General features: G+C 46.4%; 12 protein-coding genes across 26 annotated transcripts in view; 4 read left to right on the forward strand and 8 right to left on the reverse strand.

Annotated features, from left to right (window-relative positions):
- Positions 1–106: 106 nt before the first annotated feature.
- Positions 107–10,083, reverse strand: zbtb45 (zinc finger and BTB domain containing 45). 3 transcript variants are annotated; one of them, XM_076048887.1, is made up of 6 exons: positions 9,939–10,083; positions 4,956–6,344; positions 4,270–4,404; positions 1,565–1,705; positions 1,063–1,354; positions 107–820 (listed from the first exon to the last, which is right to left on the reverse strand). In XM_076048887.1, the coding sequence occupies exons 2-6, from the start codon at positions 5,982–5,984 to the stop codon at positions 372–374; spliced, it is 2,046 nt and encodes a 681-aa protein (XP_075905002.1). In that variant the 5' UTR covers positions 5,985–6,344; positions 9,939–10,083; the 3' UTR covers positions 107–371. The 3 variants fall into 3 exon arrangements, with proteins under 3 accessions (XP_075905002.1, XP_075905001.1, XP_075905003.1); XM_076048886.1 differs by lacking the exon at positions 9,939–10,083 and adding an exon at positions 9,599–9,765; XM_076048888.1 differs by lacking the exon at positions 9,939–10,083 and adding an exon at positions 9,509–9,765.
- Positions 10,084–10,875: 792 nt separating this feature from the next.
- On the reverse strand, positions 10,876–30,091 carry LOC142903312 (hexokinase-1). The gene is made up of 18 exons (XM_076048870.1): positions 29,483–30,091; positions 26,728–26,890; positions 24,312–24,460; positions 21,718–21,837; positions 21,518–21,613; positions 21,197–21,296; positions 20,912–21,095; positions 20,600–20,755; positions 19,887–20,120; positions 19,058–19,362; positions 18,073–18,221; positions 17,664–17,783; positions 17,470–17,565; positions 15,325–15,424; positions 14,135–14,318; positions 13,877–14,032; positions 12,989–13,222; positions 10,876–12,168 (listed from the first exon to the last, which is right to left on the reverse strand). Exons 1-18 carry the CDS (start codon positions 29,543–29,545, stop codon positions 12,024–12,026), a joined length of 2,754 nt encoding a protein of 917 aa, XP_075904985.1. The 5' UTR covers positions 29,546–30,091; the 3' UTR covers positions 10,876–12,023.
- Positions 30,092–33,732: 3,641 nt separating this feature from the next.
- Positions 33,733–74,721, forward strand: myom2a (myomesin 2a). 6 transcript variants are annotated; one of them, XM_076048864.1, is made up of 39 exons: positions 33,733–33,807; positions 35,026–35,145; positions 36,533–36,625; positions 36,981–37,116; positions 37,524–37,678; positions 37,795–37,887; positions 38,928–39,016; positions 39,241–39,279; positions 39,479–39,643; positions 39,722–39,883; positions 40,003–40,144; positions 40,635–40,834; positions 40,921–40,974; positions 41,928–42,055; positions 42,847–43,030; positions 43,823–43,840; positions 44,345–44,519; positions 44,996–45,117; positions 45,743–45,930; positions 46,029–46,155; positions 46,336–46,514; positions 46,612–46,726; positions 46,808–46,967; positions 47,203–47,309; positions 47,392–47,436; positions 47,516–47,652; positions 48,373–48,517; positions 48,606–48,665; positions 48,833–48,900; positions 49,003–49,116; positions 49,892–49,979; positions 50,095–50,133; positions 50,373–50,478; positions 50,565–50,728; positions 51,265–51,301; positions 51,396–51,418; positions 51,551–51,606; positions 52,414–52,982; positions 74,590–74,721. In XM_076048864.1, exons 2-39 carry the CDS (start codon positions 35,039–35,041, stop codon positions 74,630–74,632), a joined length of 4,632 nt encoding a protein of 1,543 aa, XP_075904979.1. In that variant the 5' UTR covers positions 33,733–33,807; positions 35,026–35,038; the 3' UTR covers positions 74,633–74,721. The 6 variants fall into 6 exon arrangements, with proteins under 6 accessions (XP_075904979.1, XP_075904981.1, XP_075904980.1 ...); XM_076048866.1 differs by lacking the exon at positions 43,823–43,840; XM_076048865.1 differs by lacking the exon at positions 74,590–74,721 and having other exon boundaries at positions 52,414–53,423.
- On the forward strand, positions 53,857–63,276 carry LOC142903313 (uncharacterized). Its single transcript, XM_076048871.1, has 4 exons — positions 53,857–54,795; positions 58,676–58,840; positions 60,278–60,402; positions 61,096–63,276. Exons 1-4 carry the CDS (start codon positions 54,358–54,360, stop codon positions 62,969–62,971), a joined length of 2,604 nt encoding a protein of 867 aa, XP_075904986.1. The 5' UTR covers positions 53,857–54,357; the 3' UTR covers positions 62,972–63,276.
- On the reverse strand, positions 64,585–68,913 carry lgsn (lengsin, lens protein with glutamine synthetase domain). Its single transcript, XM_076048872.1, has 4 exons — positions 68,136–68,913; positions 67,304–68,015; positions 66,142–66,305; positions 64,585–65,911 (listed from the first exon to the last, which is right to left on the reverse strand). The coding sequence occupies exons 1-4, from the start codon at positions 68,172–68,174 to the stop codon at positions 64,718–64,720; spliced, it is 2,109 nt and encodes a 702-aa protein (XP_075904987.1). The 5' UTR covers positions 68,175–68,913; the 3' UTR covers positions 64,585–64,717.
- ptp4a1 (protein tyrosine phosphatase 4A1) lies at positions 70,080–76,614 on the forward strand. 3 transcript variants are annotated; one of them, XM_076048883.1, is made up of 6 exons: positions 70,080–70,234; positions 72,522–73,204; positions 73,299–73,391; positions 74,590–74,720; positions 75,379–75,453; positions 76,350–76,614. In XM_076048883.1, the coding sequence occupies exons 2-6, from the start codon at positions 73,100–73,102 to the stop codon at positions 76,465–76,467; spliced, it is 522 nt and encodes a 173-aa protein (XP_075904998.1). In that variant the 5' UTR covers positions 70,080–70,234; positions 72,522–73,099; the 3' UTR covers positions 76,468–76,614. The 3 variants fall into 3 exon arrangements, with proteins under 3 accessions (XP_075904998.1, XP_075904996.1, XP_075904997.1); XM_076048881.1 differs by having other exon boundaries at positions 70,089–70,248; XM_076048882.1 differs by having other exon boundaries at positions 70,090–70,248; positions 72,525–73,204.
- A 2,215-nt stretch (positions 76,615–78,829) lies between these two features.
- On the reverse strand, positions 78,830–92,071 carry col9a1a (collagen, type IX, alpha 1a). The gene is made up of 32 exons (XM_076048937.1): positions 91,876–92,071; positions 91,166–91,240; positions 90,519–90,557; positions 90,338–90,400; positions 88,315–88,368; positions 88,159–88,194; positions 87,832–87,855; positions 87,097–87,150; positions 86,950–87,003; positions 86,794–86,826; positions 86,150–86,206; positions 85,984–86,037; positions 85,830–85,883; positions 85,666–85,719; positions 85,197–85,250; positions 85,061–85,114; positions 84,915–84,968; positions 84,748–84,801; positions 84,615–84,668; positions 84,491–84,535; positions 84,298–84,351; positions 84,135–84,188; positions 83,473–83,526; positions 82,433–82,504; positions 81,796–81,831; positions 81,652–81,696; positions 81,529–81,561; positions 81,269–81,415; positions 81,036–81,090; positions 80,691–80,879; positions 79,968–80,045; positions 78,830–79,793 (listed from the first exon to the last, which is right to left on the reverse strand). Exons 1-32 carry the CDS (start codon positions 91,954–91,956, stop codon positions 79,588–79,590), a joined length of 2,070 nt encoding a protein of 689 aa, XP_075905052.1. The 5' UTR covers positions 91,957–92,071; the 3' UTR covers positions 78,830–79,587.
- A 1,404-nt stretch (positions 92,072–93,475) lies between these two features.
- Positions 93,476–100,094, forward strand: hyls1 (HYLS1 centriolar and ciliogenesis associated). The gene is made up of 12 exons (XM_076048968.1): positions 93,476–93,632; positions 94,453–94,570; positions 94,665–94,790; positions 94,880–94,941; positions 95,693–95,922; positions 96,770–96,825; positions 98,641–98,831; positions 98,957–99,002; positions 99,138–99,192; positions 99,289–99,370; positions 99,574–99,600; positions 99,862–100,094. Exons 2-12 carry the CDS (start codon positions 94,468–94,470, stop codon positions 99,994–99,996), a joined length of 1,113 nt encoding a protein of 370 aa, XP_075905083.1. The 5' UTR covers positions 93,476–93,632; positions 94,453–94,467; the 3' UTR covers positions 99,997–100,094.
- Positions 100,088–105,530, reverse strand: mrpl4 (mitochondrial ribosomal protein L4). Its single transcript, XM_076048971.1, has 9 exons — positions 105,337–105,530; positions 104,478–104,559; positions 103,670–103,841; positions 103,520–103,571; positions 102,991–103,108; positions 102,796–102,902; positions 102,603–102,712; positions 101,473–101,546; positions 100,088–100,328 (listed from the first exon to the last, which is right to left on the reverse strand). Exons 1-9 carry the CDS (start codon positions 105,382–105,384, stop codon positions 100,186–100,188), a joined length of 906 nt encoding a protein of 301 aa, XP_075905086.1. The 5' UTR covers positions 105,385–105,530; the 3' UTR covers positions 100,088–100,185.
- Positions 105,531–106,439: 909 nt separating this feature from the next.
- On the reverse strand, positions 106,440–116,778 carry LOC142903245 (uncharacterized). The gene is made up of 5 exons (XM_076048782.1): positions 116,601–116,778; positions 114,678–114,746; positions 114,335–114,443; positions 113,949–114,118; positions 106,440–113,692 (listed from the first exon to the last, which is right to left on the reverse strand). The coding sequence occupies exons 2-5, from the start codon at positions 114,678–114,680 to the stop codon at positions 106,766–106,768; spliced, it is 7,209 nt and encodes a 2,402-aa protein (XP_075904897.1). The 5' UTR covers positions 114,681–114,746; positions 116,601–116,778; the 3' UTR covers positions 106,440–106,765.
- A 2,307-nt stretch (positions 116,779–119,085) lies between these two features.
- On the reverse strand, positions 119,086–135,147 carry abcc10 (ATP-binding cassette, sub-family C (CFTR/MRP), member 10). 3 transcript variants are annotated; one of them, XM_076048761.1, is made up of 22 exons: positions 134,868–135,146; positions 133,986–134,200; positions 131,510–132,905; positions 130,450–130,677; positions 130,154–130,310; positions 129,936–130,066; positions 129,476–129,555; positions 128,623–128,794; positions 128,431–128,529; positions 128,134–128,323; positions 127,247–127,324; positions 126,835–127,023; positions 126,211–126,373; positions 125,919–126,138; positions 124,983–125,326; positions 123,917–124,086; positions 122,014–122,174; positions 121,265–121,518; positions 120,858–121,003; positions 120,447–120,544; positions 119,752–119,864; positions 119,086–119,654 (listed from the first exon to the last, which is right to left on the reverse strand). In XM_076048761.1, exons 2-22 carry the CDS (start codon positions 134,159–134,161, stop codon positions 119,531–119,533), a joined length of 4,689 nt encoding a protein of 1,562 aa, XP_075904876.1. In that variant the 5' UTR covers positions 134,162–134,200; positions 134,868–135,146; the 3' UTR covers positions 119,086–119,530. The 3 variants fall into 3 exon arrangements, with proteins under 3 accessions (XP_075904876.1, XP_075904877.1, XP_075904878.1); XM_076048762.1 differs by lacking the exon at positions 134,868–135,146 and adding an exon at positions 134,693–134,840; XM_076048763.1 differs by lacking the exon at positions 120,447–120,544 and having other exon boundaries at positions 134,868–135,147.
- A 978-nt stretch (positions 135,148–136,125) lies between these two features.
- sp2 (sp2 transcription factor) overlaps positions 136,126–137,858 on the reverse strand; it is a 12,461-nt gene continuing 10,728 nt past the window's right edge. For all 4 annotated transcript variants that reach the window (XM_076048754.1, XM_076048753.1, XM_076048752.1 and 1 more), the window contains one exon: positions 136,126–137,858. This exon is cut by the window's right edge and continues 1,040 nt beyond it. The gene's annotated coding sequence lies outside the window, so the exon portion shown is untranslated.

The following is a 137,858-nucleotide window of genomic DNA, read 5'->3' on the forward strand; positions in this document are numbered from 1 at the left end:
TGTCACACACAGCACAGGAAGTGGCACAAAGTCTCACTAGCAACTACTGACGTTGACTTTCTGGGGACATTAATTATTATTATTATTATTATTATTATTATTATTATTGGCTTTTTTGGGGGGGTTGGTGGGTGGGGTGGGGTGTCAGGTGGGACTGGGGTCATTTAAAAAAAAAAAAACCCCCCAAGAAAACAAACCGAAAAAAAAAATATCACAAAACACCTTTACATTTGTAGCAGTCCTGTGTAGGAACCCTGATAAAAGGTGTCATAGAGCTAAAAAGGGAACCTTGGCTCGGTTCCGAGCAGAACAAAAGACCAACAAGGCTGTTCGGACCAAACGGATGTCGGGGCGGCACAGCGCGGCGCCCTCTAGGTGGAGGAAGCTCCGTGGCTGGCCAGGTTGGCCATGCTGCCGACCATGCCGGCCGCGCCGGCCATACCTGAGGGCCCCCCGAGGGCCGGGGGGCTGTGCTTGGTGGGTGAGGTCATGTCAGGGCCCCGGACCTGGCCTTGGCCCTGGACCTGGACCTGGACCTGGCCCGGGCCCTGGCCCGGGCCGGCGTGGTGGGCGTGCTGCAGGGCGTGGCGCTCCAGCAGGGTGCGGTGGGTGAAGGCCCGGTGGCACACGTTGCACTGGAAGGTGCGCTCGGCACGGTGCGTGCGCATGTGCACGTTGAGCGAGCTCTTCTGCGTGAAGCGCTTGCCGCACATGGTGCACTGGAAGGCCCGCACGCCCGTGTGCACCACCATGTGTTTGAGGAGGTAGTCGCGCAGCGAGAAGGAGCGCCAGCAGATGGAGCACTGGTGAGGTTTCTGACCTGCAGCGGCAGACAGGACAAGACGCACACGGTGGGGAGGGGGGGGTCGAGGTTACAGGCGGGAGGTCAGAGGTCAGGCTGGGCACTGACCGAAATGCTCCGATCCGATTGAATATCAAAAAATGAATCATCTCTCGGTGCAAAATTCCGATACATCTGAGAAAGTGAAGCTCAGCGTCGGCCAGCCAATGATCATTTTTTTTCCCCAATGAACGGGTCATGGCGGCGGCGGCGTTTCTTACCGGAGTGGATGAACATGTGCTTGCTGTAGTTCTTCCTGGAACGTAGAGATTTGCCACAGTGCGTGCAGTCGAACGAGGTCTCGGATCCCTGGGAGGAGGGGGAGGGGCCTGCGGAGCAGGAGGAGGCGGAGGGGGGCGGGGCCGGGGTCATGGGTGGCGGCGGTGGATGTGGCTGCTGCGGCTGCTGCTGCTGACTGGGCTCCGCCCCCGTCATGCTGTCCATCCCGCCCATGTGCCCGCCCACGTAGTAGGGAGCCGGCTGTGATTGGCTCACTGGGTACTGGAACAGCAGCTGGGAAGCAAAGACAAGAGACTTCAGGTTGGTTGACTGCTTACTGTGAAGTTACGAAATTTAAACCAACTGAAAAAAAAACACACACCTATGCACAAAAGTTTTAAATTTGCCGACAGAAATCGTAATCGTAATTTTTTCCGCACTCGATAACAAATGACGAAACAGACACACTAGACGCTGAGCGCAACACGCGCCCGTGGGTCGTACCTGGCTGTTGATGGGCTGCGTGCTCGGGGGCGGAGTCAGCGGCTTGGCGACTCGGCCCCGGGGGTTAAAGGTCATGGCCTGGGGGGGTTCGCTCTGCGGCCAGAAGCTCTCGGAAAACACGCCCTGCTCGTCGTAGAAGTCCTGGACACACACACACACACACACACACACACACACACACACACACACACACACACACACACACACACACACACACAAGAAAACAGTTTTTTACTGATTTCAACAGCAATGTATATATAATAACAGGCTTGTGCCAGAATTGACTTTTTTACTCTTTCACTTTAAAATGATAATAATAACAAGTCATTTTTCTGAATGTTGATTTTTAGTCTTGCAAGAACAACTTTACTTTTTTGAAGGGGGTTTCAGCGGAAAACGCCAACCGACAACCACCTTGTATTGCGAGCAGTCTTGCTGCGCCTTCATTTGATTTCTGATCTAATCAGTCGACAACGTCAACAAGTCGTCAACGTGTCGCCGTCAATGCAAATCATTTACAGAAGTGACTGTGAGAAGAAAAAAACACGACACGCGTCCTCAATCTCAGCGGGATCAATCAGAAGTGTTCGCACACACACACGCACGCACGCACGCACGCACGCACGCGGAAAACAACAAACACACTCATTACTGCATCACTAAACAACAAAGTGCAGCTCCGGCGCCCCCACCAGGTGCACCGGGGGGGGGGGGTCTTCAGAAGTCAAACACTGCAAGGGGGGAAAAACAGGAGGAAAAGCAGACTAGCATCCACGTCGCTAGTCCCATTAGCATCAGCAGGTCCGAGACGTCTAAAACGGGTCAGACCCGAGGTCCGGTCTCTCAGCTCAGCGCTCCGGCTCGGCTCCGCCCACTCACGCCACCGGCCGACGGCAGCCAGACGCAGCGCGTTCATGCCGCCGCCGCCGCCTTTAAAGTGTCGGCACCGTCCAACCAGTCGGACCGCATTACCGCACGGGTTAGAAGTGGCAGGTTCGGGGGCGGGGCTTATGTGCATAGAAGGTGCCGCCGAGGCTCAAATCTTTATGTTGTCGTCTAACACCACAGCGATCTGATGAGACTCACACACGTGTGCGCACACACACACACACACACACACACACACACACACACACACACACACACACACACACACACACACACGTTTGTCCACTCTGACTCGCTGCTGCTGTGATTCAGGTCTAAACTGAGGAGTTTTGCTTATCATCAAACTGCGTCTTTGCATTGAAAACAAAACTTAGAAACCGAACGCAGGCGGACGGTGGCGAGTCGTCGATAAAATGTTTCCGTTTCACGCCTCAGTGGCTCCACAACTGAGTCGACAAATGAAAAGCAAATAAAATTGACTTCAATAGTATTCATGTATAATGACAGGACTGGGCTAGAATTGAGTTTTTCCTCTTTTACTATAATAATAATAATGATAATAATAATAATAATAACAATAACAAATTCATTTTTCTGGATGTTGAGTTCAAGTCTCGTGAGAAGAATTTCACTCTTTCCGGGGGAGTTGTCAAGAAAATTAAAACCCTGCGTTATTCCGAGCAGTCTCGTTGTCCCTTAACGCATCACTTTACCGCTTGATTTCTGATCTGATCAGCCGACTCGCCGACAGCGTCAACGCGTTCCTCCTTCGACGCGAATCACTCGCAGAAGTGACTGCGAGAAAAAGAAAAGGACTGACACGTACGACACACATCCTCAATCTCAGCAGGATCAATCAGAGGTGAAGAGGAGGAGGAGGAGATGGTGGGGCGGGGTCTCCCCAGCAGCGAAACAAGCACACACACACACACACACACACACACACACACACACACACACACACACACACACACACACACAGCTCCCTGCTGCGTCGCCCGTCAATCTCGTTTACGTTTGTGTGATTTGATTTGGCTGCCACCAGGGGGCGGAACAGGCAGGATACAGGGGGGAGGGGCTTTAAAAGTTTGCTTTAAGAGCTGGAGAGCAGCCCCCCCCCCCTCCTCCCAGAACTAGACCCTGATTGGATGAGCGGAGAGCCAATCAGATTTCATCACGACGTCGTGGGGCTTCTCAGTGGAGCAGAATGAGGGAAAAGTTCTAAGGACGCCAGAGTCGGATCACGACCACTTCCTGTGGTTCCTGGGAAACTTCCTGTGTTTGCCAGGAAGTAACCTCCGCCCCCTCTTCCCACATTGTGGCTCCACCTCTTTCTCATACAAAAAAAAAAAAAAAAAGAAAGGGTCAGAGATCAATCTGGTTGGCGACAGACGATTCACATCAGAGAGGAGTGAGGAAGATGCAGAACCAGGCGGAGGATCAGCTGGACTGAAGTGATTCAGCTGCTGTCAAAAAAAAAAAACCCTGCTGCAACGCCGTTCAGGAAGCCGACAGTCGGAGCGGAATCCTGCCGCCTGATTGGCAGATTGTTCCCTGTGCAGGTTCTGCAGAGGACGGCGGGCTGCCGCATAGAGCTGCCGCCGCGGCGCCGCCTTCACTTGGAGTCTGAGCGGAAAAACCATCACAATAAAGTTTCCCTTCGAGACGACGGGGGAAAAAAAGAAAATCTGGAGGAACAAAACGAGCTCCAATCAAAAGGAGTCGGCGGTGCTGATCAGAGGCTCCGCCCAGCTGACCAGAGGTTCGTTAATGTGATTGGATAATAAAAACACACTGCTGCTGCTGCTGCTGCTCACCTGTCCGAAGCCGGCCATGGCTTCCTGCGAGCCCTCCTGCTCTCCGTCACGCCTCCCGTCCTCCAGCCCGTACACATTCCCCTCCGAATCCTGGACCCCCTCGTCCTTCACCACCACGCCCTCCCCCCCCAGCACCTGCAGCAGGGAGAGAAGGAAGGAGGAGGAGAAGAAGAAGGAGCAGAGGAGGAAGAGGAAGAAGAAGAAGGAGAAGGAGAAGAAGAAGAAGAAGAGAGTGTTAGAAGATGTAGCAGCAGCTTCCCTCCGTCTCCTCTCCCACTTTCTCTCTTCCTCTCTCTCTCTCTCTCTCTCACCCCCCCCCCCCTCCTCTTCCAACCCCCGTCCTTCCCCCCAATGACTCAGACGACCTACGGTGAAAAGGCAGAAGTCCATATAACGACATGGACGAGCGGCAATCGGCGGCGCCTCGCCGTCGTCGAGCGAGCAAAGTGCAGAAACATCTCGGCGAGATGCGCCAATGCAGCGAGCGAGCGGGAGAGCGAGAGAGACGGGCGAGAGAGAGAGAGAGAGAGAGCGAGAGAGAGAGATGGGCGAGCGGAGGGGAGGAAGAGAAGAAAAAAGGGAAAGAAGAAGAAAAAAAAAGGGAAAGAAGAGCAGCAGCAGCAGGAGGAGGAAAAAGCCGTGGCGGCTCTGAGCGGTAACCATGGCGACGGGCCGGCGGCTCCTACCTGGAGTCGGAGCGGCTGCCGCTGCTTGCGGCTGTGACTCGCCCCCCTGTCTCTCTCTCCATCTCTGCCTCGCTCGCGCCCGTCCAGCCCCTCCTCCTCCTCGCCGTAGCGCTCCATCCCCACCAGCTCGTCGCTCAGGTCGGCCGCCGCTGCCGCCACGTTCCCGCCGCCGGCGCCGGCCGCCCCGTTGGCCGTCTGCACCAGCAGGTCCCGCAGCTTGTAGCGGACGTCCTGAGTGCAGCTGGGACTCTGCTTCATCAGCAGGGCGCCGTGGGCGGAGCCAAGGTCGCCGCCGCCTCCGCCGCACATGGAGGCGGGGCCCAGGTCGCCCAGGGCCATCAGGCTGACGGCGCCGGGCGGCTCCATGGGGCCGCCGTCGCCCACGCCGGGCGCCCCCAGTCCGCCGCCGCCACCGCACTCCGTCATGAAGGTGGGGTAGTTGGCGTAGGCTCCGCCCCCTCCGCCGCCAGCCACCGAGCAGCTCCCTCCGCCTCCTCCTCCTCCTACCCCACCTCGCTCCGGCCCTTTAACGTCTCCTCGCTCCTCCTGCTTGGGCAGGACGCCCCCCAGCATGGCCCGACCGCTGGCGGCGGCGGCCGCAGCGGCAGCCGCCGCCGCCGCCGCCGCCGCACCAGCTGCCGCCGCCGCCTTGCGCTGCGAGATGATCTGCGTGCACTCGTCGATGACGGTCTTGATCTGCAGGATGCTGGCGGCCGTCAGGATGCAGAGCGCCTGCGACTGCAGCACCACCAGCGAGCCGCTGTACATGAAGTCCACCAGCTGCTTGACCGTCTCGGCCGGCACCAGCGGCGGCACCGAGATCTCCGAGTGGCCCAGCAGCAGCTTGTCCTGGAAGAAGGGGCTGCCGGCGGCCAGCACGCAGGCGTGCGCCCGCAGCGAGGCGTCGTGGATGCGCACCGTCACGTCGCAGAAGAGGCCCTCGCGCCGCTGCGTGCGCAGCGCCTCCAGCACCGACTGGCTGGAGTTGTGCAGGTGGATGTAGTGCACTGTCTCCGTGCCGGGCGCCATGGAGGAGGACGAGGAGGTGGAGGGCGGGTGGTGGGGCGAGTCGCTGGGGGCGGGGTGGGGGTGGTGGGGGTGGGGGAAGGGGGGCAGGTGTCTGGGGTTCTGCGTCAGCTTGAGGGGTAGGCAGGGCAGGGAGGGGAGGGGGTACAGTGCATGGGCCACGGTGGGGCTGCGGGCGGCCGTCAGCCGGTCATCGGGAGGAGGAGGGGGAGGAGGAGGAGGGAGCCGTCGCCGCTGTTCGGGTGTGTGAGTGTAGGTTGGGAGGGGTGGGGCGGCTGGAGCGAGCGTCTGTCAGTCCGTCCGTCCGTCCGTCCGTCCGTCCGTCCGTCCGTCCGTCTTCCTGCAGCGCCGACGTTAGCAATCCTGAAAAAAAAAGTGCGATTGAAACTTCAACAGTGAAGCTGGATCTATGTATATATATATATATATATATATATATATATATATATATATATATATATATTTATATATCTATATCTAAATCTATATATATCTATATCTATATATAGATATATATACATATATAAAGGATGCAACAATATTCTGTGTTTTACCAAACTGCTCAGTACGTCCTGTTCAGTTTCAGTCAGTCACAAAACTTTTAGCAAAACGCGCGTGTCCTGCAAATGGATCCAACCAAGAGCTGAGACCGGCGGAGCGGTGGTGCGCGGCTTTTTGAGGGCCCGCGGGTCCTGCACTTATCAACATTTTGACTCGTTCCAACCTGCCCCCGTGCAACTGCGTCCATCATCTCAACCCGCCTCAGCCCACAACTCGATGTCATTAAACAGCCACAACAGGCTGACGCCACTTCCATGTGCCCAGTGCACGGGACAACAACGAGCAGAATACAATAACGTAACGCATTTACCACATTAACCCGAGCTTCTCTCTTTGGGAAGATTAATAACTGTCGTCCAACTATTGTCCTCAAACTCGCTAATCTTTCTGCTTCCTGTTTGTTGTTGTGTTGCCGCTCGGCGCTGTTGTGTTAGGTAACGCATGCAGTTACGCTACGTGTCAACATCAGAACGCTGAGAGCGTGTTCTAATATTAACAAGTACAATAGTATATCCATATAAACAGATTTATTTTCAGCCTGTTAAAAATAAAGATTTCACCATTTGTTAAAAAAAAAAAAATCAATACAAAAAATACATTATTTGCCCGTTAAAGTGAAACTGTCTTGACTCGATTGTGAGTGGGTTAAAAATGGTGTTTATTTTTATTGGACAGTCATAAACTTTATATTTAATTTTTGTGGTTTTAGGTTTGTTTAATATGATCTGATAGGGCACAGTTTTTCAAACAATAAAGTTGGTGTTTGATTATAATATTGCCTTGGCTAGTCAGACTAGTTTTATATTAAGATCTCAAAACCCATGGGAAAACCGTATCGTTGCATCCCTAACATATAAATATATATATGTATTTGTATATATGTATATACACACACACATTAACTATTGTAATTACTCACGTAAAAAAAGCATCTTTATTGAGTAGCTATCCAATTTCCGTTGTGTACAACAACGATAAAACAGGTGATGTGCAACAGTGACAATGGCCAATGTGTAACGCAATTGTGTTGTACTGGAAGAGGGGTGTGTGCGTGTGTGTGTGCGGTCTAACAATGTGCAGCAGTGGTGGTGGGGGGGGGGGGATGTGTGCAACAGTGACAAAAGAGATATGTGCAATACAATTGTGTGTTGCATGCTTGTTTTTTTCCCCCCTTTTGTGTGCGTCTTTGTTCCGTGGCGCTATTACGCTATTTTATTTTTCACCTGCCAAATGGGACTCGAGATGGAAATTAGGCGTGTGGTTATAATCTCTCCCTATTTACACGTTAATGCTCATCAATGACAAAACTGTCCCATTGAATTTGTGCACTTCTTCATCCTAAAGCCAAAAAGTCTAAAGTTCATTCTTCATTTAGAGTCAACCAGACAACAGAATCATAGCAGAGGCTGATGCAGTTCTTTTTTTTGTTTTTTTTTTGGAATGGGACGGGAATTTTAAGGCTGCACAGGACACAACTACACAAACTACCGAACTCACACGTCTGTCATTTGAACCGTCTGACCCTGTATCACAGGACTCCATGACTCACTATTTCACCGACGTCACTGCCACTGCTGATTTCACCTGCTCAACCGTTATCACGTCAGGTACGTCCTGGTCTTTGGAACGGGAAGAATTTCTCTGCAGCTCCGAGCTCGCGGCAGAGTTTCACTGCTGCTTTTTGTCGGGATGAAAAGAACCCGAATGAGACCGGGGGCCCCTCGATGCTCGAGCCCTTGTCTCTGTGACGACGACGTGGGTGACGGCAAAATGACTCAAGACTGCCTGCGTTTTTCTTGTTGTCGGGACATTTGAATATGAAAAGAAATGAAAAAAAAAAAAAAAAACCTAGCATGTGGATAGAAAATATTATGGACACTCTATGGGTGTGCTTGTCAGCAGTCTGCAATCAAACAGGATCGTTCAAACACCAGGTACACAGGATACAAGAAGGGACCTCCCATTTCACCTCCCACATGTTGATTCGTCCTCTCAGAATAAGATGAAATTTCTAGATCGTACAGATTTCTGACTCTTTTCCGATTTCCGATACCTGGTCAAAGGCGCCAGGTGGGAATTAACCCCACAATAAATGTAGGTAAGTAAAGCTACAGGGATGGGTGGAGAACGTTCTCAATTTGCTACACTACACAATACTGACCAGCAGCACCCACAACCTCACCTGGGACCTGAACCCACAACCTCATCGATATGCTGCCCTATGAAAACGTGGGCCACCCAAACAGGAAGTGGGTCCCTAAAACCAACAACAGGTGTGAATCCACCCCGAAGGCTCTATCCGGCGGGGGGCGGGGGTAGTTTTCACCCGTCAGGCTCAGACCAAACAACTGTGACATCATTGGCTCAACAACAGAAACACACACGGCCAGCCGATTAGTCAACATATCGATCCTCGTCAAGCCAGATGTCAACGTGTTGCACAAGTGCCGCGATTTCAATGGCAGAATCGTCGATCTGTTGATTAATTTATTATTGATAATAATAATAATTAATGACATTAGCGCGGAAATTGGGGTCGCGCGCGTCACCTGTCTGGGACGAAAGCTGACAGCACGTGCCATGCGCGAGACCCCCCGGCGAGTGTGTTTATACGTGCGCTGGGCTCGGCGGGTGGCCGCTATCGACCACATCAAACACGATCCGTAGGTCCGTTAGCCTCACGTCAACACACGAAGTAGGAACGCTAAAGGAGAGCGCAGACAGAAAGCATGCAAAAAAAAAAAACAACCAAAAAAAACATAATTCACCGATGAGCTGATATTCAGGCTACAGATACACACAAACACACGTTTAAAAAGCCTGCAGCCATAAGCTTGGAGCAACAAGCGATCGCGCTCTAAGAGTGACAGGCTAACTTAGCAGCCGTTAGCTGTTGACATTAGCCGCACAACTCCAAGCACGGGAGGGAGGAGAGGGGGGAAAGAAGAAAAACGCCCGCGTTTTACCCGAGCGACGTGGCCTCGGCCGTCGACTGAGACACTTGGCACGGCTGGTTTTAATGGACAAAGCGCCGGGTGGCAGCGTGCCTGACGTACCGTCAAATAGCAGCTTGTCCGAGCCCTTCGCCGCACGCTCCAGCGGCGATGCTAACCCCGAGTCTGGGATCCAGCAGCTAGCCAGCTAGCTGTCTGGCTAACTAGTTAGCTGGCTAGCTTGGCGGAGGGGGACGGAGAGGAGGGAGGAAGGGAGGTGAAAAGAGGGGTGGGAGAACACACATTTACACACACACACACACACACACACAAGCCACAACTAGTCAGCTCAGCACGGACGCTCACGCGCACTCGCTTTTTTCCGTGTGTCACGCGCCCCAGCCTTGTGTGCGTGCGTGCGTGCGTGTGTGGTGGTGGTGGTGGTGGTGGAGGACCGACCTACCTGCGGTGACAGTCGGCCAGGGCCGCCTCGACTCGTCGGTGGGACTGATGCAGCAGGAAGCTCTCGGCTCTCGGCTCGGTCCGGGAGAGAGACGCAAACAAACGCGCGCGCGCGCGCACACACACACACACACACACACACACACACACACACACGCCTTCTGGGGGTAGGCACGCACGGGCATAAAGAAAGAGAAGAAAAAAAGAAAGAAAGCTTGGCGGAGGTGTTGACTCGTGTTTTGTGTTCACACAGCGCGCAGAAGTGGGACAGAAATTCCTGCACACTCGCAGCAGACATTATGTATGATCGCGCGCGCGCGCCAAGACACGCACGCGCACAGACGGACAGCCGCCGTAACAAAAGAATGTCAAACTCGCATCCGTTGTACATGATAAAAAAAACAAAAAAAATGCACTTTTTTGTTTTAACCGAGTGAGTTAGGCGGTGAGCTGACGGACACACGGTGAGGTGTGTGTGGTGTCACTGAGGTCGCGCGCTTTAGCGTTGTTGTGATTGTGAGTCCTGGCTGCAGGCGGCGGAACTTCATGGATGCTGGCAGCGGCTCTGACTCCAGATGATGCCGGGATCCTCAAGGACAAAGACCTGAAGAGCACATGCACTGCACGTGCGTGCGTGGGCGGGCGCGAATTCTTTGTCTTGCCCTTGAGTTTATAGTTTAAATTTCAGGTTGTGAATTTTAATGGATGTCACTCACGTTTGAAAAATGACAACAACAACAAAAAAATCTTTTTAAGGTTAATGGTTATCAATCATCACCTTCATTTTGATTCATTTCAGTTATTATTATTACCTCGGGGCAACACAGTGGTACTGAGCACAGCTGCCTCACACCAACAATGCTGTGGGTTCAATTCCCAGCAGTCTTTTTTTCTTTCTTTTTTTTTAAAGTCTCCTCCAAGAAAGACACCAACACGTATTCCACAACAAAATAAATTTAATGAGTTCACATTTTCACTGTGCTGATCACAACTATATGTAGATGTAAAAAATAAAACAATAATAAGAAGGTGGTGGCAGTGGGGGGAGGAGGGGAGAGAAGAAAAGATGATCCAGTGCTCTCCTTTGTCTTAATGTAAGGCATGCAGTCTCCACGGAGCGTCGGACACTGAAAGCTATAACGAAGTCATATAGAGACGGACACACTGACACTCGGCCACAGGTACACACACACGCACACACACACACACACACACACACACTCACAGGATCCCCCTCCCGATACAAGGTTCGAGTCAAAGTGGGGATTCACCACAACACCAAAAAAAGTTTAGTAGCTCACAAACAGCGACGGCGGCGCACACTGAAAATACACTTTCGCTCGGAGCACGACAACGGCGAGGAGTTACACACAAGGGGGTGAGCACTGCTGTGTAAGCGTGTCGCACACAAAATGAGGATGCTTGTTTTTTTGTTTGTTAGTTTTGTCTTTCGCTGGCTGTGACTCGCGTCGACCTTCGCAGGCAGGACCAGCCCCCCTCCCCCCCCCCCACACACCCTTTTTGTAGGTGAACCCAGCGGCGCCCGCGTTAAAAACAAGAACAAAAGGGAAGAAGGAGCTTCGTCGTTCTGAAGTTTACATTTAAATGCTGCAGTTGTAACTGGCATATAAAAAGTACAGACATTTCCTCGAGTCTGGTGCAAAACCCCCCCGACTGACCTCCGGGATTCAAAGTGGCCTCAGTTATATAAATACAATTATATATTTGCCTCCATATAAAAATAAAATTAGCAATACACACATATTGCACACCTAAGGAGCAATTTTTTTTTTCCCTTAATAATTATCGGATTAGCGACGCGCCGCTGTGGAAAATATACAAACATGGAAATGATGCAGCATAAATAAATATCTGGGCGGTGGATTCTCTCTCTCTCTCTCTCTCTCTCTCTCTCTCTCTCTCTCTCTCTCTCTCTCTCTCTCTCTCTCTTTCTCTCTCTCCCTCCCCCTGGGGCAGGGGTGGAGTCATGGCTGCTAAAGTGAGGTGAGTAGGGTGAGCAGGGTGGGTGGAGCCAAGCGGTGGGGCGGGCGGGCGGGCGAAGACCACGGCGAGAGGGAGAGACCCCTCACTGCGCCTCCAGCTCCCGCTGACGGCAGCCCACCGCCGTGATGAGGGCGGCACCCTTGCCGCTGCCGTCCTCCGAGAGCAGGAAGTTGACGTCGCACTTGGGGGCCAGTTCCTTCACCGTCTGGTGGAAGATCTTGGAGAAGCTGCCGGAGGTTGCGGGGAGAGAGAGCGAGAAGAGGAACGTCGTGAGATGCCGGCGAGTTCCGTCGGAATATCGCGATATGTATCACGATATGTATCGTGATAGTCCGGCCTCTGCATTGTGACTTTACATACATGCATATCACTCGATGCATCACATAACTCAGAGGCCACGATACAATACATACGATTCCTTTCTGTCAGCCAGACTCACCCAAACCTTTAGTTTAAGTTAAGTATTGACTTCCTGTGAGTTTTCGCCACTTCCGTAGCATCACTAACGCGTCTTCTGTCGTTCACTGTTACGCTGACCTTGTTTAAACACATCATTGTTTGCATTCCATCACCATTTTTTTTTCCAGGTTCAGGCGGACTTCAGACTTCCAATAAGGGAGTGCAGCGATTTCCCCCCAGTGGCCACTCGAGGTATTGTAGCCAAAAATCCCACAAGAACCCAAAGAGCATTTTCCCGCTCATAGACCACAATGCAAAAAATAAAAAAGGACTGCAAAACAGCTGATAGGATGACCTTTGACCTGAAACACAGTTCATAAGAATTCTTTCTATTGCAGATTTTGAAGAATCTAAAATCTCCAAATATTTTTTTTTGTAAAGGTCAGAAAATCCCCAGAAAAGAGTTTATTCCCACATCGCATCACATGCCGTGTCTCCTCTCGTTCTGATTGGCTGATGCGTCCTGATGCATGTTGAGAGTTACAGACACTGCTAAATGTATCCCTGAATCCCATATCTAGTTATCTTAATACACCTGTGGTTAAAAAAGAAACCAACTGTTCTAAAGCGTCATTGGTCGGCTCTTACTGTGGGTGGAGCTTGTAGAGCGTCCCGTCTACGCCCACGGTCACGTCCAGGTGGTCCAGGCCTCGGTTCTCGCGGATCTTGTCCACCACGGCAGCCATGCCGGCGCCGCAGATCTGGGCGGCGCGGTGGGACACGGTGCCGCACACCTCCTTGACGATGATGCTGTCGTCGCAGGTGCTGTCCAGGCCCAGCTGCTGCAGGATGGCCCTGACCTGCAGCAGCGCCAGACGATCGCTGTGGGCAGGGGTGGGAGGGGAGGGAGAGGGAGAGGTCAGAGGTCAGCGCCGACAGCAGGAGGGTCACCGGATACCTTGCAGCTGCCGCCGGGGGGCTGAGCCGGGCTTAAAGTGGGGATCAACTGGAGTCGTCAGGCTGGAGCCTCCTGCTCCTCCTCCTCTTTCTCCTCATCCCCCCTCCCTCTCCTCCTGGTCCTTCTCCTCCTCTTTGTCTTATCTTCCTCTTCTCCTCTTCTCATTATCCCCCCTCCCTCCTCCTCTTGCTCTTCAGAACACTAGCATCCATTTTTATTTGGTATTTTTGCAGTGTTTGATCGAAACTGCTAAGGAAACTTTTGCCTTTACCAAACAAGGAACATTGAGCTAAATAATTTTTTTTTTTTTTTTTTAATAATAATAATAACAACAACGTTACTAAACAGGCCAGATCAGCTAAATTTATGGCAAGCCTGGAGAAACTGTTGATTAGACAGGAAGTTCTGATGTTCTGGACTTCTTGGAGTGGACTTCCATCACCAGAGGAGGTGAGAAGTTCTTCTCATCGCAGGAATTCTTTTTGACACTTTTAAAGAAGGAAAAAAAAAAAACAAAAAAACCAAAAGCTCTTTTCATGAGCCCCCTCCAATCCCGCGTTTGGCCCCGCCCACCTCACCTCTCGATCTGCGACAGGAACTTGGTCTCGAAGATGCCCCGGGTCTTCAGCGTCTCAGAGATCTGCCCTCGGAACAGGAAGCCTCGCTTGGTCAGGTCGATGAGGATCTGCCGGACGATCTCACCCAGGTACATCCCGCTGCACATCTTCTCGTACCTGCCGGGCCCACAGACAGACAGACAGACAGACAGAGGCGGTGTCATCAGGGGCACCAGGGGTCAGCCCCCCCCACACACACACTCAGAGCGGCTCCCCCACCTCTGCTTGCCCTCGTTGAGCGAGTTCTCGTCCACTGCCTGGTCGTACTGGGTGCGGATGTCGTCCAGGCATCCGTTGTCTCCGAACGCCCCCCACTCCATGTTGACACACATGCGGCCCTCCTGGCCGTCCACGATCTCGATGTTCCTCAACTCCTCCATGTAGCAGGCGTTGCTTCCCGTCCCTGACCGGACACAATCGATGACATGGATAAATAAAACGGGCGACGCGGTGGCGCAGTGGTGAGCGCTGCCGCCTCACAGCGCGAAGGTCGTGGGTTTGATTCCCGTGCCTCTGGAGTTTGCATGTTCTCCCTCCCTGGCTTCCTCCCACTGTCCAAAAACATTCATGTAGGGTGAATTGGAAACTCTTAATCGACCGCAGGTGTGTGTGAAAGCGAATGGTTGTTCGTCTTTCTTTGTGGCGACTTGTCCAGGGTGTCACCCTGCCTCCCCCCTATAGCTCCAGCAGACCCCCACAACCCTGTGTGCAGGACGAAGCAGGTCTTTAAAATGGCTGGCTGAATGGATGGATAAAATAAAATACATAAAACTGCTTTCAGCAACCCAAGTCATGAGACAGCAGGTGCACCAAAACACGACGGAACTAATGTGAGCAATAAAAATGGATTGTTTCCCCGTTTTCCCTCTTTGTGTTTGTGTGTCTCTATGTACAGTTTTACATATTTTTTCTTTTGTTTTCATTGCTTTACACACACTACCAGTCAAATGTGTGGACACACCCCATCACTTAATGGTTCTTCATGACGGCATCAAAACTATGAACGAAAACGTTTGGAATTATCTAGAAAACAAAATAATAACAACATGAATAGTTTCTTCAAAATAGCCGCCCTTCACATAACGAATAGTAATTTAATTTCAATATTCATTTAAATTTTTTCCCAGCTACAGAATTCCATATATTTGGCAGCATGTCTTCAGTATGTGTCTAAAATGTAAAAAGCAGTGGAGGATAAATGAGAAAAACACAGCGTGATTGGCCGCGGAGATGAAACAAAGACGATCAGTCCATCGAAACGTCACTGTGTGGGGACAACGTTGTTAAAATAAAACTGTTCAGTGTAGAAATGATGTGAGTCGTGTCAGATACAGCCCCCCCCCCTCCCCGCCCCTCTGGATTCCTGCCGGCGTGTTGAGAGTTGTGGGCGGGCCAGTGGGCGTGGCTACCTGCGATCAGGCCGACCTCGCAGGTGGGCTCCTCGTAGGCGCAGGTCATCATGGTGCCCACCGTGTCGTTGACGATGGCCACCACGTCCAGCTCAAACTCCTGCCGGCACACACACACACACACACACACACACACACACACACACACACACACACACACACACACACACACACACACACACAGAGTTGCTGTTACACGGGCTTTTGCTCTCCTCTCCTCTCCTCAAGGTCAAGTTTACGTTTGCATCAAGGTCATGCGCTGGTTTTTCTCTCGCTGGCTGTGTTACGTTTCCGCACGAGACCGCACAGCTGCTTTTCAGTTGCCGTCCCCACAAGTTGCGCTGACTGAGAGGATTATTTACACACACACACACACACACACACACACACACACACACACACACACACACACACACACACACACACACACACACACACACAGACGCGCCCGCGAACACACACATGGCAATGCGGCCTTGTCACATTCTTCACAGATCAAAAGCTCTCCCACAGGTAAATCAGCCCTGAGCCTTTCGTGCATGTCACACACACACACACAGACATACCATTAGTTTTCACATGTTTTTTTTTTTTTTTTGCAGCCTGTCAGAGCTTGAAACATGTCCGACCGTCTTGAAGTGAGAGTCAACGTTGCATTTAAGACGCTTCTTCTTTCTACGCCGTGTGTTAGCTTTAGCGGACTGGACGCGGACTGCAGTTGGGAATTAGCATTAGCAACAAACTCTGTATGCAGCTCATCAGCTGAAACCCTGTAACTATGTTAGATTGCATGGTCCCTGTCAAATAAAATGTTTACAAAGAAAAAAATGAAATTAATTAATTAATTTGCTCTTTTTTTTATTTTCTAAATAAAAAAATATGAAACAGGGGGAATATGAAACAGAGGTCAAGCGGTCAGGGTGACTTCCCTCTCTCTTTCCAGCAGGGTAAATCATCTTTTATTCACTTCTTTAATCTTGGTAGGCTCCAGCAGACCCCTAAAGCCCTGAGTGCAGGAGGAAGGAGGTATAGAGGACGAATAGATGGATGGACTTTTTTATTTTGCTGAACCAAAATCATGAAAGACCAGCAGAGTTATTTTGTGTTGCTTTTCCTACTGGGGAGTCCAGAAAAATCCTACAAATCCTTGCAAAATGACCACAAGTCAATCAAAGTTCTGGACAAAGTCCACGTTTTGACGAGATTTTTTTGTCTTGAATATCAAAGTGGATGATGTGATATATATTTTAACACTTATCCAAAATCGCATGCAACTCTAATCAGTTGAAGAGATGCTATTTCAGGCAGAAAAGTTCAGGCATCAGCGGCCTCCTCAGGTCGGCCTCGGTACTGCAAGTCAACTCTGCAGCTCGATTCCCCGTCCCATCCCGCAGCCCCACGAGAAGTGTTAAGGACATGCGAGCGCAAGCTAAAACATCATCATCAACATCTTCAACATCTTCATCATCATCATCATCATCATCACCACACGCGTCTTTTACCTGCTGGAAAACCAATCACAGGCAGCTAATACTTACAGGGTTCTCCATCTGAAACAGCGGAATCAGTGCAAAGAAACGTCAGTGGTGAGGGAGTGAGGGAGTGAGTAGGCCATTCTGATGGATGCCCCCACTGTCAGCAGCAGTGACGAGACTGGGAATCAGGGACTCGGCCAGACTGCATTTCAATCTCTCGGACTTCAATCGATAATATCAACGCGTCTTTGAAGGTTCTCAGTCATCCAGGTCATCTTAAAGTGGAGGGGTTAAAGTTGGGGCAACTGGATCGCAAGAACCAGTCCAGTTGGACTCCATTATAACAACTATATGTGTTTTTAATGAAATATCTGCCCAACTGAGCTGACGGCTTGGGACTGTGTTTTATTGTATCTCAGTTGTGACTGACTGGAACCCTGAGCTTCTGCGTGGAGTTCAGTCTAGACGAGCTGCCAGGTTGAGGTGCATTTGCATAACGTGCCTCCGTCGCTAAGTCAGATCTTTGACAGGTGTGCGTTCTTCTCTTTGTTCTCTCCAACGCAATTTAAAAACAAAAACAAAAACAAAACATTCCCCCACATTGCCGAAACCCTCCCTTTGTTCCACCTGCAGCGGCAGTAAAAGCCGCTTCCTGTTTGCCTGTGCTCACCTCCTTCCTCTTGATGGCTTCCCGCAGGAGCTCCACCACGTCTTCGCCCTCGCAGTCTGTGGCCTTGAAGCCTTTGGTCCAGGTGACCAGGGTTCCCTGTGCACACACGGGAACAGCGACAACCTTGAGGAACATTTTTTTTTTTTTTGCGCGGCACTTTACGGGACGTCTGCCGTGTGCGCCGTCCAGCGTACCGCGTCCAGACTGGTCTGGTGGCAGGGGAAGGAGAAGGTGAAGCCCAGCGGCAGCCGAGCGCTCTTCATCCCCATGTAGTCCAGGAAGTCGGAGATGCAGTGGACGATGTGGTCAAAGAGCTGAGGAGAGACACTTTATCAATAATAATGGTAATAATAATAATGATAATGATGATAATGATGATAATAATAATAATAATAATGATAATGATAATGATAATGATAATAATAATCATAATCATAATAATAATAATGATAATGATGATAATAATAATAATGATAATGATAATGATAATGATAATGATAATAATGATAATGATAATGATAATAATAATAATAACAATAATAATAATAATAATGTTATATTTTTTATTATTATGTTATTATAATTATGATCCTACTGACACACCTCTTCTCCGGTGCCCTGCATGACCTCCACTGGGATGGAGTAGATCTTGTTGTGCATCTCCACCGTGCGCCTCTTGCCGCTGCGGATCTTCACCAGCAGCACTCGGAAGTTGGTGCCGCCCAAATCCAGGGCCAGGAAGTCGCCGTTCTCTGCAGAGGGAAAATAAACACATCCCGTTAGTCGAGAGAGGGGCAGAGGAGGCAAGGGGGGGGGAGCGCGACAACATCGCTCCATCGATATGTATTGATTATTTTAATTAGCGGCGAAGAAAAAACAGGGTGATATTTTACTCTGCTCGCAGTAGTGTGGAAGAGTTTCGGATTTCGGGCAAAAGGTAAAGCACAGTGAATTTGTGACTGTTTGGGTCACAGTGGCTATTACACAGGTTGACTCGACTGATTTTGCACTCCCTCCCATTGCAAAATGTGGATTTTTGCAGGAGGGAGGCGGCCTCGACTCGGCCGGTGGACGACGAGAGAATAGTCGGCCACGGCAATATTTGAAAACAGTTATGAAGACTGCGAGTGTATTGTGACCTCAAGCAACTTTAGCTTTACGGCTATTTGCAAAGTAGAACCGCTGAATCGTGTCGATAAACTGTCAGCCACCACTGCTAACCCCGTGCTCTGCTTGTGTGTTTTGTTCACTGGCAGCCAAATTTAAAAGGCAGTGATTCTGCCTCTTAACTTTCGCTCCTTGTAGCGATTTTAACGCTGCTAGCGTGTTAATGCCGGGCGAATGAAGCTGTTGCTGTGAGACTGGAGGGCTTGGAAGAAACACTTGAGACAAATGGGACGTTATCGGAGTGTGTGCAAAACATCTTGGAAGAGGCTCAGGGGTCCGGGCTGGGACTGCTGAATTTGAAATTGAGAAAAATGAGGTTTCGTCAGGTAAAATTGTCCAACAGCTCATTCAAAATGCTGCGTGCGAACATTCCGTTGACAGCGGAGCCGCATGTCGACACCCGGTGTTTGCTTTTGCTCACCTGATCCGTCCGGGGTGCTGCGGACGAAGGTGGGCAGCATCTTGACGGTGGCCTCCTGGTGGCTGCTCCTCTTCAGGCCCTTCTCGATCTCGGCCCTCATGCGCTTTTTCACCTCCAGCAGCTGCGTCTTGCTGAGGCGGAACTGCTCCAGGGTCTGCTGGATCTGCCGGGCCTGCTCCGTCAGCCGGTAGGCCACCGCCGTCACCATGGCCGCGCCCTTGCTGCTGCCGCTCTCCGACAGCAGGAAGCGCACGTCCGAGTCGGGCACCAGGCGGCGCACCGTCTTGTGCAGGCGGCGGGAGTACCTGAGGAAGAGAGAGGGTTGGTGGTCACAGCTGGTCGCGGGTTAACGTTCTGAGCCTGCAAGTGGCTGCAGATCTTTAAAAAAAAAACAAAAAAAAAAAACTGTGACTGTGGAGATGATGAGTTGTGGAAGAACTGAGTAAATTTTTAAAATGTTTGTTGTAACTTGTAACATTTTTTGTTTTGTTTCATGGTTCATGGTTGAACTACTTTGTTTGTCATCTTAGCGATGTCGAGTTCTGTTTTGCAACATATTTGAAATACACACAAAAAACAGCACCAATTTTTTAATTTTTTTTTTAGGTTTCTTTAAAACTGCTGGATGTTCATCATGCGTGTGTGTTTCTCGACTCGCTCCCTTTTAAACTTCATGCAGTTTATGTGGTTGGTTCAGCTGTAAACCACAGCTAAACCCTAAACCCAGTTCAACTCATCTGATCTGCAGTTTAACGACACCCGCTGTGGTCTTTGAGACACCTGCTTGTGGAGCCGACGCTAAGCTAGGCTAGTGGCGGCGTGCACTCACTGCGGGTGCATCTTGTAGAGGGAGCCGTCGATGCCCACGGTGGTGCGCAGGCGGGCCACGCCCTTGTTCTCCTTCAGCCGCGACAGGATGCCGCCCAGCGTGGCGGCGATCAGGTTGGCCGAGCGGAAGGACACGATGGCGCACACGTGGCGCACGGCCACGCAGTCCTCGTCCGAGGGCTCCACGCCCAGCCGGGTCAGCACCTCCATGCACTTCTTCAGACCCTCCTTGGTCCTAGAGCCACACGACACAGAGGGTTTTCAACTCGCATGCTATTATTGCAATATCAGATTTATTGTTACTATCAATATTACCGCTAATGTGCCATTACCATCATAATTGTATTTTTTATTAATATTTTATATTACTATTATCATGATTATTATGGTGTATTTGATAGGGACAAATTCACAAAATAAACAAAATAATGTGAAACGGGTGAATGTGGAAATTAAATAAAAGACGCACACACGCACAAACACACACACACGCACACGCACACGCACACGCACACGCGCGCGTGTCGGACAAGAGCTTCAAAAGCATTAAAACTTGAGTTGTGAGCACAAGACTGAAGCTAGAATCGCCAGAACTCTGAAGACGATTTCAGGTAAAACTGCTGAAGGCTTTGTGGTGAATCGGCAAATTTGAATTTCAGCCCGACTGCCTTTTTGTTTTGTCTTGCAGAGCGACAGACGGCCGTCCACACTCACTTTTCGATGGCTGAAACGTGCTTGGTCTCGATCTTGCCTTTGGTCAGCAGCTCGGGGGTGATCCGCCCCTCAAACAGAAGCCCCTCCTTGGCCATCTTGACCAGGATGAGGCGGACCAGCTCGCCCATGTACATCCCGCTGGCCATCTTCTCAAACCTGGAGGGGTAGGGAGGGCAGAAGGGAGGGAGGACATATGAGACGGGCCGGACCCCAAAGGCCTTAAACACCACGGAAGAAGATAATTGGCTGAAAACGGCGTTGATCATTTTTGATCTTCCCACTAAATCTCTAAGTGTGTCTTGCGTCTCTCACAGCTGTTTCCCCGGGTTGACGGAGCCTCGGTCGATCTCCCGGTCGAACTCGGTGCGGATGTCCTCGATGGAGCCGTTGTCCCCGAACGCCCCCCACTCCGTGTTGATGCACATGCGGCCCTCGTCGCCCTCCACCAGGTCGATGTGCCGCAGCTCCTCCATGTAGCAGGCGTTGGTTCCCGTCCCTGCAGAGGAGACACACCGGGGCAGTGAGGGACAACTCTCTGGCGCCCCCACGTGTCCAACTGCGGCCATTGACGCGACATTTATTCATGCATTCATTTACCAATGATGACGCCGACTTCGCAGCGCTGGTCGTCGAAGCCGCATGTCATCATGGTGCCGACGGTGTCGTTCACCACAGCCATGATGTCAGCTTCGTAGTCCTGAAACAGCCAATCAGGGCTCAGCGCAAGACATATCTCACAAACAAGTGAAAGGGGACTTTATTTTTTACCCGATTGACAGAAGGTTCAGGTATTCAAACCGTAACACTAAAATAGTTGGTGCTCATATTTTTTTTGCTTTAAATTGACCACTTTGGTTCCTGAAGTTTGTTTGCTTATTTTAGAACGGCGCCATCCAGGGGCACGACAAAAACACTCACGCCACGTTTCTTGATGGCCCGGTTGAGGAGCTGCACCACGTCCATGCCCTCCACGCCACTGGCTCGGAACTTCTTGGTCCACGTCAGCAGAACCGCCTGTGAAAAAAAACGCAAACAGGTTGTTGTTGCGATTGTTTCACCGTGTCGCTTTTTTGGTTGTTTGTCCGACTCGCTATGTGCGTGCTTGTTGGTCCCCTCACCTCGTCCAGTTTGGTTTGGGCGCAGGGGAAGGAGAAGGTGAAGCCCACAGGGAGCTTTTTGTCCTTGATGTTCTGCTTCTCCATGAAGTCGCCCAGACAGTCGGCCACGTGGCTGAAGAGCTGAAGGCACAATGCAACAACACAACACAACACAAGACAGGACAGGACAGATTTTCATCTTTTTTCAGGATTTCTGTCGTTTATTTAAATGTGACAAAAACATTTTACGGAGACTGGATGTCGTGACCTTGAGTGAGTTCACTGTTATTTTATTTTATTTTTTTTTTACGGACAAATAAGTTGGGCTATAAGGATGTTACCTGCTTGACAGTTTCACCTGTGACTCCAGTCTCCCTCAGAAGCGTCATCCGAGATTCTGCTGCCGTGTCATTTACATGCTGGCCGACTCGACGGACCGGAGCCCGTTGAGCCGGCCGCACCTCCTCTGCCTTGGACGGTCTCTGGAGAAGTGAATCCCAGGTGTGCGAGAGGGTGTGCAGCCCCCTCGTCCTGGTTGACAGTGCCGCTCTCCCTCCTCCTGAACTCGATGACCTTTTTTATCTTACGTTTTAATTTGTTGGTGTCAGATGTGATGATCTTGCCCTTGTCCCAGTCCCCAGTGTGGTTATTTCTCCTGCAATGATCCGTGATGGCCGACTTTAGGTTTTCTGGTTCCGGTGTTTGTTTATGTGTCCGTGTGAATCTCCCCGCTGTCTCCTCGCATTCCTTTCTCTATTCCTTCTTCCATGTTATGAATGATCGCCCTGTTTCCCCGATGTTTTATTGCAAGACTTGCACGGTATTTCGTAGATGACATTGCATATATTGACTCCGGAACAAAATGATATCAATGATATTGTCCAGTTTGTTTCCTCTCTTTGTGTGAATTGTATATTACCGGTGGTGTCGATTCTGCCTCGGATAATTAGTGAGTTCTCGTGTGTGTGGGCGGTTTTTATTTTCTCCAGTATGTCATCGACGTATCGTTTCCAGAGTGTGGGTTTACAGTGAGTGGGTGCTGTATTGATCGCTTTCGTTTACAGGTCCTTCATTAAAAACAAACTGCTTATGTTCGCAGATAATGGGTCTCAAGTGGCGAATCCTCCTGTCTGTCCGTCCTTATGTGTTTTTAAACAGACAATAGGCGGATTTGCCCACGGAATTCAAAAGAGTGATCAAGAGAGTCGTCAACTGTGAGGTTTGTGCGTTTTTGGGGGTTCCGGTCTTCCTTGAGGTGTTCTGGCGCAATGCGTAAAGTGACGTCTACAGGGGTTTTGGTGAATAATCAAATGACATTGTGTGATATGACGATTCCATCGTTTTTGGTTATGTCACTGAGTTCTTGTGCCAGTTCTTTTGAGCTCTTGCAGTGGCGTTCTGTTGTACCAAGGAGGAGTTTGAACATCTCCATCAGAGGTGAGTGGTCGGATGCAGTCAACTATGGGGCGGAGTGGGGTGTCCTCCTTATGTATTTTTGGTGTTCCACATATCTGTGGGGTGACATTGGCTGTGGGTATGAGGTGGTCGTATGCCTCCTTTGTTATTATGTTGTTTTCCAGCAGCGGCTTCAGAAGTGTTTTTAATGTCCTTTCCTTTTCCTCTGTGGGTTTTTTCTGCAGTATGTCGTACGTGTCTCTGTCTCCTAACATGTTTTGCATCTGTTGTTCATATGTTTCCGTGTCCCTTATAACCGCTGTTCTGCCTTTGCCGGATGGTAGGATGGTAGGATGGTAGGATGGTGAATGTTTTGTCCCGTTTGAGTGAGTTTCTTGCTTTTCCTTCTTCCTTGGTGATGTTGCTTTGTGGAAGTTTGGCTGATTTGAGAATACCTGCCACTGCGTTCCGGAGTTCTGCTTTCCATGATCTTGGATTTTACGACATGCTAATTCTGTCGCAGGGGTGTACTCTTCATGGGGTTATTTTCGTGGGTGTGATGGCAAAATTTAGCCCTCTCGTCAACACTGTTTTTCCTGCTTCCGCGAGGGTGCGTTTGGATAAATTTCGCAATTTAGCTGTCGAGTGACAGCAGCACGTCGGATGACGCTTCTGAGGGGGCAGACGGTCGGAGCTGGCGAGCCGCTAACATCCTTACATCCCAACTTATTCGTCTGAACAAAAGACAATAAGAGTAAACTATCAATGGAGACAAAATTAACATTTTTAGTTTGAGTGAGTTTAATTTGACCCTCATGACCAATATTGATCAATTCTATCAACCTGCTGCTATGTTGTTTTGTCTCCAATATAAACGTCCTGTAAATCCTCATGTCTGCCATCAACGGCATCATGGCGTTTCTTTTTGCCATGACGCCATGAAGCAGTTTGTCCAGTTTATCACTGGAAACACAAAGACTAGCGTCTCTTTAGGGGCGCCGCGGGACGGTGGTCGGACACCATCGCCCCTCCGGCCAGCTGCGCCCGTCATATTTCATCGAGCAGCGTCTGTCTGGCCCGTGTTGTGGTTATCGGGTTTCACTGTGAGCGCCGGCTGTTCCCCGCCAGGGTCACCAAAGGTCAACGCCGCCGGTTTCGCTCTCTCCGATCTGTCAAGAATCTCCGGGCAACGAGATTCTAAAATCTACCGGCGTTCTTACCCGGGAGCCGCTGCCGTGGATGATGTCATCGGGAGTTTCGTAGACCTGGCTCTCCATCTGGACCGGCTGCTTCTTGTCCTGGGTCACTTTGACCCGGAGGATCCGGAAGTTCGACCCTCCGAGATCGAGAGCGATGAAGTCGCCCTTTTCTGTTGGGTGGGAGAAACAACAAATACAAGGCGAAAGGCTCAGCTCGGCAACAAACAGTGGATACCCAAGCAGATACCGAGTACTTAAGGACATTCATTGCACATTATAGAATTACTTTGATTCATTTATTATTTTTCTACATATATTCTGTTATTTGAATCCCTCAGCATGTGTTTCTAGAACAGGGCGACTGTCAACGGTTTCACTGCAGCACGAACAAAAATGTAACATAACGGTCATATCGGTATCGGTGTTGTGGTATCAGCACATACTATATCCGTGTATAGTAGTTCAGAGGTGCTTCCCAACCTCTGTGCCGCAGCACATTAGTGTGCCGTGTGGATCATCAGGTGTTCCGTGTGATTTTTCTAATGTAAAATATGTGCCGTGGCTCAAAAAGGTTGTGAAATACTGGTTTTGAGTACTCATCCCTGGTGTTGGTACTGATACCTGTTACTGGTATCGGTGCATCCCTAGCTAATAGGTTAAAAGATAAGGTCCCACCTTATTGTCAACAACCTGAGGGATGTAAAAAATGATAAAACTTGGTCATAATAATAAAAATAATAGTAAGAAACATTATAACAATAGCGCCACCTAATGGACCAGTCTGGAAAATACGTCTGGTCCTTCTGGCACTCTGGCAGCATCTCATCAGTCTAATTAAATCCTTGTGGACCTCTGACTGTGGTTCGGTATCAGTGCAACAGCAAGGGGGGTCAGATGACACGGAGAAGTGGCAGACGTGAGACCTTTCAGGGGGAAACCAGTCCGGCGGTGGGCGGAGCCTCCATTGCACCGGCTGACTCTTTGTCTGGTTGACCTGCCCGGAATGAGTCGTGACTCGGGGGGAGAGGTGTTGGTGACGGACCACACGACTTCGCTGCGGTCGCTGTGAGCCGCTGGCTGTGTGTGTGTGTGTGTGTGTGTGTGTGTGCGCGTAAGTGTGTGTGCGTGAGAGAGAGAGAGAGTGAGAGAGAGAGAGAGTGAGAGAGAGAGAGAGAGTGAGCGAGAGAGAGAGAGAGAGAGAGAAAGAGAGAGGGAGAGAGGGAGCTGCAGTTTCGACTCGCTACGCTCTCGAGAAACTGTGCTACACCAGGCAGTTCTGGAAAGAAATGGACCCTCTGTGATGTCACACGGGGAGGGCACCAATACGTCTCCCTGTCTAGTGACCACACCCAGCGTCAAGTTTCGTGCTCTGCCCTCCTTTTTGTCCTGTTCCAAACGTGTGGAAGGTCCAACAAAGCCTCTGGAGTCTAAAACGCAGCGTTTCAGCAGGAGGCTGTAAACACCGGGCTAAACAGGAGGCCATAAACACCGGGCTAAACACTGCTTTCTGGGGTGCAGAGTGACACACAGAGCTCTGGAAACCAGGAAACTGTGGAATGGTTTAGGTTTTAAGTTGCTGCTGTGACAATTTTGGTCCCCCTGGGCTTCCGTACATATTGGAACCTGGGACTGCAACAAGGGGTGGAGCTTGGCAGCGACTACCTGCTATTTACCAAACACACCTGTTTTTGAGCAGAATCCTTCTCTCTTCTGACCACCTGCAGAGATTCTCCTGAGGGTGCGAGTTCGGACCACGTCGGTGCACAACTGGCAGGTCACCCTGCGTCGTGCGTTCGCAGGGGGCTTTGCCGGGATTATTGCGTTAAATTGGATCATTTAATCCAACTGTGCGAGGGTTAAAAACGCAGCGCAGCGGCTCTGGAACAGCTGCCGGCGCTGTGCCGGGGCTGCCTGGCCCCTACAGCAGCCAATCGACCGAGTCCAAATCCAACAAAAAGAGGCTTAAGTCCCAGAATCGGCCCGACTATTTCACCACATCAGCAGATTGTTGAGTGGCAGAGAGGAAGCGGCGGCGCTCACACAGGGGCGGGGGGGACCACCTGTAGAGCACCACCGACTGATTCAAACCTTTGCGATTTAAAAAAGACAGTGTTTCTGAGCCGCTCGGTTCGTCTTCAGCGGTCAGAGCCCATTCAACAGGCTGGTGTCCGATTACCACGGAACCTGCTGCTGAGTATCTCGACAAAAACCCACGACAGACCTGCAGGACCTGCAGCAAACACCTGCCCTGAGGAATGCGTAATTTTTCTTGCAGTTGTTGCTGGTCTGGCGACGTGGTGGTGCAGCGGTTAGCGTTGCTGCCTCACATCGAGAAGGTTGCGAGTTCGATTCCGAACTGACTTGTCAAGGGTGCCACCTATCGCGGCTGGAAATGGACGGTCTGCAGCCTGAAAGGTGCCTGAGCCCGAGTCCGTACCTGAGCCGTCGGGGATGGAGCGGACGAAGGTGGGCAGCATCTTGACGGTGGCGGTGGGGTTGGTGTCCCGGCTCAGCCCGTTCTCCATCTCCCTGCGGAACCGGTTCATCACGTCCTTCAGCGTCTCGTCCGACAGACGCATGGAGTACAGGTACTTGTCGATCTGAGGCGCACACGCAGGACACAGGAGGTCAGCGGAAGTGCAGCGGCGGTCAAGGAGGTATTTTACAGTGAAGTGCACTGCACTGCACTGCAACCCCCCCAAAGAATAAATAAATAAATAAAATAAACACAAAAACAGCACTGGTCGTTGTGAGTCTTTAATGCTAAACCTGCAGTCGCCGTTTACTGTGGTTGTCCAGCAGAGGGCACCATGCTGGGTAATTTGCAGTTTTCTATCAACTACTTCTATTCTTTCATGTTTGTTTCTGTTCTAGAATCTGAAGCCTCGTGTGTGTTTGTAAAGCGTCTCGATCAAAATGTCTGAGCATCAGGCTCCACCCCTTTGCATCACTGCACTGATGGACAGACAATAATAATACTAATAATAATACTAATAATACTACTACTAATAATAATAATACTAACTAACTACTAACTAAAATATTTTTCCTCCCTCTGTTCCCACTACTGACATCAGCTGTGTGTTGGGACACAGACGAGCCTTTTAATTAAAAACTGACTCCACTGATTGAGTTGAACAAAAGCGACACAAACGTCCTCAAACAGCCCCGAGGCAAAGCACTGCTGATCAAACACAAAGGCATGAAACCACAGACAAAGCAGCACTGTGCTGCGCGTTAGGCATTTTTAAAATGTACTAACAGTGTAATTAGGAGACGCTAGTCGGGAGCTAACAGTGTAATTAGGAGACGCTAGTCGGGAGTCTGGATATTTTCTGCTGAAAAATTACTTTGAGATTTAAAAGTTAAAGGTTGACTTAAAGTCTGGATTTTTTTTTTTTTTTTTGAAAGAGTCTTGAGAATTTGAAACTGTTGCAGTCGTCAACAAAGTGTGTTGACAGTTTGACTCGGATGCTCTTGGCGTTTTCTGAGCGACCTCCACACTTGTCTGCATCCATCCAGCCAAGCGACCGACTTGCCTCACACAAGGTCACGGTAACATTTCACCTGAGGTTTCGTACGTCTCGTGCAAGATATCAGATGTGCCGACGAGACACTGATATCTAGAAAGAAAAAAAAGGAAGTAACCTGCAGAAGAAGCTGTAAACATCCCTCGCTGGCTAGAAACAATATCAACAACAACAACAAGCCTCCTGTTTGCAGCAGAAGCAGTGCAACGTTGAGGCGCCACCGGGTGTCTGGTGACCGCAGGATGAAGGATGAAATATCGGCCGGCCAATCAGAGCAACTGTCGGTAACTCGACACCTGATGAACGTCGGGTTTGTTTGCTGCCTGTCATGCCTGTTGCATAACCGTGCAGCATGTTGTGTTATTCTGAGCCGTCGACGCGGCACACACAGTCTCTCCTCAGGCCGCTGCCACAGCCGCTCTCTGTTCAGACTGCAGGGCCGCTCAGAAAAACGAGAAAGCATCCAGGATGTACAGCATGGGCTGAGTCGTGTGGCCTCGGCTCTCGCAAAATACGACCCAGACTGAACGGCTTTCCTCCGAGCAGCAGCGACCAACGCACGCTGCATCGGCTCGTTCGTCCGTTGGGTGCATTTAAATTGAAAAATCTGCATTTGTAGATTCACAAATGAGCCATCGAAGAGTCACAGATGAGTTGTTGCTAAAAATAAATAAATACATATCAGCTCAGAAAGGGCAGAGTGTCACTCAAAGAAAGAGCACGTTTCAGATCTATAAGCTGCATCTTAGCTGATGGTAGCTAGCTAGCATGCTAACATGCTAACTGTGTGCCCAGGTCTGTCCCACAGTACCACTGTGCACCTCTGGAGGTCTTCTTTTAATTAAATTGCACACAATAATTAAACATTTCTTTCACAGAAGAAATAATACAACAACAATAATTATAACAATAAATAGAAATAATTATTACTATAATTATAATTTATAGTTATTCTCTACAAAGTGGAAATAATTATAAAACAATTATTTGCAGTTATTGCTCGAGTGTAAGTTTCTATTTGACAGTTTCTCTCCTCTGCAATTCCAGCTCATCCTAAACAAACGCTAAGCTTGTTTTCACAGGATAAAAAGTGACCTCAACAGAGGAGGGAAATGACCTTTCATCCTTTCAGAGTATCATGGTTGACCCCTGAAGGAACTGTCGCAAAATTCCAGCAACCTACATCAGCGGCCGGCCGGCATCGTCTGCGTGCCCGTGACGTCATACCCCACCCCTTACGTCTCTAGCAGCTCGTGAGCATCGATCGGCTGAGGCGTCGCAGACTTCATGACATCATTTCCCTACCCCGCAGACCCCGAGTTTACGGCATCTATCTCTCTCTCTCTCTCTCTCTCTCTTTTTGGCCGTAAAGAAAAGGAGGAGGCGGTCGGTTCGGGGATCGTGGAGCTCACGACTCCCTCCCCCGCCCCCAACCAGCCTCCTCACAGCCACCTGTCTGCTTCACCGCCCCTGGCAACCGAACGCTCCGGAAACACTCGCCACCCGCCGGTCGATCGACATCTCCAGCCGCGGTGCCTCTCTCAAGGACATCCGAGTCGAACAATTGCCAGCCCTCCTCCCCTCTCCCCGGCTGACCAGATCCACCTCCTCAAACCTAATAAAGTGACAGCCATCATGGCTCCCGGTCACTGGCTCACTCACCTTCTTGAGTTGGTCATCCTTCAGCTCGGTGAAGTAGTAGGCCAGGAGCTGAGCCGCTATCATCCTGCCGGGAGTCTGTCAGCCGCCGGAGCCGCTAGGACACAGTGTCGAAGGAGGGCGTGTGAGTGTGTGCAAGAGAGAGAGTGTGAGTGTGTGGCCGCTAGCTGCTGTCCTCCAAAAGTGGGCTGCTGAAGGTGATGACGACGTCCAGAGAAGAATACGAAGAAGAACAAGAACAAAGTCCTCAGGAGCGGGAACGGCAGCCTGCGATACACGCGCGTTCTCTCTTTCGACTGTAGTAGTACACTGACACACGGAGACAGACACACACTCACACACAAACACACTCACACTGGTTGGCACAGAAACACACTGACACACACGCTAGGGTTTCTTTTTTTCTCTCTCTCTCCCTCTCTCTCGCGTCTCCTCCTCTCCGAGCTGCACGCAGCCTGTTAGCAAAGCAGCCTGTTAGCTCCCAGTCTGAGGGGATGCAGGCGGAATGGAGCTTCGGCGCAGCCCTGCCCCCACCGAGCTCTCTGATTGGCCGAGCTGCGGACGTGCCGGAGAGGACGTAGGGTGGGCGACGTGAGGGGAAGGGAGGGAAGGGGGCGGTGGGCTCGCTAGCTGGAGCAGGAAGCAGAAAAGATAAAACGCCCCCTCCCTTGCAGCGCTCTCGCTCGCCCTCACGCGCACGCGCACCTCCAAAGGAGAAGGAGACTTCCCTTCGTTCCGCACGTTCTCCATGCTGTGAGACCCGCATGACGTCACCGATGCCCCCGTTCCCGCTGCGTCACGCCGCAGCATCTGCTGAAGGTCCAGGCTGCTGCAGCATCAGCGGCGGTTGGACACCGAGTCACGTGACTGCACCTTCCTTATCTGCAGCTGCAGCCTTTAGGCAGGCCCCAGCACACACACACACACACACACACACAAATCAATATGCTAAAATGTTCAGTCATAAGGACATTTTTTGCATTTATTTTTAAAATTCAACTTAAACCCAGATTGAATATTAATTGTTGTAAAATTTTGGAGGTGTTATTCAAAAGTATATATTAAAAAGTACACTGAGGAGCACAAACCACACAATTGTTATCTACAGCACACACCAATTAACACATTTTTCTTCATGAGTGAGAACCCCGCCACTCATTATGCAAACATCTGTCAACCAAAGCCAAAAGCATAACAACTACAGGATGGATTCAAAGAAGTCAAAGTCTAATTACTTATTCAGATTTTTCACAGCAGCATCAACTCTGTGCAGTTTATTTGATTAATCGTATTAGCTGTATCATTGAATGAAACAATGAATGAAATTAATGAATGACAATGAAACTAACAATAAACATGGAATGGTGCATGGCTGACCTTAAAAACTTAATTGATTTGACAATTTGAAATTTAATGTATAAAAAAAGTTAAATATGTAACTGATAATATGTAACATGTTGCTTTATTAACTGTCCAACAAATTTCTCTTAAAAAAAGAAAGAAACACAGTCTCAGTATTTATAGGCCTTTCAGGTTAACACTGTCACCACTATACACTCAGTGTCGGCTCAGTGATGTGCAGCCCCCACCCACCCACTGAGGATTCCTCTTCCTGATTCCTCTCTGGATTTTTTTTTTTTTTTTTTACCCACAATCCTCCTCTGCAGTGCAGCTCGACCCTCCCTCACTGCAAACAGTGAGAGAAGGTCGAGCTCTCAGTCCTCACTCACCCCCCGACTGGTGTCATGGCTGCTTCAGGGTGACCTTCACATGACACACACACGCGCGCGCACACATTTGTGCCAGTTCTAGTCCCAGTTCTATCATCAACTAAAGTTGAAAAACTGCATTGTTTTAGAACTTTTGTCATTCTCAGTTTGTGAAGTTTCGCTAACTGAGAAATTAGGGTTACTTCTGTGATGTTGTGTCTTTTCTGTATTTTTAACAATAAAACATTAATATGAGGACTATGATGCTCCACCACTATGTGTAAGAAGTTATTTTATCGGCAGAAAAAGGAATCCTCCAGTCAAAAAGCCAGAGGTATTTGAAGGTTTAACTGCAAAATGAAAAGCCTATTTATTCACTTTTATAAAAAAAAATTATAAACAGCTTTTTCTGAAGTCAAAATCACAGCAACTATATCCAGTCTCAAAGGTATCTGCTTTCCAGCCAGTGTCTCATAGAGATCAGCCCTTTGCGACATCACAAGAGGCGACTGATACCCAACTTGTGCACGGGTTAATGACCACGCCCCCCTCCAGCCAGGTGTTGCCTTCAACAGAGCATCCGTCTTAGTAGCTAGCGAAGGAGCAACGTTTTAGCCGCAAGCTTTAAACAGAGGGCTAAATATAGTGTTCTCTGGAGGTTGTGGAATTGAAAATTAAGACATCAAAAACACTTCAGGAAAATTAATCGACTTATTTATCAGCGGACACCAAAAGGCCCTCAGACCTCCAGAAACTTGCTGCTCATCATGTTATCACGCTCCAATAATCTCCTTTATCCCCTCCACAAACACGCAGGGGCCGGAGAGAGGAGTGAGATTCCAGCAGGACGAACACACACACACACACACACACACACACACACACAAATCTTTGCAAAGACTTCCATTGTCTTGATCAACCTTAAATTTTTAATCTGATCTGCAATCTTTACTCTCACACCTTGACCTCTAAATTTTGACATCTACACTGAAGTCTTCACGCTGAAATGTAAAAAAAAAAGAAAAAAAAAGTCAGGAATGAACAGAAATGTCCTCACTTTCAGCAAATGCCATCTCTGTTGGTTGGGAACGGATGCCAGCGGAGGGCGAAAAAAAAAAACGTTTTACAAAAATCAATAGTACGTGTTAATGACCACTAGATGGCAGCATTCAAGAAGAAGTAATTATTGTAATGAGGAACTCCGCAATTGCTTTGAAGCTCATTTGTTTGAAGATCAGTTTTTTACGTTAAATATTAAGCTGTGCAAGACGTAATCAGCTGTGACGTCATAAAAGTGGCATGAGTTGAACTTTTCAATTTTTCAAGTCCTGTGGTGCCAGAGAGAGACCGGAAATAACTGTGAACGCTCTCTAAATAATTATGGCTTATCGTTATGTTATTTATTAATTAATTACCAGTTAATTTAATGTTGACTTAGTACACAAAAGTGAAACACATTCTGTGTTCCACTTTGAATTTCGGCATTCGCAGGAAGTCAAAATAATCTGCCGCCACTGGGAGGAGCCACACAGCACTAATCAGACCGCGCACCTGCAGTATTCACTCCCTTCACTCCATCTGCTCGCTCTATAATCACACTGACATGGACTCAGTTCCGGGAGTCCATGTCAGTGACCACACCCCGTCCAGCCAGGTGTTGGCTCCGCCCCTCTGAGGCCAGCCTGATGCATTGTTGATAGGGCTGGAAGTCGCCTTCCCAGCCTGGAGGTTTGGTCACTCTGCTGTTTTCTGCCACAAAACTCCCCATCCAGCCGTCTGAACTCATCGTCCTGCCTCGCATTGACACCGTCTCACTTCACTTGAGAGTAAAAATAGCCATGAGTCGTCTTGTACAGTGAGATTTGGGGGCGATGACTGTATCAGAGGGCCTGTGACTAAAAATAGTGGGACTTGATGGCCGGCAAGTGGGGCGCTGAGGAGGAAGAGGAGGAGGAGGAGGGAGTGGAAGAGGGAGAGGAGGAGGGCTGGTCTTCGGGAGCCTAAAAAGGCCTCGCAGACAGCAACAGGTGAATAATATTTAATAAGAACACATTTTGGTGCTCCTGAGAAATTTAGAATAAGACCAATTCTAACTGCAGTTGTTTTTAAATATAGTAATAATTCAAGTGAATTTTACTGTTAAATTTATTAATATGTTTTATTTTTTATTATTTATCTATTCATTTATTTTTTTGGAGGGTTTGGGAGGGTTAGATGAGGAGGGGGGGGGGTTAACAGAGGTTGGTCTTTAAAAAGTGCAACTCTTTTAAATAGTTTTAAAAATGAAGTTCTTGAACCTGCTTTATTTACCACCTTCCACTGACTCCTCAGCTACATCCACCCCCAAAGATTAGATATTTAAAAAAAAAGATGTCAGAATAAACCTCCAACTTTTAACACCTGCAGCTTTGTGATGTGCGCTCCGCAGACCCAAAGTGCAGAATGGGAAAGAAAATGTGGGTGTAAAAGCTATATATAGTCCCATGTGGCTCCATACATGGGGTGGAAGCGGGACGGCATTCCTCCCATTGAGAGGGCGGAATATTTTGGTTCCCCATCCGCCAGAAGTTCCCGAGGCTGCAGCTTTGCCACACCGTCGCTCTGTTTTCATCTCTCGGGGTAAGTTGTTTATTTTCCCCCCCTAAATATTCTCCCGCCAATCAGCTGGTTAGGCTACCTCATATTTTTTATTCTTCTTCTTATCTGTTATTCCATCGGAGCAGCACCACCTGCTGTCGGGTGAGTGGAATGTGTGTAATGAGCGCCCGATGATAATCCGTCTCTCGGCTGTAATCTCTCGTTTACACGCTGAGGCATTCAGGGGTTGCCGACTCTGATCCACTGATTACTGTCAGAAGGAGAGAAAAATGATTAATCATCACTGAAGATTTGGAGGGACACCGTTGATTGGCTTTGTTTTGTATTGTTGTATTGTTGTATTTTTTTTTTGGATAGTTTAAGCTCCAGTGGTTTCTTTCTGATTCAGTTTTTTTCCTCTGGTCCAGTCAGTCAGTCAGTCAGTCAGGTCAGGCCGCTATGTGTGTGTCTATTCATAGCCAAGCTGTGTGAGGTTGTAAGGTGAAACATTTTGAATTGCTGATCTCTGCTTAAAGTGTCCGAACCCTCTTAAAAGCCCAGCGAACAACCTCACACTCGCAAAGTTATGTTCTTTTAATCATCGGATCCTTGAAGCAGAGAAAGTGATTTTGCCTTTTTTTTTTTTTTTTTTTAATGAGCAAAGACATCCCAAATTTGAAAGTGAAAAACATATTTTCTTTTTATAGCTTGAGTGGCTGGAGGATCTCAAACCCAGGCACACTTTAGATAATGATGACAGTTGTTAGAAGACACCACATACAAACCAAAATAAACCGGTCGAAAGCTGAAGGGACAAAAGATGGAGCCATGGAAGCAAAAACAATTGCAGCAAAACCAAATGTAGTTGAGTTGTTGAGTCAGTGTTGGTGTTAGTTACTTGATTCAAGGTGATTCTGATCTAGAAAGTCCCTCCAGGATATTTAGACCCCGGCTGTTTCACATTATCCGCTCGTAAAACAGGGTTAAATTTAGTTTCACACTGTTCACAAAGTGATTTCTGTAAACAAAAGGAGGAAAATATTTTACTGGAGTGCCTCAGCAGATAAGAAGCAACAAGATAAAGATTCCAAAGTTTTTGGACTACGGCAGCAGAGAAAAGTTATTTTTGAGCGGAACAAATCTTTTCTATCACAAAAGTTGAGGATCCTGTTGCTCTTGACATCACCACCATTTGCAGTGATCCTGCTGTGATGCTCTCGGTTGGCTCTCCTCCTCCTCCTCCTCCTTCTTCTTCTTCAGGATTATTGCAGTCATGGATTCCAGGGTCACACCTTGGTTTAAGAGGAAGCGTGTCAGCCAGGTCAAAAGTGATTATGCTTTCCAACACTCTACACACACTGTGCAGCAACGGACGGAAAGGTAGGGGGCGGAGTCAGCTGCTGCTTTGCTCCAGCTTCTGCTGCTCCGGCCGCTGTCCCAGCCCCCCAGGCTTCTGCAGAGCTGCTTCAGCGTTGGCTCGTTGCTCGTCTGCTGTCGCTGTATTTTTAATAGGGCTGTGTGCAGAATTCGGCTCGTTAGACTGACAAGAGGAAATTGTGTCACGTACTGAGTCGAAGGTCATGTCACAGTGCCACCCTGTGATCGTCTCATCACAGGGTGGCCTGTATTGCCTGTAGCCTTTTTGAACAAGACTTCTGATTGGTGCGTTGTGAGCAGCTGCATTTAACAGTTGAAAGTAATAACTAGTATCTACTTGTTGCAGTTGCTGGACTCTGAAGAATCATGGCCAAAGTTGAGGGCAGGACATGTTTTTTCCTCTTGGTGATTGTTGATGATGCTGTGGGATAGGTGAAGGGGGTGCTACCAGGCCACCTAATCGTCAGGAGGCCACTGAGGAGAACAAACCTTAATGCCCTTGACCCTCCGGAGTCGTTTTTTCTGATCACGTGTCCAGTGGTACCTGGTCGAGGACTGAAGAGGTCCTATATAAGTGACAAGGTCCTGTGAAAAAAGTTCTAGGACCTAAAACTGTTTCTTCTTTCTCTGATTCGAAAAGGAATTTGGTTCTTTCCACACACAAAAAAACAAAACAAAAGGCTAATCAGTGGCCTGCAACTTCTGAACGCTACGTCATGTTGTAGCTTTAGCACACTGCAGCATCATGCCACCCGGCAGAGTCATGTCTTTCACATCCAGTTATTGGTCCGAAGAATTAGGTCACCCTTTAAAAAGCTTCCTCGCTGTAACGAAGCCCAAGTCTTATGTCAGCAACTGCATCCACTCTGCCTGGAAACTTGATCCACGGCTATCGTCGTGACGCTGGTGCAGAGCAGGTTGTCTTCAGGAAAGAATCAGGGCGGAAAAGGAATACTTTGATTGGTTCAGTAGTTTTAATCCCAAGTTTCAGCAGTTTCAGAACGAGACACGTCAATCCTGCAGGGGGGAATTCAAGACACATTTTGTGTCATAAAACTACTGTATGTCCTTGTTCCGTTGATTGGGAAAATGTTTGAGCAAAAGACCCTGTCGAGGTATGTCAACATCAACTCAAAACTTGGTAAGAACAAAAGAAGGACAAATACTGTATAAAGTAGAAACTCATTTCAGCAAAGTCCAGTAAGGGAAATTGAACTGTGCATTGAGTTGATTGCAATCTAGCTGATCCACAGATGAGGATTCTCCCACTCGTCCACAGAATCACCTCAGTGTAGCTGTAGCTGCTCTGTAGCTGCTTGCGTTAAACTGAACACTGAAGCCTTGACAACAACAAAGTCTCCACCGCTGTGCTTTGTGCTCACCCTGACAGGAAATCAAGCTTTAAGTCGGCAAGCCAGGTACAGGCCCAGGCCACGGAGGCGATGGCGGAACCAGCGTACACCATACCAGAGTTCCGGCAGAGGTGAGTTACAGGGGGCTCACGCTATTTTGGGTGTAAGGTAACACCGAACGGCCAGTTCAAGGAGTGTGGCTCCTCAGTACTGGTCCCTCTACAGTAAGAATTACTAGGTTGTGCTGGTTTATGCGTGACACACCAATCAAAGACATTACTTGAGAGAAGTCTACTTGGTTTTAAAGTTATAAGAAAGAATAAGTGACATTAAACCACAAAAGGGTAATGCTAGTCATCAGACCAGTCTACCCCATGTACCAAGATGACCTAAAACTGTCAGAACCTGCAAACTATCGCTGGATACTAAACAAAACTACTTGAGGAAAATAAAATAACCAAGGCCTGAATGTGTGGATGCCGTCAGGACTGTTGAGGGGATGGAGGAGTACCAGCGAGTGGCAACAAACGTGGGGAAGGGATTGAACGTGATCAAGGAGGAGCTCCACCGGATGAGGATGGCCACCAAGGCTCAGGTGGACAGTCTGGCTATGGAGAGAGAGGTGAGGAGCCAATCGCATCTTACCGGTGGAACCGTACTCTGTCTGGTTTACCATAGAGTTAATTAATGGCAGTCTGTCTTATCGTTTTGGTCGAGCACCTTCCTAGGCACAAACGCTGATGACAGTCAACTGTATGGTAGAGTTTATTTTGCCCAAGTATAGTGAACTACCACAGTGATGTTAAGAGAGATTTTCATTTGGAATTATTCTAACAGCTTTAAAGAAATTAAGTCTTGAATAAACATCTTTGGTATCCAAGAGATGTGTCAAAAGAAAATTTCAAAATTTGCATTCTCATATTGTCCAGATTTAAATAGTGGACTTCTTTCTTTTCAACATGTCCTTGTTTTAGCCTGTAAACCATCAACATACACGTCCATTCGCTGTCACTCTCTCAATCTTTCCAGGTGAAGGAAAAGGTGTTCAGGAAGTCGGATCTCCTGGATGAAATCCCCAGGATGCCGGACTTCATGGTTGCCCTGCGACCTCACACCGTGTGGGAGAAGACGCCGGTCAAACTCTTCTGCACCGTGCAGGGAACCCCGAGGCCCATCGTGAAATGGTCAGAATGTCCATCATCTCACTACACTTCTTCACAGGAGATGTGACGTTGTGTCATTTTACTTGGACAATAAATTGGTGCATGAATTTACAACAGTGTCCCACAAACTGCTGCAGGTATAAAGGAGGCGTGCCAGTGGATCCACTGAGCGCACCAGGGAAATACAAGATTGAGAACAAGTACGGAGTCCACAGCCTCATCATCAGCAGGTATGGAATAGAAATCATCATCATCATTATCAATCAATCAATCAATCAATCAATCAATCAATCAATCAATCAATCAGAGAAACATCAGTCCTGACGGTAAATGGTCTGACTCCGCCCACCAGGAGATTTTTGTAGCCTTCCTCAGAGGTTCGACCAGGTCCTCAAGTTTTGAAAGTTTCAGGTTTGGGGAAACCAAAGACTGGTCGACTGAGTGACAGGGGGCGCTGTAGAGCTGTACACTGTTATCCTGCTGTGACTAAAATTAAGGAGGAAGGGGAGTGGTCCTCTGGCGGCCTGTCGGACAGCGCCGAGACTCCTCAGCTGTCGACATGTTGCTGACCTTTGCGTCATTCGAGCCGTGAATTCCTCCCCCACCCACCCTCACCCCAACGCCCCTCCTCTGCCCCCCCGCCGCCCTCCTTCTCCACTTGCTACCTCTGAGTGGTTGAATCTCTTCAGTCACCTGTTGTAGCGTTACAGAGTCAGTGATTGATCTCCCTTGTGTCTGCTGACTTTAGTAAGAACAAAAAATAAATAAATAAATAAAAGTTTTCCAAGTCTTTTCAGTTGTGGAGACAGTCTGACAACCTTCAAGCTGGAAAAAAGATCCTCTATTAAAATAGTCCGTCCAGGGTGAAGGTCACATTTCTTCCTGCTATTCTCAACCTCAGACTCGTCCTCTGGCGCCGCTACAAGGGCGCTGTTGCCTCAGTTTTTCCTATGTGTCCCGACATGCCGTTTTTTTTTTTTGTTTGTTTGTGTGAGTGAAGGAATGAAAAGGCGGCTGTAAGGAACACAAAAATAAATAATGCCACTAGGATAACAAGGTGGTTTAATGCTAAGCTTGGGTAATTACTGCAACAAGGCTTCTCTACTGGAATTTGACAAGAAAGCCTCAATTATGGGAATTGGCGTAAAAACATGCACTTGCATTAAAAGTGTATAACAACACGTCGAGTCTCCCGTTAAAACAACAACAACAAAACTACTCTGAATTCTCACGTTAAGCAGGCTCATTACTGCTTTGTGTTCTGCTGCAGGTGTGTTGTGAGTGACACAGCCGAGTACAGCGCTGTGGCCACCAACCAGCATGGCACCGCAACCAGCAGTGCAACCGTCACCGTCAAGAGTGAGTCTCCTCCTCCTCCTGTCTGTCTGTCTGTCTGTCTGTCTGTCTGGCTGGCTGGCTGCCTGCCTATTGGTCTGTCTGTCCATCAGCCTACGTGAGATCAGCCTACGTGTGTCTCTCTGACCATCTGTTTGTCTTTCCGCCTGTCTGTCTGTCTGCCCATCTGCCTGCCTATCTGACTGTGTGTCCGGCATCAACCTGTACCTCTGTGATCTTTCTCACAGGAGCTGCAGGAAGCGGAGAGTTGTGCCACCTGGGACTCGGTAAGACCAGCAGGGGCCAGTACAAATACAGTAAATGTTCATGGCTGTTAGTGTCCTGGTGAAGTTGGACTCAAAGTCAATCAACTCGACATAGATTATTATTTTTTTTAATACCTTACTTAGTAATTGTGTAAAAGCTTCTCACCTGCATTTTATTTGCAACTCCGCCTCCTGGAAACCTTCCTCCCTCCCTGCCCAGTGCCTCACTTGACGGAGATCCACCCCAGTAAGCTAGAGGTCACCCTGCTGGATCGCTTCCCAGTCAGCTTCGGCGTGGAGGGCGGCTCCGCCTCCCTGGTGTGCAGCATGGTGGTGGTCCCGGACCTGCCCAACCTGCCCCCACTGGCCCAGTGGTATCGGGACGGTAAGGCCAAAGCTCAGAGTTCAAGGAGTCAAAGGTTGAGACTCTGATGACGTCGATGTGGTCGGTGTGTGTGAGCAGATAAACTGCTGAAACCTGGCAGGCTGGTGGAGATGTCAGTGGGTGGAGGAGCGGCGCGTCTCACGCTGCCCCACCTGGCCAAGGACGATGAAGGTCTCTACACCCTCCGCATCTTCACCAAGGATGGCACTGCCGAGCACAGCGCTTACTTGTTTGTCTCAGGTGAGACACGCACCTGTTAGAATAGAATAGAAAAGAAAATAATACAATTTCTTTATTGTAATTTACTGTCCTCATCCTGCTCTTCCTTCTTCATTCTTTCCTTTTTTCCTTGGCCCTAGATGCTGCTCCCTCTGCCCCTGGGGCCCCCGGGGCACCAATGAGTGTCAAGGCCTTCGACATCAACTCAGACTACGTTCTGGTGGCCTGGAAGCCTCCGAACACCGTCAACGAGGCTCCGATTAGCGGATACTTTGTGGATCGGTCAGTTAGGGACCTGAAAACCCCCTCAAAAGAGTGTAATATTTGGAGACTTTGAGAAGAAACAGCGACTTCAAGTGGCTACATCTTAGAGTGCAGCACTTGGCCTCTCACCTGGTTACCTCGGCCACCTTCTTCTTCGTTGATTTATTTGGGGAAGTGAGCGTTCTACCTAATACAAAACGTGCTGTCAGGCGGATTAGATTGTCCACATCGGCTTCTTTATACATATGGTGGTGCAAGATGGCAGCTAACTGGGAGCAAGACCCTTGTTCTATTTTTATTTATATATATGTTTGTATAAGAACTGTTCTATGGGTTTAAAAACCAAATTATTTTTACTGTACTGCAAGTATACACCTTTACTAATGTACTCATGGGCAGTATATTAAACTTTAGCCAATATAAAAAACATAAATCAGGCCAAATTTTACACACTCAGCCTTTGAAGATGTCACTGCTCTGATGTTGATGCCATCTCTTGACACCACAGGTGCGAGGCTGGTACAGACACCTGGGTCCAGTGCAACGACGCCCCAGTGAAGGTGTGTAAATATCCAGTCCATGGCCTCAGCACTGGACACCGCTACCACTTCCGCGTCCGTGCCGTCAACAGCGGCGGCATCAGCCGGCCATCCCGCAGGTCTGAGCAGGTGACCGCCATCGATCCGGCCGAGAGCCAGCGGCTGCAAGGTACCGAGGAAGGTAAATGCAATGTATAGGCGGAGGGGGCGGCGCTAAATGGCTAACGCCTCCGTTGTCGTTGTTTCTTGTGACAGTGATTAAGATCGAAGGGAGGTATGACATAGTGATCAGGGACGATGACCTGGAAGGTACCATGGACAGAGACTGAGTGACCTTTGACCTTCTTTATGAACCCAAAAACTAACAGCTGACTTGTCCTTTACAAACTCATCTTTTACCGCGGAACACGTCACGTCAACACACAACAACAAGAAACAAATAACGCAACTCATGCAATTAATATTCAGTCATCAGATTTTTCTTTCTTTTCCTTCTTCTTCCTTCTTTTTAAATGTGCATCTTTGCATCACATCATGCATCATAGTAATACAAAACCAAGCAAACGTACAAGTAAATTATTCTTTTCGTTTTATATACTTATGTACTCACTGCAGCCACAGAGGGCAGTGTGAATCTTTTCATTTGTTTCATTACAGATCTCACTGAACATTTTTGAAAAAAAATCTAATCAATCAAACGTGATGTAAAAACTACACACATGCCACACAACCGTCTCCACAAACCACCTAAACAACTAAAACTATGTCCTGCTCGAACAAACTGTTTCCTTCTTCCCTGCTGCGGTTGCCTTTTCTTCCTCTAAAGACTCGACTCACCGTCCCCCGTTAATCCACTGAAATTTCCCTTTTCAAACCAAATTAAAGACTTTTGTTTTTATCCTTTCCTCAAACCGTAAAATCAAACTTTTTAATACACAAACTAATGTAAACACTAAACATAACAAAAAACTGTTTTTTTACTGTGGAAGTCCCACATTTATTCCCACATCTTCCACAATCATTTCAACATCAGGCAAGAGAACAAAAATGATCCCAAAACTTTGCTGTTTAACAACACACAATACAACCCCCCCCGAAAAAAAAACAAAAAACAAAACAAAAAACCCTAAACAAAGGCAGAAAAGTCCACAGCCCTCAGCTGTGAACCCTCAGACATACACACACACACACACACACAGTGGGACTTCTGCAGTAGCTGCCGTGACCGCCAGCCAATCAGTAGCCTCCACTCAACCCCCCAGGCTATGTCACCATCCCCGGCCCGCCCACTGACCTCCAGGCCTCCGAGGTTTACAAATCTTTCGTGGTGCTGAGCTGGACACCACCCAGCCCTCGCGGACCGGCCCCACTGCACTACATCATCGAGAAGGTGTGTGTTGGACGTGTTCTCATTTTTTCTCTCGTTGATCGCCGCGTGCCGTCAGGTGACCAGAGGGCGGCGATACTCACTCAAACATCTCGTTCACATAGTAAGCAGCTGAACATCTTGGGTGGGTATCATTACAGGACAAGGTACCATTCAAATTGATTTGATACGGTGACAATTCCGATACCTTGGTGTCGCTACTCGTTCAAGAGCAATGCTTTTTTTTTAGGTTTTAAAACAAATTTGAACAACAACAAAAGTATTTTGCTGTTACAGCAAAAAATACTCACTTTCCATTTTACTGCTGGTTCAAATCAGGATTTTCCTCCAAATCCACTTTGTTGTGTTCCTGTATTTTATTCTGATCCACCTTCATGAAGTTGAGCCGCTTTAGCATCTTTGGTGCTAATAATTACGTTCATTTGTACTCGCGAATGTAAAACAAAAGTTTTCCAGTGTCTTTAGTTTCCACCTCTATCATGTGGAAGCCAATCAGCAGCTACTTTACATCTTGATGCCAAGTGATTATTGGCTTGCAGACGCTGAAATTTACTTTCTTGCATACAGCCGATATATTTGGCACTGGAAGAGGATTCATTTTTAATTTATCAAGATCTGAGCTGTAAATATATATCGAAATTTGGTCCTCCGTTTTTCTGATGAGATGGTTCTTAAATTGTTTAATCACACATGCTCCGAACTGAAGAGGCCTTTCAGAAGCTCCACCTTCTCGTGTGTGGCCCCTCCCTCCTTCCTCCCTCTCTACCTCCCGCCCTCCCCCCACTCTCCCACAGTGCTTAGCGGGCACTGGAGCTTGGCAGCGGGTCAACACGGCGGTCAAACTGCACTCGCCCCGCTACCCCGTCTTCGACTTGCAGGACGGCCAGCGGTACCAGTTCCGAGTCAGCTCAGTTAACGTGCACGGCAGCAGCGAGCCGTCGGTGCCGTCCGAGCCCATCCAGAAGGTGGACCAGGACGGTAAGACTTTGGAAAGTCTCGAACCATGGCGCTGGCTAACGCAGGGGCGTTTCTAGACCCTCGGGGGGCGAAGGGGTGCTGATATTCAGAAACCCCGCCCCCGCACTGAATATTCATAACCATGCCTTTTTACATCCACAAACATAAACAACCTCGAGGCTCTTTAATCGGGTTAATCAGGTTAATCAGGTTAATCACGGCACAAACAAAAACATTTCCGTTCAACAAAACATTTTCTTCTGCTTTATCTTGATGGAAATCACACCAAAACTAGCAAGAGCGGGAAATGGAGGTTTTGTTCGTGGCTGTCGACGAGTTTGTATGTTGTCGCTAGTGTCAACCAGCAAAATCAGCCTCTACCTCCCGCCTCAGGGTCCCAGACAATTTCCTGGTTTTGGATTCAGGATAGGCTGGTCCTGGTGCAAGATAAGTGTTTTCACTGAGGGTTAAACCTCATTTTAAAAAGAAAATGAAATGCAAAAGGTAATGTTTGACCCCTAGGAGTTTTTTTTATTTTTAAATTCTTTTTGAGAAAATTCAATTAAACAACAGGGGCCAATATCTTGTCTGAGAGGAAGTGAAGTGACTCCTTGACGTAACAAAACTGTTGAAAGAGTTCTGACTCGTTCTGAATCTGAACATATCTGAGGAGATGCCGGTGTGGAACGACCGTTTTCACCTGACAGGTGTGATGAGCAGGCCGTGGAAAAAAACAAAACACAAACAACAAAAAAAAAACACAACCCACTGAAAATCCTGCGACTGGCCTCTCTGCCTTCCTGTCTGTTCCAGGTGTGGAGCTGCCGGTTGGTATGTACACGCCAGTGACATCATCACTCCTCCACTGTGTGTTCCAACACGTGTGACTGCACAAAAAAAAAACCCACAACCAAGCAACCAAAGAAAGAAACAAAAAAACAAACAAGCACACGTTTTATGTGTTTTTGCACTTGGTCATTTCAAAAAGATTGCCAGTCGTATTGAAACTCTGAACCACAAACTCTGAGCAAATACACTTTTATGTGATTTTAGTCAAGAGATCAATAGGTCAGGTACAGGTAAATAAATAAACATATAGTTTCTAATTTATAACTAAAGAACGACAGTGTTTTTTGTTTTTTTTTCCGTGTTTATCAATTCTTTTTTCCAGACATTTTTCGACGACTGCCTCTTCTTGGTTTGAACACAGAGTGTCACTCTAACCTCACACTGTTTTCACCTTGTTGCACCAGAGTCAGGTCACAGACTTACGTGTGTTTCCTCTAAAAGCCAAAGGATTCATTTAATAACGTGTTTTAATTCTCCGACCTACAGGTGTCCCTTCGGCTCCTGGCCAGGTCGTCGCCACCAGGAACACCAAGTCGTCCGTCTTTGTCCAGTGGGAGGCGCCCAAACATCTCAACAACCTGATTGGCTACTACATCGATGGCCGTGTGGTGGGAGCCAAGGAGTGGTTCCCCTGCAACCACAAACCCTTCAAGCATACCAGGTGGGAGCATGAGACAGTAAACAAGTGTCATTGAAAGACATTTTTCAGAAAGCAGCTCAGCACGACAGGAGGACATAAAGGAAATAAAACCATGGGTGTCAAAAATTGTTGTCGCAGATTCACAAATATTGATTCACTTCCCAATGGGGAAAAGTTCTGTTTAAAAAAATCCCGTTAATCGTGCTAATCAATTTTTATCCATTTATTTATTTTTTCTTCTTCCTATATTAAAAAGTGATGGCATGAAATATACAATAGATAATAAGATCATGAATAAGAATAAAATGGAATTTACCATCCTTCTTATGATTTTCAAATGTATATCAAATAAGATATACAAATATATACACATGTTTTATATGTGTAATTTGTATCGATGCAAAAGCGTGATTTTGGGACATCAAGACATCAAAAATTGGAAGAAATTGTTCTAATAGTGTGTGTGTGTGTGTGTGTGTGTGTGTGTGTGTGGCCAGGTTTGTGGTCCACAGTCTGATTCCTGGCGAGAGCTACGTGTTCCGTGTGCAGGCCGTCAACGTGTTCGGACTAAGCGAGGAGTCTCAGGAGTCGACGGTCATTGCCGTGGAGCCGGCGCTCGGTGAGGAGGAGTCTCTCACACCTATATGTACACATGTTTTGATAAATAAATATTTTTTAATAAACAATCTTGGCGCTGCAACCAAGTGCTGCCTGTGAACTCTAGAGGAGTCGGTAGGTTGTGTGGAGAAAGTGACTGGTCTCCTCACTGTATCCAGGCAGAGCCGTGGGCTTCGGTATGTATGAGACTGTTACTGTTACCACTTGAATCGTACACACACACACTGATCCTCACTGTGTGCACCGTCACTGTGCACCCTGTGTGTGTCTGTCATGTCACCCAGTTAAAGATCACAGACACATACCTGAGCTGCATCTGATGCTGCTGCTGCCGCTTCACTGCCGGTCGTCGTCATTACACGTGTTTCCAGCCACTTTGTTCTCCACATAAAATCAAAAAAGCCACCGCGAGCCACCAGCATTGAAGCTTTAATAACGTTCTGTTTGTAACTGTAACAGTGTAACATCTGCAGCGTAGCACAAAAACTCGCAACTAATTACGAATTAATCGAAAGGCCCAAATTAGGTCCGTCTGCAGACAAACTGACAAAAACCTATGAAATGGAAATATCTATATATATATATATATTTACTATGTTGTTGTGGTGGCTATTGCTGTGCCCCAGCCACTCCCAGCGCTCCCTTCGGCATCACCCTGCTGAGCTGCGACGGCTCATCCATGACTATCGCCTGGAAGAGCCCCAAGCACTGCGGCGGCTCCAAGATCAAGGCCTACTACATCGACAAGCGCAATGCCGACTCACTGGTCTGGAAGGAGGTCAACCAGGCAGCCGTCACCGAGAGAATCTGCACCGTGAGGATCCAAAACACACACACACACACACACACACACACACACACACACACACACACACACAGAAAATACACAACTGACTGTCTCTATGGATGCAGGTCGATGGTCTGAATGAAGGAACCTTCTACGAGTTCAAGGTCCAGGCCGCCAACATGGCTGGCGTTGGCCTCCCCTCAGTGCCCAGCGCGCCCATGAAGTGCGAGACCTGGACTATGCCGGAACCAGGTAGGACTACCTTCACTTCCTGTTGCCTTGGGTGAAGGGTTGAATAAGAAGCAAGTAGAGTGGCTTGTCAGAAGACATTGGTCTTTGCTGATCTTGCGGAAAACAATAATGCACCTTCTAGGTCACCTGGTTTCTGGCGAACTTATTCAATCCCTTTGTCTCTCTTCGCTTCGCTTGCAGGCCCCGCCTACGACCTGAGCTTCAGCGAGGTCAGAGGTCACTCGCTGGTCTTCCTGTGGAAGGCGCCTGTCTACACTGGTGCTGGCGCCATCACCGGATACTTTGTGGACATGGCCAAGAAGGGCTCGTCTGAGTTTGTTACCCTGAACGAGGAGGCAGTGAGGCACCGCTACCTGAAGGTGAGTCTGTCAGGTTAAAAAAATAAAAAACATTAGCGGGAGGCGGAGCTTCCTGGGGTCGCCGTGACCTTGACGCTGCCACGCTTGTCTCTTACAGGTCAGCAGCTTGGAGGAAGGGGAGACCTACGTGTTCAGGGTCCGGGCCGCCAACGAGCACGGTGTAGGGAAACCATCCCAGTTGTCCGAGCCGGTCTGCGCCAGAGCTCTGCCAGGTAACGGCCAATCACAACGCTGCATCCCACGGTGTTTCTGCAGGCTGAGTTTTCAGTACACTGTGTTTTTTGCGTTTGCAGGCACCAAAGAGATCGAGGCCGGCGTGGACGAGGAGACCGGAGACATCTTCCTGTCCCTGGAGGCCTGCGAGATCAGCGAGACCTCAAAGTTTGTCTGGTCCAAGAACTACCAACCCATCGGAGAGTGCCCCCGTGTGGCCGTCACCAACAAAGGCAGAACGTGAGACCATACCCGTGGCGGCGTGGCTAGAAAACAACCGATTCTCCACACAGCAGCTCACTAATATAATCCAACTACTACAGCGCCGACACTAGTTGTAGGTTCAGTTTATGACACACCCCTGGTGGCAGGGAACACACAGTGCGAGGTTTGGCAACTTACATGGGTAACGTTCTTGGCTCCGACTGTTGACACGTTCTGTCAGACTCTAACGGTTCCTCTGTTGGTTCCTCAGCTCCAGGCTGACATTTACCAACCCGGACAAGGACGACCTGGGCAAGTACTCGGTGGTGGTCACCGACACAGACGGCGTCTCCTCCAGCCACACTCTTACCGAGGACGGTGGGTGGCTTCACCCGACAGACTCTCTCTCTCTCTCTGGCTCTGCTGTTTTTTTTGCTCACTCTCAGTCTGTCTTCTTTAGCGCTGAACACCATGCTGGAGCTCAGCCACGCCATCAGGAACCCCAGTGAGTCCCTAGCCCCTCCCTCATCTCTCCTTAGATCCTAACCACCATGGCTTCGACTCACCTTTCTCTCTGCCCGCAGTTGTTCCCCTGAAACACGGCCTGAACTACGAGATCCTGCAGAAGGGACACGTGCGATTCTGGCTGCAGGCCATCAAACTCTCGCCGTCCGTGTCCTACAGGTTCATCGTCAACAACAAGGAGGTCACCAGTGGTGAGGTAATGGCTTACGTCTTGCAAAAAGGTTTTAACACATGACTGGTCCAGATGTAGTTTTAAGCCTACGTGGTTCATGAAATTTAACACAAACACCTCCGCCTCCAAATCGCGATGTTGATTGTGTTCAAAATACTGACTCCACTGCTGGTGGAGCAATCTGACCGTAGGCTCGTCCAGTTGCTTTGCAAGTTTTATTTTTAAGGACCTTTCACAAGGGCTGGGTACTATTCCAAATGTTTTGATACACTTCTAATTTTGATACCTTGATTTGATTGACCTGTTCTGATTCAGGTTCCAGAAACTTTTTTTTTTTTTTTACTAGATGTTTTAAAACCAGTTATTTTCCGTTTTACTGCTGTTTCAAATCAAGATTCCCTCCAAATCCAGTTTGTTTGTCTTCCTGTTCTATATTCTGATCCACCTTCATGACGTGGAGCCAATTCTAGCATCTTCGGCGTTGATGAAGATGCTTCACTCTGATTTCAACAAAACGTTTTCCAGCGTCTTTAGCCAATCAGCTGCCACTTTAGATCTTGATGCCAAATGATTATTGACTGGCAGATGCTGAGATTCACTGTCTTGAATATATCAGATTTTTGCATGCAGATGATGAGTAATTTTTCGATATTCAACCGAATTTGTATCAGTGATACAAATGTATCAAAGTTCTGAACTCTCCTGCCCTTCCTTTCTCATGCGAATGTAAACATTTCCCCTCAGGGCCACAAGATCAGCCACGACGTCTCGACAGGAATCATCCAGATGATAGTGGAGAACTTCACCCGAGCCAGCGAGGGAACCTACACCGTCCAGATCCACGACGGCAAGGCCAAGACCCAGAGCTCACTGGTCCTGGTGGGAGATGGTGAGGAGGCCGACATACCCCACAGACCCTCCATCACTTTAGAGAAACTGCTTCATCCGGACATTTGCGTCTGTTTTTTCTTTTTCAGTTTTCAAAGCTGCTCTGAAGGAGGCCGAGTTCCAGAGAAAGGAGCACATCAGGAAGCAAGGTGCAAACTGAAGGCCGAGACTCAGTCGGCATCGTGTCGTTGGCAGCTTGTCACGTTTCACCCAAACCAGGGCATTCGAAATAGATACAGCCAGAGATTTTGTTCCACTCAATCTGTTTTTCATTCACTTAAAATATTATTTTTTTCTTCTTCTTCTTTGTTTCCAGGTCCTCATTTCGCAGAGTATCTTTACTTCACCGTCACTGAGGAGTGCACTGTGATGCTGGCCTGCAAGGTATTCTGTCTTCGTTTCACTGCAACTTTTTCTCTGTGCTCTTTGAATGCCCCTAACCCCCACCCACCCAAAAAACATTGATGTTGTCTGTGTTTCTGTCAGGTGGCTAATGTGAAGAAAGAGACGACGTTCCACTGGTACAAAGAGGACGATGAGATTGTTCCAGAAACTCCACCCAACGTCATGTCGGGCGCCTGCGCTCTGCCTATCCCTCTGGTATAAAAACACACCAACACAATAGTAAAACATCCAATGTTAACTAACAGGCGACATTTGTTTGTTGTTGATTTTTTAAAAAGATACCAGCAATAATTGGACTGTGAGCTACAATTAACTTTATAATAATTTAGTTTGATTGAACAAACACTTCAACTGTTTTTAATGCTTCATCACGCTATCATTGTTTAACTTTATGACAGACTGTAAGTGACATTAGTCGACCTTAGTCTTTGATTATCTTGCACTCGCTGTGATTGCGATGCAGTCCTGCTCTTAGCTGCGACAGCCCTGTGTGCTGACATTACTTGCTGTTCCAAGCTAATATTAGCTATGTTAATTTTAAACCTTGTTAACATCAGACGTGACAGCTTGAAAGTCCTAAAGTTGAGCTATAAAAACTAACCCTTGCTAACGTAGGCCATGGTGGCTGACTGTTGTCCCAGGACCCGCGATATCTTGCATCTATATGCTAGATGGCATTTTGAAACAGAATTAGCTGTGACGAGTGAATCTTTGCATCGTTGTGACGTGACGTATTGGGACAGTTGACCTGTTGACATTTACTGACAATAATGCAATGGTAGCAAACATTTAGCTGAAGTTAAATATGACAGCTTGTGTAACATTGATTGCAAAAAGTTTGTACAAGCTATCTTTAGGGTGTGTCCCTGAACTAGAGTGGACTGGAAGTGACTGGAAATGTTTGCCTTGAACTATTTTTGTGTAAAATGCACAAAATGTGTGGCTACAGTAAAGGTTGTTTTTAACTCAGTTCTCCAGGAAGGATCAGGGCGTCTACAAGGCTGTGCTGGGTGATGACAGAGGAAAGGACACGTCTGTGTTTGAGGTTTCTGGCCAAGGTACCACGCACCCTGTCACCCTATCACCGTCTAGCCGGGTTCCACAACCTTTAGTCCTGTAAGAAATAAGCTGTGACCAAACTTCAAATCTTGCCCTTTCTCTCCTGATTTGCAGTGTTTGATGACATCATTAACGCCATCGCCAAGATCGCCGGTGAGTTATTGATCATAGTGACAACAACAACAGCAACATACAGAAATAAATGATAGCAAATCATAAACACATTAAAAGGCACGTTTACAGCTGCGTTAACACCTTGAATATTTATTTTAAAGCCCTAAAGGTGTATTTGAAATTGTGAATTCACCCACAATAAGGCCAAAATTTGAAGAATTTCATTGTCCCTGAATTTCTTTTCAGCTTTCTTTTTCTTTTTAATTTCTCCCCCTCAGGTGCATCTGCCTCTGACCTGGTGCTGCAGTGCACTCCAGAGGGCATCAGGCTTCAGTGCTACATGAACTATTACACCGAGGAGATGAAGACCGTCTGGAAGCACAAGTACGCCCTGTCGTACCTCGTACACGTGGGCAGAGGGTCAAAGATCCGTCCTTGGCCGTTAACCAGTTGTTTACTCTGTGGTGCAGGGAGAGTAAGATCGCTTCCTCCGAGAAGATGAGGATTGGCGGCACAGCCGAGATGGCCTGGATGCAGATCTGTGACCCGTCCGACAAGGAGAAGGGTCACTACTCCATTGAGATCTCAGACGGTGTGCAGACCCACGCCAGGACCTTTGACCTTTCAGGACAAGGTACCTACCATCTCTGTGAAGATAACAGATTTTTTTTCTTCAGTTTTTTTTAATATAATGTTTTAGTCCAGTCCAAAAAGACGTATAACAAAGACATAAATGCCATAATTTGTTGGGTAGCTGTAGACCTCTATTTAGGATGGGTAGAGATTTACCAGCGAGCTTAGGATTCAGGCTATGTAATTGCACAAAAAAAGCCCATCTTTTATATGTCTGAAAGGTATTCTCGAGATATATAGAGTATGTGCTGTTTATGTTAACAAAACAAGCTTTCAAATTAGGATTCAAATGAGTTTCCCTTTGACAAACTCACAGTACAAACATTCAGACTGACGCTAACTCAAACTCACCTAAGAGCACTTGAGTTGTCTGGTGAGGTTTACGTCAAGTCTTTTTCACTTCAGACTTCAGATTTAACCCACACTAACAAAGCTCTTAGCTGTAGGAGCACTAGCTCCATTGCTAGCTAAGCAAACAGCTAACTAGAGCTTCACCAGACGTTGAAAAAAACAAACATTTTCTCTCTTTTTTTGCAGCATACAATGACGCATATGAAGAGTACCTGAGACTGAAGTGAGTAAGACACCTGGAAATCACCACCACGACCCGCTTCTTTGAACGTCGTTCACATGTTAAATCGCCCTTTTTTTCTTGCTTTGTCTTCCAGGGCAGCTGCATTCGCTGAGAAGAGTGAGTAGATTGCATTTTATCATGGTGACACCGTTCAACACGCTGTAATGCTGTTTCACAAAAGGCCTCAATTCAACATCGATTTCCAGCTTTGCCCCTCACACCCTCGCTGTTTTGCCGTTCTCTCCTTAGACCGTGGCAGAGTGGTCGGCGGGTTGCCAGATGTGGTCACCATCATGGAGGATAAGGTGAGTCCTGCTCGCACCATGGCCTACAGTCGCCCCATTTTTAGGTATTTTGTTGAGAATGTTCATGGCTGGGGGTGGGAAGTGTAGGAAGTTGTCTGGCAGCATTCCTTCAAAATGTACGAGCTGTCACCGTGTGACCCTGCTAGGACACAACATTACTAAGCAGAAGAAGGGGAATGTGTTCATTCTGCAGAGGTAAATCAAACAAAATTCCTACACTAATCTTCTGCTGGCACTCAAACCTTTGACAAACTGGTCAAACTTCTTCAAAACTGTTTTTTCCGAAAACAAATGACTGTAATGAACGACCAAATGGTGCAACTCTCACCTGTTACCTTTGGAACGCTTCATTTTACCGAACTGGTACTAAAATACACAAAGCTACCGATTATTTATTGTAAATTTGCCTCTGTAGTTCCTTCATGGCCCATGGAGGGGCTGCTACTCATAGGAATCAATAGTTCAAGTTCCAAATTCAAGGTAGCATCATTGCCAGTTCAGCAGTATGTGTAACACAACACAAAGACCACAACGACGAGAAGCTTGTTAGCTTTTGTGTTGACATTCTGTATTTCGATAATTGTTCTGAGTGTCAGCAGAGGGAGACAGCAGTTGCACATTGCAGATTTGACAAATGAGACAGTTGCTCTTTGTTTGATCGTAAATCTTAATTTTACCATGAACTTTATCGCTCCATGCTAGCTCACGATTCACTTTATTCTTGGGAAAAAAGTTTGACATGGGCAATAGGACGGATGCACATCAATTCTGATGATATTATAATTCTCTGACTGTCGCCCCCTGCAGTCTCTGAGCCTGACCTGCACCGTGTGGGGCGAGCCCACGCCTGAGGTCACCTGGTTCAAGAATGAGCAGGAAGTGGCCTCCACTGAACACACAAAGATCATGTTCGACGGTGGGAAGTTCGCTAGCCTGGTCATCAACAAGGTAACGCCAGACGACTCGGGCAAGTACAGCATCAACGTCCGCAACAAGTACGGCGGCGAGTTCGTCGAGATCACCGTCAGCGTATACCGGCACGGCGAGCAGATCCCCGAGTCCAAACTGGGACAGCCCAAGATGGCCACGCCCATGGCCACACCTGGCGCCACGCCTGCGCCAAAGTCCCCGGCTCCTCCCTCCAAGACCCCGACCCCCGTCCCGTCCAAGTCCCAGACCCCGGCGCCGTCCATGAAGAGCCCTACTCCGGGTGTCACCCCAGCCTCCACTCCTGCCCCCAAGACTCCAACCCCCTCCCCCAAATCTCCAACCCCCTCCCTTAAATCTCCAACCCCGGCCCCTAAGTCCCCCACCCCTGTCCCCAAATCTCCGACTCCGTCCCGTGGCGTCAAGTCTCCCACCCCACCCAGGTCCTTCAAGTCCCCGACCCCGCCCAGGAAGTGAGGAGGTGGGATCGCTTCCCCACAGGGTATTTAGCTGTTACCTGTTAGCATGAGTTTGGAATCGTCAGCCGTTAGTTTACGCAGTGGTGTTTAAAAGCAACTCTCTAGCTCCCCCTGTCTGCAGGTTATGAAAAACAGACTGGAAGGGACTCTGAGAGTCGCCGCTAATGCCACAGGAGGGAAGAGAAACAAGACAAAACAAAAATGAAAGCAGCTGCTGGTGTGTGTTAAAGCTGAACCTTCCGCCTGCGCCGGTGGAACGTCTCCAGAAGACTTTGTTGATGTTGTAAGGACACTTCCTGTTTACCACAGCTTAGTGTTCTCTCACAGGAAGTGGACACATAAGAAAAGATTCATAATGTAAGATTCACCAAAAAAAAAAAAATGTGGGTACAGAAAGTGAAACTGTGTAAAGAAATAAATGAATAAAATGTGACAAAACTGCCCACACCAGCCGTTCAACTGGAGAGATTCAAGTAAACATCACTTGAAGACAATTTGTGTTGTGCTTCATTCTTTTGTTTTGTAAACTGTTAAGTCAAGTACAAATGTATCAAACCCAGAGAGTAATAATATTATAAATAAAAACAGAGCTGTTGTGAACCTGGAGCTGGGATTCCCAAAACTGGATTCATGTTTGTTTGTTTTCTGCGGCAGTGAACCAGACTATGGCCCTGTGAATAAAGACGTCTTCCCTTCCTGTCCTGTGAGACCTTGTCTGTCTGTCTGCCTGATGATGGGAATAAAGACTTGGTACACCTGGAACCATCCTCTGTACCTTCACAGAAATCTGAAAATAAAAGATCTCTAAACGTGCACCATTGCAAACGTGCTGCCTGACAACAAAGCAACCAGGCATAAAAAAAAACGTCTGTCCTGGCAGACCAGGTGAACTGTAGTGGGCGGAGCTTGTCACAGAGTGTGAACAGTGGGGCAGGTACAACAAGGTGTGCCTCTCACAGTTCAGACCCACACCTCAGTGCTGCCAGAATAAGCGGAAAGACGGATGGACTGCCGGGCCGACAGGTCTAAACCCTTTTTAGCTGGAGTCCACCAGTAACAGGTCTTAGCTTCTCCTGCCAGCCATGAAGTAAGTTTTATCCACTATCTAGTTCTTCCTCCGCCTCGCTAGAAACGTGTTGCTCCACAAGTTGCCCCAAGGCCGGCGTTGTTTGTCTTGGGCTGATACAAACTTGACAGACTGGTTCCCTTTGAGTCAGTTTGTGAATGGAAACGACTCCTTTCTCCTGCAAAAAGGGGGGATCGGCAGGAGTTGTTTCACGGTGGATGTGACGGGTGGCGCTCTGGGTCCCTTGTACGATCTTGAAGGTAACCCAGAAAAACAACCATGGAGTCCAACCTGTCCCAACTGTCCTCGCTGTCCGACGATGGCAACCAGCTCTACATCCAGCCGCACTACAAGGAGACGTACCGCCTGGCCATCTACGCTCTGCTGTGCGGTGGCAGGGAGGCCTACGAGGAGTTCCTGCGGGCCGAGCAGATCAGCAACTTCCTGTCCGAGCAGGAGATCCACTTCATCCAGGAGAACGCCGAGTTGCCAGCGGAGGAGGATGAGTGCGAGGCCAAGCGGCCCCGGGAGGCGGCCAACCCCTCCACCTACTTCCCGCTGGAGTCGGACGAGGAGGTGCCCGACCTGGAGCTGGGCTGGCCCGAGGTCTCGCCCGATGCTGCCGACACCAGTATCAGCCTACTGTTCAACCCACCACGGGTGGACACACCCACCATCAAGGAGGTTATCCGCAAGCAGATACAGGAAGCCCGGCAGGTGAGAGCCAAAAACAAAAATTACATTATGTACCTGGCAGCTAGTTGGCGCCCACGCGGCCTCAAAAATGGCACATCTCCATCCATGCCAATTTACAAAACGCTCAGAAACATATGCAACACTCACGGTTAGGGACAAAAGGCCAGTCATAAGACTTTTGCTTTGTGTTGTGTGTTTTCCTGTGGTGGCGCTGTGGCCATTAGATAAACATGCTGATCACCCATTCATGCAGAACATTCCTGACAGTGTCAGTAAACGGCTAATAGCAGTGAAAAAGACACAGCTCTGTGTCGATGATAGCATGTCGAATATGCAATAGCAGAAACAAAGAAGAGCGCCAGAGAGCTGACTTCACCACTTGACACTAGCTGGATATACATTGTGGGTTGTTTTTTTTCTCAAAATAAAAGTAATATTTCTGAAAATAAAATTACGCTTTTGTATGCGTTTTGTATGCGTTTCCATTGAAGGGTGTAGGAGCTGCCTGCTCTTCTGACCACACATACCGCATCACTATGTCGTCTCGGAGAAAACTGGTCACATGACTGCATATGGCAGGTCCTGTGACATTTAAATGTGGGGGAAAAAATTGTTTCCACTGCTCTTTTATGATATATTTCCATCTCAAAACATCTGTAATGCTTCCTCATGATAGTGAGGAGGTATTACAGATTACTTACTTACTTTAGCAATATTTGAGAGTTTTTTTTTTTGTTTTTTTTAGAAATCCAAGTGTTTCAAATACAATTTTTTAAATTGTGCTATACATGTATAATTTCTTTCTCAGCGGCAACACTACAACACCTAATGGTGAAATGATGTTGCACTGAGCTTTTTTAAACTGACAGAATCAGACGAAGTGAATACAGCCGCTCCCGGCTTTACGGCGTCTCACACACACACACACACATACATGCACATGTTGCAACACGGCCTCCCGCTGGCCTGATAGGTCAGACCTGCCGAGTCCTGCAGCCTGCTGTGACTCCATTCAGGCATTAATCCGAGCCGCTCACTGCTCAAAGAAATATAAAAATAATAATAAAAGCAGGCAACACAAACTGTACAAACCAAATGCCTGCATGAGAGGAAAAAAAGAAAAGAAAAGTGAAACAGGTGAAACTAGGAAAAACCAAAAATGCAACACGGCAGTTTTTAAAGTGTCTCTTTACACACTCATTACTCATTCAAGAGTTACTGATCATAAACAAACAAAAAAAACACACGGTGACGCAACACTAAAGGCCTCACTTGTTTTTTGTTGTTTGTTTTGCACAACAATAAGAAGTTATTTTGCTGCTTTAGATGCAACTGGATTATTTGCAGACCTCGTTCATAAGAAACGTCCTCAATTTCAGGGCTGGCTGCCTTTTTTTGTTTGCATTTGTTATGTGACGATGAACAATGTGTGACGACAGCAACAGGCTTGTACAGCTACATTTTAACGACTGTTGTGGAAAAGGAATACTGGGATGATAAGTAATTTAATGAACAAACAATAAAAAGGGGATCGGAGCTCCGAGGCACAAAACACAGTAAAATGGGAGTGCGAGTGCGAGGAGGAAAGGAGGAAGAAGGTCTCTTATACACTGGACTGGGAGGGGAAGAGATAAGGAAGGGAAGAAGAGGAAAACAAAGCACAGAGAATCAGCACAAGCTGACACATTTACAGCCTCCTCTGGTGGACCACGAGGAGAATGTCTCGAGAAGGTTATACTATGTAACAAACAGATTACACGTGCTACTAGTGATCATATGACCTAGAATACAACATAATAAAGAATAACCCAAGAATACATATTTCCCATTACATTACGGAAACCTAATTTTCTGTGTGTCAATGCTTGATATGAAGGAGTCACAAACGGCACCAATAACTTCCGAACTTCCTTCCGAGCTCTCTGAGACGACGTCCCGGTACTGCAGTACCAGCTTTGTAGACTACTCTCTCTCTCTCTGTTTTGCACTGCTTCTCTTCACTGTCGTTGCGCCCAAAGCCGAATGTTGCGCTGTTTACTCCGACTAAACTGGTTTACTTTGCCATCCGCCGGCTGTTTGTTTTGGAACCCAACTCGTTTTAATAGTTAAAGGACGAGAGAAACTGGCTGCTAACTGGTAGCTGCAACTCTTCAGAAGCTATTGGCTAACTGCTGAATATTCATCAGTGATTCCTCTTTTGGCCACTAGGGACGGTTTGTAAGTAGTTTAAAAGCAGTTTGTCATTTGTTGTTGGTTCCTCAGTTTCTTCATTGGTTAGTTGATCTAATAGTTCCAAACAGTGTTTAGCCCTGTGTTTGCAGCTTGTTGAACCCTCCGCATGTCTGTCTGGAAAAGGGAACAAAAAAATGAAAAGGTGCTCTCAAAGAGGTGAAGCCAAAGCCTGGGCCGTCCTGGGAGGTAGTATCAGAGCCCTTTGTGACATCACAAATGAGCAAATTTGTTGTCAGTGACTCCTTTGATTGTGATTCTGGCAGCACTATGTGTGTTTCGGCTTCCTGAAAAACCAAAGGGAGAAGTCGAAGTGAAGGACGGGCCTCTCTGATTGGCTATTCATTGACCGAACAGGGACGCAGGTATTTTTGCTCATTGAAACGATGGTAAAGGAAATGTGGACAGGAACTGGGACCTCCAGCGGTTCGGTGGTGAACCCTGGCTAGTTGCTGGCGCAAGATCAGTCAGAAGAGTCTCTGTTGCATCAGAGCTCAGACAGACACACAACTCTAAAGATTCCCAACGCCGTCGGCCAGAAAACTCAGTCACTTGACTGCTGCGGTGGGAGCCACCGGTTACGGTGAAGGTCATGGCGGCGTGTCACTGCAGGCAGATCCTGCCTCTTTGTTCAGCCCCTCAAAGTTATTAAAGCATAATTACAGCAGGGTGTGTTTGTGAGTGTGTGTCTATGTGCAGGAAATGAACCCTGTGTCTACTCGTGTCCAAGTCAGGTAGAAACGATGGATCAACTTCCCACTATTTGATTTTCAACAATAAAACCTGTTGCGTCCCTTTAAAGAAATAAACACAGAATTCTAGGCAGAACAACAAGTTCTGAGATTTATTTTTAAAACACGTCATTTCTGTCTTCGCTGCCTCAGAGAAACTTGCTCACTCAGCTCAGACTAACGGACACGCCGCAACACGCCTCCTTTACAGTTAACCTGTGGAAACTCCCACTGGGCCAGCGGTTGGAAGAAGAATATAGAATGAACTACTCTTCCACGATGTTCTTAACGGTCTCTCACTGTCCTGATGGAATGTTTTAAAATGTAAAACAGGTATTTAAAAAAGAAAAAAGAGAAAAAAGCAGCATCGAGGGAGCGGATTGGACAGAGCTTTCATCTGTCGGTCAGATTTATTTGCTGCCAGTAAAGCCAGTTGGTCACGATGAGAACACAACTTCACTGTGGCCAGCAGCCAGGGTGGGCGGAGTCTAACCGCAGGCAGTCGACCTGATCAGACTGACCAGCTGTAACTTCTTGTTTTACTCTGGCTGTAGCTCTGCCTCTTCCTCCCAAAGGAGGAGGAAGAATGCTGACTGATCCGGTGGGATTCTGGTCAGATCGGACTGTTTCTTGATGGTTCTGATGGGGAATTCACACTTCGTTACCAGTTGATTTGTAAGATTAAAAAAAAAAAAAATCAAGAAATGATCCTATGAAATTATTTTGAACTCATCAACATCTTTGAAATCTCTTCTAAACCTCTCTCTCTCTTTCCCCCCCCCCCCCCCCCCCCAGTGACTGACCCATTGATCAATTCTATATCCTGGTTGCTAAAAATGACAATGTGTGTCTCTTTTTTTTTTTTTTTTTGTCATGTGTCCCCTCGTGATGGTTTCCATCTTTCAAAATGTTTTTCAAATGTTTTGCCCGTGTGCCTGCAGATGATTGCCATCTCCATGGACGTCTTCACAGACGTGGACATCTTCAAGGAGGTGATCACAGCCACGCTGAGAGGCGTAGCCGTCTACATCCTCTTGGACGAGTCCCACTTCGACAGCTTCCTGTCCATGACACACAGGGCGGGTGTCAACATCCATGACCTGAAGGTGAGAACCACGCAGACAGAACGCAAACAGTTCCCAGACAAATTAACCACTGCTGAGGCTGTTTTAACACAGACAATATTATATAATCTGATTTTTTTCACGTTTTTTCTGTGAGCAAGTTTCAAAACGTTTGAGGCTTTTAAGTTCAACGCCATTAGTTTGACATCTGGTTCAGCTTGCTGCTACTTCAATGGAGAACGAAGTGAAACTGATACTGATGAGGGAAGAGATTTTATCCAATCAGCTGCCTTAATGAGTTTCACCCGCTTTCTACCTCAGTATCTGTAATACTGCAGTTCAATGTGCAATGATGAGATAAAAGCCTGTTTAAATGTAAACATAAGATGACATTAATTAAGAGGTCCAATTAAAAACAACTAGTTGACCTTGGACTGACGTTCCTCAGACGCTCCCTACAACAGGAAGTTGCAGCCCGCAGCCTGACCTTTGTACACCTTGCGACGAGGTTCTGCGGATTAGCTGTGGCATTTGTTCCACGCCCTGACAGTCGTTTGCTAGCGTTCCGCTGCCGCCTTTCTTAAATGTCAATGTTAAAGACTGCGTCTGCAGAGGCTGCAGAGGTTGCAGTGACTGTGACTGCAGGGACTGATCAGCACCAGCCGTCCGGATTTTCCAGCTGAGCAGCATCACGATCACCACTGCTGTCGGTGTGAACACAGTGATCTTTATGCAGAATGACTTAACCAAAAGCAGCTGCAGGAAAAAAGCGACGCAGGTTGCGTCTTGCCTGGCATCGAGGAAGGATCAACTTCTTAACACCAGTAAACAAAAACATGTCACATGTTCCATCATGTGACGGGTCTAATGTGACAAACCCAGAGCTGGTGCTACTGATGCTGTCCCTTCTTCCTTCTTTCATTCATTCATTCTTTTCTTTGTCTCTCCACTGATGTGATTCATGAACCCCTTAATGAGCTGCAGCTCCCACCCTTTTCCCTTCAAATGATCATAATTGGTCCAATCACACCGAGACCCATAGAGGAAAACGACTCAGACACTGACTTGAGAAGATAGCATATTTAGCCCTCTGTTTACTTCCATGTTTACTGCCCTGTTTACTGCGAAACATTGTTAGACCATCTATGGAAGGTGGTCAATAACTGGGAGGCTGGCAACAACACCTGGTTGGAGGTGCTGTCACTCACTCACTTGGGAAAGATATCAGTGCCCTTTGTGACATCACGAAAGGACAGATTCCCGGGTGTTTTGGGTGAAGAAAGCTAAAGACAAAAAAGGAAATGGACGGTGATAGACAGAGGTCGTTGTTAGAAAAGGAATTTCGGTATTTTTATTAGCTAAATGCAGCACTTAGCTCAATAAACATAGCTTTTTCGAGGTTTTTCTTATTACAAAGTTGTTTTAAGTCTCTCTTCCCCGTGGAAGCTTTAACACTGTGACTGGCCGTTTCCCTGGCAGAACATGCGGGTCCGCATGGTTCAGGGTCAGCAGTACCGGTGCCAGTCTGGGGTGAAGTTCAGAGGAGACTTGGAGCAGAAGTTCCTCCTTGTTGACTGCCAGACGGTGGTATACGGGGCGTACAGGTGAGTTTCATATTTCTCCATCTGCGGATTCATCGGTTAGTCAGAGTGTGAGCAACAACCTCACCATCTCCACCTGCGAGCTGGGATGAGACCAGTAACTGTCACTAAGTCCAACTGGTATCTGATTCTCACATCATCTGCATACGTGAGGCGAGCTTGCCTTAACTTAGTTAACTTAGTCAGTGCATCAGTACTGCACTCGTCATTTTAGCCCTGCCTCAACCCAGGATCCCCCTGCAGGCTCTACGCAGGTAGATGTTGTTTCAAATGTTAGTTGTCTGACTGAAATGTAAATATACTGGTCAAAAGTTAACAGGCCAAGAACAGCGTTCAGTTTTGAGTTAGGATTCAATCACCACTAGATGACCGCAGTCCTCTAACCCCTGCATCCACACAAAAAGCGCCACAATGATGTGGTTTTTGTGGTTGACAAGCCCAGGAGTGACATTTGAAAGAAGGGATGGTATGCTACGCAGGTGTGTAAGAGGCCATAATTCCAGACTGACGGGAAGTTGACACAAGTTATGACAACAAAGAAAACTTGTTTTGACTTACGGCTGCACGTGTGTAGTTTAGACAAAATTTTGTTTCCCGACTGTCATGTTCAACATTGTTTGCATACCTGTATAATTGAGAAAGACCAAACACTTCAACAACGAAAATGTCCCTGCTGACAAGTGTCTCCTCTTCCAGCTACACATGGTCGTTTGAGAAGATCAACCTCAGCATGGTCCTAGTCATCACCGGTCAGCTGACCTCCTCCTTTGACGAGGAGTTCCGGAGACTCTTTGCCCGCTCCACAGTTCCGATAGTTCAGCCCACAGGGGCTGTCCTGTACCACAAGGAACCCATGAGTCTGTCCTCCAGCCACCTGTCTCTCCATCAAAGGCACATGAGGTCCAGAGTGTTGTCCGGCATGAGAGCTGCCCAGGACGAGCGCTACAACAGCGGCACCAACTTGCTGACTAGGGGACTGAGTGTTCAAGAGAGGTTGCATCAGACCCACAGTTCAGATTTGGGCAATTTGGTGCGGGGATACAGTTACGGCGGAGAACTGCAGAAGCTGAACTCCTTGAGCCGGTTCAGGATGGGGACCAAGGGACTGGGAGCTTCCACCGACTCCCTTGCATCAAACTCAAGAGGCATCGGGGACTTGCTACTCCCGAACAGGCTCTCTCAACAGCAGCTCAGGCACCAGAATCTCTATGGAGCTGACCAGAATTTGATACCGTTCAGCTCCGAATCTTCACTTCATCGGTGGAAGATGGACACGTACCTTAAGGACAATGACATGGACGGATCCTGTGACCTCTTGTCTCCGATGATGTCTCCACACAGCAGCTACACGGCCATTAACGACTTCCAGTCACAGTTGATTCAAAACCGTTCAAGGGACATTAAGGCCAGAATGGAGGAAATGAGGCAACGGAGGCTCAGTTTGCATGATTATGGCAATGTCAGGCAAAGCCAAGAGATCCACAGGCCTCCCAATGACAGATCCGCCTTTACGTCCTTAAGAGGCCTGGACATGAGGGAATTAGAGCCGTGTTCACCGACAAATTCCCATGGTGACCCAGCCAACTACAGAAGCAGTGAGGTTAACAGGGACCGGGTTCTTACAGATGGACATCGCTCAACTTCCTATTACGATGTCAAAAATGTTTCAGATCGAAAGCCGATGCAGTATGGCTGGAATGAGCCCCTTTCCAGGACGACCTCCACTGGCGATCTGGACCTGAGGCTCAAAGACTCATCACAAAAACCGTCCAACTTGCCGTCCAGTGGTGTTGGCAGCCAGCCGAGCTGGGCGATTAAGTCTTTAACCGAAATTCCAGAGGAGAAGGAGGGTTCGAACACACGTGTCAACAGTTCAGAATTCCCCAGTTCACAAGAGAACTTAGCTGCTGAACATCAGCGTCAGGATCAAGCCAGAATAGGCTTCGATTCCACAGGGAAAGCGGCCAAAGGTTTAGGCTCGGCTGCTCCGGATGAGGAGAGGAAATTTGCATCAGGACTGGTCCAAAATACACCAGCAGGATCTCATACTTCACTAGAAGTAGCAAAGGGACAAATGCAAGACGAAGAACAACATTTTCAAAGGAAGAATTCCATTAAAATGAAAGTGTATTCCCTCCTCTCATCGGACGAAAAGAAGCCCTCAAAGAAAGACGACAAATCCTTGCAAAGGAAGGAGTCTTTGACGTCGTCGACCACAGAGCATGCAGCAAAGAAGGGTCCTGACGGTCCGGCAGAGAAGGAGAAACAGAAAACTCCATTCTCAAGACTGTCGTTGTCACGGTCTAGCAAACGAAAGACGAATCTGTCTTCGGAGCAAGAACATGGCTCCGGCAGCACTCTGGAGGAGGAGAGTGTGACCGTCTACCCGCGCCAGAGGGTCTACAGTCGATTTGAGTATTTGCTCACAACCGAAACCGCTTCCAAGGATGCAAGTGCCTCAGCGGGCAGGCAGGAATCCAGCTACTCAGGGTACCAGCCGCAGAGTGGCTCCGACAAGAAACTGGGACGGTTCATGCAACGAGTCGGGAATCTCATTGGCATGAATAAGTAAAGTCACAGGGCAGGAAATTATGCTGTTTCAGTCTGAGCTCCGCTCATGTTTTTTTTGTCTGTTCATAGTTTACGGCAGTGGTGGGATGAAAAATCTGCCAAAAATTTTCAGCGAAAGAAGATCTGCGGACAATAAATTTAAATTTAAGATTCATTTCGATATTTTCAGAACCTGGATAGGTGTAATTCGACTGTTGAAACCAGTAATTTACAAAGAGAATTAGGTACATTTGAAAAAGTGCATCAATTTAATAAACAAATCTATTATTATTGAGTAAATAAAATTCTACCAAAATATACAAACTACATCGCGTTTGCCAAAGGGTAAATCTAGTGAAACTTTACGTTTTTCCCCCCAAATCAATTCCTGATTGTTAACAATTTCCAAACAATTACAAATTGACTGCAAACAGTTTTTTTTTTAAGAAATTGATTTCTGATTGATTCCAGATAAGCAAAAAAATCCAAAAATGTACTGCTAATTAGGAAAACATTTTAGTTTTACTGCTCACTGCTTACATCCTTCCAAAAGTGCTATATATCAAGTGTTGGATTAAGAGTTGTTTTGTAAAAATAAAATAAAAAAGGGAAAAAAATCTATTGTGCATTGAATGTTGGATTACTTGCACTTATTGATATGTTTGCTTATTAAATAAGCAAATACTTCCTCCTTTTTTCTAATGAACTCAGTATTTATACATGGTGGGTAATTTTTTTTCCTTTTTGTAATTTAAATGTGACTGGATAGGGAAAATGGTGTTATGTGAAATACTGTGCCAACAAAGTTTTACGCCAACAGTGTCATTTGTCATTTTTAGCTTACAACGTTAGCCACATGGACTTACCTTAGCAACAGAATGTGAAGACCCAGTTTGCCAGGGATGTCTGCTGCAGTATTCCAGTTCAGAGACCCTAAGGACCTACAGGGTCTGCACAGTCTGGGTCCACCATGGCCCAGAAAAGCCAAAACCAAGTTCTGCACTATGAACTGGTCATTCACGGTTCCCACCCGCTAGCAAAAGGTCACCCATGTTGCCAAGAGACAGGCTATAGTTCATTCTTGGGTCAAGCAGGTCCATGAAGGATCCACCTGATTTAGCCATTGCATTCATAAAGTGAAAACTGCATTCAGTCGCCACGTTCAAACTTGGAACTTGGAGGGCAACTGGGACAGACTGCGACTGCAGCTCTCCAAGAATTGGGATGTGGCACGTGTGCAGAGACCCTCGTGAAAGTTAGCATGGTTGGCGGCTAATATTTTTCCTGTCCTGCCTTGTACTACCACTTTGTACCACTAGAGGCCCTAGTTGAAGATGTGCACTGCCGCAAGAAGAGTTGACTCACTGCCTCAAGCTGTCTTGTTTACTGTAAATAAAGAAAAAAGTCAGAAATTAAACAAAACTGTTTTTCATTTTTCATTTCAACTAATCTTTTTTTTTTTTTTTTTAGGGAATATGCTTTCAGATGTGATTTAGGACCCTGTGGAACTGAAAAGGAAATACTTCTTTCAAGGTTATAGTTTGCATGGCTCTACAGCTTGGCATGGTGAGAGTGAGAGACCCACGAGAATAAACTCACGAGAACTGAAGCACACAGCACGACACTGGGGGCATAGCTGGGCCTTTATTTTGAAGTAACTTCAATCTGTGCAATAATATCAAAATACAAAATAAAAACATTTTTTTACTCAAGTTGTAGTTTTCATGCAGACACGTGGCGGGAGGCGGCGGGACGTAGACAAGTGGTCCTAGATGAAATACTCCAGGCATTTGTTCCTCTCGTCATCCAACTCTTGGGTTTCGATCTCAAACTTCTTCATGGCGATGAAGTACTGCACAAAGGGCTCTCCCAGGGCACTGCGGATGACGTGGTCCTCGCCCAGCGCCTCCAGCGCTTCGTCCAGCTTCACCGGGATGGCAAACTCCTTCTGCTGACTGGGTGCCTTGCTCAGGCTGCCGTCCGCGCTCAGTCCACGCTTGATACCGTCCAAGCCGGCGGCCACGGTGGCGGCCAGGACAATGTAGGGGTTGGCCATGGCAGAGCCCAGCTTGTTGTCGATGTGCGTCTCCCTGCCGCCGTGACACTTGATGTTGAAGGAGGCGCTGTTGTCGTTGCAGCCGCAGGAGGCACACAGGACCCTCTTGGGGTCCTTGATGGTCTTGGCGATGTGGCTCCGGCAGCCCAGGCCGGGCGACATCAGGCAGCTGAGGGCAGCCGAGTGGCTCAGGAGCCCCGCCAGCCACTTGCGGCCGATCTCGGACAGCTCCCCGGCCTTGTCACCGCTGTGAAAGAGGCTGCGGCGGCCGTTGGCATCCCAAAGGCTGTGAGATAGCACACCGGCGTTGTATAGGCCGTCGTCAGTGAAGAAGCTGGCAATGTAGCTGTGCTTGCGGGCCATCTCCTTGATGCCGGTGCGGAAGGTGAAGGCGCTGTCTGCGGCCGCAATGCCAAACTCAGGCCTTAGGTTGATCTCCATCTGGCCGGGCCCACTGGCCGAGGCGATGCTGTCCACATCGGCGCCCATGCAGTACATGCTGTCCACCAGCTGTTGGAAGAAAGGCAGGTCGTGGTTGCTGAGGAGGGTAGTGGCCGGGAACATGAGCGTCTTTGGGCCGATGCGATCTGGGGCGCCCAGAACGCAGCACTCGTAGGTGAAGGACGAGTGCAGGGAGAAGCCCATGGCCTGTAGCTGGCCCAGGAGCTGCTTGGCGATGAGGCGAGGCGACGTGCGCAGCGGGTTCCCCGCCACTGTGCAGGGGTCACAGATGACCCGGGCTGTCTGTTCGGCCCATGGTAAGACCCTGAAGGTGGAAAGGTCGGGGATCAGGAGCACGTCGCTGCTGAAGTTGGCGGTGCTGGCATTGTCCACTTCGTTGCTCTTGGGGCTCAGAGTCAGTTCCAGGTAACTTCTAGGCATCGGAACCCCATAGACGGCCTTCTCCTGTGGACCAATCAGTTAATCAAATTTTATTTAAAATGAAGCACTGAATAACATCCGTAGATGTCTCAAAGCACTTTGTACAATTGAAGCGATGAAATCTCTGAGTACCGAAAACCCCTCAGGATTTTGGCTGTTCTGGTTGGATAAGAATGCAGGTTAGTAGTTAACTAGATGGTAAAAGTGGACAGGTTCGTAGGTGGTCAGGTGGGTAGAAAGGCAGACAGGTTTACATGAAAGAAGCGGACGGGCACTGTCTTGGACCTGGACACCCCGTGGAGGTCTGTGGCCTCAAAGCGGACAAAGTTGATGTTTTCTCGGGCGATCTGCTGTTTGATCTGCTCCATGGCTGAAATGAACCTCTGGTTCCAAAAGACTTCAGTCTCGCTCCTGTTTTCTGGAAAATGAAAAAAAAGTAGGAATTTTATTATCTGACAAAATATCATAATTACCTGAACTAACCCTAACCCTAGCCCCTCGATGAGGTTGATGATCTCAAGTTAATATTGTTGTACTTAAAGCAGCTACATTAACTAAGTTGTACTTTTTGCTTTTGAGTGTTTCTTTCCAACATTTTGCAGCCAGGAAAGTTTGTAAACAAAAGTGAACTTTTAGAATCTGGCCACAGGGGGGCGCCAGACTGACTAAGTGGCCCAGTGCAGGTGGGTAATTTTGTCAGAAATATATATACATATATATATATATATTTTTTTTTTTTATTATTTTATTAATCCAATGTTTTGGTTTGGGGTTTTCTTTTTGTTTTTGTTTTGGGGGTAAATATATTTTTAATACTTTAAAATATTTAGACCGATCCAGTGCCCTCACCCACTCTCAGGGCCCCTGGATTGGCTCCAGCCATTGTGCAGAAAGCTGCACTGTGCACATCATTCTGACTGAACAACAATTCACAGATTAGTGATTCACTCGAACCTGCCACCCACAGCCACACTCTCAGTACATTCATTCGTTTTTATTATTATTATTATTATTATTATTATTATTATTATTATTATTATTATTATTATCATTATTATAATAATTAAGCTTGGAACATTCAGTCATTTAGATGAAAGCGACGTAAGGCTACTTAGATTTTAAAAAAAACTTCCCATGCCAAAGACCATCCCATCATTCTCTGTGTTCTAAAGGATAATTAACAACGGACAGAAATGAGGATTTATGGAGTACGCTCGTAAAAAAGAATTAACCATTCCAAATTTACAATTCGAGTAAACGGTGAAAGGTGACTGTCATGCCTCCACAAACTAAATCAACAAGTTCATTTCAATATCTTTTGATCTCGAAAGTATGAAACAAAGAAACTATTCTATATAATTATTTTTCTCGATCAATCCAATTTTATCTCGTCTATTGGACTAAAGCCTCACCAACCTGCGCTGGACCCTCCAGTCTCTCCCCAGGAACCGCCGCTGGCCTGTGTGTGCGTCCTGAACCCAGGTGGCTTATTTGTGTTGGCATCAGCCCTGAATGGGCTGGATGAATCCACGGTGGGGTGCGGCTGAATAGACATGCCCTCTCTGGAGTCGGGGCCCCTTCTGGAAGCGTCAGACTGGGGTTTGAAGGTGCTGAACATCCTGCCAGCCTTCCCATCGTCCACCAACCTCTCCCGCCTCTCAGGCCTTTCCGGCCTTCCGCTCCCGCCGGCGGCGCCTCCCTGGAGGTAGGTGTAGGGGCTCCCCGGCTTCCCGTCGACCCTCCTCTGGATGCTGACCAGGGGACTGTCCTTCAAGATGCTCTTCAGCTCCTCCATAGTGTGTCTTGGTACGCCCGTCTCACAGTAGGACACCCGGGGCTGAGGAGCAGCTTCCCTGGTCCAGTCTTCTTCTTCTCCCCTCTGGACAGGAGGCTCTGCTGTTCTGTGTTCATCCACCTGGTCCTGGCGCCTGTGGGGCCGCGGGCCGATGGAAATGACGGTAGAGCTGTCCGGAGGGATGCTGAGGCTCGGCGGGGTGTGGATGATGCACGGACCTCCTGCTTTGCCCTCTGAAGGCGGCACGTACCTCCCGGTCACCCGGACTCTCCTCCTGTTGTCCAGGCTCATCCCAGTGCCATCGATCTGGTCTTTGTCTCTGCTCTGAGCCTCCTGGATGATTCGGGATTACCAGCGTCACAACCAGATTCAATGTGAACAAGAGAGCAGAAGCTGAGCTGACCATCCACACCACACAGTCTAAGTCTTTCTGAGAAGTGAGGGTGGAGTTACCTGTGAATCTTCTGAGTCGTTCATGTCAAGATCGTTCATAAAGTGTGATGGGTTTTTTTTTGTTGATAGCCCTCCTGTGAAGGCCTCACTTGCTCATTAATTTTTTATATATAGACAATTGGCACAATGGTGAGCGGTGAGAAGATTCTTTTGGCCCCGCCGCTGATGCCCTGGGTGAGTCCGACGGGGAAGTGGTGGCCGGCAGCCACTTGCCAACACTGAGAGGCGGCAGCTTTGAGCTCATTGGCTGGCCGGCAGGAACAATTAACTGCTGCTTTTGTGTGTCGGGCGGAAAAAAGAGGGGGGGAAAGTGCAGAGCTCAGCGGCTCTGTTTGGGCTTCCAGAAAGATATGGGAGCAAAAATATTTATTCCAGTGAGATGAGGACGAGACAATGGACTGAGGTCAGTGATGATCTGAGAGTTCAGGGGCCTCCGTGTGATTCAGATCCTCCCCAGAAACACCATCCTCCACTCAGGACTAGAGGCCAAAAAGTCAGCATGAAATACTTTCATCAGTCAAGTACTTTCAGTTGTTTACCCATAATTACATGTTATGACTATACTGTTATTTTTTATACATACATCTATTGAATTGTATGTAAACATATGTGAAATTGTTTTAATAATTGTGGTTGTTGTTGTTATTTTGAGCACATTTTAATCGTTAATGTGTTTAGTTTTTGATTGAATGATCAGAATCAGTCAGAATTCTATGGTTATCCCAGGAGGTTACAGCACTCCATTGAAGGCGACTATCACTTACTTAAGATGTCAACAGCATTTAAAAAAAAAAAAAAAAAAAAAAAAAATCACAGTGCAATCTTACTGAATAACAAGACAAAATTACTGTCATGAAATAAAGAATCTATGCACATGAATGTAAAACTATTGCGATGCAATGAGGAAGTATTTGTCGCGTTCTGCTAAGATGATGACAAAGATTTTCTTGAAGCAAACACTGTCCTGTCAAAACTACCATATACAGTTTTTCTGTGTAAGTCTTTGTGTTAAGTGTGATTTTTCTTTAGTGTCTGTTTTCGTCAGAATATGTTTTTGGTGACCACGTGTGGTCGCGGAGGGGAGGAGCTGAGAACAGGAGATGTCTGGGCAGAACACTTCAGCTTTCAGGGTGGGGTTTTAAAACCAGAGACAATGAAGCGAGTGCAAAACCGGATGTTCTTAGGAATATTTGTCAAAATACAATTCAAGGCGTGCCTCGAAACTGAATGTGTCAAAACTTTTGTCCATCAAAGATTCCTTCACGGATTTAATTGTAAGGGGAGTCTGATTCAATCACAATGTCAACAACGTGGTTCATAAATCTCCAGTCTCACAACGTTTTCAGGCACATGGTTTAAATACCACTCATGCATAACATTTTTGGGTTTTAATTTAAATGACAACTTTCAGTCATTCCAGTTTTCTCACATGCCATTCATTATTTGTCAGTTTCACATTTACCTTTAGCTCAGATCTGGGCAGTTGCACAGATGAATGAAACTATGTCATTTTTGTTTTTGCTTTGTGTGTGTGTGTGTGTGTGTGTGTGTGTGTGTGTGTGCGCGCGCGTGGCTGTGTGCACGCTTGTGTGTTTTATTTTGCAAGTGAATGGTGACACACTTTTTTTTTTTAACACAGCACAGAAGCATGCACTAACACCCACTTTAAAAAAAAAATAAAAAAAGTATCTAAAAATCTGCAGTGACTATTTTTCTAAATTTCGGCTTCCTTTATTTTCTTAGCGAATTGAATGAGAAGCGAATACTCACAGATGGTGGAAGGTTCACATACTTACAAAAATGTACAGACTCTGGAAAATAATTCAAAATAATACATAACATAAACAAATAATGGTGAATCAGACTCCAATAGCTTGAGTTCCACCCCGGTTGTTTTATTTTGAAATCCATGACAGGAAAATGTGTGAAGTGGCGGTGCGATTTTTTTTTTTTCTTAACCGCGGCCGGATCGAGTCACGTTCACAGGAGACTTCGGCTCCGTTCGGGGAAGCAGCACCGGGCTGTATGGTGAAGACACGATTCACATTTTACCTTTTTTCTGGGGACCGGCTGTATGATCGAGCTACAATCTTCAATGAGTAAGCATATCCCAGTAAGTGTCCGGCTTCTTTCTGCGGCTGCCATTTTGTTGTGTCGCTGTGTTTTTTTTGTGTACATGTGTAGCTTCTGTTGAAACATCAGTCCGCTCCACGCTGGCCTTCGCGTTTTTCTTCTGAGGAAGAAGAAAGAGAGAAAGAAAAGAAACGACAAACAATCACAGGACATTAGTGACGACCAACTCCGCGTCGATTTCCAAGCGAGTGCACCCTGGTGCTCAACGTTAAAAGTCCGCGCGGACGCTAGGCGGTCGTTTGCTAACCGTTTTAAACCGACGCAGGCGGCCAACGCGCCGCTGTGCGCTCGTGCCACCGGGAGGAGGCGGCTCGCGCTGCTCCCTCCCTCGGAAGTTCCCTTTGACAAAATGGTTCATGTGAAAGGTATCTATTACAAAGAAATGTAACGCAAATGACACCCAGTCGACGACTTTCTCCCCCAAACGCGCTGACTTCTTTGTCATGGGAGCGAGGCTCGTCGTCCATTGTCCTCCCTACCCACCACCACCACCTCCTCCACGGAGCTCGGCTCGACTCGCCCTCCTCCTAGCCGCTCGCTGCGCCTGCAGGCCGCTCGCTGCTGTTTAGCTTCATGATGGCGCCCGGTGCGTCCCTACACAAAGGACGCTTCCGATCTGAAGTCCAACATCGTTCCAGCGCGACGCCGACGTCAGAGTTGTCGTTCTCGGCCCCCCTTTGAAATCTCCTCAAAAGCCCCTCGAATGTCTCTTAGATTCAGTATTTTTTTCCCGTCTCGTAGTCTCCCCCTCCTCCCCCCCCCTCTCCCCTCTTGTCGCCATACCGACTGTTTTCCCCCCGTTGCCCCTCCAGCCGGAAAATACCGGATTAAACCGAGCAGCATATTTGTACGGCTTAATGTTTTTTTCTCTCTCCCGTCAAGTTAAACAGGCTTCCAGTTATTAAAGGTTGTCTGGAGGTGAAAAGGACAAATACATTATATTTGACTAAAACGACGGAGAAAGTAAAGGGGCCGGATTGATGGATGCTCATTGTAGCAACGTGTGTGTGCGTGTCTCAGATATAACACAGATGTTACTAAGGACACATCGTTTTTCTATTGTTTCACACCAGCAGCCATTAGGTAATAATTGTTCTTGAAAACATACCTATCACAAGTCCCTTACGTACTGTACATATAACTAAACATTAGTAGCGTGTGGTACTACAGGAGGTTTGGTGCTGAAGCTTCTTCCTCAGCAAATAATGTTTCTGCAGTGTTCATTTGTTGTCACTCAGCTCACGCAATAGGTCAGACCCAACCAACAATGCAGATAAAACACATTTAGTTAACAGTATCAAGACCCCACATGTGTCTATGAGACACCCTTTGTTGGAGAGCAACAATGCCTTTCCAATGTTTCCGTGGACGGCCACATTCAGCCACTTCAAGTGCTGCCGAACAAGAAGACGATACAATAATTAAATCGCTTTCATTCATTAATGATGAGCATTTAAAATTACATCAGGTGCAGGTCTCATGGTACCGCCGTGTATCTACGGTGGCCCAGCGGCGCCCTAACCCTTCATATCAAAACGGGGCTGAACATACACACTATTTCCATTGCGTTTTCATAAAAATTCCATTACTATTTTACAACAGATTCTTATTGATTTATCAACTAATTCACTTTCACAACCCCTTTGATGGTGGGGATTCAAATAGACATTAAAGGGTAAAAATTAAATTAATAACATTAAATGTTAGAAAGGGCTGTTGACACAAATGATTTCTCACAATTAGGAAAAAACACATTTTTCTCGTATTTGCGTCGCTTCACTTTGGAAATAATGCAAAAAACCCAACAACAACTCAGCTGTAATCAGGTTTTCTGCTGACTGACTGCTTCGTCATCGCAGGCTGACGGGCACCTCGTGGCCTGTGGCGTGTCGATCGGGCAAAATAAGAAATTTAAATATCTCCTTATGACGTGTAATTTGCTGGCGCTCAAAAAACTTAATTACTAAGATGATTATATTTTTAAAGACGCCGGCTAAATGAATGGGTGGAACCGGGAGCCAGTCAGAACCAGACATTAGCCGAGGAGTCGCAGATGGACAAAACACAAAAACATTTGCTACCTTCGCTCGCGCAGTCGCCCTGTTGTTGAGGCGGACGAACAGGAGAGACGTGCTAGCGACGCGGCGGCGGACGGCTTGTCAACAGGAGGCCGCTCTGTGTGTTTGTTTTTTTTCTTCCCCCGTTTCCCCGAAGGTGCGTTTTGAAAAACATGTTGTGTGTTGTCTCCCGCAGCAGTTCTGTGGTGTTCTGGGTCACACATTTATGGAGTTTCTGAAGGGCAGTGGGGACTACTGCCAGGCTCAGCACGCCACCTATGCAGACGAGTGAACGGCGCAGCAGCTCGCCATCCACCCGACACACCTGAGCCACAGGAGGGACCCGGAGCGTTGGCAGGACCCGGACGCCTCCCAGAACCAGCAGCGAGCGGTCGGCCTGGATGGGGTAACTCCACCCGCTGCACACTGCCCCCGGTCGGCCTCCGCCTGGCCCGGATCAAGGTGGTTTCTCCTTTTCTTTCCTTTTGCTCTGAAGAAGGATTTTTTTTTGTTTTTGTTTTTTCTTTTTTTGAGTTGCTCCTCCGATCGTCCGCCTTTTGTGTCACCCGCTCACTCCCAAACCTTCCTCCCTCAATCCGTTAAAACCCCCTGAAGAAGGACCGAAGGTTTTCTTTTTTTCTCAAAGCTCGTTGGACGTTTTTTTTGTTTCACCCTCTGAGTTCTGCTCAGCGTTTACATCTTCAACCCGAGGAAGACTTTTATTTTTGGATTTGGTTTTAGTTTTGGTTTTTTTTTTCCTTCTACATCGTCGCCATGGCTCGAATGAACAGACCGGCCCCTGTGGAGATCACATACAAGAACATGAGGTTCCTCATTACCCACAATCCCTCCAATTCCACCGTGAACAAGTTTGTCGAGGTGAGACTCTTTTTCACTCTGTTGACTCTTTTTCTAAGTGCAGGGCGTTGGCCATGTCAAGAAGTGTTTGACAACCTGTTGTGACTCCCAACAGGAGCTGAAGAAGTACGGCGTGACCACCGTGGTGAGGGTCTGCGAGGCCACCTACGACACCAGCCCGGTGCTGAAGGAAGGGATCCAGGTGCTGGTGAGTCTGACCTTCAAACCTCCTGTTCTTCTTCTTCTTCGTCGTCGTCATGATGTTCGATTTCATGTGTCCCAGCATGGTGTGGTTGTGTTTTACTCAGACGGGGGGTTGGGGGTTTGGCCGAGAAGCGAGATGTCCAGCAGTATCGGCTCATTCGCTGGTTTACAGGACAAAGTTTCCCAACTTGCTCTGGTTCAGTCGCTGTTTATGGCTTTGAATGTTTCCAGAAGTGTCAGCTGAGTTTGGATTGAATGAGTGGTTCCGTCACACGTCTGTCTGTATGTTACTGACAGACATGTCATCAAGACAGTGTTTGCTTCGAGAAAATCTTCATCACATCTTAGCCGAACGCGACAAACACTTCCTCAGTGCATCGCAATGGTTTTGCATTCGCGTGCATTGGGGATGCAAATTATTGATTAGTTCATTCATCGTTGGTTGATTGACCTTATCGATCAATTAATGATTAATTCATAAACGCGGATTTTTCCTGGGAACCTAAATGTCACAATGAAAAATGTGTAAGGAACATATGTAACCCTTAAATAATGTTGAGGGTCCAATGTGACCCATTTTTACATTAGAGAACAGTAAAAAAAGCGTAAAGAAAATAGTAGTTTTAAAAGTAACTTGTTCTAGGTATATCATGACCATCTCAGTATCTCCAGGTGAATTGCTGTTTCCTCCCACTTAACTGTTTACTGATACCACCTACCTGTGTCAAAAATGTCTAATTTAATCGATTCAATTCTTAATCGACAATTAATCTATAATTGATTCATTGTTAACATCCCTAGTGTGGATAGATTATTTATTTCATGACAGTAGCTTTATCTTGTCGTTCAATAAGGTTGCACAGCTGAACAAACTGACATTCAGGAAGTCATTTCCAATTAGTGGCAGCCGTTAATGTGTTGATTCATCTGCTCGGCGGGGGAGGAAGTTGCTTTTGTCTCCAAACACTTTTTTCGTTGAAGAAGCTCCTTCTGTCACCACAGGATTCATTTTTTAAAATTGCGATATCGCACCATGTAACCAGTGAAAACAGGAAGTCCCTCCCTCCCTCCCCACCTACTCCCACCCCAGCTGCGTTTCCCCTCCAGCTGGTTTTAACATTCACACTTCTTTTGTTGTTTGGTTTTCTGTGAGAGAGATAACCAGAGTCCACCCCCCCCTCCTCCTTCCCCGTCTCTTCCAGGATTGGCCGTTTGATGACGGAGCCCCGCCCTCCAACCAGATAGTGGACGATTGGCTGAACCTGCTGAAGCTGAAGTTCAAGGAAGAGGCCGGCTGCTGCGTGGCCGTCCACTGTGTGGCAGGACTGGGCAGGTGAGCAGCGAGTCCCACCTCCGCCAGTCAGACAGGAAAGATGTAAATTTATCTTCTGTCACATTTATAGCAGATGTTCCAGTCGGGCAACTGCTGGAAACTGAGTAGTGGAGTTATTAGACATTTACCTGAAGTTGCGTTTTGCATGAAAATATATATGGCAAAAGCGTGTAGGAATAAGATAAAGAGAGTGATGAATATTCAACAGATTTACTCTCATCTAAGCTATAAATCTTAAAAAAAAAAAAAAAAAAAAAATCATCCAGAAATGTAGGGCAAACTGGATTTTACTGGTTGGGATTTAAAGGCCACTTGACTCAACCAAAAAACAAAAACAATTGTGTCACTACATGGTTTAATCTGCTGCCACAGGGCCGGATCAACTGACACGGTGTCCTCCTCCTGACTCAGAGTCACGGGAGCCTCAAAAACATCCTGATGTGGGATTTAATCTTGGCTGCTGTAGATGCTGCTCATAACAACACTTTTTTTTTTTTTTTTTTTTTCTGTTTTTGTGAATTGAGCACAAGTGAATCCTGGAGTCGATCTCCTGTCTCAACACTTCCTTTTATTTTTATTTACATGGTTTCATGGTGAAAGTTTTTATTTTTTTATAATTATTTTTTTTAATCTTAATCGTGACCCTGGGTCTCCACAGGGCTCCTGTGATGGTGGCGCTGGCCTTGATCGAGTGCGGGATGAAGTACGAAGACGCTGTCCAGTTCATCCGACAGTAAGTCCACAGGGATCCTCTTTAGTCGGCTCAGTGCGCAGACTCGGCCCGGCAACCCCAGTCGCCTTTGCAAGTGTTGCTTGTCGGCGCCCTCCAGTGGACGAACTTGTGCGTTGTCGACACCTTCAGACCTGCAGTGGGTCTTTTGTATGGTCTTGGCGGCACGTTGGCCGGCTCCTTTCTTCAGGAAAGCAAGTTTGTGAGTCGGTACGGTTGATTTATCAGAGGGGGCGGAGCTGTGAGTCATGCCGCTATAAATAGGTGAGATAAGGGGTGAGTCACCGGGGGATGGATGGAGGGAGGGTGGGGGGGAGTCGGTGCTCCACAGCATGTGATGTGTCACCCCCATGATCCTCGGGAGAAAGTTGGCACGTGGGAGGAAATGCCCATATTTGGCATGAAGGATGACGATGGCTTTTATTATTCAGTGTGTCCGTCTCCTGTCAGTCAGTCAGTGTGTTGATTCTATCACAGTGATAAAGTGAAATCAAAGGGAGGGTCGCTGATCCCACAGGACATTTGGTTCCAAAATAATATCCATCTCTAATATTTCTATCTATCTCTAGTTGGATGGATATTACGTTTGAGGAGTTCAAGCTAAAAAGGGAAGAATAGTGGATTTTTTTTTTTTTACTTCAGCTATATTGTACAGATTCACTCCAGCAGTGTTTAATTGGAACAGAAGGTGGAGGAATGTTAATGTAGTTTTTCCACAAGTGCGTGGTTTTTGTTTTTGTAGTTTTCTTTTTTTGTGTGGCGTAGCTTTTTACTGACTTATTATATTTAAAAAAAAAAAAAAAATTGTGTCAACTTTATTTTACCTTTAAAACTTTAAATTTACATTTTCTTTAACTTTATTTTTTTAAATAATTTTTTTTCAATTGTGTGTGTTTCAGGAGGCGTCGTGGAGCCTTCAACAGCAAGCAGCTCTTCTACCTGGAGAAATATCGTCCAAAGATGCGCCTGCGCTTCAAAGATTCCAACGGCCATCGCAATAACTGCTGCATCCAGTAGAGCCAAACCCTCGGTCACGCCCACGGCCTCCATTTTAGCCACGCCCACAGATTCCATTCAGCCACGCCGGCCTTCCTGGAAGGCTTGTTTTTTTTTTTTTGTTTTGTTTTTATTATTGTGTAGAAATGTTTTACTTTTGGATTTCCATTCTCACATGTCCACTTCCTGCTTCAGGCTCCACCCCAAAAAACCCAAACAAACCCACAAATCATGTGAAACAGAATTGCCGCGTTTTCTCTCCATGTGCCCAAGCAAAACAAAAAGTGTTGTGTATCATCGACGTCGTTTCTCCCAAAGATTCTGATTGGCCAGTTTACATCAGCTGAGAATGTGCTCAAAAAGGAAAAAAACGAAAGAAAAGAAGCCAACAAGATGAGTGTGTGAGTGGTTCAGAACGAGTTCTGCCTTCCTTCAGATCAGACGGTTCATCCATAAATGCCTTACTATCAGAGCGGAGTGGGAAAAGGTGTCTCATTTTTCTACTCGAAACAGAGAAAAAAAAAAAAACTCAAACTAAAACGGTTGCCTTTGTCTCGTGCAGGAAGTCTTACACCCACCGAAGCCCTTTCAGTAACTATTTTTTAATATGAAGCTTCACCGTTGCAATATCTGTCCAGAGTTTCGGAACTTGTTTTCTCTGTCAGACCTTCTGTTTACTAATGAACTGCCATGTCCATAATGTGATTTTTATTTTGAATTTTATTATTGTTTTTTTTTTTTTTTTTTCGTTTTTGTTTTGTTTTATGTTTTGCTTCGAACTGGACTTCCAACGTCTGCGATATTTTGTATGCCTTTTTATTTGATGTTGGTAAGTTAAGACTTGGATACTTGATGATGATTTTATTGTATTTGGAAAATGTGTACTATTATTATTAGGTTGGCTATTTATACTATCATGGATGTGTGGTTTAGTACCGTGAGCGACAAAGTTGTACCTGTTCACCAACCTGTGAGAGTACATTAAATGATACACAGAGAAAAGAGCTCCTGCCTGGTCACTACTACTGTCATTATCATATAAGACTTGCTGTGGCTCGTCTACCTTCAATGTATGCAGATGGGGCCTTGAGTTCTTTACTTTGGATAGAATAAACAATGGGTATTTCTTCTATGCAACCTCAGCCTGGTCAGATGCAACTAAAATAATATATATAGTTAATAGGCCTGACCCTTTACAGGCACACACAAACAATTTGGGTACTATACCTTTAAAATAATAAAACCGACAGAGGAAAACTTCAAAATAAAAAGTGTCTATTTTACTTAAATCTGGGGGGGAAATAGAAATGATAACCAGTGTGTGTGTTGTTTTCAGTTTACAACAGTTTTTTGTCTTGTTCTTTAAATCAACTCAAATGTCTATCAACCCAGGTTGCACACACTGCTGTATACACCGGCAAGAAAAAAACAAACGAAGAAAAATAAAGAAAACCCGTACCTATAATCACATAAATAGAGGCCTGTAACGCCGCTTGTCCTACCGAGATGCTAACAGCTCGCGGCTGTCTGTCCAGAGGGTGGCGGTAGCAGTAGAGCACACTAACTAACTGTGTACCTCTGTAAACACGCCCTTACTGTGGAGTTTGGGTGAACAACTCCACGCAGCCAGAGGAACTCTGAGCTTCAAGGACGGTCCATCCCACGTCCATGTGAAGCTAGTGGGGTTAGCTAACAGCCGCTAGCCTCCCGTCCACCGCTACTTAACCACTTGCTGGGCTAACCAGAGGCTTTTTATGTTACAGTTCGGAAAACGTCGGGCAGACATTTTATTTAGTTCATTTGTATGTCCCTTGAAATGTTCTCGTAGATTAATTTGTCGTACATCCCAATATTAGTCGGAAACTTTTCCTCTACAGCTGCAGTTCACCTGTGCAGCCCGTCTTCTTCTCTACCTTTAATGCGGACACACCCGCACCGATTGCTTACAGCCTACGTGCCCCTACCATTTCTCCAGAAAGATACCATTCTAAGATAAACATACATTCGCCAAATTAAATCAAATCAGACATAGACAATTTTAACATTTTTGACATTTTTTTTTTTAAACCCATGAAGTTTTTACCCCATTTATTCCTCAATTTATTTCCCTATATTTATCTATTTATAAACACCTTTACCTGGGCTACACTGCACAAGAAACGTTACCACAAGGAGTCACTTTCCTATTGTTTTCACTTCATTGTCACTATTTTTTTTTAAAGTAAATAAAAAACAAAATTGATTTCTTATCGATATGAAACAACAGGAAAATCAGTGATATGTTTGCATTAAAAAGACACAGTTGGTTTGTTTACTGTGATTGTTTTGAGTTATTGCGTGAAAATGAAATTCGGATTTTTTATTTTATTTTATTTTTTTATCAAATGTCATTTTCATTTTGTGATAACTTCATGGAGGATGTATAAAAAAAAGACGCTCTAATTGTTTTAATCGATTCTAGAAACATATCACGTTTTTCTCATGGTAAGAGATTTGCCGAGAATAAATGTTACAAGGTCTTACAAATTTCAAAAACTTTGATTTTCGCTGCAGGGTTTTGTCTTGCAGGAAGAAGTGCGAGAGACTATCAAAACGAATTTTTATTTCCTCCTCTGTACAACCTGAAGACGTCACTTTGAACCTTGATATAATAAATAAGAAGTCATATATATATATATATATAAAAGTGGCAGAAGGTGCTCAGCCACACCCCCTCTGCCCTCGGCCCACCCGCATCAACAACAACAACTGGAAGCAACACACAGGTCGACAAACAACAGAGATACAAAAACATGTCCGTCATCCAGCTGTATAATTTTTTGCGTATCGACACATTTACAAAAACATACAGTAAATTTGGAAAGAAAAGGGAGCCGACGGGTATTTTTTACAGGGAGCTCGTTGCGACATTTCCTTTTACAGTAAAGATGTTAAAACGGAGGTAAAATGACACTTTCCCCCAAAAAGGTTGTGAGGTTTGCTGTTTGGTTTGGACCTTCATCAAGGTGGCTTTAAATATTTTTTGTTAAATTGTTTTGCTTTTTTTTAGAAAAAAAAGTGAAAACAGATAAAATCATCTGTAGAGATTTTCTCTTTCTTTTTTTCCTTTCAGTCTCTCAATTTTTCCTCGGCGGCTCCTCTTCACATCTCACTGGGGCCCTTCATGCTGGAGTCCTTGGCTGACACGGGTGACGCCACCATGGGCAGGATGCACTGCGACGACTCGCAGTAGCCATTCACACCAGGCGTGCCGGGAGGTCCGGGGACGCCAGCGACACCGGCAGTTCCACGAGGTCCCCTATCTCCTTCACGACCGTCCCTGCCGTAAGCCGGCCGACCAGGTTTACCTGGAGTAGAAGGGGAAGAGAAGGATTGGAGTACAGGTGTTGGTTGCAGACCTGCCAATATGTAAACCGGCAAAAACTCTGACTGAGAAGCAAGACTCAGCAGGACCAATGATTTTTCAGACAATAATTGTGGCCTCAAAAACGAGGTCACGTGCGGTCACAGCCCTCCTCTACCTGGCAGACCGGGGGCACCCGCCGCTCCGATGGGTCCCCTCTCAGTGGCTCCTCGCTCGCCCTTCTCGCCCAGGTCACCTGCAAGAAGGTGGAACATCATGGAAGTTAGCAAGTTAGCATATTTAAACTGAGCGCTGAAAGTCAATCCTCATACAGCTGTGCCTTCCCTGAAAGTCCAATGTGAAATATTTGGCTTCATTTATGATTTTTCTATTGGTAAAAGCTTAATATTCTGCCCATAAACACATCAATATAAGTGTATAATTGCAGTACAATTAAAGTAATTTGGTTGTCCTACCCTTAGAACAGTTCTCATATACATGTAGGACTATACATATAGCTTGCTACCAGTTGCTGCTATCTTCCACCACCATATTTTTAAGGAAGCTGAGTATTAACAATCCAGCCCTCATGACAGAGTGTTTCGTTCAAATAGTCTTTAAATAAACCAACAAAGACGATGGTGGCTGAGGTATCCAGGTTTGGGTGCGCAGGCTACGATAAGTCACTGGCAAGGTCAGAAGGGGGAGGGAGAGGGAAAGACGCTGCAATCTGAAATGTAACCACTTGATGTCAGTGTTTTTTCTTCAAAATCTCCAAATATTGCACACTTAACCTTTAACACTAATTTGAACCTGACTTGTTTCTGAGGGAGGGCATGGCCACAGCAGCATACAGATGTCATATGAAACCACACATTCAACACGAGACCGGACCACAAACCTTTGGGTCCCTTGCGACCAAGCAGCCCCGGTGGGCCCTTCAGACCTGGAAGTCCTCTGGATCCGGTGTGTCCGGGGAAACCATTATCTCCAGTGGGGCCTGGAGGGCCGGGAGGTCCGGGTGGACCCGGCAGCCCGGCAATGCCCGACTCAGGACGGCTCAGACTGGCTGCTAACTGGGCCAGCTGCTCTGTGACATGGAACCAAAAGGGGGCGCTCACTTTTCAGCTTGTTCCAAACATTTTTGTTGACAGAATTACACACAACCAACCAATCAATGCGTCACTATCCGACTGATTGTGTGTGCAGCTCAAATCCTAGTGAGTCTAATTGGAAGATGACTTACCTTGCATGACCCTCATGCACACTTGTTTGATGTGAGTATCGGTCGGCATTTTACCCTGAAAGAGGCCAATGTTTAATCTCATAAATCTGGTAAACCTGTGCAAAGTTTGTCAAAAAAAATAGAGTGCAAAGTTTTCAACATTTTTACACAGACCTGATTGCGATTACTGTCCGAGGATGAATCAAGGCTTGATTAACAGAAGCGCTGATTAGAACCAAAAGCTGCCGACTCACCGCTGCCCCCTGCGACCCTGGAAGACCCGGAACTCCCATGTCCCCCTGCATGCCACGTGGTCCCGGTTGGCCGATCTTGCCCTCCTTCCCTTGCTGCCCTCGGCCACCTTCGGGTCCTTTATTACCCGTCTCTCCTGGTGGGCCTGTCTGCAGACCAGCAGAGACTAACATTTAGCAATGAGCTTCAGTGTGACACAAAAAAAATGAGACGATGAAATGATGTTTGATAAACACAAACGTGTTTGCAGACAATACCCTACCGATCCTTTGTCTCCGGGTTCTCCCTCATCACCCTGTCAAGGAAACAATAGAAATAAATATTTGGTAACTGTAGGCTGCAAAAAGAAAAAAAAACTTCTTCAAAGTTCCTTTTATTGGCTCACCGTGTCTCCTCGCTCTCCAGCGGTTCCTTCAGCTCCTGAAGATCCCTACCAAAACGATACATGACATTTTATTAATATATTATTATTCCCCACTTCAGCAATTTTTTTTTTATTTTTTTAAATCAACAGATTTTTGAAACCCACCTGGTCTCCGTTAGGACCATCAAGACCAACGGCTCCCTGAAGAACAAAAACATTGTCTTTGTCCATCAGTTTGAGCGTATTAGTGTATTTTTCCACAATTCAAGACTTCTTTTGAAAAATGTTATTAATAAAATTAATTTATTTACGCATATGAAATGAAATAAGACCTTGTCTTAGGTTAACAGCAATGGTGGCAAAACTAAAAATACACTAGTTAAATGCTAGTTCAATGAGGATAGCATAAAATAATCAGTCACATGTTCATAAAAATGTGTCACTTCAATTGCAGCAGGAATATTCACGTTGTGTACTTCATTTGGATGAATGTTGCATCATGAAAGTTACTGGTCTTGGCAACCAAATTTAGTGGTAGTGGTAATTTTGTGGTATTGCACTGAAACTAGCTAGTCTGTGTTGCCTGGGAAGTTGTGGGCGGGTCCGCGGGTTAAAAAACCAATAACATTGTCTCATTTAGGCCTGATTTAACATTTGCTAGCTCGAGATTTTTCAATACAGTTGGATTATACTTGTTTTTGTACATGCCACTGCGAGATGAAGTTGTTTGAATACTTTTCATACTTTGTCCCTAATTGCGTGAAAGTCTCAGTTTCAGAACTGCTGATGTTTGTTCTCTCACCCTGTCACCTTTCTGGCCACGGTAACCAGCAGGCCCAGGAAGTCCTGGAAGACCTGGATCTCCTTTGCCTCCCTGCAAAAATCACACAAACGATATAAACAGCAAAGCACACATAAATACTGCGGGGTCCCAAGAGACGCCCCCACCTTCTTTTAACCGCATCCACAGAGAAAATGAAAACATTTAGGTTTCGAGGCCCCCCCGCCCCAGCCTCATATGTTTCTGGGTCCTGGTTCTGGTCGTACAGTGGGTCAACAGGATCCAGGCATTCCTCTGGCAGAGAACAGAGAACTCTTTGAGGGCTTCTCGGCTCCTTTTCCTGTCCTGAATAACTCCTGAGCTGCAGAAAATAAACCCCTTGGGTGTTCGGAGTTTCGGCAACAAGGAGCCATTCATGCAAAACCCATTGGCAGATTAGAGGCTCGACAGCGAGAGGCGATGTTCACAAAGACCCACTGCTCTTTAATAACAGCCCGGCTGAGGGCTTGGGTTTCACCAGGTACAAGGTTTGTCTTGGTGCCTGATCCACCAGTCAGATGGCAGCAGGAGATAATATGCATGTACATGGATTGGCCACTTTGTACTTCATGTCCCTGTTGTCTGGGTCTGATAGAAAGTAGGTCCTGGAGGGATTAGCTGCAGAAGCTGCACTTGCACTTGCCAACCTCTTTATTATGAGTGAACAAGATGATATTTTGTCTTTTGTACGCCTTAAAGCACCAGAGACATCCACTTGATGGGAAAAATGGCCACCAGAGGTTCAGTTGCCAAGGAGCTGGTTCTGAGCTTGGCAGGCAGGAAACGATTCAACCAGCAGCTACAAACTTCCTCTGCTAGGTAAAACTCAACAGCAGCAAAAGCAACAAAAACGGTGTTGAAAAGAACTCAAATTACTATTCCAAGGCGTGACGCAGGGCTCACTACCGGGTCCATTCTACTTCCACTTTCTCTCCAGAGTTTTGTCTTTTACTCCTTGTACCTCTTACAAGTTTAGCGTTCAACAGGAGAAACTGTGTGCTGGAGCAGAATGTTGGTCTCACCCGGGCTCCTGGTGATCCTGGGGGCCCATTGGGCCCTCTCTCTCCTCTTGCACCCTAAAAAAAGGGAAAAAGAAAACGAGAACAAAACTCCTTTTTAAAACTTTTATAACATTTTCATATACGATGTGTTGTGAGGAATAAGAGGAAGATGGTTCTAAAGGTCATGGTAACGTCTTCAAGTTCCAGCTTCTGGGGGGCTTCGGCTGTGTCATCAGAGTGATGATGACACAGCAGAACAGACACACAATGAGTCCTTCAAATGCTAATGAGCAAAGTCCTCCGGCACACAACCAGCGTGTAACCTTATCGGATTTTGAAGCAGTGCATGGAGCTTGAAGGTATTTTTGTTTTGAAGTTGATGACAAAAACTGCAGTTGTGGCAATGAGCGTGAAGAACTTTGGTTGTTTGCAGTATAGACACTTGAGACTAGAAACATTTTCTTTTCTTTTTTTGGATGCTAACCTCAGGACTTGTTCCCCACTTTTAAGGAGACATATATTAAAAAACACAACTGTTGTGATTTAGAGGCAATATTAAAGGCAACAGTGACAGATTCATCCAGACATGACTAGAAATATAAAATCCAGTTCACTTCAGGAGTTCTTTCTTCATTTAGCCAGGACAGGAAGTCGAGTACAGCGGAAGGTCAGCAACGACTCACCGGTCCTCCTCTCGGTCCGTTGGGCCCCACCTCGCCCTGCTCACCGCGCTCGCCCTGGCAGACACATCACAGCGTTTTGAGCACCAGTGCTTTTGGTAACTTGTTTTAAAAGTATTTCAGTTTGCCGCAGCAGTAACCTAATTTGAACTGGTTCCAAACTCACTTGTTTCCCTGGAGAGCCCATCAGTCCGGCAACACCTGGATCCCCAGTGATGCCCTGGTGGTAGGAAGTTTATTTTACTGATGAAATCAACACTGAGGATGTGTAGCAGGTGTCAGGACTTCGCTGGACAGACGTGTGTGTATGTGTGAGTGTGAGTGTGTGTGTGCGTGTGTGTGTGTGTGTACGATTGTACCTTTGGGCCACTGACGCCTTTTTGTCCGTAAGCTCCTGGTAAACCCTGTGTGGTGACAAGACAAAACATCAGCCATCAACTCCACAGTGTGTCGACTCCTACCCAGAGGTTTGGTGTCACTCACAGGAAGTCCTTGTAGACCGGCGTCGCCTGGAGCTCCACTTTTACCCGGAAGGCCCTAAAATAATCATCGCAAATCAAAATGAATCGGGTCCACTTGTAAATATTTAGTACTTTGTCGAATCAGCGACAGGTACCTTGGAGCCGGGGAGACCAGGTATTCCCTCACGGGCGTCAGGACCAGGGAGACCCTGACATGAAAGATCAGAGCTCAGCTTATTGTATCGTAACAGGAAGTAGGTCAAATGTTTATCTTTTGGTGGATCTAATTATGGAGTTATTGATAAGACTGAGGGAGACTCACTGCTTCTCCTTTAGGTCCTGGGACCCCTCTGATTCCTTGCGGACCTCGCTCCCCCTGGGCAAACACAAATTAAAGTTTGATTTATGGCAAAAGCCAAAATTATAATTCCACATCGACTGTACACAGCAAATATAATTTAGTTTTACCTGTCCACCTGCTGGCCCACTTTCACCGATGGAGCCTCTTTGGCCAGAATCCCCCTGAAAATTTAGATTTTATTCAGTGTTTTGCTGGGACGATGTGGCGAAAACATATCGTTGAGACAATGACGTTATTACTCACTGGGCCTCCTTGGATTCCACGAGGACCAACGTCACCAAATTTCCCACGTGGGCCCTGTGTGAACCATTGCGACACATTGCATTGAGGTATTGGACCACATATCATTTCCCCAATACTATTAGCTCATTATTAATGACTGTGGGCCTGTGGCCTGTGAACCAGCTGAGAAATTCTTAGTGTGTATCTAGCAAGCATTGCAACAGGTTAAAATGACTAAATGTGGAAGCCTGAATGAAGCTCATCCTTTTCATTAGTATGACATTATTGACTGATAACTACTGTTTTGACCTGCATTTTTGACCTTTCAGTTTTGCTCAAGTCTTATCTGCAAGCATTAAAGCTAGATGGGTTTTTGGCTCCTACACTAGCATGGCAACAGAGGGCAGTGTAGATGTCTTTGTCTTTTTTTTTTGTACATCCTGTCGGTGACAACAATTAATCCCTTGGAAAATGCTTTGTGAGCTCTTACCCGGTCTCCTTTGGATCCCACAATTCCCATAAGGCCTCTTGGTCCACCTGGGCCCTAAAATTACTCAGCGGATTGAGAAAGAGAGATGGACACGCCTCATGTTAACATGTTTGACCTCAGGGTAATCACCTGCTGTTACAAAAGGGTGGAGTGGAATATTTTACTGGGAGTCCTTGTGCTCCGACTTCGCCCTGTAGCCCTTGATCGCCCTCCTCGCCCTGCAGGGGGACGCGAGATGCTGAACTCAGTCGCTGAACTCTTGGAATATGTTAAAGGTGTCACTGGAACAAGCTGTAGATGCTGCGTGCAGAATGTCACCTTATGCCCTTGTCTTCCAGGCTCGCCAGATTCACCTTTAATCCCTTTGTGGCCCTGCAGGCAAAGACAGCAACAACAACAAAAGTCCAAAACTAGCATCCATAGACGAAACAAGTGACAAATGACGGGATGCGAAAACAGATCATTCAAGTGATGTTCACGTTACCTTCATGCCGGGGAGACCAGGGTGCCCGTTCAGTCCCGAGGGACAAGCATTAGGACACTAAAAAACACAACAGTCTATTTGAGGTCATGGAAGGTCCCTGCCACCAGGGGGCACTAATCACAGTGATGAGACCAGCATGTTGCACATTCGTAACAAAGATTATTTCAAAAACACTCAAGTTTATGATCAGCTTTTTATTTTTAGGCAATATCCACCAACTGCAAAATGGCTGCAGCTCCTCAGACTTGGGTATTTCATGTCATGAGGTCACCACTCTGAAGATGTTGAACTGGCATAAACAAAGCTAGACTAAAAAGAAGCTACACGCAAAAACCACTCTGCAGCTAGGTGTCGCGGTTTAGCGCTGCACACTCCACTGAAAAATACTGTCCCTACAGCCTCCACTTTCCAAACAAGCAAGACATCACATTGGAACCCTAACCGCCATGGTCAAGGCTAACATGTTACTGTTTTAAGTCTCTGTCAAAAATCCTTCTAAATGACCTTTCAGAAAAACTTAACTTAACTGAAAATGTCTTTGTTGTTAATTTGTTTTTCTGTTTGTTTCTGTTCGCTCAAGTGTTTTTTGCTATGACATTACATAATGGGAGCACATCTTCAATCTACTTCAGAATCAAACTTACCAGGTCTTCGCCTTGGTAGACGCCAGGAGGACCCTGCGGGGGGGGGAAAAACACACACGCACAGTGTGAATTAATGTAAAAGTAACGCTGCGCTGAAATGCTCTGTTCTACAAGTTGACACTTTTTGCAAACAGTCTTGAAAAGGCCAGTACTTACCCGTGGCCCCGCAACCCCCGGAAGGCCCACTGGGCCTCTCCTGCCTCTCACTCCCTGTCAGACAGAGCGTCAGCGTTTAGTTTTCACATCTTTTCTTTTCAGTCTTGTCTTGTATCTCTGGGGATGAAAAGCAGTAAGAAAACTCACTGGTGCTCCAGCTTTGCCCATCTCACCCGGCAGCCCGTCTGTTCCAGGGATTCCCTGTCGGAGGAAATAAACACCGTCGACTTGGACTCAGGAATCACATGCAGTAACTTGTGTTTCTTCTACTTGTTCAACCATATGTACAGTTAGTAACTAAGAAGAGGACTGTTTTGGTTTGGTTTGTTGGCAAAAATAATCAATTTACGAGAAAAAGCATTCTGGAGGACAACTTTCACCCGTCTTGTCCTAACTAGTCAAACTCTGAAAAACTGTGACGTAGCGCTGAGTTTTGGTTCAACATGAGGTGAATCAAAGGGTTCTCTGAATTCATTAGCTCCCAATGTGGAACCATCACCACAGTGCCCTCGGCTGGACTGCTATAGGCCCATATGTATTACTTTGGTCACCTGCCCAGCAACCTCTATCTGCTAAAATATAACATGACAGGAGAGGGAGCCGTTAGGGACAGGCACCAGTTACAGTTAGTCCTGTTTCGAACCAGCAGGGGGCGCTGCTCCAATGACAGTTGCCTTTTTGTGCGTCCATAAACAAAAAGAAATGAATAAAGTACAAATTTAAAGCAGATGAAGCACATGAAAAGTTTACCCAATGTTCTAATTCTGTTCTAAGTTACTTTGAAGAAAAATACACTGTCATGACTTTATGTCGTATTTTTATGTCTTGCACAGTGGCGTAGCAGACGAGGTCACTGAGAGCGACACCAATGCTTGTACTCACGTCGAGGCCATCAGGTCCAAATCCCTGCAAGAGAGAAAATAAATTTGTGGTTAAAAGCAGATCCGTTTAAAGGATACTGGTAGATATATTTTCATTTTGTTGTGCAACGGAATAAGGCTTCAATTGAAATTGAATTATTTTTTTATTTTCTTTCTTATCAAATTGCACTTTTGAGTTGCTTGTTCTTTTGTGATACATTTGGTAACAGTAACGCCCCAAAATATCCTTTAATTATGGACAATGAACTACAAAATTGTAAAAATATCTCCAATTATTATTATTATTATTATTATTATTATTATTATTATTATTATTATTATTACTCACTGGCTCTCCAGCTGATCCACGAGGTCCAGGGTCTCCCTAAAACAAAATGGTAAAACGTGAGAATGCAGTAAACAATCCAATGTGTCTAATCAGAAGCTCGCTCAGTGTTTGCGGCGTCACCTCAGTCTAATATGCTAATTTGTCAATAAAACTCACTTTGGACCCTTTCGCGCCTGCTGCTCCTACAGTTCCAGGAGGTCCAACGGGTCCCTGTGAAGGAGAAACACGATGCTTTAAAAACAACAACAGCAGCAGCAACAACAACAACAACAACACACACACACACACACACACACAGTGTGAAACTGTCACTCTTCTACAATTACATCCTGATGAAGCCATATTTGGTCTACTGATGTAAAATTGACGTAACAATGCAGAGAAGTGATTCTTCTACATAATTACATTTGTGAAAAATTAAGTAAAAAAATGCTGCTAGATTGTCAATCCTGATGCTAAAAGAAAATCATATTGTTCGTACTGTTCTTCAATGTGTTGGAGAGAATTAAAGAACAGAAAAAAATTGGGTCTTCGCCTGCCTTCAATTTAGTCACTGGGATGCTGCTAGAACAACCAACGCGCACACAGTCAGATGGTCTCTCCTCACTCAACACCTGACTCACTCACTCCCACTCACTCTTGATCATGTGGCGTTATAAAAATGCACCAAAGTTTACAAAGTCTGCAAAGACAGCAGCATCCTGTTTCCAACCAGTTTGAATGTTCTGAAGAAGAGCTGCAGAAACAACAAAAGCCAAACTGAGTCTTTTGCAGCTTTTACCAAACTTCACGGGTCATAAAAAGATTTTTTTTTTTCCTGCCCTTTTATCCAAATGTTTGTCTCTATATTCTTCCAAACCACTGCTGTCTGAGCTTAAATTACACATCATGCAGATAAATCACAGAAAAATAATAAAGATAAAAATTTCCATGCATGTTTTTCCTTCCCCTTGATGCCTCTGATCTGCATTTGACCACCTCGTGTAACCTTTTCACCTTCACCTCCACTCTAATGGCCACACCTGGTATTGCAGTCCATCCAATCGCCACTGTCGTCAGGTACCATAAGAAACATGTGGGACTGCTCCGATAATAAGCACTTGAACACTTGTTGCATTTGCCAGAAGCGGAACTTGTGGGCGGGGCCTAAACAGGAAGTTGAGCAGGAAGCTTCCGGGGGGGGGGGGGGGGGGGGGGGATGTGTCCAAAAGCTGGAAATCCATTTGGCAAAAGAAGCAAGACAGTCGTTCCTATAATAGCGGCGACTTCAGCCTTCAGCACCAATCATCTATAACATCGATAACAGGAAGTGGAATCCCTCCTCCTTCCCCTCCCCCCTCTGATCCTTCACTGGAACACTTCTCCACTGCTGGGCTGCTCTCAGCATCGTCCCCACAGCTGAAACACACTGCTTCCATTCTGGGGCTCAACATCCTCAACAACCCCCCACCACCACACCACCACACACACGCACACACACACACACAAGAAGGGCTCTGTCTCCAGGACGGCGCTCCACTCTCCCTTAAATAGCCTGATTGATTTATTCAACAAGGTTTTTTTATTTTTTTATTTTTTTTCTCTCTCTCAGTCTGAGGAAGCCAAGACAAACTTCAGCAGCAGCAGCAGCAGCAGCAGCAGCAGCAGCAAGTGAAGGTCTCAGATCTGACCCATAGTCAATATATCCTATGGCCAGATAGTTTTAAATCTAGAGTAACAGTGTTCACCACTAAGGCTTCCAGTGTATAGTCACCTCCAGAATACCTGTATACTGTACCAGCCAGTTGTGCATAAACTGTGAGACCTTGTTCTAGTCTATTTCACACACACTTATAGACTAGACTAGAAAAACATCTGATATTTGAGGAAAGAAATTAGAGCCCTAACTTCAGTATTTGTCTGCAGAGGAGCAAAGATCTGGACTGATCAGATTCCATCGCTAAATGAAATTTCAACTCCAATCAGAATATGATTAAATTATCTCTCTATTTATCCAAGAGTTTATTAATTTTTTTTCTCACTGTTGTTTCTTGATTGCACTCGAGTGTAACCACGCCTTCCTGTCTTGATCATCAAAGATGTGGTGTGTTTAAATAAACTAAACTAAACATTTTCAGTCCAACCCTCAATTATTTATTGTTTTGACTTCAGATCAGCTAAAATGATGAGCTTCACTCACATCAGCGCCCGGGAGGCCTGCAGCGCCCAGAGCTCCGTCTCTGCCGTTGTCACCGTCGGGACCCTGCAGGGGGCAGAAGTTTGTTAACCTGGTTACTCTGGTTAACTGGCACTGCTGCCGCAGCTCCAGTCACACAGTCAGCACGTGGAGTGAAGAGGAAGATGGATAAAATGTCACTCACTGGGCCTCCGTTCACCGTGGAGTCGTCTCCTCGGTCGCCCTGCACAGCCAACAAGATTCTCATCAGAATTTTTTTTTAAATCCATTTGAAAATCTCCCCACTTGTTGTTTTTTTTTCTTTTCTTTTTTTTTTTTTTTTACTCCAGTTCACTGAAAGTCTGTCATCCAGGAGGATTTCGCTCTGAGTGCAACAAACAGACAGATCTTTGTTTTTTGTTTTTTGTTTTGTCCAGGCTGGCACCCTAATATTTTTCCCAAACTTTATCTTTAAGCCATTTTTTTTCCTTAAGTGATCTTTCGGCTGAAGAAAAAGTTTAATGTGTAATGTGTAATATTTTATTTTGGCCAACATGTTTTTCAGGGAATTGGATTTCATTTTTTTAAGTGTTTTCCATCAATGGAACGGCCCCTCCTGGGTCTCTGGCAGCATCCTGGGTTCAGTGTTCAGTCTCCAGTCACATGATGAGCTTTTATATTTGCAGGAGAAACAACGGCTGCCTTCTTTTTTCCTCTCTCTCTCTCTCTCTCTCTTTCTCTCTCCCTCTCTCTCTCTCACTCCCTTCTCAGTAAAACCTACATCCCTGAGCGGATTGACCCAGAAACAAACCGACCTGCAACTTTAACCCACAACTGAACACTGAGACTCACATCGATGCCGTCCACTCCGGGCACGCCTGCCGGTCCGGCCGGCCCCACAGGCCCCCTGGGGCCGACGGGGCCCCTCTGTAGAACAAACAAACACATACGTACATTAAAAAAAGAAAAAGAAGAAAAATGTTTTTTCTAGCTGAAATTCAGCTTTAAATATCATCCAGTGCTGCAGCAGCTCACACAGACTCTCATTGTTCAGGTGGGGTTGTGATGCTGGGAGGGTAAAGGTCATGAAACCTAACCTGCTCCCCCATTACAGTCCCATTACCCTGTCACAGTCACAGCGTGTGCTGGTGTTACCACCGCTGCAGGGACTTTATCGGTCCCAGGTGGCCTCGATGTCAAACGTGGTCACAACTCAGTGGACACACGGCGAGGAGAGAAAATCAGCCCCGGAAAAAAATGTTGATTCAGATTGAGTCAGGCGGCATTAAAGTGTTTTATTCCTTTTTTTAAAAAAAAGAAAAGAAAAACTTTTGAACTACAAAGTCGCATAATTCCTGGGGAAAAGTCATGTGACAATCTAATGTTTATCCACAGTAAACAATGAGAGATGCCACACAACATTAACATAAGGCTTGCATCACAAAAAATGTAGCATAAAGTTTAGGAAGCCTATACATCCACATCCCAGAGAAGCAAAAAGAAAAAAGACTGCTGTTCCTCCTCCAGGGAGCTAAAATTCAAAGAGCCACCGATTGACTCACCTGAGCCGAGCAGATCAGCAGCAGCTGCAGCAGAACCACCAGCAGCGTCAGCGGCTCCCCGAACATCCTGGACACGGCCATGATCGTCCCCCCGCGGGCTGAGCCTCACGCCACTATAGTCCCTTTTCTTGACGCTGACGAGACGCGACTCACCGACTGTTCCACCTGCCCCGTGTCCCGCCTACTGACAGAGGGACCACCGCCGCCAGGAGGGGAGGAGGTCGGAGCCTCCTGATTATTCATGAGGCGTCGCAGCAGCAGGAGGAGGTGGTGGAGGGGGCTGAGGAGGAGGAGGAGGAGGAGGAGGCACAGACTGGCTGCCTTTAGATTTACTCAGACTTCAATCTGACATAAAGTTTATTATATTTCACAGCTCTGGAGGCTCTGGAGGCTATGGAGCTCTGGAGGATGGTCATTTCCGTTTTGTGAATTTGCAGCGTATCTCACAACACATTGGCCATTGGCAGCTCTCAGCCACCGCACAGAGATGGGCTGTTGTTATTTATTTTTTTTCTTCCCCTGGCTTACGCAAACCAACTACCATGCCATTTTAAAATCCCTCTCACCTTGAAGCTGTTCACTAAATCTTCTTCAAACTTCAGTATATTGCAGAAAACACTTTGATGAAACTCTCCTCTGGGTCATTTCACAAAAGCACACTGTTTTTAATTTCACAGCTCTTCAAAGACTGGGCAGAAAATCCAAGCCCTTTAAAATACAGAACCTGTAAAGTACTCCGCATTACCGTCCCTTCATTCACTTGCTATGCCTTCAATGCTATTGTGAGTCGGGCCAAGGCCCTTGTCATTAGGAAGGTCCTAGAGCAGGGGAGGGCAAACTTTTTGACTGGTAGGCCACAATGGGTTCTAAAATTTGACAGAGGAGCCGAACCGGGACCAGATGGATGTGGTGGTTTTTGGTCCTCATAGGACAAAAGAAAATGTATCATGGGATATGTAGAAAACGTGTTTTAATATTTTATATTAATATAAAATATTGGTAGATAATATATCTACCAATATTCAATATTTAAACGCGTTACAACAAAAATATGTGTCTTTGAAGCCTCATGTTATTTAGTTAGCTCTTTGTTGAAATGACCCTTATAAAAATGAAAAAATGGATGAACTACAGCTATTTTTTTTACTTGCTTACTATTAATATAAGTTTGGCGGGATGGATTAAAAAGCTTAACTGTAGTTTGCCCATGCATGCCTGTCAGACAAAAACTCACGTGTTTGTCTCATCGAGGCCTGCAATCCACACATGACAACTTTCACTGAAAACAAACAGGAAGTGCACATGCTTCGAAACTTGTCAAATTTGCCACACAGGTCCAGACTGGTCCAAAATTTAACAAACACGAGGAATTTCAAGTAAAACATCATTTTTCAGCAGGAGTTTTAAAACTGGACTTAGAAGAAACAAACTGGACTGAACAATGGATCTTAAACATGACAAGAAAATTGTATGTTTTCAGTCATACTTCGTCAAACTTCACGCTTTGCTTTGTTCCCTCATAACTGCCTTCGTGTCGCTCCGACCGTGCGGGGGCGCTACCGCACAGCGCGGCTACAGAATGAGAGAAACGGGAACCGGAAGTGGGTCGGAGAAACTGACGAAGGCGTCGTTTTTGAAGCTCGTTAACGGCCGTTGTCTTGGTGCTGTGTGTCTGTGTTGTGTGTGCGTGTTTTGTGTAAACAGTAAAACGCACCGCTGGACTCGGTGTTATGGAAGTTATCTGAGTGCAGTTTCAGGTGAGAGTCGCTTCCACGTGCCTTTTGTTTGCTGCCTCACACTGTTACCCTAGCTTGTCTTTTCCAGATTTAAAGTCTCCCAATGTGTCACCGGTGTGTTTAAAACAAACAAAACAAACAAACATCGTTTGTTTATTCAACGCAGGACTGCACACATGTTAAATCCCAAAATGCCCGGTTATGTTTTTTTTTCTTTTTTCTGCTAACGGACTCGAAATTGTGACATTTTATGTTAGACACAATCTAAGCTAATAGGAGGTTGTCAGTTGGAGGTTGGAGGTTGGATGTTGGATGTTGGTTGGTTCCAGACAGCCAGTTATTTGAAATGCATGCATACAGAGCAACAGGTGCATACGACACTGAAGGAGTAAAACCAGTTCAAACACTTTCATCAGTGCTATTTGATTTATTGAAAATTAGCCTTGTGCAGTTCTGGTTAGAAGGTGGTTTTATTTTTATTTGTTTTAAGGTTTTATTTTGACATGAAGCTTGGGTCGAACATAAACATTACATTTTTCAAAACCCGAAAAGTTCACATTGGTGTCATATTAGGTCTACAATGGACTGTTTGTCCTTCTGCAGACAAAAATGGGAATACTTTTTTTTTTTTTTAAATTCCCAATACTATTATGCCTGTAGATAAAGAAAGCCAATAATGATATTTGAGTCATTTTGAAGGCTGTTAAAATGAGGCGTTGCATTGGTTTGGATCATCACCCAATGATTCAGATCGATGAGAAAAGAATTCCCCTCTTCATACACGACGTTCAGTCTGCACTGATGGAACGTTGTCCATCTCTCCCATCTTTTTTCCCGGCAGGTCAAAGCCGGAAACATGATGGACAGCCTGGATTTCTCCGAGGAGGAGATTCTGGAGCAGCTGGCCGTCCTGGGCTACAGAAACATCCCCAAACACAGACTGCAGGAGTTTAAAAAAGGTTCCACTCTCAAACGTCTCCTGTCACAAACGCGCGCACACACTGGAGTCTGTTGAGTTGCTCTAGATTCTATGATTCATTTTTCCCACTGCAGACCTGGACAAACTCATTCTGCACCCAGAGTTCAGACACTTGGCCTCACCTCCTCAGATCAGCTCCACCAAACCTCTGAAACCTGCCTCCGCACGCCCGAGTCCTCCTGCCGTCACCAGAGAGAAAGGTCTGCACTCTTAACTGCACTGTGGCCTGGAGGAAGAGCGCAAAAAATAAATAAATGTTGCTGCACAAATCTGTTGTGTTTTCCTGCAGTGAGCCTTTGCTTCGGAGACGGGTTCTTCTTACACGCCAATCAGTCAGGCCATCAACGACAAGTGAGTGTGACAGCAGCTGCCTTTCCATTACCCCTAGAATTGCGCAAAACTTAAATATCACCATAAAAAAAAGTGGTCATGGAAATGCCAAAATTACCTCTCAAATATGGCCTAAAGGTTTTTACGCTCTCACGAGGTGGTTTTTCAAACGTATTCATATATCGATATAGAGGCATATTGCACGTTATGTTTGGACGGAGGAGGAGACAGAACTTTTCTTTACATCTAACCAAAGAGAAAAACACAACAACCATCAACAACATCGAAATGCAGATTTATGCAAGAAATTTTGTACCTCCATCCTCCTCAAAGCCACTTTGAGGTCTCGCGGGACGAGATTCTACGAGAATTTATGCGCTGCAGACCAATCAATGGAAACCCCTGCAAATCGCAATTGTACTAAATTTAGAATTAGCGCTTTTATTTTGCGATAAAGTTGTAATGGAAACGCAGTTAGAGTGACGGCCTCGTAATGTTACGTAAACAACAAATCTAGGTTCAATGGTCGTTAAGTGTGAGATCAGTCAGGCCACACTTAACAAGCAGACAGATGTTTCATTCATCTAATGAATATTTGAGATGAATCTGAAAACGTTTTGGGGAAGAATTTTTTCTTTATTCATCCGATGAATTATTATTGATTATTACAGAAAACATGTAATAAAGAAAAACAAGTGGAAAAAGTAACCCAACCATTCTTTATGCCTTCATGACTATTTTGCCAATTATTTCCGTGTGTGACTGCGCACAGGTTCTGACGCCGTGTCACAACAGAGAGTATGGGCAGGGGGAGGGGCTCCCGGACTCGTACGCTCAGCACTCAGTGGCCCCGAAGCTTCAGCCGGCTGTCGGCGGCCCCAGCAGGCTGCAGGCGGAGTCTGAGGCGGAGCCCGACAGCAGGCTCCGCCCACCGCTCGATGACAGCTACCTATCATGTTCTGACTCCCTGGGGAGGCGGCTCATCAAGAGGAAGGTCTTCAGGTACACACTGTGTTTGTTGACTGGGCGATTTTTGGACAAAAATGAAATAACAATTTTTTTTCTCTGAAAACTCAATTTTCCTTTCCCATTTCCATTTTTTGGTAAAACAAGACAATGGAATACATTATTTTAAATATTTTATCTTTATTTTTAAACAAAATAGCAAACCCATGCAACTGAAAGATATTGCTTGGGTTCAGTAAAGTGACAACATTTACAGTCTTCTTGACCAAACAAAGATGAATCCCTTGGAAATCTCACTTTCACCAAACTTCACTTGAAAATGAGCAGGTTCTTCATAAACAAAGAAGAAGATGATTCCTTATTTGGGAATGAAGTGAAAACTTCAGAACCAAACACAAAATAATCCCCCTACTGGTAAAGTGACAGCCTTAACTGTCTTTAACCAAACATCACTTGAAGAAAAAAAAAGTTTTTCCATCATGTTGAACGACGACGAATGAATGAAGTGCAAAACTTTCACATTCTGTAAAATAGACATTGAGAGGCGCACAGCCTGGAAGCATGCAGGAGGAAAATCCATTTTAAGATTTTCCTTTTTTGAACATCATCTTGGCTAATAAATCCAATTTTCATTTAAAATGCAGTAATCGCACAACCCTACTGGTCGTCTTCTCAGCTGATGGAAATACGAACCGCTGACGTCTCAAGACTTATGCCACTTGTTTGTTGTTGTTTTTCCCCAAAGAAATTCAACGTTTCATTCCAAGTAAAGAAAACCTCATCAGATCATTGTGATGTGGACTGTTTTTTTTTTTTGTTTGTTCGTTTATTTTACTTAACTGGAGATTGATCGGTGTTGTTTAATTTATTTTCTGTCCCAAAGGAAATATGGAGGACAGTCTCTCATCTGTGAAGAATCCATCTACAGTGAAAACTCAGGTACATGTTTTTTCAGTGGAACCATGTACTGTCCGACTGTCCAAATGAGGGGAATTTTAACATTAGTGAGTTTACAAAAAGCAAGAAGACACAGTAGAATTAGAGTGTCACTGCAACTCTCATGATAATAAGCTGTGGGATGAAACGTCCCAGTTGTACTGCAGGATATTGTGAGAGCTTCAGGCTGTGATATTCCACTGTGCTGCCAGCAGGGGGAGCCATTGTCTTTCGTAGTGGCTAAGATCAGTGTAATCCTCTTACCTCGTCTTAGCCTGCGTGTCTCTGTAAGCCCTCGGTCTCCACTGTGCACGCTCGCTGCAACATGGACAAGATGTACCAGGCTCAGTTGGACGACAGCGACGACAACGACTCGCTCAACTCCTCGTTCTGGTCTGACGGCGAGAGGGAGGAGGTGCAAGAGGAGGTGCAGGTGGTCAGTCAAGGTGGTGCTGAACCCGCAAAGGAATCTGGCCGGGAGGTGCAAGAGGAGGAGAAACCAGAAGTGAAACTGTGTGACGGGAGCGAGGAGAGTTCAGAGGATGGGACCAACGAGAGTGACGACGATGATGATGATGAAGACGATGATGATGAGAGAGAGGAAGATGAGGGGGAGGAGGCAAAGTTTGCAGAACGGGAAGGCTTCAAAACTTCAGAGGAGGAAAAATCGGAAATGAGCTCGTGTGATGAAAGTGAAGATGGTTCAGAAGGTGGATATGACGACACTGATGACAGTGAGGAAGAGAAGGAGGAGGAGGACAGTGAGGAACCAGAGGAGGTGCAGACTGAGTCTGTGGATGTTGGAACCTCCTCCAAACCTCCTGAGGAATCTCTCAGAGCAGCTCCAGATCAGGAGGAACCCGAACTGCACTTGTGTGACAGCAGCGAGGGGAATTCAGAAAGTGGAGGCGACGACACCGAGGACGATGAGGAGCTTGAAGATGATGTTCGTGATGGTGAGGAGGAGGAGCCAGAAGAAGAGGAGGAAAGTGAGGCTCAAACTGAGCCTGAGAATGAGAAATTGGTGACGTCTGATGAGAGGAAGGAGAGTTCAGAAGGTGGAGATGATGACGCAGGTGGTGGTCGTAAGAATAATGATGATAATGAGGAGGAAGAAGAAGAGGATGAAAGTTGTGAGAGCCCAGCGCCGAGCCTGATGACCTCCGGCTATGGCACCTTCAGGCCCGAGGAGCTGGAGGAGACCGGAGACCTAAGAGGCGAGCAGAGCGACGGCGCTGCTGAGGACGAAGACAGTCGAGGAGATCTGTCCGAGGACGGAGGAGGAGAGGATGGACGCTCCTTCTGCAGCTTCAGCGGGATGGACGTGGAACCCGGAGATCAGGACCACAACCACGACAAGATGTCTGCAGAGCCTGAAGCTGGTGGAGAACCTGAGCTGCACCAGGAGGTGGAGGCCTGGCAGAGGAGCGCAGTGGAGGTAGAGGAGGAGGAGGAGGAGGAGGAGGAGGAGGAAGAAAGAAATTACGAGGACACGGTTCCACTGTCAGAGGAGCAACAAGTTGAACTGGTGGAGAAGGAGGAGGACGGGGAGGAAAATGAAGAGGAGGAGGAGCGAGGTGAAGAGCACCACCTGGAGGAGGTGGACGGCTCCGACGAGTCATCCAGCAACCCAGACATCAAGTTCATCGACTCCAAGGTGGACTTGAGCCAGATGACGTTTGAGGAGATGTGTGAGGGCTGGGAGGGAAACCTGAGGAGGAGGAGCAGGAGGAGGAGCGGTGAGGAGTGTCTGTCTGTCAGCACTCAGCAGGTTCACACACAAATAATAATGTGATGGTTGTTGTGGCTCCTCGGCAGACATCACAAGCTCCCTGGAGGAGCGACTGGCCGACCTGCGCTTGACCACGTCGCCTCGTCGGGACCCTGAGAGCGACGAGGAGGACGAGGAGGACGAGGAGGAGCAGCAGGAGCAATGCAGCGACAGCCGCAGCGACAGCCGCAGCGACGGGATCTCTGTCGACGCCTTCGAGACCTACTTCAGGAGCATGGTGGGTGGAGAGGAGGAGGTGGGGCAGGGAGTATGGTGATGATGATGATAGTGATGATGATGATGATGATGATGATGATGATGAAGATGAATGTTGTTCTAGTCAGTGTCTCTGTTTTGTTGCAGACTCACACTCGCAGTGATGTTGGCAACAGACCCAAACCAAAGTCATGTAAGTCACTTGATGTCTCTCTCTCCCCCCGCCCCCCCCCCCCCCCCCCCCCCTCTGCCCCCTCCTCTCCTCTCTCTCATGCATGACTGTAAAACATTTTACGTCAACGCTCCAATAAAAACCTGTTTGTTTCAGTCATCAGACCGGTGGCCAGTCAGCCGGCGGTGAAGAAGACGGACCCAGTGACCAAGTGCGTATCATTTAATTTTATTTTTTTAATATTGGCCAAAGAGGAAAATGTTTTCAAATCTAAACTTTTTATTTTTTATATTTTGTGTCTGTGCAGGTATTTCCAGTACAAGCAAATCTGGGAAATGTTCAAACTCCCAGGGCAGAGGGAGCACCGGGCACTGCGACAGGAAATAAGGGTATAACTAACACACACACACACACACTTCAACCGACAGTGTTCTTCAGAACAGCCACACAAACTCTATGTCCATGTTGCGTTGTCTTGTTTTATTAGCCGTAGCTGTGATTTTATTAATCTGAGAGAACAAAATCACCAAGCTGCTTCTTCTTCACATTTGTTTATTTGAAATTAACCTGTTGCCTCTTTTTTCGTTGTTAGGACCGACTTGCGTACCAACCCCCACCAGTAAGTGTTTTTATTGAAGGCTCACAGGAGGCTGTTTTCACACTTTGTTAAGTTGTAAACACGATTCATCAATTATGATTTACTGGATCCAACGCCTGCAGCTGTAACACTACTACACACAATACAGCCAATATTTCCTGATGAATCTCAGAACACGGAGCTCCACCTAGTGGACAGACATGTGCGTTATTTCAATTCTCCAAACGTCGCTGCGGCTTCGGGGTTAATTTCTGCTGTTGTCTCTCTCGTCTCGTCCTGCAGCCCAAACCTCGTCGGGTTTATGTCCCCAACACGTACGAGGTTCCGACGGAGAAGAAACGTTCGGCGCTGCGCTGGGAGGTCCGGAACGACCTGGCCAACGGCTTCGTCCCGTGCAAAGTCAGCTATCGATATTAAACCCCGCCCACCTTTTAGACCAATGCCTTTCTTCTTCTTTTTTTTTTTGCTACTTTTTTTTATATCATTTAAAAAAAAAAAACTTGCAACATTTTTTTTTAAATAATGATTATTTATTAACGACATTTTTTTTGATAAACAAACATGTCCAGAAACAATGGTCTGCTGTGTTGTGGTGATTCCGGGAGGTCAGAGGTCCGAGTAAGGCAGCCTGAAGGGGTGGAGCTGCGTGTAGCGTCGGTCGTGCCACAGCAGCTTCTCCTCCAGGAAGCGCACCGTGTCCAGCGTGAGCACCACGGCCTCGTGCTTCAGCAGACTGTGGACGTTCAGGCCTGGTGGGGGAGGTGGGGAGACGAAATCGAGATCAAGATTCTGGCTCTAATCAAATGTCTACATGGGACTTGATCTATTCTCATCTGGTGTTTACACAAGGCACTGCATTTACCGTATTTTCCAGACTATAAGCTATTTTCCCCACGCTTTGAATCATGCGGCTTATGCAAAGGTGCGGCTTTTCTGTGGATTTTACTTCACCCGCCAGGGGGCGCTTTAGCAGGAAGTGCTAAAGCGATGAACACTGACAGGTGGTTTCTGGGTTCAGTGTTCATGAAGCGACTTCAATGGTTCCAGTGCGCATGAAGAAAAAGTGACAGCGGTTCGACGTGTGTTCAGTGGGTTCCGTGCGCAACTTTTCTGTTTTGGCTCTCGTCTGTATGTTCTCTTGTCTTCATGCGCTCTGTCTTTGTGAGCTCCGGTGCGTCGCTGCCTCGATCGAGTTCTGGTCCGACTCCATACCAATTGACCGAGGTGACCAGCGGGACCCCGCAAACAGGGTCCGCGGTGCGAGTCCAGAGTTGCAGGCTCGCAGCCGCCGAACCGATCCGCTCTGCGGCCCCGTTTCCTGACAAAACACCTGCGGCTTATAGTCCAGTGCGGCTTGTATGTGTACACATTTGTTTTTTCCCCTAAATTTAGCTGGTGCGGCTTATATTCAGGTGCGCTTTATAGTCCGGAAATGACGGTATTCAAAAAAGACTTCACAGCCGTGTGACGTGCGCCGATGAATCAAAACATCATCTGTTCAACACCGCAGTTGTCACCGTTTTCAGTCTTTTCCATCAGTTCTGTCAACGCTCCCATCCATCCCGGATACCATCAATTTGTTGTGGACAGAATAATGCAATTAAAAAAAAAAAAATTTTTTTTTTAAAATAGTTGGTATATATTATACTATTTTGAGATTTTTTTTCCATTGTCTCTGTGCATAATGAAGTCAAAGTCTTTGAGTGTTTTAAGAATTTAAAACAAACAATTCTGGGCCGCACTGCTGCCGTGTTTGCAAGTGTGAAGAAAAGTGTGTGCCACTCTGAGCCGTTACAGGTGTGACAAAAAACATTCAATTTGATGCGCCAGCTGTCAGAAGACAGTTTCAACTAAACGGACGGCAACAAGATGTTTGAGCGCAGCCAAACTCACCGAGGGCTGGAATGACGTTGACCGTCTTCAGACTCGCTGTGGCCTGCAGGATGTTGTCGGGAAACTCCTCCCCTCTGAAAGAGACACAAAATAAATAGATAAAAGCGCTGCAAACTGTTTTTTTTTTTTTTTTTTTTAAGAATCGAGATTAATCTCCGACTTTCCATAGTTAACCACGATTAATCGCACTTTGGATTCTGCTATCCTGCATTTCAAGACCGTTTTTATGTCCGTGTTAATGCAAAGCAATTCTAACTGCAGAAACTTAATTCGGAACCAAATTAATGGAAAGACCGGATTTTCTATTATTTCTTTTAAAACGGTGCATTTAGACCCACTTATAACTACATATGTATTTTACAGGGACTCCATTTTGGCTCCTTTCTCTGTTTCAAAAGCTTCTGTATGCGTGAACAATTGTTCCCGTCGATGGTAAGATTGTAGCATGGGTCAGCGCATTCGGGTGCCACCCATTTAGCAACAGTGGCGGGCCGTCAGGGGCAGCTAGTCCTTCTCTGCCGGCCTGACCACACTTGGAAAAGTACATTTTCCCCATAAATACGATAATAAAGTTATTCTCCATAGTCTGTTCTTTTCACATCATATAATATCCACTTGGTTGCGTTGCTTCCATTGTCGTAAAACATGGTAGAGTTTTCATCCAATCATATTTCTGCTAGCTTATGAGGCCAGATTCCATGAAATCTGCCTGAGGCTAGCAGAACCGACATAGCAGCCTCCAGTCCAGTGAACCGACCACAGTCAGTTGCGATAGCCAATCAGATCATAGGTCTGCGAGGCCAGCTAGCTGGCTTTATGCTGAACTTCACACGTTACTACCACAGCGAACCCACGACGGCTGAAGGAAACAAATTACGATTTAGTTGCTGGATTATTTGCAATTTAAAATGTTAAACAAAAATAAACGCAGCTAGCGTTAGCAGAACGCAGTCGGTACTGACAGTTGAGGAACTGACTACGGGTGAATGAAAGGGACAAAAGCTTGCAATTAAAAAAAGAAAAGAAAAAGAAAAATGATGCCTTGTATCTATTCTTATTGCGATTCAGAAGAGTCAGAAGGTCAGAGTGAAGAAGAACACGTGGCGCCATGTCGCTGCGGCGAGACTCACACGTCGACCATCAGCACCGACTCCCCCCAGTGGCGGTGCCGGACCAGGTCCAGGAGGTACTGGGAGTCGGGGGTGGGGATGTTCAGAGAGTCGACCACATAGAGGAAGGACTGGAGGAGAGCGGAGAGGGCAGCGTGAGCACCAGCACCCCCTGGAGGGCAGGTTTGAGACTCTACTGACGGCGGAAGGTTACCTGGGCCGCCTTGGAGCTCAGGGCCACTTTGAGACCCTGCACTCGCACCTTCATCGGCAGCATGTAGTAGTAGCTTGTGGGCCCCCGGGGGCCGTGAGAGACCCCACCTGAGGAGAGAGGAAAAAAAAAAAACCCAGTCACTGACGGCTCCCACACGCACACTATCAAATCACATGACGGCCCAACGCCAGTCACCTCCTCTCCACAGCGGCGATCTGATGCTCCCGTGTCGCGCTCTCCCGCCTCCTTTCTGGTTCCAGGGTTTCCTGCCCCCACCCCTGACCTCTGACCTGACCTTTGTGTTGGCGTGGCTCTGAAAGGACACAATCGCTGTGAGCATTTTCTTATTTTTTGTTTAACCTTTTGATCGGACGACAACAACTTCTTCTTCCGAGTTGAGTAGGATCAAGGGCAACATTCAGGTGAGCCGAGCCGAGAAATTCTACAGACTTGCATTTTAATGGTGTTGGAAATTTTCCCTTTGTGGAGTCACAAGGGACACTGCTCCCTCTCCCGGGTTTGCAACACAACCACCCAGACGGGCGACCAAGCTTGGTTTTTTTATGCCCACGCGAACACGTGGAAGGTCTGACAAAAGCATTGGCTTTAGCGGGAGGCTGTAAACAGCGGGCTAATTGTGCTGTTTGCTGTGATAAGTCTGCAGGGGCCCCGGGAGGACCTCCTGGTTTGACACATTAGATTACATTTAGAAAAGTGAACTTACAATTCTTTTGAAATTCCTCTGCCATGTTTCCACCGTGTGAAGAATATCGAGCCTGAGCAGAGAGAGACAAAAAAACATCAATAAACAGGCAGCAGAAGTCCGTAACACCGGCGCTGGACAAAGAGCGAGCAACAAGTGATGAAAACTCACCTCGGAGGCACGGCAAACACGTCTGGGTGGAGCTGAGCCAGACCCAGTGGCTCGGCGTCCTGCTGCCCCAGAGTCTCCACCCACGTGTGGACCGGGCTCAGGTGGGCGGGGACGAGGGCGTCACACTTCCTCAGGACGGGCAGGGGGCAGCCGGCGGGCGGAGGAGGACGCTCTGGAAGCCGAGAGTTCGGGCGTCAACACGACGATCGGAACAATAACATTTCTCACATCTCAGAAGAGCGACTGACATCGTGAAGGACTGCTACCACCCGGCACACTTTGCCCTCCTGCCCTCTGGGAGGCGCTCCGGGAGTCTCCGGACAAGAACCACAAGGTTCAGGAAGAGCTTCTTCCTCACAGCTGTCCCCCCGCTGAACCTATCCCTCCACCCCACCAGGAGGGGAACTGGACTAGTCCATTGCACGACTGTACATGCTGTCATTTTAACAGACTTATTACCCACTACTTCCTTGCGTCACTCTAAATAACCTCCCTGCACTCATGTACATACTGCAAACATTAAAGTCACTGTACATTACTAAATTCAGTTGTAGATTCATTTTCTAAATTAGACTTTCAGGGAAAACAAAATCACTGTTTTATCAGTCTGGTTGAGACCCTTCTTCCAGAAAGCTACCTCTGTATTCCCCTCTTTCTGAACTTCACTGCCAATATTCATATTGAAACATCTTTTTTTCGACGACAGAAGCCTTCACGTGGGGTCGGGAAGATTTTAGACTTGGGTGTGAAACTTTTCAAACAAATTAGCCAAAAGCTCTTCATGAACCCGGCGGAGTCTTTGACTCACTCAGTCTGGCCGGATCCACCAGGTTGGTCGGCAGCAGCAGGTTGGGAGGGAGGAAGTTCTCGCTGGAGGACGTCGAGGCAAACTGAGGACAAGGAAGCCAGGGAGTCAACAAGCAGGAAATGAAGCAGAGGCAGAAGCCCCTACAGTCCAATATGAGACACAACTCGCAGGACTCAGAACTGGACCTGGGACCTAATTCGTAAAGCAGGTTTAAGTAAAAACTCTTTAGTATGTTCACCCTGAGATGAGGGAGTTTTCAGTGTCAAAAAGGGAGTTAACTCAAACATGAGAAAGATGGGTAATTCTTCGCTGTTTCACTAAGGGAGGTAACTTAGCTCTCGGTCATTTACGGTAGTAACATGAAACTAACCTGGTCGGGACCAGGTTTTTAACAGTGAACTTCGAGTTTCTCCGTCTCACATCGTCTACGTACACAACCTAATCCGTCCGTACGTCAGCGACATTACCCGCCAGCCGTAGTGGAGCTGTCACATCCCGTTAGACAGTGTGTGTTGCGCTGCGTTTCTTTGCAAAATAGAACTGTATTTTTTGTTTGTTTGTTTGTTTGTTTGTTTGTACAATGTCGGATAGGCAGAGCACTTGATAAAGCCAACCGTGTGAAGGACGGTTCGAGAAGCGTGAGTGAACTTGAATTGTCTCAGTGGAAGTCTGTGTTAGTTTTAAAAGGCTTCATTACCTAACAGAACATGATATAGATTAGAAGACATTTATGTGTGTGGAAAACGTCATCGTGCTGTGGATAAAACAACCGCGCAGTCACACAGTTGACACCGCCGAGTGTTTGGCTAAAGTGCAGCAGGCAGCTATCTACAAGCTAGCAGCACCGAACATCACTCACCCTTTTAGCGGCTCCCCTGACACAAAGCGTCAGCGAACATCGAAGCATTTCCGATAATTTTAAGTCTTTGCCGCCTAGACAAAATTAACTGAATGTCACACTGTTTTACGCGCACATTGTAAAAACGCCGCTGATGGATGGGAAGGTCGTGGTGAGCCTGCTGCCGCTGTGTACAGGCGCGCTTTTTGATGACGTAGTGAAACCTCTCCAGTGCGCGACGTCAGCAGATAAGACCATAGGATAAGACGAATGACGGTTCCACTCGTACGTGAACCTTGAAATAATTCAGTATGTACATTGTTAGGACCGGTTCTTTAGTTGGAAGCCCAGGAACAAACCGCAGACGTAGAAAACAGCTGAAGAAGGAAACAAAGGAAAGTGGGGTCAGAAGTTGTTGTTGAAAAAGAATATATACATAAAGCGCAAATTTCTTTAATTTCTTAAATAACTCAGGAGTAATTAAAATAATTATTAAAATACGTTTTTTACTTATTATTATTATTATTATTATTATTATTATTATTATTATTATTATTATTATTATATTGTTTTAACAATAATAATTCTCAAAATTTCTCGTTGGAGCTTTTTTGTAATATTTGATTAATCAGTTTTGTTTGTGTTGCCAATGGAAAAATAAATTGTCAAAAACTTCAATTCTTTGCCTGGACAATGGACTCTGTCGCATCACTGCTTAAATTCACTCCCTCCGTGCTTTAGTGGCTGTTTGATTTGATTTTGATTAATTTGATTTGTTTGTTCAGTTTGGAAATGGACAAGAGCAAAGAAAGGGACACATTGCCATTTTTAAAAATTCCCACTTTTTAAAGTTAAAAATGTTTCAGATTTGAAAAAAAAACAATCACCATAAAAACAGACTGCGCATACTTGGAAAATCCTCTGGTTTATTTTTGTGTTGCTCAAGTTTCATATATGGTCAAAGTGCTGTTTTATGCATCAATGTACAGTTTAATATTAACAAATGTTCATTTGAGAATTTTTTTAATAATCAGGAGGCAATTTCAAGCAGTTTAAGAACATATTATGACTAAATTCATCTGGTAAAACCCCAAAATGCACCTACTCCACCATTTTTTTTAAACTTCTTTCCAATTACTTTGAAAGCAGTGACACATTTGGGGGTTCAGGAATTGATTGTCATAACTGAACACAAGTACACATTATCAATGTATATTCATTCAACAAGAACCGAACCTTACAAAAACATTACAAAGAAAATATAAGTTTGACTTTAAATATCATGTAAAAGAAGTGCATTAATTATTTTAAATGTTGCATTGTTGTAACAAGCTCTCTCAACTTAAAAAAGAGAATGTAAAATACAAATGAACAGATCTGCTCAGAATAAATAAACATAATATTAGAGTACAATTTAAAAAGTAACTGGTAACAAAGGCAGTTTTAATACCTAAACAAGGTCAGAGAAATAGAACGTTGAACCTTTGGTGTCATTTTTTGCATTTGGGACTTCAAGGTCCAGATGTGTTGCTTGAAATTCCGTACCACCCAATGTGTTCCTTTTGCGGCTTGGTATTCTCTGATTTTGTATGTCAGTGGGAAAAACAGTGACATAGTATCCACCCGCGCTTTTGGAGAATCTGTTTTTGGAATCCACATTCATGTGAGGTGTCTGTTGCTTAGACAATGGCGCAACTGCTTTTTGTGGCCTTGAATATATGACAATGTCACCACGAGGCATTCCACTGCTCAGTCTGGGGTCTTTCATGTCGACATTCACGTGTGACTGAGGGATCACCTTCCTGTGGTTACGTGAGGCTTGGAGGTCTGGTCTTGAGCCTCTGGCCCTAAGCACATGATCCTTCCCTGTGAAATCGTCAATGTTGAGATCTGAACGGTTGAAATCAACAGGGTGGCCTAAACCAGCATTTGCTGCAGGGTAGCTAGACCTTATTTTAATGCTTTCATCATCAAGGTTCAAATCTGGATTTTTGACATGGAGCTGTGGACTTTGCATGGGGATGACTACTTTTGGAATGCTTGGATGAACATTGGGTGCACTGATGCTTGGACCTGTCATATTCCCGATCAACTGTGGTGATTTCATATATATTTTTGCATTGGGTGGAGAGATGTCAAGGCTACTTGGTCTAAGAGAGGGTCCGAAATCTATATCCGACCCTGCCCTATTAAGATCTTGGCCACTTAACTGGGGCAACTTCAAAGAAGGTAGTTTTATCTTTTTGTTTACTGACTCCAGATCAGTCTGGGGTACCTGGAAGTTTTTTGACGGTGCATTCACTTCAAAGTTTGGACTTCTTACTCCTTGCCCTCCTTGCCTATTGCCATGAGCTCCTACATCATCATATTTTGTGTTGAGGTCCACCTTTGGACTTTTTATCTTATCTTGCAAATTTATATCTGACATGCTTACTTTTGGCCCTGAAAGACTGAGGTCGGGAGCATTTAAACTATGTGTTGGTAATTTTCCCTTTGGACGATTAAAATCCAGATTTGGCAAAGTGATACCATCGCCTTGCAGGTCACCATTTATGTCCACAGTAGAGCCTTTTGGTATGTTGATTGGAGGTTTTTTCATTTTTAAATCAGATAAATCAAGGTTTACATTTGGATTATTTATATTCAAATTTGGAGTGTCAAGTTCGCCCTTTATCTTTGGAGCTTTAAGACGCATGTCTGGTGCGTTCAGATTAGGTTCTTTTGGTAATTTGGCACTGATATCTGGTGGACTAAAATCAAAGCCAGGGGCATCTATCTCTGGACTAGAAAACCCTATATCAGGCATTTTTAAATGTGGCAATTGAAACTTTTCTGATTGGACACCAAAATCAACATCTGGCATTTGAAATCCAGGTTTGGACCCTTTAACTTTCGTGGTGGGTGCTTTGATGTTGATATGTGGGTCTTTCAAATTTCCATCAATCTCAGGTGTCTTTAGATTTGGTAGATTCACCTCCGGCAAATTTAATTTAGGGAATTTCATTTTGGTTTTGGGTGAACCAAACTTGATACCAGGAGCATTCACATCCAACTTTGAAGATTTGAGGCCCATATTAGGCAAATCTATATCAGGGGAATCAAATCCAGCCCTAATGTTTGGTTCATTAAAATCCATGTTTGGGCCATCTAGGCTTGCATCAATGTCAGGTCCTTTCAGGCCTGGAAGACTGAATTTGGGCAACTTCAGTTTTGGCATTTTAAATTTGTTCTTTGGTGAATCAATACCGACACCAGGAGCATTTATATTGAACTCGGGAGCCTTCAGGTCCATGTTTGGCATGTCTAAATCAGGGGCATCAATTCCTCCTCTTATTTTCGGAGCTCTCAGATTCAAATCTGGTGACCCGACATCTGCATTCAGATCCAAATTTGGTCCTCTGGGCAACGTACCTCCCGCATTGAGTTTAGGTAGTTTCAATTTGTCAAAGGAAGGTTTAAGATCCCAGTCTGGAGAATGAAGATCTGGCATTTTCAGTTTCCCTGCTGGCCTGTCTAAGCTGAGTCTAGGGGCGTTAAGGTCCATTTTGGGACCGTTGAGATCAGCTGTGGGCATATTTATATCCGGAGCATTTATCCCACCTTTGAGATGGGGACCAGAGATACCAAAGTTGGGTTTTTTCAAGTCCAAATTGGGACCATGTAGGTTCGGACCTGAAAGCCCCAAGTCCCCAAGGTTTACATTCGGCATTTTGAGCTTTCCTGACTGCCCACCAACATCAAAATCAGGCATTTCAACATTAGCGTTTGGACCTTTGACATTGATATTGGGAGTATTGACATCCATGTCTGGGACATCCAGACTAGCATCAATGTCAGGTCCCTTTAATCCTGGAGTACTAAATTTGGGCCACTTCAGTTTTGGCATTTTAAATTTGGTCTTTGGGGAATCAATACTAACACCAGGAGCATCGACATCGAAATTGGGAGACTTCAGGTCCATGTTTGGCATACCTAAATCAGGGGCATCAATTCCTCCTTTTATATTTGGAGCTCTCAGATTCAAATCTGGTGACCCAACATCTGCATTCAGATCCAAATTTGGTCCTCTGGGCAACGTACCTCCTGCATTGAGTTTAGGTAGTTTCAATTTGTCAAAGGAATGTTTAAGATCCCAGTCTGGAGAATGAAGATCTGGCATTTTCAGTTTCCCTGCTGGCCTGTCTAAGCTGAGTCTAGGGGCGTTAAGGTCCATTTTGGGACCGTTGAGATCAGCTGTGGGCATATTTATATCCGGAGCATTTATCCCACCTTTGAGATGGGGACCAGAGATACCAAAGTTGGGTTTTTTCAAGTCCAAATTGGGACCATGTAGGTTCGGACCTGAAAGTCCCAAGTCCCCAAGGTTTACATTCGGCATTTTGAGCTTTCCTGACTGCCCACCAACATCAAAATCAGGCATTTCAACATTAGCGTTTGGACCTTTGACATTGATATTGGGAGTATTGACATCCATGTCTGGAACATCCAGACTAGCATCAATGTCAGGTCCCTTTAATCCCGGAGTACTAAATTTGGGCCACTTCAGTTTTGGCATTTTAAATTTGGTCTTTGGGGAATCAATACTAACACCAGGAGCGTCGACATCGAAATTGGGAGACTTCAGGTCCATGTTTGGCATACCTAAATCAGGGGCATCAATTCCTCCTTTTATATTTGGAGCTCTCAGATTCAAATCTGGTGACCCAACATCTGCATTCAGATCCAAATTTGGTCCTCTGGGCAACGTACCTCCTGCATTGAGTTTAGGTAGTTTCAATTTGTCAAAGGAATGTTTAAGATCCCAGTCTGGAGAATGAAGATCTGGCATTTTCAGTTTCCCTGCTGGCCTGTCTAAGCTGAGTCTAGGGGCGTTAAGGTCCATTTTGGGACCGTTGAGATCAGCTGTGGGCATATTTATATCCGGAGCATTTATCCCACCTTTGAGATTGGGACCAGAGATACCAAAGTTGGGTTTTTTCAAGTCCAAATTGGGACCATGTAGGTTCGGACCTGAAAGCCCCAAGTCCCCAAGGTTTACATTCGGCATTTTGAGCTTTCCTGACTGCCCACCAACATCAAAATCAGGCATTTCAACATTAGCGTTTGGACCTTTGACATTGATATTGGGAGTATTGACATCCATGTCTGGAACATCCAGACTAGCATCAATGTCAGGTCCCTTTAATCCTGGAGTACTAAATTTGGGCCACTTCAGTTTTGGCATTTTAAATTTGGTCTTTGGGGAATCAATACTAACACCAGGAGCATCGACATCGAAATTGGGAGACTTCAGGTCCATGTTTGGCATACCTAAATCAGGGGCATCAATTCCTCCTTTTATATTTGGAGCTCTCAGATTCAAATCTGGTGACCCAACATCTGCATTCAGATCCAAATTTGGTCCTCTGGGCAACGTACCTCCTGCATTGAGTTTAGGTAGTTTCAATTTGTCAAAGGAATGTTTAAGATCCCAGTCTGGAGAATGAAGATCTGGCATTTTCAGTTTCCCTGCTGGCCTGTCTAAGCTGAGTCTAGGGGCGTTAAGGTCCATTTTGGGACCGTTGAGATCAGCTGTGGGCATATTTATATCCGGAGCATTTATCCCACCTTTGAGATGGGGACCAGAGATACCAAAGTTGGTTTTTTTCAAGTCCAAATTGGGACCATGTAGGTTCGGACCTGAAAGTCCCAAGTCCCCAAGGTTTACATTCGGCATTTTGAGCTTTCCTGACTGCCCACCAACATCAAAATCAGGCATTTCAACATTAGCGTTTGGACCTTTGACATTGATATTGGGAGTATTGACATCCATGTCTGGAACATCCAGACTAGCATCAATGTCAGGTCCCTTTAATCCCGGAGTACTAAATTTGGGCCACTTCAGTTTTGGCATTTTAAATTTGGTCTTTGGGGAATCAATACTAACACCAGGAGCGTCGACATCGAAATTGGGAGACTTCAGGTCCATGTTTGGCATACCTAAATCAGGGGCATCAATTCCTCCTTTTATATTTGGAGCTCTCAGATTCAAATCTGGTGACCCAACATCTGCATTCAGATCCAAATTTGGTCCTCTGGGCAACGTACCTCCTGCATTGAGTTTAGGTAGTTTCAATTTGTCAAAGGAATGTTTAAGATCCCAGTCTGGAGAATGAAGATCTGGCATTTTCAGTTTCCCTGCTGGCCTGTCTAAGCTGAGTCTAGGGGCGTTAAGGTCCATTTTGGGACCGTTGAGATCAGCTGTGGGCATATTTATATCCGGAGCATTTATCCCACCTTTGAGATGGGGACCAGAGATACCAAAGTTGGGTTTTTTCAAGTCCAAATTGGGACCATGTAGGTTCGGACCTGAAAGTCCCAAGTCCCCAAGGTTTACATTCGGCATTTTGAGCTTTCCTGACTGCCCACCAACATCAAAATCGGGCATTTCAACATTAGCGTTTGGACCTTTGACATTGATATTGGGAGTATTGACATCCATGTCTGGAACATCCAGACTAGCATCAATGTCAGGTCCCTTTAATCCTGGAGTACTAAATTTGGGCAAATTCAGTTTTGGCATTTTAAATTTGGTCTTTGGTGAATCAATGCTAACACCGGGAGCATTTACATCGAACTTGGGAGACTTCAGGTCCATGTTTGGCATGTCTAAATCAGGGGCATCAATTCCTCTTATTTTCTGAGTGCTCAGATTCAAATCTGGTGACCCGACATCTGCATTCAGATCCAAATTTGGTCCTCTGGGCAACGTACCTCCTGCATTGAGTTTAGGTAGTTTCAATTTGTCAAAGGAATGTTTAAGATCCCAGTCTGGAGAATGAAGATCTGGCATTTTCAGTTTCCCTGCTGGCCTGTCTAAGCTGAGTCTAGGGGCGTTAAGGTCCATTTTGGGACCGTTGAGATCAGCTGTGGGCATATTTATATCCGGAGCATTTATCCCACCTTTGAGATTGGGACCAGAGATACCAAAGTTGGGTTTTTTCAAGTCCAAATTGGGACCATGTAGGTTCGGACCTGAAAGCCCCAAGTCCCCAAGGTTTACATTCGGCATTTTGAGCTTTCCTGACTGCCCACCAACATCAAAATCAGGCATTTCAACATTAGCGTTTGGACCTTTGACATTGATATTGGGAGTATTGACATCCATGTCTGGAACATCCAGACTACCATCAATGTCAGGCCCCTTTAATCCTGGAGTACTAAATTTGGGCCACTTCAGTTTTGGCATTTTAAATTTGGTCTTTGGTGAATCAATTTTGCCACTAGGAGCATTTACATCGAACTGGGGACCCTTCATGTTCATGTTTGGCATGTCTAAATCAGGGGCATCAATTTCTCCTTTTATTTCTGGAGCTTTGAGACCTTTGAGATTTACATTTGGGGCATCAATCCCGGCCTTTATGTTTGGTGCTGTAAACTGCATATCTGGTGTTCTGAAATCTCCAGTGACATTTGGAATTTGAAATTCTGGCAAATCAAATTTAGGCATTTTAAACTCAGGTGCCTTGTACTTTACAGATGGCCCTTTAATGTTACTTAATGGGACATTACTGTCGAACTTTGGTTGATGAATCCTGCCTTTTGGCTTTGGTGTTTCAAGACTTAAGTCAGGTGTTTTAAAAGTCTCAGTTTTTCCAGAGACCCCAAATTCAGGTAGATTTATACCAGATGGTGCATCTATGTCTAAATCTGGTGATTTTAGTTTCTTAGAAAGCCTGAGCTTTGGTGATTGCACATAACTAGAGGGATCATCCACATTTAAATCTGGATTTTTTAACCTCTTTGAATACTTGAGACCCACATCACCTTCTGGACCCCCATTAAGCTTTATCCTGCTTCCTGGGGTACTAATACCCGAACCTTTCATATCTATCCCCACTTCAGGAGCTTTGAATGTTCCTTTGGAATAGTTCTCAGACACTGCACCTTCAACATTTGGCAAGGCCATGTTCATCGATGGGCCTTCAGCACCACTAGAAGCACTGGTGACCCTTAGATATTCTGGTAAAGTTCCAGGCAGTTCAAGATCTGGTGCACGAGGCTGTGCACTATCATCATCTCCCACTCTGAGTGTGTGAGCTCCTATAAGAGCAGCGCCGTTCGAGCCAACTCCCATCGGTGGAAGGTTAAGATTACTGTCATACGTCAACTCTCTGGTGTCATCAGACTGCGAACCGCCATCTGTGCCTCGACTTAGAGTTGTTGTTTTCAACAGTCCAAAGTCAACTCCGAGGCGAGGCAACCCCATGTCATATTTTGGGTTGAGCTTGGTGGAAGCCTGCACAGCTCCGCTCAAAGAAGTCTTTTCATCGAGGCCATTTCTCATGAATTTTTTGATTTTTGCATTGTAGAGTCTGTTGTAAGAATCGTTCAACATCTGGAAATACAAAATACAGAGCACAACAAAAATGCATATTATCATGGATGGGAAGGCGATAAATAACTTTTCAATCAATTTAAAGCGAAGACAAATTCCCCATAATATATATTTTTTTTATCATGAAACTTTAGGACAAGTAGAAGTCAGATTAAAATTTTGTGAATATTACATTTCAAATTATGTAAACCTGTAGCAGTACTACGAAGGGATGCTCTAATTCTGCCTGATTTATTAAAATGTGAGTCCTACGTACTTCTTCAGGATTGCCTTCGCACTCTGCCAGATTCCCGACACTCTTGCTGCGGTTGTTCCGCGTGAGGACTTTGATCTTGTCATTAAACGGCTCCATCAGCTTCAGAACGTGCAGCACCTCGTCTTTTGACAGTTCTTCAAAATCAATTGTTGCCCCCAAGAGTTCGTCCCCTGCGAAGATAAAAGATACATAGCTCCAACTCATCGTTGTCCGACTAAATTTTAAAGTATCTCTGCAGTAAATGTGTTCAAATATCTTGTCTTCATATTACCTCCAGCCAAAATCACAAGAAAGGTTGAGGCTGCAGTGTCATCAGCAATTGCTCATAATAAGTTAAAGACAAATGATCCTCTTATTTGTTGAGGCCGAAGTATTTCGGATCGTACCTTCTTTCAGGCCCTGATTCGGCACAGCGCTCGATAGGACCAGCGCTCCACTGTCAGATTGCTCCAGTGTCAAGACATCAGAGAGACTCCTCCCTCTGCGATGTGTCGGCTGCAAGACATTTAACCACAGAGGTCAGACAGAGGCACAATCTGGCCAAGACAAGATGTCTCAAAGAGACATACGGCAGCTTTTTAAAGCCTACTCCGAGTTCTGCCACGATGTTGATCAAGTCAGGGTGTGTCAAAACTATTTCTACATTTCAAAGGGACAAGATTTTCCCACAACACTCAGCATGCAGGGAATGTCTCAGCCACACCTTGTTAGCTCTGAATAATTTCATACCATTTTTGCATTCCTTTGTCTCTGCCACGGGTTCCTTGGTAAGGCAAGATTTTCAAGGTTTCGTCAGATCTAAAAAAGAAACCAAACCCCGGGATAATGTGATAATTTACAACAAACACGCACAGCATCCAGAAATGTCAACTCATGTTAAACTGCTGAATTAAAGATGGAATTTTGTTGGAGGTGTTTCTCATGTAAACTCAATCTCTCCACATACTTGTTGCAGGGTGGATGCAGGTTGATGTTATGTTTTCTACCCAATACATTTTTACAACAGAAGAAAAAAACATGTGGGTGGAAAAATGGAACAGTAAAAATGAGAAATCATTTGAGGTGCAGAACAGAATGTTTAGACAGCAAGGAAGAAAAAGCTGCAGGAAAATATACAGAAATTGAAAAAAATATACACTAAAAAAAAAATTGTATATACACTTGGACATTTGTGCATCACATGATGTCTTTAGACACACATGCATTAAGGACTCAGGCACTGCGGTGTGTCTGCGGTTGCAGCAGTGACGTGCAGGTCACTCTGCAGGTTTTCCAGTCGTGGCCTTTGGCATGTGGGAAAAGACAAAGAACTGGTTTTACAAAAAAAAATTAAAAGAAATCCATTGTCGGGCGTTTCCTTCTTTATTTTCTTTTTATTGCCAGGACACAATGTTGACACTAAAAACCACACCCACCATCAAAACCCATCGGCTCTCACGAAATCTGTACGCCAGCTGAAACATTCTGTCACGGCTGCGTGAGCAGAAGATAAACAGACAAAATTATTATTATTATTTTCATTATTGCATTATTATTTTTGTCTACATTCAATGCAAGTTTTTAATTGAATGCCTCCATTTTTAGCATTCCTTCACCCTGAAAGGTCCCAAGTAGCAATTTCTTGATCTTATTCATTTATTTATTCATTTAATCCAGAACTGGACCAGAGCAGCCTTGCATGGTTAATTCATCGTGATAATAAAACAGCATGCTTAGCCCTCTGTTTGCAGTCCCCTGCTAGGACTGACGCCCCCCTTGACCTTCCACATATCTGGCAGTGGACAAAAAATGAATGGATGAATGAATGAACTCTCTCAGTTATATGTTATTACCAGTGATACTGATCTATATGAAGACACTGATAACGTGAATGGGTTCTCATTAATCACCAACAATGACCTAACAAGGTTGGAAAAATTGAATTGAATTTTGACTTTTATTTGATTGAAATGAAATTTTAGATGCATCTCAATGAGTTGTGCTATTTTTCAAACAGGCAAACAGTCCTGTGGGCACTACGTTGGTGACCCCTAGCCTAAACAGACACTTTCTGAAAAGCGCAGCTGGCAGAAGACATGAAGGATTGACGTTTCTCACTGACCGCAAACATTAGCTGCAGGTGTCTCGACCATGAAGCATGTCCGCGATCGCACAAATCCACATTCACATCTAGAGCTCCACTGAAATCTCAACCCACTCAACATCGTCGGAAAGAAATGAATGTTCAATAGGGAGAAGATCTCAATCTAAGGAAGCTAATCTCCAATCCAAGAAACTGAAACTTAAAAGCACCACTTGGACCACAGTTCATCAGCACATCAGAAAAAGACACGTTTCCTTCAGTTTTTCACTGTAAAACAACACTGACCTCTTTTTTTCCACAGAATCAGTCGTTAGCCGAGGGGAGGTTTGACCTCTCGGAGGGACAAAACCCTGACCCAACAAAATCACACACACACACACAGTTGACCTGCGAGCGACAGCGCGTTTCAAAGAGGTCAAAGTTCACATGCAGCTCTCAGGTGTGTTGAATCAGCAACAGCAGCAGCACATGACGTCTGACTGAAGTCACACTGGCAGGTACAGTAATATAATAATAATAATAATAAGAAGAACAAGAGCAAGAAAGGAAAGTCAGAGCAGCAAGCTTACGGTTGACCGCAGTGAGGAAGACCAAAACAGAGAGCAGGTGTCTGCTGGGTCGACCTGCTGCAAGTTTCAGGAGTCGATGTAGGAGCCGATGTAGGCCAGGAGAGGCAGGAGCTGAGCTGAGCGGAGAGCAGCGCCGAGGGCTGCCTGATACTGAGCAGGGGAGCGGCGCTCAGGAGGACCAATACCTGAAGACAGGTGGACAAACCGGTTCTAGCTCGCAGTGTCACACACTTCCAGTCAGAACACATACACACACAGACACTCCTCCCCTCCTGTCACACCACTCTCAGCCTCAGCACATCTGTGCGACACACCTGCACACAAACACATAGCAGACAGAGAACATGAGAAAAAAGTCTGACCTGTGCCAAGGGAGGTGACACAAGGAGCGTGAGTCACCGGGATCACCACCATCACAAAGACCGACACACACTCCTTATGTAATGAGGACACACAGACTGACAATAAACAAGCAAATTCAACTCCAGTGTTGTCAGGGGATGAACTGAGATGAAAACAGTTCCCACGAAAAATCCTCAGAAAGAAATCAGATTTACTAAGATGCTCAACCATGAAAGAAAAAGCAACCAAAATAACCATTATTTATTCATTTATTTCTTTTGAAAGGAGAGTTTGTCATCAGGTCAGATGAAGCTGCAAAACATCCAGTGAAAGTCCAAAAAGTCCAGCGCGGCAGCTTGAGAACAATTTTGCCAATGATAAGGTGATATACAGTATATGTGTATACATGTACCACAAGTAAAGGGTACCTGTGCTAAATTAGTATGTATGAGTTCCTGTCTGTCAGGAAAAGTTGTTTTTTTTTGCTTCAAGTCAATAAAATTCTGTGTATTCAGCCTTTTTACCCCTGCAGGCTAATAAAGGCACCAGTACAAAGTATCTCCTGACAGAAGTTAAACCACAGTGTTTTTCCAAATTGTCAAACATCTTCGAAAAATAACATACACATATATGTTTATATACATATATGTATAAATATATATATATATATATATATATATATATATATATATATATATATTAATATACACACACACACACACATATATGTGTCTGTCTCTCTGTGTGTGTAAGCATCTAGTGCAATATCCTAGAGCGCCGTTGCATGTAGACATGCATGTGACTCCCTCCCTTAGTACCTGCCGCTGGATACCCGTTGTCGGGGTAAAGGAAGCAGCCTACCAAGGTCATTACATAGCCTCTCCTTTACTAAGACCCCACCCCTGCCTCCCCGTGGCAGCACACGGTAACTGGAGTTTCGAGACTCCAGGCTAAACAGAGAGGGGATTGCAGGGTAGCAATGGGCCCTACCAACTACACACGGCCCCACTGCCTGGTAGGTTGCCTTCATAGATCACACAAAATCCTTTGTCACACAGTTGCCTGGGAAAATCCTCTCGAGCATCGTTGGCCTTGTTGCCGTTTCTCAACCTCCTCAAATTGCTACACAATGGCATGCAGGCGTGCATACTCGTAGGCTGTGAACAGCCCCCCTTATTTCCCACAAATGTTGGGGTGAAACGGGGATGTGTTTTGGCCCCGGTGATTTTCAACCTCTTCCTGACAGCAGCCACACTTGTCTTCCATGGAGGATGGCGGTGTCTCAGGCCTCAATGGAAGCTTGTTTAACATCCGGCACCTACAGACAAAGAACTGCTTGTCAACAACCAGGAACTGCAATACGCAGATGACTGCGCACTCCGCGCTCATTCCCCAGTGGAGTTGCAACACGCACTGGATTCTCTGTCGCCAGTCTACTGTTCACTAGGCTTGATCAACACAAAAGAAACGGAAGTCCTCTGAGAGCAAAGGCCTCCATCTCCTAACCCGTCGGTCTTCACAATCGATGGCGCACCCATCTAGGTTGTTGAACAGTTGCTACATTGGCAGCATACAAGTGTGTCTCTCAACCCCGCTATATGGAGCAGAAGCTAGGACCGTCTACCGCCATCACATCCGTTTGCATTGAGGCTTTCAACATGGAATGCCCCTAGCGCATTCTTGGTCTCACCTGGCAGGACCGTGTCCCGCACAGACATCCGGCAATGCTTTGGGTCCGTGAGCATTGAGGTAGCGGTTAGCGCAGAGGCAACTCCGGTGGGTAGGTCACACTATCCAGATAACACCATATCGACTGCCAAGCCAGGTGCTCTACGGCCAACTCCCATCAGCCAGCAGAAAACCCGGAGGACAGAAGCTTCGCTACATAGACTAGCCAAAGGGACCCTTTAAGACGTCCAACATCAGTCCCACTGACTTGGAATCATCTGCAATAAACAGACCTCGCTGGTGTTCTATATGCTCTGGCATCAATGGTACAGTCGCACTCAGAGGCAGAGGGACCGACGCCACAGCGGTCGCTGAAGCTGAAATGTGCTTTTCATCGGAAAGGGATGAGTCAAATCCCCTTCACAGAATTCTGCTAAATAAAGATCAATGAAAATGAATGGAGAAAAATTAACAATTTCCTTCACTTTTTTTTTTATTGATGTTTGTCACATTCAATATTATTCCATTAACGGGACATTTCCACCCTGAATAATTTACATGTGCACTGCAGCGGTGATCACCATATTAACAAGGAGAAGCCCCATCAGCAGACCGACGCCCCAGAGAGGACAAAGTGTTTTGGAATGTTTTTGCAGAAAGCCGGTCAACAACAACAGCAGCAGCAGCAACAAGAACACAAATTAACTTTAAATTAACAACATAATATCAACAGTTCAGCATCAAAGATTGAAATGCTCTTCAAAAAAAGGACCTCTGATGTATAAAAAAAAAACAAAAAAACAACTGTCAAACTACAAAGTAAAAGAAAAAAATGTGTATATGAACTTGATTCCGGTTGAAAAGACTGAGTTCATGGTTTAATGTTTGGAAAACGAGCACTGATCTCCGAGTCGGTGCGTCTAACCGGCCAGCCGCTGGAAGACCGAGCGGTCTGTCCGGCACAGAGCGGCCGGCGTGTCAAACTCCACCACCTTCCCAGCATGCATCACCAGCACCCGGTCGCAGTCCATGATGGTGTTGATCCTGGTGGTGCAAAGGCACAAAAACAGGAAAAAGATGCACATAAAAAAAACAAAACTAAAAAGAGCGATGTTGTTGAAGCGGCAGTGAGGTCACCGACCTGTGAGCGATGGTGAGCACCGTCTGGTTCCTGAACGTCTCCCTGATGGTCTGCTGCAGCAGCTTGTCCGTCTTCTGGTCCACACTGGCGGTGGCCTCGTCGATGCAGAGGAGCTGCATGGCGAGGGTGAGTGAGTGAGAGAGAGAGGGAGAGAAAGAGAGAGAGAGTGAAGGTTGACAGCAGGAACCTGGACTGAAACAACTGCTGACTGCGTGAAACCAAGTCCTTCCTTCCTTCAGCCCTAGTGGCCACCAGGAGAACTGCTCCCTCCAAGATTAATAATGATAATATAACAATAATGATAATAATTATTAGTATTATTATCATATGAAATGTGTTGCTAGAAGGGTCCACTCAGTATCATTAATCATATATAACAGAGTTTTTTTTTTATTTCAGGAGATTGTGGTAAAACTGGTCGCCCTTCGTATGACTCGGGTTCAAAAAGGTTGGTGCCTCCTGGCGTAAACAGAGTCTGCATGGACACTGCGGTCGGCCACTCTGATCATGACGACACCGTTTCTTTAGTAGAAGAGCAAAAGACTTTATTGTGATTGAAGGTTTGTCCAATCACAAGTTGTTGTTCTTAAGGGACACTCCCCCCTAGAATGTCTTTGAAACTCTCCACCTGGAAGCCGTCAGTTACACAAACTGCTGCTCCACTACCTGGAAGCAGGAACCTGTCCACGTCTCACCTTGGCACGGGTCAGCAGAGCTCTGGCCAGACACAGCAGCTGCCTCTGACCCACTGAGAACGACTTCCCTCGCTCACCCACGCCGGCGTCCAATCCGCCTGAGACGACACAAACAACAACAACACAATCACAGTCACTCAGGAGGATGAAATCACAACCAAAGATAAAATAAATAAATAAATAAATGAATAAATACAAACTCGGCCGGCCCTTTGCCATCGTATAAGACCACAGGACCCATGGCAACTCAGCAGCTGGTCATGTGACCAGACTGGAATGATGATGTGTGCGGTGAATTAAAAGTGTGAGTCAGTCGGCGTCGCTCGGAACAGCCGCACCTCCACGCAAAAGAATCTCACATCTGTGTGTGTGTGTGTGTCGCCATGGTAATCCCCTGTCTCTCTCTCTCACCCATCCTGGCCACCACTGAGCCCAGGTGACACTGGTCCAGGACGTCCAGCAGCTGCTGGTCCCGGTGTCGCCCACAGGGGTCCAGGTTCTCCCGAACGGTCCCGCTGAACAGGAAGGGGTCCTGGGGGATGATTGCCAGCCTGGACCTGAGGAGGGCGCCAACACACACATGCGGTACACATTAACACACACATGCGGTACACATTAACACACACATGCGGTACACATTAACACACACATGCGGTACACACACACATGCGGTACACACACACATGCGGTACACACACACATGCGGTACACACACACACACACACACACACACACACACACACACACACACACACACACACACACACACACACACACACACACACACACACACACACACACACACACACACACTTAACCTGAGCTGGGCCAGGCCCACGCAGCTGATGTCCAGGCCGTCCAGGAGGATCTGACCCTGGTTCAGCTCCACCATGCGGAAGAGGGCCAGGAACAGGGTGGACTTGCCCGAGCCGGTGCGCCCCACGACGCCCACCTTCTCCCCGGGCCGCACCAGCAGGCTCACCCCGTCCAGGGCGTTGGGGAGACCCTCCCGGTAAGCCAGGATGGCGTGGCGGAACTCCAGGCCGCCTTGCTGGGGCCACGCTGGCGGCACCTGAAGACCGAGCAGGAAACAGAAACACCAGGGAAAAGGTTTTAGATTAAAAAAGAAAATCAAAATAAGGTAGGGTGGCAGAGTTCAGCTGCATGTGTTGGACACTCCTGGCAGAACTTTTAGTCTTTGACACTTTAGCGGAGTGACTGTGACCGTTACAAGCCCACACACCCTCATATTGAGATGGAAGGATCAACAATACGTCCACTAGAGCGAGTCGGCCTCTTAACTTCCTGTCCAGTCGTCCTGCTGAAACTGTTCCGTCCCAGTTTCTTACGGGTTGTTTTCGCTTGAAACCACCAGCAGAATATTTCCTCCAAAAGTTGAGCTAATTCTTGTTTCGGAAATCTTTGTGGGTCTTTTTGCTGATGTGGTTCAACGCTGCCCCCCTACAGCTCCCAGCGGTACTGCTATTGCCGCTCAAATCTTAAGATGTGCAGTACACCATCACCACCTTCCCCATTAACAGCCACCCAGTTGCTGGCCCCATCTGACCTGCGAGTTCTGCTCCTGCGGCTCGCTGGGAAGTCCGGTGGCGTACTCCTCCGTCCGCTCCACACTCACCAGCTGCATTTCCGTCTGCGTGAAGTTGAATATGAGGCCGGCCAGCAGCGCTGTGATGGACAGGGCGTAGGACAGAGACAGGCCCACTAGACCTGGAGGAGGGGCGGAGCTATTGTCACTTGTTTGGAACAGAGTCAAAACACAAGGCTCAGAAAGCGCAAATCCGACGAGCTTGAAAATTCAGTATGACATGGGTTGGACCTTCATTACAAAGAATCCTCAAAATGTTTTTGATTACTTGAACCGTTTTCGTGCAACGGCCCTCCAAAGTCGATGCACTTTAAAAACACGCACCGCAAAAATTAAAAAGCCTCTAGCGCCCTCTAGGAAGGTCGAAATGACATGGGACAGACCTACAGTCTGACACTCTGACCTTTGACCCCTGACAAACCAGAAGTGAGCTATTTTCACTTGTTTGAAATCATCCACAATCAAAGAACTCAACAACCGTGAATGCTGCACGTTTCAACCCTTTTGTATTACACAGACTAGACTGTCAGAAGGTCAACGTAAAAAGAATGGTCCGGATGCATTGCACCGTTTTCATTTTATAGCCCTTTAAAGTCAATGGATGTCAAAACTGACCAAAATGAAAAATTAAACACCAGAAAACTAAAAATGCACGTAGCGCCCTCTAGGAACATCAAAACCCACGCGTTCGTCTCATCAAGCCTTACGTCGCGTATGCTCAAATTTCTTTGGTGTGACAAACAGGAAGTGAGATATTTCAAATTGTTTGAGATCAACTGACCACGCCTACAGTTTTTCACACTCCAGAAAACTATACATAGTTAGATTGCTGAAACCCTTAGCTAAAAGATGATATAAAAATATTTCATGTAGACACAGAATTGGCAGAGTACTAAGCTTATATTTTCAAGGTTGTAAAAGCGGAGCTAACTCTGCTCTTGCTAGTTGGGAGCCCTAACACCTCTCTCTTTCTCTCCCTCTTTTTCAACACAAATGGCTGCAGTTTCCTTTAGGAAAGTGCTACAGATGTCATTCAAACATCCACATGTTTTTTGACAACCACTTCAAAAAAAGAAGACTGCAGGTAAAAAAAAATCTGCATCATTTGCATACACAGGCTTATGATGATTAATTAGACCTCTTCCCCCTCTTTTTCAACACACATAAATGGCTACAGTTTCCTTTAGGGAAGTCCTACAGACGTCATTCAAACACCCACGTGTTTGTCTCATCAATACCTACAATTTCTGACATTTGACAGCATCTTTCAAAAAAAAAACCCCAAATAACAAAAACTGGAGGTGAAAAATCAGCATCATTTGCATAGACTTCTTTCAGAGTCAGCAGATGTCGCGGGCGTCGGCAGAGGACGGGGTCAATTGCAGGCGTCGGCAGAGGTCGGGGGTCGGCGTCGGCCACAGCGGCTCAGTCCTGCAAACGCTGCTTGCAGCTTTATTTTTTTTTTATATCAAATGTTTCAAAACCAATTTGAACAACAACAAAAATACATTGTTGCCGTTACAGCACAAAAGTTTTGTTTTACATTTTACTGCTGATTCAAATCAGGATTTTTCCTGCAAATCCACATTATTTGTCTTCCCGTCCTTTCTTATGATCCACCTTCATGAAGTGGAACCACTTAAGCATCTTAGGCGCTATCAACGCTAATTTTCACTCAACAACAGTTTGCCAATGTCTTTAGTTCCCGCCTATAGAATGTCAGAACCAATCAGCAGCCACCTTAGATGCCAAACGATTATTTGCTGTGATTCACTTCATTAGAAACATTTGACATGATTAATTTCTCCATATTCAATCGTAACCTACTGGCAGACATCCCATGAGGCTTTGCTGCCGGACTTACCGGGGTCAACGGAGGTATACTGGTGCTGCACAACGGCGATGGCCCCGAGGCCGCTCACCACGGCCACGCCAATCAGCTGCAGCCGGATGTTGAGCCACTGCATGGCGGCCATGCTGAGAAAGCGGCAGCGCTGGTTGAGCTCCAGGCGCCGGGCGTTTTCTTTCTGGAACCTGCAGAGCGACAGAGAGCAGACAGAGTTACAAATAAAGGCCGTAAACGTCAGAGTCAAACAGAAAATGCGGGACTGGATTTTAAGAGATTTTAAATCACGGACTAAAAATAAAACCTCATTTGCAGTTTCCGTGAGGTGTCTTTTGTCAATAATTTTCTACATTGCTTGGCTGGTTCATCAGGCGACACCCAAACACTCCTCCGACCGTGTAAACAGAGGAGAAACTGGTTCGGGTTTGTTATTCTACGGTTAACAGTCGGAAGGGATCGGCAGCCGTTCTAAATATAAACAAAAAACAAAAACCCTAAACAAATGGACATCAACCAGGTTGGTTCATATTGCAAAGGAGCACCTCCTAGTGGTGAACGCTAGAAGTCTGGATGGGTCGCAGGGAAAGTTTGATTGGACGGTTTAGACCAGTGGTTCTCAACTGGTGGAGTCCGAGGACCCACATTTTTTTCCTTATTGTACATTATTCCACAAAACCAAAATGGCTGGTTCCCTTTCTATCCACTGTGCATCATGTAGTCCATAAATCATTGAAATGATGGAGTTTAATTGTGTCTTGCAAAATAAATGCCCAACATCTTCTCTATAGATGTATATTTTTTTTAAAATCCCTTTGAAAAAAAAAAAGAAAAGGAACGAAGCCACGACCCGATCAAAACACCTCTGCGACCCACTTTTGGGTTCCGACCCACCAGTTGAGAAACGCTGGCTTAGATGGTTTAGCTTTATTTTGGACTACTCACGAAGTGGGCATACTGGGACTCAAAAGGGGGAGGAATCTTCAAAAAATGATTTAAAAAAAAAAAAAAAAAAAAAACTGAAATGGTGGAAGGTGATTGTATGAAAAGGCATAAGTCAAACCGGCCCGAGTGGCTCCTGGCTCACCTGGCCGAGCTGCCGCTGGCCCGGATGGTGCCCAGGCCCGTCAGCGTCTCGGAGAAGTGCGAGTAGATGGGCGACAGCGTGAGGCTGGACAGGCGCTTGAGCTCGCGGGACGTGTGGCGGTAGAAGGCCTGCGTGCGGTAGTAGAAGACGGCCAGCGGCAGCAGCAGCAGCAGCACCCAGGGGAGGCCGTAGCTGATGACCACCAGCACCCCCAGCAGGTTGAAGGCCGTGGCCAGCAGGATGTTGAGCACGAAGGGCATGCTGTCGTCCACCGTGTACAGGTCCGAGGAGAAGCGGTTGAGCACGCGGCCCATTGGCGTGGTGTCGAAGAAAGTCACCGTGGCCTGGAGGAGGAGGAGGCGGCAAACAGAAAGTGAGGAGTGCAACTTATTACCATTACTCTGATGCATTGTTGGACATAATTGGAGAAAAAAGGTGGGGAGTTGTGGATCTTGTCAAATATCATAAAATGGATCAATCTTTCAGTGCCAAATTGTGATATATTCAAGAAGTAAATCTCAGCCTCTGCCAGCTAATAATAATAATGATGGCATCGAGATCTAATGTGGGGCTGATTGGCTATCACATTATAGAGGCGGGACCTAAAGACACTGGCAAAGTTTTGGGTTTTGTTCTGGAGCCGGTATCGAAAAAAACAACAAAAAAAAAACAAAATATCGGAACTGTTATTGCATCAAAAGATTTGGAATGGAACCCAGCCCTAGCCAAGAGCCGTATTTGCTTTGAGGCAGTTTGTTTTACTAACAGCTTGCATCCTTATGAGGAGAAACTGTGTAGGAAAAAAAATACAGAAATATCCCCATTAAGGCTCTACCTCGGCACTGCACCAAATCCTTCTAACTACTATCTTCAAGTTCTATTTTCTCTCCCCACCCGCCTAACGGGGGAGCTCTTGAGAGTGATCACGTGACGCACCTTAAGGACCCTCTTCAGCAGTCGGTTGTGGATGGCTCTGGCGGCGCAGATGGTCCCATAGGCGAACAGGAAGGCTCGGATGGCGGTGAAGATGGTGTTGGCCACGGCGATGCAGCTGTAGACCGTCAGGTAGAATCTGACGTCGGAGCTGGTCTCGACGGAGGTGGAAAAAAAGGAAGAGGAGGAAGAGGGGGAGGAGGAGGAGGGGCACGGAGGAGACCTGGACAGGCAAGACAGACTGTTGGACGGACCGATCACTTGCCGATTTGGGCGGCGTGACGCACAAACTTACAGCAGGCCTCCTGAGGTAAAGAGCAGCAGGTGAGCCGAGCCGAAGCTGCTGGAAGAGGAGGTGGAGGAGGAGGAGGGAGGACTACTGTTGGTGAAGGAGGAGCCGTTGTTCTTCAGCTGGGAGATCCAGTAGGACAGCCACCAGTCCGACACGTTCTTAGAGGCTGGAACACACAAGTAATTTTTTTGTCTCAGTTTTCTGCTTATTTCGGAGTCTGAACTCAAAACAGGAGAACAAGAAAAAAACAGTTTGTAGTGATGGAAGGAAATCCAGAAGCTCCGTAGAATGAATTCTTAAATAAAGGGCCAATAGCTCTATAGATGTTCAATAAATACATAAAAGAATTATTAATTAAAAGAGAGAGAGAGAAAAAAAACTGTATTAAAGGGCCTCAATGCAGAATCACTTCGCCACTAGATGGCGTGTGACGTGGCAGCAGTGGACCTCCAGGGAGCAAATGAGGATTTAATGCATTAAATGGGACCTTGCAGAACAATACATTTCTACTAATTTGTTTTATTTTCCTAAAAAATGAAATAAAAATGTTGACAAAATCTGCATTTACACTTTTAGCGTAGCCTGCTAAATTAGCGGGGGCAGGTAGAGGTGACTTGAGTGTCTCACCTTGCATAAGGAAGAGCGACATGAGGATGCAGGAGGCCATGACTCCGCCCACCGCCAGCCAGTAGGTGTGGTAGACCCTCCAATCCAGGCTGCCCGTCTGCTTCTGCTCCTCCCCCAGGGGGTCGGGGTCGTCCTCCACGCACAGGTCCGACGGCGTGCTTGGCTCCTCGTCCTCCTGCTCGGCTCCGTCTGGACAAAGTCGAGACGATGTCACATTTTGGTGTACGACGAAAAAAGGATAAAGAAGCATCTTTTTTCATCCCAAAAAATACAGGAATATTTATTCTGAATCAGTGGGTCTTTCAATCAAGTAGTGATTTGTAGTCTCCCCTTTATTCATAATTTCGAAAAACAATAATAAAAGTAATAATCAACCCCAAAAAAGGTCTATTCTGTTCTAGCGAAGACTCACCTTTCTCCTTCATCTTGTGGGCGTTGCTACGTTTTTTCGGCACAGCCTCCACCAGAGGCAGGATCTCGGCTGGTGTTCCTGTTTGTCGGTAGAGAAACACATAAAAAACAAAAAACAAATGCGGATTTCTAAAAACAACAACAACAACAAAATTCCACTGGCACCAGCAGCTTGTTTAGAGTCACAGTGGTTCTACACTGATCTCAACGCCAGGCGTTCCTCAGGGTTGCCAGCTCGGCCTCCTGTCCTTCTTTGCTGACGACATCCTACTCTACGTCTCACCACAGACACCTGCTCCACCTGCACTGCACGCTAACAAACTACATCATCCAAACAGACTAATACAGTGATACAGGAAAGAAATACAATATTTTCGGGCAATAAGAATTTTTTTTCTTGTCCTCACCATTCAATGCTTTTTTGCACCTTTAGAGCAGAAGTCTTGTAAAAAAGAGAGTTATTTTTTTGCCCTCCACTAGTTTTTCTCTCTCCTTGGAACTACTCAAGAGACAGGAAAAAAAAACAAACAAAAACAATTTTCTAAAATTACATTTTTGTCCAACTTGATGGGCAACTCTGTAGTAGTTTAAAGATAGTCATTAAATGGATAGATACTCCCAACCACACGAAACCAAAAAATTATAAATAAATTTTAGAAATAAACCCGACATCATCAGGGTCCCTAAATCCCTCACTGAACAGGTGTACAGCTTCACCCCCTGCGCTAAGAAAACAACTCTTGTTGTCTTTCATATCTACATCTTGGCAGTCAACTCTCCTTCCAGCCAGCAGCGAGCATCCTCCTCCTCCTCCGTCTCTAAATCCCACCTTTCTGCCACTGAAACCTCTCGATTTTTATTATTATTATTTTTTTTAATGTTTCCTACCTGTCCTGACGATGGTCCCCTCCTCCATCAGAACCACCGTGTCCGCCTGGTCTACAAACTCCAGGCGGTGAGTGCAGAGGATCCTGGTCTTGCCCTGGAGGAGCTGCACCACACACTTCTTCATCAGGTGCTCGGCCACGTCTGTGTCGACCGCTGCCAGCGGGTCGTCCAGCAAGTAGACGTCTTTGTTCTGAATGGGTGACATGACGCAAACCCAAAGATGAGGAGCCTGCGTTTCAGCAGCAGCAGCAGCAGCAGCGACAAATTCATAACTTCCTGAAAACACACCACACTGACCATGTAGACGGCCCTGGCGAGGGCCAGCCGGGCCTTCTGCCCTCCACTCAGAGTCACTCCGTTCTCCCCCACCTCCGTCTTGTCCCCTTGAGGCAACATCTGTTGAAAACAACAACGAAACCCAAACATACAAACAAGCGTGAGGCTCAGTTTGAAAGGTCAAATCTCGTCAAATCGAGCTTCGACACGCACGTTGAGGTCGTCGATCAGGGCACAGGCCTCGATGACGATCTGGTAGAAGACCGGGTCGTAGTCGTTGCCAAACAGGATGTTGTCGCGCACCGTGGCGTGCTGGATCCACGGTTCCTGCGCCGACAGGCCGAAGCCGGACTCCCGCTGGGCGACGAAGACGACGCCGTTCAGCCTGCAGGGAACAACAGGAGGAGGAGCGTTGGTGGCAACTGGTGTTTGCCATCAGCCGAAGGAACTGAATCTTTAGCCAGAAATGTCATACACTCTGCGATTGAGTTTTTAGTGGACATTTTTGGTTTATTTTGAAGCACAAAAGGGCAGAATACGAAAGCTTAGGAGCCGTCTGCAGTCGTGAATCTCAGCCAAATATTCAATATAATTAACAAGTTAATATTGGCGATTCGACTGGTTGATGAAAAAACAAAAAATAAAAAAACAAACTATCTGCATAGTACTTATAGTCAGTAATCTGTATGTCAACAGGTGAGATTCAGAGCTTAAATGATTAGTCGATCTGAAGCTGTCAAAAAAAATTCTTTGTCTTTTTACATTTTTTTATGTTTGATGTTTCAGCTGCTTCTGGAAATGAGGAACAAATTGTTTGTCCGGTTACACATGTTTTTTTTTCATCTGTTGTCACAGAGTCCAAGGTTTACAGATGCAGTCCTGTGACCTGGTAAATACCAAGTGCCAGTGACAAACAGCAAAACTGTGATTCTGGCCCTCAGCCTGATGCCATCCCACCGTAGTGTCACGTGACTCCATCCTGATACGCTTCAAACATTCGATCCCGACAGCCACTGAAATGCAGAGTTTTATTTTACAAAATAAAAGTGTGGGCTGGATGTTTTACCTGCTGAGTTCCCCAGACAGAGCCGCTAGCAGCGAACTCTTCCCGCAGCCGACCTTCCCCACCACCACCACCAGGGAGCCCTGCAAAGCAGATGAAAATGATGACGAAATGAATAAAATGACAGTGTGAAATGTGCAGCTTTATTAAAAAAAAAAAAAATCTGCTGAGGGGTGGCGTGCATTTGCTTTAATCCAGGATTAGCAACTGAATGTTTCAAGACAGCTTAGTGACTGTGGGTGCACTAAAAATAAAATAATAATAAAGGAGTGAAATGTTATGTTGGAAAATAATATTTTTTCTGTTCATTATTCAAAATGACAATAATCTCAATTAACACATTTTCCACACTCCCATCTCTCGCATTACACCCCAGGCTTTAAAAGCACTGCTCTCTCCTACTTCTGCAGCTAGGGGGCAGTATTGTGACTCCCTTAGACGAGGGGGGCCAACAGCTTTTTACCTTGGTGACTTGCAGGTTGAGATTGTGCAGCAGCAGACTTCCTGTTGCACTTCCTGTCAAGACGTCGGGCCCCTGCCAGGAAAACGTCCCGTGGCTCAGCAGGATGGACGTCTGATTGTCTTCAGGGGACACTAGGAGACACACAAAAACACAGTGCTATCAAGGCCAGTCACAGGAGGAGAGGAAACACAGGTCTGCAGTTGGGAGGAACTGCTTACAGGGAGCGTAGTAGGCCTTCAGGTCCTGGTTGGTCAGTTTGAAGAAGCGCTGGATTCGCTCCAGGGACACCTTGGCCTCCAGGATGCCGTTGATGTCCCAGGGGAAGGAGTTGAGCGGGATGATCAACATCCCCACCAGGGCCAGCGTGGTGAACACCTGCAGGAGGAGGAGGAGGAGAAGAAGAAGAAGAAAGAAGAACAAGAAGAAAGAGAAGATAAAACCTGGTCACACCACAGCTGCTCCGCATCGTTTTGACCACCGTTGGGAGGCAGTGAAGAGGACGAGCTCCGCCCACCTTGGGCGCCGTCAGCTGGTGTCCCAGCAGCACGTAGGTGACGAAGGTGAGGATGGAGATGACGACGGGCAGCGCCGCCCAGGTGTACACACACATGGCGTCCAGGTACTTGATGGCCTTGAGGTGAGTGAGCTCCTGTTTCCGACAGTCTGCCACCTTCTGGCTGAAGTGAGGCTCCCAAGCATAGAACTTGATGACGCGGATGCCAAAGAGGATCTCGGTCATCAGCTGGGGATGGGAGGGGGTTCAGAGGGACACTTGGAAAAAAGAAAAGAAAATCCCCCCCATCCTCCAACAGAAACCAGGGAGGATTTTTTTGTACCTGCTCACTACTATTGTGTCATACTGCCATCCAATACCAAACACATACAGTGCTAGTCAGAGTTATCAGAGATACTGATATAGTGATTAGTTAATTAAAACAAAGGAAAGAAATTGAACATTTTAAGTCACTAGATTTTGTGTGCCCACCATTCTATGCCCTTTGCACCTTTAGAAAAAAAAAGCAGTTTTTTTTTATCCTCCATTCAATATATATATATATTTTTTTACTTTCCCAATTTCATGAGACAGGGTTAAATTTTTTTTTTTTTTTAACTTAATCGGCAACTCTGCTCGATACTCCCATCACCACCACTGGTGCTGCTGCTCACAGAGGCAATCAAACTGACAGCTAACAGTCACCAGCTGCAGATTTTTCACTCCGTCTGCTCCATTTTCTTCCTACTTTCCCTGCTAGTTTTCTCTGCTGCTGACTTGCTTTGGTCACACCTCATTCAAACACGATGACGCAAGTCAAGTGTCGTCTCGTGGTAGTGAAGGAATCTGGACTGATTAGAACTTCAATGTGACAGACAAAAAGCCTTTTTTCCCCCTTTCCACGACTTCTGTTTTAATTTTTTTTTAATTATGAACGTGATATAATTCTAGTTTGGCTCTGGTGGGAAATAGTTCTTGTAGACAAATCTCTCCTTTTTGTTTTGCAAGTGTGTCATTCTAGAGGGAAATTTCAAATCACACGATCACAATCAGAGTTGAGTGTTCAGTGCTTGGCTCCCACCTTGACGCGGCTGTCCTTGCAGAGGAGCATCTTCTTGTTGTTGCTGAGGATGCGCGAGGCCAGGAACTTGTTGAAGGGCACCAGCAGCAGTGTCACGCTCAGCCCGCCCACAAAGGCAACGCCCACCTGCAGGTACATGAGGTAGAGGGCGACAGCGAAGCGGAACGGCATGCTCCACAGCTCGTGGAAGCTGTTGCAGAAGTTGACCACGCGGTCGGCGTCGGCGCTCATCAGGTTGACCAGCTCGCCCAGCGAGCAGCCCGCCAGGCTGCTGCCGCTCACCTGCAGCGCCTTGCCGTAGATGGCCGACACCAGGGCGCCGCGCGCCGACAGCGCCACCTTGGAGATCTCGAAGACGAAGACGTTGCGGAAGATGCAGGCGAAGAAGGTGGTGGCGAAGAGGCCGGCGGCGCACCAGGCGCCGGTGGCGAGCGCCGCCGTCTCGTCCTCCATGAAGTTGACCAGGCTGCTGAGCAGCAGCGGCCCGGCGAAGCTCAGCACGTTCACCATGAGCTTGAGCACCCCCAGCAGGTAGTAGCGCAGCCCGAAGGCCTTGTGCAGCACCTTCAGCAGGCGCACGTCGCCCCGCAGCTCCAGGAACTCCTCCTCCGCCGCCTGCTGCTGGTGGTGCTGATGGGCGGAGCTCCAGCTGCCCGACTGCAGGCTCCCGCTGCTGACCGGCGCCGGCCACGGGTCCCGCGCCGGCGCCCCCTGCTGGCAGGCCTCCCAGCAGCGGCGGAAGCGGCCGCACACCACGCTGGTGCGCATCTTGCGGGGCAGGTGGTAGACGTCGGCCGGCTTGTCCAGCTCCCCCTGCTGGCCGCGCCGCAGCAGGGGACTCATCCACAGGAAGAAGAGGCGGGACAGCCAGCCGCTGCCGTCCTCCGCCACCATGCAGCCCGTGTCCGGCTGCTGCGCGCTTTCAGCGAGCAGCGGCGCGCCGTCCACGTCGTTGATGTACAGCGCGTAGTCGGACTCGGAGGAGGCGCCGGGAAAAGCGTAGGCCAGCAGGTAGGCCAGCAGGGGCAGCGTTCGGGCCGAGGCCAGCGCAAAGCGGGCCACCGTCAGCGGCTCGGCGAGGTTCGAATAGTCCCGGCGGCCACAGCCGTTGACCACGCCCACCACGGCATTGGGCAGCGTCAGCAGCACCAGCAGCGGCAGCGGCGCCGGCCCTCGGCCCCTCCAGTGGGCCGTCCTCCGCAGCACCGCCACGGCGCCCAGGTGGAGCAGCCAGGCCAGGAGGGCGCAGCCGTCGGCCAGGATGTCCAGGTAGACGGCCCCCTGCTGGTGGAGACCCGCCAGGACGACGTCGGCAGCGAAGAGCAGCACGGCTAGCAGAGCCGCCGCCGCCCGCAGCGTCCAGCCGCAGGGGACGGCGGTGAGGGGGGGGCTGCACCTGTGGGGACGCCGGCGTGAGTCATGGATGCTTTATCAGAACTGCACACCGTACTGGCAATATGGCAGCGAGGCGATTCTTCTCCCGAGGCCGCCACGGTGACGGCACGGTTTTGATTTGTTAATATGAAACTACTCTGGCCAGCTAAGGCAATATTGGCACTGGAAAAATAATTAAAAGCACAGCTACAGTCAAACCACAAACTCTATAAAAAAAAACAAACAGTGCAGTCGCAAATCAAATCAAACAACCATAAAACCACACAAATTAAATATAAAGTTTACGACTATCCAGTTAAAATAAACAGTATTTGAACCCACTCACAGCCGCCAGTTGAGACATTTTCACTTTATTATTGCAGGATGAGGCGGGTTGTGATAACTGATGCGGTTGTGTGGGACGAGTCCAGTTATTAATAACTGCGGTACACGTGGGCCTTCAGAAACCATGGAGTGGAGCTACTTTCACAACATGCGCAGCTGTTTTGCTAAAGTTTTGTGGCTAGCCTGAAACGTACTGAAATACCATTGTTTGCCATTGTGTACTAAACTGAACAGGGTGTAAAATAGCGAATATTGTCACTTCCCTACTGGCCACTCAAAGAACTGCCGCCAAAGACCCCAATCTGGCCCAAAAAGCATTTTCCCCACAATACACACAATACAAAAAGAAACGCCTCTAAAACAGCAGACAGGTCGCCTGTGACCTGAAATGCAGTTTTTAATAAATCTTTATATTGCAGATTTTCATGGCCATGGTCTTTCATTAAAAAGAAGGCCAGAAAATCACCAGAAGAAAGTTCATTCATTCCCAGCGTGATGTCACGGCGTCGAACTTGCTGTCGTGTCTCGGCTCGTTCTGATTGGCTGATGCGTCCTGATGTATACAATGTGTCTTACAGAGGCATGATGAGAAGTAACACTACTGCACATGCTTTATGGGGCCACATGATGTGGAAGTGAAAAACTTTTCCGGCCCATGCGCTGGTTGAGCAACTGCATTAAAATGAATGGCCTGCCATGTTCGCTGCTGGGGGCTTGGGTGTGAGAATACGGTGTTGGAGAAAAGAGCAGCGTCTACCTGGACGTGCTGAGGTAGCCGGCGCAAGAAATGGCCATGGCGGCATGAGGCAGGGCGCCGAGGACCAGCTGGTTGAAGCAGGGGCTGACGTGTCCATCCTGCCACAGCGGGAACGGGTTCTGGTCTTCTGTGTGACAGAGGCCAGCGAGCAGGTCTGCCGGACTAAACCCCCTCATGCCTGGGCGGGTTTCACTCCCAGCATCCCGCAAAAATATCTGCAGAAGGAAAAGAGCAGAGGAGAGGGTGAGTGGAGGTGCTGCTGGTTCTCCTGGTGAAGCCAGCCATCCTTCATAATGCCAGAATCTGGCCTGTTCAGTAAGGATTGTCAGACAAGAGTCAATAAGTCACGTGACCAGTGAACAGGTGAAGGTGGAAAAGCTACTGAACAAAGCAAATACCGTCGTTCAAATCTTTTAAACACAAGAGATACATCGACAGCAAAAACTACATCTTCTCAAACAGCACAGAGGGAGAAGAGTTCATCGGAATGAAAAAAGACTTTAAATGTACTTTATAATATAGAAAAATAAATACAACTATACAGCCTCTAAGAAAAATAAATCACGCACATGTCAGCAGTCGATGTGAAACATTTTCAAAAAATAAAAATAAAGTCATTCAGAAGTGAGTGCGTGCGTGTGTGTGTGCGTGTGTGTTTTAATTGCGCCAATCATTGACGGCAGCCGGTGTTCAACCTAAAACCCAACTTGTCCGAACACGTTCTAGTCGTCGGCTCCTCCGCCGCGGTCCGGCGAAACACTAAAGCAGAGTTACCCGAGTCTCTGGCCAAATGTTTGCCCTTTGTTTAATCTCGTAAAATCCGTTAAGACATTACAAACTGGGAAAACCCGGAGGAAGAGACGCACACACACTGGCTCCTACCTCTCGACAGCCACGGAGCAGGGAGCCGAGCTTCCTGTCCGCCCGCTCCGCCGCCGCGGCTATAAACGCTAATGTAAACAAATGAGGCTAGTAGCCGGCTAGCCGGCCAGCTAGCATAGCCGAGCGCGTCGGGGGTGCGCGTGCGCGTTCGTTTCAACAGAACAACGCCCCCCGACGGACATATTCATGATAATCACGACTGGTCAACGACTGTCACTTTGACGGCAGACCGTAAATAAAAGTTGCCGGTTGATCTTCGGCTAGCGCAGAGCCCTGCTGTCAATGACTGATGACGTCATCAGAAAGTTCCAAAGTAAAAATTCCGAACCTGGGGCCCGAGTACGTTCTCATTGTGTGCGTCTCTCTCTCTGTCGCTCTGTTTCATACATTACATGTACATTTACGTATCTTTTCTCCAATAGATATAATGCTTAACGTATGAGTCTACACTGACGTCTGACACAGTGTAAGAATTACAGGGGAAATGACAGTTTGGAGTATTTTATTGAGAGGGCTCGCTGTAAAAAAAAAAAAAAAAGAAAGAAAGAAAGAAAAAAGCAAGGAGCAAACTTTGTTTTAGCACCTTTAGACACGTAAAATAAAAATGCTGGTTCTCTGGGTTGTTGTTAGACACAAAATGGCTGCGCAATGCTCAAATTTAGGGGAATGCTTGGAAGAGGATTTCAAATCACAGAAACCAAGCAGCAGAAGTGTCTTTAATTTGGAAACTCTCATATAGAATATATATATATATATATATATATATATATATATATATATATATATATATATACACATATATATATATATATATACACATATATATATATATATATATACACATATATATATATATATATACATATATATATATATATATATATATATATACATATATATATATATATATACATATATATATATATATATATATACATATATATATATATATATACATATATATATATATATATATATATACATATATATATATATATATATACATATATATATATATATATATACATATATATATATATATATATATATATATATATATATATATATATATATAGTTACAGTCAAAATTGAATTTACAAATGTTGGAACCTGGGATTGAAAAAAAAACAGTGCACATAACATTAGCAATGTCACATTAAGTTAAATAAAAATGGAGACAAGAAAAACACAATCGGAACGCTTAACAAATCTCAGTACCTGAAAACGGGGAGTGGAAAAAAGAAAACAAACATCAATACTGGGTGCAGCTGTCTAAGGCATCTTTAATTCAATAGAAAAGAGATCTAGAAGTCTTATACAAAGCAGGAATGAAGCTATACAGTGTCACATATACTTCTGTTTTACCTACATACTGTACAAAGTCCACCTGCTGCTGGGCTGGTCAGGCCCACAGCAGAACCGGCCAGTTCCTCAGACTCCACATATCCCGTGTCTAACAGACACACACTGTATTTACACATCCAGACAGAAAACAGGAACATCAATATGAGCAGGTTCTGTCTGACTGACCATCTCAGCGGCAAATCATTTCAGCAGAAAAAAATGATAAAACAAAACAAAATAAAAATACACAAGGTGTCTGCCGCCAAAGCACTGCGTTTTTAATGGCAGCCTCGTTATGTACAATAAATTAAACCAGTTTATGGTCAAAGAAGGAGACATTTAATTTCTTTGTGTAAACTGAAGGCAACGTCACACTAATTTGACCAAAAGGAGCTGCTTTGACAAGAAGTAAATGATCCTTTTCTGAAAAAAAAACAAGCAAATGATAAAAAAAAAAAAACACTAATAATAAAACATCAGATCACCTTCAGCGTATTACAGGAAAAGAGCAGTTTTCCGTATAAGCAGAGGACACATGAGAACATTGTACAGGAGGCTGAATGCTGGTTATCTCAAGAACAATAAAACACCACCGTGTTAGTTCATAATTAAAGCTATTACATAGCTGGGAACAAAACAAACAAACAAACAAACAAACAAAACAAAAAAAAAACAGGTAAAAAGCAACAAATCCAAGGCCTGAGAACATTTTCACCTTTTTTTCCTCCTTCATTTCAGGATGTGATTGTCGAAAACAGGCCGAACATCAGGAAGTCTGGTCCGATATAGCACAGCGATGCATAGGCTACAAATCATCACTGAAGCAAATGTGAAGGATACAACCGCATCTGCCCTGATTATTAATTTTTCATCAGTACCCAAAGGAAGAGCAATGCTGGTTGACTCAATTCTGGGTTTCCTCAGATTGACAGCAGTAAATTTATGTCACCAACTAAAAACCTGAACCTTTCAAGGCTTTTGATGATGGAAACAAACAAACAAAACAAAAAAAAAAAATCGGTGTAGTGGAGATTAAAATAAAGATGTAAAAACTTTTATGTAGCCAAACTCTTTAGAACAAGTTGCCTAGTAGATCCGTACCTGTGGGGGGCGCCAGTGGGCTCATAGACGCTCACGCAGCTAATACTTTACTGGTACACACTCAAAAGAAAAAGAAAAAACACACAAACTCCAGGGGTGACAGTCACAGTCACAAACCAAAGGAGGAGATTCTAGTTGGTTTTTTTTTTTCTTCTTCCTTTTTTACAATTTTGTGTTTTGCTGCTGTCGAATGTGATTATTCCCCCTTTTTCAGTTGGTAAGTTTTCAACACCAAATCAGGTTCTGTCTGAACACACACTCGACTTTTAACAGCTTCATTCCAACAGGTTAGATGTGTGAAGTCGAGTAGACGTCCAATCACATGTCAGCGTGCTGACTTTAGAGACTGGCGTTCCACAAGGCTCCATTCTTGGTCACATTCATTTTTAGAAACTTTATTATGCTATATTCACATGAAGGCAGTTTTGCACACTTGGGTTATTATTCTGGCATTTAAAAAAATGTTTCCATTTCTCAGAGAAATTAGGAAAGATTTTTCCTCTTCAAAATCATATGACCCTCTAAATGTTTGTTTGTTTGTTTGTG

The sequence above is a fragment of the Nelusetta ayraudi genome, unplaced genomic scaffold, assembly GCF_046127955.1.
Source record: "Nelusetta ayraudi isolate G7.1 ecotype Tasmania unplaced genomic scaffold, CSIRO-AGI_Nayr_v1 ptg000109l, whole genome shotgun sequence".
Taxonomy (NCBI): Eukaryota; Metazoa; Chordata; class Actinopteri; order Tetraodontiformes; family Monacanthidae; genus Nelusetta; species Nelusetta ayraudi.

Coding starts and splice junctions, on each gene's coding strand:
- zbtb45 (XM_076048887.1), bottom strand. CDS start 5,984: ATGGCGCCCGGCACGGAGACAGTGCACTACATCCACCTGCACAACTCC. Junction 4,405..4,955: donor GGCAGCCGCTCCGACTCCAG/GTAGGAGCCGCC, acceptor TCCCTGCTGCAG/GTGCTGGGGGGGGAGGGCGT. Junction 821..1,062: donor GCACATGTTCATCCACTCCG/GTAAGAAACGCC, acceptor CTGCCGCTGCAG/GTCAGAAACCTCACCAGTGC.
- LOC142903312 (XM_076048870.1), bottom strand. CDS start 29,545: ATGATAGCGGCTCAGCTCCTGGCCTACTACTTCACCGAGCTGAAGGAT. Junction 21,614..21,717: donor CCCAAACCAAACTGGACGAG/GTGAGGGGACCA, acceptor TTTTTTTCACAG/GCGGTTCTGCTGACGTGGAC. Junction 15,425..17,469: donor AAGCCATCAAGAGGAAGGAG/GTGAGCACAGGC, acceptor GTGTGCCGGCAG/GAGTTTGAGCTGGACGTGGT.
- myom2a (XM_076048864.1), top strand. CDS start 35,039: ATGGATTCCAGGGTCACACCTTGGTTTAAGAGGAAGCGTGTCAGCCAG. Junction 42,056..42,846: donor TGCACTACATCATCGAGAAG/GTGTGTGTTGGA, acceptor ACTCTCCCACAG/TGCTTAGCGGGCACTGGAGC. Junction 51,607..52,413: donor TCACCATCATGGAGGATAAG/GTGAGTCCTGCT, acceptor CGCCCCCTGCAG/TCTCTGAGCCTGACCTGCAC.
- LOC142903313 (XM_076048871.1), top strand. CDS start 54,358: ATGGAGTCCAACCTGTCCCAACTGTCCTCGCTGTCCGACGATGGCAAC. Junction 54,796..58,675: donor AGATACAGGAAGCCCGGCAG/GTGAGAGCCAAA, acceptor GTGTGCCTGCAG/ATGATTGCCATCTCCATGGA. Junction 60,403..61,095: donor GTGGTATACGGGGCGTACAG/GTGAGTTTCATA, acceptor CTCCTCTTCCAG/CTACACATGGTCGTTTGAGA.
- lgsn (XM_076048872.1), bottom strand. CDS start 68,174: ATGAACGATCTTGACATGAACGACTCAGAAGATTCACAG. Junction 68,016..68,135: donor ACGACTCAGAAGATTCACAG/GTAACTCCACCC, acceptor CGAATCATCCAG/GAGGCTCAGAGCAGAGACAA. Junction 66,306..67,303: donor GACTGGAGGGTCCAGCGCAG/GTTGGTGAGGCT, acceptor TTCATTTTCCAG/AAAACAGGAGCGAGACTGAA.
- ptp4a1 (XM_076048883.1), top strand. CDS start 73,100: ATGGCTCGAATGAACAGACCGGCCCCTGTGGAGATCACATACAAGAAC. Junction 73,205..73,298: donor CCGTGAACAAGTTTGTCGAG/GTGAGACTCTTT, acceptor GACTCCCAACAG/GAGCTGAAGAAGTACGGCGT. Junction 75,454..76,349: donor GCTGTCCAGTTCATCCGACA/GTAAGTCCACAG, acceptor TGTGTGTTTCAG/GAGGCGTCGTGGAGCCTTCA.
- col9a1a (XM_076048937.1), bottom strand. CDS start 91,956: ATGGCCGTGTCCAGGATGTTCGGGGAGCCGCTGACGCTGCTGGTGGTT. Junction 91,241..91,875: donor TGCTGATCTGCTCGGCTCAG/GTGAGTCAATCG, acceptor TTTGTTCTACAG/AGGGGCCCCGTCGGCCCCAG. Junction 83,527..84,134: donor ACGGACCGAGAGGAGGACCG/GTGAGTCGTTGC, acceptor CCCTTTTTTTAG/GGTGCAAGAGGAGAGAGAGG.
- hyls1 (XM_076048968.1), top strand. CDS start 94,468: ATGATGGACAGCCTGGATTTCTCCGAGGAGGAGATTCTGGAGCAGCTG. Junction 94,791..94,879: donor TGCCGTCACCAGAGAGAAAG/GTCTGCACTCTT, acceptor GTTTTCCTGCAG/TGAGCCTTTGCTTCGGAGAC. Junction 96,826..98,640: donor CATCTACAGTGAAAACTCAG/GTACATGTTTTT, acceptor GCTCCTCGGCAG/ACATCACAAGCTCCCTGGAG.
- mrpl4 (XM_076048971.1), bottom strand. CDS start 105,384: ATGCTTCGATGTTCGCTGACGCTTTGTGTCAGGGGAGCCGCTAAAAGG. Junction 103,842..104,477: donor GGTGGATCCGGCCAGACTGA/GTGAGTCAAAGA, acceptor CTCGGCTTCCAG/AGCGTCCTCCTCCGCCCGCC. Junction 103,109..103,519: donor AGAGGAATTTCAAAAGAATT/GTAAGTTCACTT, acceptor GTGTCCTTTCAG/AGCCACGCCAACACAAAGGT.
- LOC142903245 (XM_076048782.1), bottom strand. Junction 114,119..114,334: donor GAATCAGGGCCTGAAAGAAG/GTACGATCCGAA, acceptor TTATCTTCGCAG/GGGACGAACTCTTGGGGGCA. Junction 113,693..113,948: donor GCGAAGGCAATCCTGAAGAA/GTACGTAGGACT, acceptor TTGTATTTCCAG/ATGTTGAACGATTCTTACAA.
- abcc10 (XM_076048761.1), bottom strand. CDS start 134,161: ATGAGGGGGTTTAGTCCGGCAGACCTGCTCGCTGGCCTCTGTCACACA. Junction 132,906..133,985: donor GGCTACCTCAGCACGTCCAG/GTAGACGCTGCT, acceptor GCGTCCCCACAG/GTGCAGCCCCCCCCTCACCG. Junction 130,067..130,153: donor GAAGGCCTACTACGCTCCCT/GTAAGCAGTTCC, acceptor TGTGTCTCCTAG/TGTCCCCTGAAGACAATCAG.